General features: G+C 38.1%; 1 protein-coding gene and 1 non-coding gene across 4 annotated transcripts; both read right to left on the bottom strand.

The window, feature by feature from the left end:
* Positions 1-36885: 36885 nt before the first annotated feature.
* Positions 36886-112437, bottom strand: SEL1L (SEL1L adaptor subunit of ERAD E3 ubiquitin ligase). Of its 3 annotated transcripts, none has more exons than XM_043981968.1 (21): positions 112203-112437; positions 98956-98993; positions 96773-97004; positions 84250-84417; positions 82174-82279; positions 80355-80517; positions 79278-79331; positions 79130-79189; positions 75511-75592; positions 73353-73507; positions 71939-71995; positions 67732-67800; positions 66150-66227; positions 63834-63896; positions 52648-52735; positions 52195-52343; positions 50252-50417; positions 48508-48582; positions 44397-44569; positions 41998-42126; positions 36886-41191 (listed from the first exon to the last, which is right to left on the bottom strand). In XM_043981968.1, exons 1-21 carry the CDS (start codon positions 112276-112278, stop codon positions 40982-40984), a joined length of 2391 nt encoding a protein of 796 aa, XP_043837903.1. In that variant the 5' UTR covers positions 112279-112437; the 3' UTR covers positions 36886-40981. The 3 variants fall into 3 exon arrangements, with proteins under 3 accessions (XP_043837903.1, XP_043837904.1, XP_043837905.1); XM_043981969.1 differs by having other exon boundaries at positions 48508-48579; XM_043981970.1 differs by lacking the exons at positions 36886-41191; positions 41998-42126; positions 44397-44569; ... (2 more) ...; positions 52195-52343; positions 52648-52735 and adding an exon at positions 62219-62387.
* On the bottom strand, positions 56316-56420 carry LOC122744813. Its single transcript, XR_006355156.1, has one exon. It is a non-coding gene; the product is annotated as a U6 spliceosomal RNA (small nuclear RNA).
* Positions 112438-144179: the final 31742 nt, after the last annotated feature.

The following is a 144179-nucleotide window of genomic DNA, read 5'->3' as shown; positions in this document are numbered from 1 at the left end:
CATCTTTCATCAGCTCTTTGATGCACATGATTCCCTGGAAGGAGCACATAGCTGAGTAGACTTCTCACTAAGGAACTAAGTCCATGTGTGTAGTATTTGTTTCCGTCTAACCTACCAGCTTGGATGATCCATTTTTCTGGGTCTCAGCACTACCTTTTAAATTCCAAGACCAAGTTCAAGGTATAGCCTGTGTCTATGAATCAGCTGTGAAATATCAACCATGCTTTGTCAACTGAGGCAAACACTCTTTTTTTAGTGAGGCAATTGGGGTTAAGTGACTTGCCCAGGGTCACACAGCTAGTAAGTGTTAAGTGTCTGAGGTCATATTTGAACTCAGGTACTCCTGAATCCAGGGCCGGTGCTTTATCCACTGCGCCACCTAGCTGCCCCGGCAAACACTCTCTTAATGGAATTTAGATCTCTCTTTCTGCATAGGAGAAGACTAGAGAATGCAAAGGCCAGTTCATGAGATTTAAATCCCTTTCAATCTAAAAGGGAAGGTAATCAGAGAAAGATAAAAATCGAAAGAAAGGTTTTATTAAGCAAGGAAGAAAATCCAATATGATGATGGGTGCTATCCAGCCTACATGCAATAGATTGCAGGGGGTTTATATACAGTTTAAGCAAAAGCAGGTTAAGAAGTTTGGAGGAGGGGTAGCTAGGAGGCGCAGTAGATAAAGCACTGGCCCTGGATTCAGGAGGACCTGAGTTCAAATCTGACCTCAGACACTTGACACTTACTAGCTGTGTGACCCTGGGCAAGTCACTTAATCCTCATTGCCAAGAAGAAAAAGAAGGAAAAGGAGAAGAAGGAGAAGATGTGGCTTTTGATACACAAATCAGAAGGCATTCTTGGTGATAGGTAGTTTAGTTGAAGACTTGATTAGGAGATCTCTTCAAAAAGAAAAAGAATTATTCCAAAGTTAGGGAATAGTTAAAGATAAGATCCATATCCATACTCAGAAAAGTCTCTGTTTGGCTTCAAGGTTATTGATTCCCTGCCTGACCAGCTAGGTTTACTCTTTGTCATGCAAAGGATTGTTGGTGTGTTAGCTAATGAAAATAGTTGTAATGGTTACCTAGATAATTGGGGTGGAGCGGGGTTCAAGCAACTCAGGGTATCTTTTTTCATACCTCTATGTTAGTATAAATGGGGCAACCCAGGACAAGGCAAGAAATTTTCACCTTATTAAAAAAATAATCATAGATATTAGAGCAAAGTCCTCATCAGTGGGTCATTGGAGACTTTTATACCTTGTATAGAGAATTTCAGATAGAATAGCATAGTATTTATAATAATAGTAGCTTACATTGATATTAATGGTTTCTTATTAACAAAGCAGTTTATATGCATTATCTTATTTAATCCTCATAATAATCTTATGAAGTAGGTCTTACAAAAATGATTATGTGTGAAGAAACCAAAGATCAGAGAAGTTAAATAATTTGCCCAAGGCCATATGTTTAGTAAGCATTAAGGGGCAGAGCAAAAATTGGAACCCAGTTTCCTGACTCCAAATCCAGTAATTTTTTCCATGATATCACACCATCTTTCATTATATATACCATGCTGGTTCTAATGGTTGGCTATCCCTCCTTCTATGATAGTCTTTGTTCTTTAGATTCTATGCCACAAATCCATCTTAGCTCTCCTTCTACCTCTCTGAGAACTATTTCTCAGTCTCCCTTTTCTCCTCCCAACTCATAAACGTGAGAATTCCTAAAGGTCCCAGGGTTGTTGCCAGGATAAAATAAGATCTTATTTGCAAAGTGCTTTGCAAACCTTAAAGCACTACATAAAACTAGCTATTAATATTATTATCAATTGAACATCAGAGCCACCTTGTGAGTTATGTCCTGTTTTTAACTCAGTTTTACAGATGGGGAAACTGAGCCTCAGAGACCCTCCAATAAGGAACCTCATCTGAGATTTGCCTAGGGTCACATAGCCTATAAGTAATTGAGATAAGATTTGAACTCAGGTTAATATTTTATCTACTATGCCACATTGCCTTCAACAAAGAAATAAAAAATACAAATTCCTTAGCATGGTAATAGAATCTTTCCATAGTATGAATTCAACATACATTTACAGTCTTATTTCATGCTTCCTGTGCCTGGAGCAGACTATGTCACACCTTTATTTTCACTTACTGAGATCCTTCAACTCCTTAAAAGGCTAGCTCAGGTATTACTTCCTCCATTAGGCTTTTCTTTTTTTTGTTGTTTTTTGGTTTTTGGTTTTTTGCAGGGCAAAGAGGGTTAAGTGACTTGCCCAGGGTCACACAGCTAGTACGTAAGTGTCTGAGGCCGTATTTGAACTCAGGTCCTCCTAAATCCAGGGCCAATACTTTATCCACTGCACCATCTAGCTGCCCTCCATTAGACTTTTCTGACCTCTTGAGCCAGCATACTTGAGACAGATAAAGGTTTGATCTTGGGATGTCTGATTTCATCTACATATTTAATCTATCTTGTATTATAGTTATGTGTGTATGCATCTCATTTATCCCTACCACACTGTAACCTCCAAGAAGGCAGAGGTTGTCTAATTATTTTCTCTTTGTATCCACAGTGCCTTGCATATTTTGTTATTTTTTGTTTGTTTGTTTTTTGTTTTTGTTTTTGCAGGACAATGATGGTTAAGTGACTTGCCCAGGGTCACACAGCTAGTAAGTGTCAAGTATCTGAGGTCAAATTTGAACTCAGGTCCTTCTGAATCCAGGGCTGTTGCTTTATCCACTGCACCACCTAGCTGTCCCCACATATTTTGTTAATATCATTGTTCAGTCATTTCAGTTGTGTCCAATTCTTCATGGGTCCCATTTAGGGTTTTCTTGGCAAAGATACTGGAGTGGTTTGCCATTTCCTTCCCCAGTTGATTTTACAAATGAGGATACTGAGGCAAACAGGGTTAAGTGACTTGTCCAGGGTCAGACAGCTAATAAGAGTCTGATGACAAATTTGAACTCAGGAAGGTGTGTCTTTCTGACTTCAGGCCTGGCACTCTATCCACTGTGCCATCCTGCTGCCTTGCATATATCAGGCAGTTTATCAGTGTTTGTGAAATCAAATTATGTGCCCCATGGTTATCTCTGAGGATCCAATAATTGTAGGAACTTTCTGAATGTAGTTTTGCCTCAAGGTACCATTTTTTAAAAAATGAAAATATGAAAAATCCTTGAAAAATGCAATATTAGTCAATGCTATCAGATGCTTATTGTTATAGACACAAGTGCTAGACTTGCAGGCAGGAAAACATTGGTTTGAATCCTACTTCTAACACTTTACTAACTATGTGCCCCTGGGCATGTGATCATTCAACCTCTCTGAGCCTCAGTTTCTTCATCTGTAACAATGGGAGTAATACCTGTTACCTATTTCACAGGGCTGTGAAGGCTGAATGACACAATGCATGTAAACAGCCAGAACTTATTCACACATTTATTATAGTAACAATTTGGACAGAGTTTATCAGTGCCCTGAGGGGTTAATTTCAGCAAAATGCTCGCTTAATTCTCAATTTGACAAATTCCCTTCATAAAGTCCTCCTTCCCACCCCCTCCAAAAATCCTTTTCATTTCCAGCTGGCAGAGAGAACTTGGCATTTGCAGAGTTGTGGTAGTTATGAGAACCTACACCCTTTTATTGTTTTTCTCTTCCCAGATATGTTTCCAACAGGAAAAACAACCCTGCAGTTGGAGGCATAAGCTCGAGTTGTTTGTTGTGTCTCAGTCCAGGTATCAGGAGACCTAAGACAAGAATGACTGGATTAGATACTGAACATATCAATGATAGAAAGTAACAAAGTATTCTCACTCCAAAAACTTGCTTGCTAAAAGTTATTTTCTTTTGGCGGGGCTAGAGGGAAATATTTTTTGGTTCCCTAAAGACAGCCTTCCTTCCTTCCTTCCTTCCTTCCTTCCTTCCTTCCTTCCTTCCTTCCTTCCTTCCTTCCTTCCTTCCTTCCTTCCTTCCTTCCTTCCTTCCTTCCTTCCTTCCTTCCTTCCTTCCTTCCTTCCTTCCTTCCTTCCTTCCTTCCTTCCTTCCTTCCTTCCTTCCTTCTTCCTCCTCCTCCTCCTCCTTTTACATAGTCAGGGGGATCTCAAATTGTTTTTAGAGCCAGCCTTTAAGCAGTCTCCCTCTCCCTGTGAACTAAAATCATAGGAGACCAAAAGCTATCACCTGCTTACTTGAAATAGGTCACAGCTGTGCACCATGACCTCACTGAGATGAGGACACTTGGGCTTCTATTTCAGAGACACCACCCTTCAACCAAGGGTGCACTTTTATCAGGAGATGTTAGAACTGGAAAGGACCTTATATCAGCTTTTCGGATATGCTTATTTCATAGATAATGAAAGATGTGGGATCACCAGAGAAGAGAAATGACCTGCTGTAGATCGCATTTATCTACTGAAAGTAGGGCCAAGATTAGAACCCGAATAGCTTGAGCCCTTAACCAAGTGTTATTGCCACTAGACCATGCCATCCTTTCAAACCCAGCATTGGAGAATCATAGACCTTAGTTCTAGAGGTGGAAATCACCTCAGGGGTCATTTATTGCAATGCCTTGATTTTATAGATGAGAAAACAGAGGTTCAAGAATCACATAGGTGGGGCAGCTAGGTGGTACAGTGGATAGAGCACCAGCCCTGAATTCAGGAGGACCTGAGTTCAAATCCGGCCGCAGACACCTAACAATGACTCGCTATGTGACAGTAGGTAAGTCACTTAACCCCAATTGCCTCACCAGAAAAAAAAAAAAAAGGAAGAATCACATAGGTAAAAAGTTTCAGAGGTAGAATAAAATTTGAACTCAAGTCCTTTAACTATAAGTCCAGCAACCTTTAAATCAGGGTTTCTTAATCTGGAGTCTGTTTTTAATTTGAAAACTATATTTCAAAACAATTAGTTTCCTTTGTAATGCATTTAAGAGCATTTTTCTGAGAAGGGGGCAATAGGCTTCACTCAATTGCCAAATACATAAAGTAGTTGGATATTGTGCATTTGCATTTTAGGGAATAAATGATGGGGAAAAGCCTCTCTTAGCTGCCTTTCAAAATGCTCTTCCAACCAACAGTAGCCTACACACACTGTGGTCAAGAAGCATGGCTATGTATTCATGTATAGCATAATAAAGTTGTGACACTTTGGACAAATGGTTGAATGCTTGGTAAGTCATGAACACCTGCTGGCCCCATTTCAGGACATTTCTCCCTTTGGCCTAAATGACGGTGCATTTACATGTTGCCAGGACACACACAGATAGTCCTGTGTATAGGACTTTTTCTATGAAGGTTCAGGCAGGGACAAAGGTGTGCTGGTAAATGTTTAACAATCTGCTCTTCAGAAAAAAAAAATGTCCACAGGACACTGTTTTAAGCTTGTTATTAACATTTTCTCCCTCACCTTATTAAGTCTAGATAATCAACAAAACCATAAATCAAGCCCTATTTGGTAGCTTTTGTTTTGAGTGCAAATACTCATACTGGATATTTGGCAATTGGTTCTCTCTCTCATTCTCTTTTTTGTTTAATGGGGCAATGAGGGTTAAGTGACTTGCCCAGGGTCACACAGCTAGTAAGTATCAAGAGTCTGAGGTTGGATTTGAACTCAGGTCCTTCTGAACCCAGGGCCAGTGCTTTATCCTCTGCACCTTTAACAATTGGTTCTCAAGAACCTTCTAAAATTGGCTCTAGGACACCCCTGGACAGGGACAACACAGTCTATCTCAGTCCCCCTCTGGCATTTTCATATGGGCAAAACCAGGTCAAAATGAGCAGCAAGCTGCCATTTTGTGAATTAGTTTTCCCTACAAGGTTAACATTGAGAGAATCAGAAAATCAGATCATTGTAATGTAAGAAGGACCCTTTGAACCCATATGATGGGCTCATAGAGCTTAGAACTTGAAGGGACCTTAGAAGTTGTCTAATCTAATCATTTTAAGGGTGGGAAAACTGAGGTCTAGGGAGATGAAGGTATTTAGCCAAAGTCACATAGATACTAAGTTGTAGAACCAAGATTTGAACCCAGAAGTCAGATTTAGTGCTTTTCCTACTCTATCACACTGCCTTTATTTTGTTTTTTTTATTAAATTTTAAAAAAATTAACAAAAATCTATTTTCTTCTCTCACTCCAAATCTATTTTCTTACAACTCCAAAGGAAAAAAGAAAAAAGAAAACTAATTCCTTGTAACAAATACATATAGGTAAGAAACTGATTCCCTCATTGACTGTGTTCAAAAAATATATCTAATTCTGTACTGAATCCATCACTATTTTAGAAGTCTTTCATTTTTGCAAATGAGGAAACTAAGACCCAGTGAAATGAAATGATTTGTTTCTCTGGGCCTCAGTATCCTCCTCCTCCATAAAATGCACAGGCTGGGGCAGCTAGGTGGCGCAGTGGATAGAGCACCGGCCCTGGAGTCAGGAGTACCTGAGTTCAAATCCGGCCTCCGACACTTAACACTTACTAGCTGTGTGACCCTGGGCAAGTCACTTAACCCCAATTGCCTCACTAAAAAAATAAAAAAAAATGCACAGGCTGGACTAGATGATCTCTAGGGTACTTTCCATTGTTAATATTCTATGATTCTAATAACTTCATATTACAGATGGAAGGACAGATATACAGTCAGTCAGTTAATCCAATATATGACTCATGAAAGGTCACGGTTTTGGGGCTAGGACTCCAGTCAAACTCCAAGTCCCATGTTCCATCCAGTAGGATGGAATAATTCTGTACTATATACATTTGCACTTGTCTGTATCATATATTCTAAGTTTCCTAAAAGCTTCTGCATATGTGCTACTTGTTTTCTTTCTTCACAGCTAGATATTAAGTTCCTTGAGGGTAAAGACTTTTCTATTTCTTTTTTAGTGCTCTGCGTACAATTTAGGTACTTAAAGGCTAATAAATAGTTGACTTGGCTGACTTAAAAATGACCGTGAAATGAATAAGGTGATTTTAAAAAATCCAGAAACATTTCTTATTCCAGTGTATTACATTTATATTTATTTCAGTTCCAGTTTGGAAATTTAAATACTGCCCAGGGGATGGAAAATGGCCAAGTACAAAGTGTGTTGAGCTGGCTATATGTCACTGAAGGGCAAGAAGTCAAAAAGCAGCTAACATGATCAAAATTTCATTTAAGAAAACCTAGCTTTGATTTATTAAGGTGGTAATCACTAATATGAGTAAAATAACAGCAATGATGATGATAATAAATATTACTTCCATCATAATCTCTTCTCTCTAATATTTAATCTCTCTATCTTGGCTATCTGCAAACATGTATGTTTTCTCCATTATTTAAAAGGAAAACCAAAAACCCTTCCTAAATTCTATCTTCTCAAAGTATCACCCTACATCTTTACCAGTCAACTACTTAAAAAAATAATAAAATTGTCTATACATTTTGCCCCAGTTTCCTCTCTCCTCTCTTTGCAATCTGGTTTCTAACTTGATCACTTTCCCACCCCCCCCACCCCCTTTTACTAGCTGTGTGACACTTGGCAAATTACTTAACCCTCATTACCCTGCCAAAAAAAAAAAAAGGGGCAGCTAGGTGGTGCAGTGGATGGAGCACTTGGCCCTGGAGTCAGGAGGACCAGAGTTCAAATCCGACCTCAGACACTTGACACTATCTGTGTGACCCTGGGCAAGTCACTTAACCCCAGTTGTCTCACCACTGATCACTGTTTTAAAACTACTTTCTCCAAAGTTACCAATGATCTGTTAATTGCCATATCTGCAGGTCTTTTATCTATCTTCATCTTTCTTGACTTCTATTTATCCTTTGACATCATGGACCACCCCCTCTTCCTAGATACTTTCTCCTCTGTGGGTTTTTATAACACTGTTCTGTCTTGGTTATTTAATCTGTGTCATAGTTCATTCTCTGTCTCTTTTGTGAGCTTTTCATCCATATTCTGTCCCCTAACTATGGATATGCTACAAATTCTGGGTCATTTTCTTTTCTCTCTCTACACTCTTTGTCTTGGGGACCTCAGCAGTGTTCCCATGGGTTTAATGATCATGTCTACATGGGAGATCTAAATACCCAGGTCTAGTCTCTCTCTGCACCAACTGCCTATTAGACATTTCAAACTGGATGTTCTAACGCTCAAAATTTTAAAAACAGAACTCATTATTTCCCTCTTCCCAGCCCATCCCCCTTTAGAACTTCCTCACTTCAGTTAATGGTACCATCCTTGTATAAGAATTTATTGTGATTTGGGACCCCATCTTTGGCTAAAATTAGAAAGCCTCGGGTGCGCCCCACAAGCCTCAGGCGCGCCCTGCCCAGCTCCCTCCACCCAGTAGTGCAGTATGCACAGAAACCCCAAGCCCCAGGCACACCCCACACAGAAACCCCATGTCCCAGCCAGTCTTGGGTGCGGCCCCTAGGGGTGCCAGCAAATTAGCTTGGGGTGTGTGGATGGTCTGTCCGAGTTTCCTGTGAGAGAAGAGTTTTTTATTCTGGAGTGGGGGTAGAGAAGGGGGCGACCAGGAGGAGGAAGCAAGTGAGAGAGAGGAGCAAGGAACAGAGCAAATAACGAAGGAGATGTGGAGAGTGGCGATGAGGAGATGGGAGGAGACAAGACAAGAGAGAGAGAGAGAAAAGGGTTCATGGCGGCAGGTGAGAAAGTTAAACTCGGACAGGTCATATGTCCTACTTGTCTTTGTTCTTATTTCTAAATTTGTTCCCACATCAATAAACCCTGTTTTTGTTGTTTATCTGAAAGGAGGCTTTTTGATCTTGTTTCTTATCAGTCTAGGAGGAACAGTTGGGGAGGGGGCAGTTCTTCCCATATTAAATTTGGCCCTTACAGATTGTTGGCCCCATTACAGGGTTTAATGAACCTGGGGGATCTTTTAAAACCCCCCTTACACTTGCAGTCACTTGCATATCTGCAACCTCAGCCTGGCACATAGTGGGCAATTAATAAATGCTGGGGTTGAGTGACTCTCCAGGACTCATCACTCTCACTCACCCCACATATCCAATCAGTTGTCAAATCTTATTGATTCTCTACAATATTTCTTGCCCTATTCTTCCTAATCACCCAGCTAATATCTTTGTTCTGGCTTTTCAGCTACCTTTTGTGTTTTGGCTTCCTCCATTAGATTGTAAAGTTCTTGAGGACAGGGATCCTTTCTTTTTTTTCATATTTGTATTCCCAGCACTTAGCACAATGTTTGGCACATAGTAGTTGTTTAATAAATGCGACTGGCTGACTGACTGAGATATTTATGATGATCTGCAGGATCTCTGAGTTGAAAGGGCCTTCAAAAGCCATCTAGTCCTACTTATATGGGAATCCCATTTACATAAGCCTGATTTGAGAAGCTGCCATGCTGCCTTTGTTTGAAGACTTATTGTGAGGCAGAACCCCTTATGTCCCAGGGTCCCCCATTTCATTTTTGAATAGTTTTTTTTAGAATTCTTTTTTTTGGGGGGGGGGCAATGAGGGTTAAGTAACTTGCCCAGGGTCACACAGCTAGTAAGTGTCAAGTGTCTGAGGCTGGATTTGAACTCAGGTCTTCCTGAATCCAGGGCCCGTGCTTTATCCACTGAGCCACCCAGCTGCTCCTTTGAATAGCTTTTTGAGGTAAATTTTCTTTTATTTGAACACAGCCAAGAAGTTGGCTTGTTTTGCTTATATAGTACTTGTTCATTTTCAGGGAGTTACTGGAAGGTATCAGTGGACCAAGAAAAAGGGCATCAATAAAATATTAAAAATAATAGAATAGGGGCAGCTAGGTGGCACAGTGGATAAAGCACGGGCCCTGGATTCAGGAGGACCTGAGTTCAAATCCAGCCTCAGACACTTGACACTTACTATCTATGTGACCCTGGGCAAGTCACTTAACCTTCATTTCCAAACCCCCTCCCAAAAAAATAGAGTAAGCTTGTCACAACATAATAAATGAGTGGGTAGTAAATGCACAGCACAATAACAAATGTTATGAGAAGTTCAGAGGAAAGAAAGATGATTCAGGGCTATGGTAAGTTCAATGAAGCCTTCAGGGAAGGCTTCTTGGAGCAGACAGAGCTTGAGCTAGGTCTTGAATGATGGGAATAGGTGGCATTTGGATAGGCAGAGGTAGAGAGGGAAGACATTTCAGGGCAGTAAATATGTAGGAACAGGGGCAGCTAGGTGGTGCAGTGGATAAAGCACCGGCCCTGAATTCAGGAGGACCTGAGTTCAAATCCGGCCTCAGACACGTAACACTTACTAACTGTGTGACCCTGGGCAAGTCACTTAACCCCCATTGCCCCACAAAAAAACCCCAAAAAACAAAAAAACAAAAAAAAATATGCAGGAACAAAGACTATGGTTAGGGAAACAGTGGGAAGATTACTGGCTGTTGAATCAGAAGGCCTATGTAAAAATTCTGTTTCTGACACTCTTTGTGTGACTTTGGGCAAGTCACTTATCTTCCCTGGGCCTCAATTTCCTCATCTGTAAAATGAGGGAATTAGATTAGATGGATTCTGAGGTCCCTTCCAGCTCTAAATCTATATTATGACTTGTGTGGCTGAAATAGAGGAAATAGGGGAAAAGATGGCAGGATAGTTTGGAAAGGTCAATTGGGCCCAGATTGTGGAGGGTTCTGAATACCAGGTTAAAGAGTTTTGGCTTTATAATACAAGTAATGGCTGACACTATAGGCTCCTAATAAGGGAGTGACATGATGAAAATGGTTTGTGAGAATTAATCTGGTAGAAGTATGGTGAGTTGATTAAAGATGATACAAGATAGAAGCAAGGAAACAAGTCACAGGGCTATTCTAACAATGCAGGCTTGAAGTCATAAGGATTTAGACTAAGGTGGTGGCAGAGAGAATAGAAAATAAGTGATAACTAAGAGACATTATGAATCAAGAATCAATAAGACTTTCTCCCTAAACTTCCCCCTCTTCCTAACTTCCCTATTACTGCAGAGGATTCCACCATCTACTTAGTCCTTTCTACCTCTGTAACAACTTTGTAACATGCCCCCCTTCCCTCCTCTGTTGGTGCTGCCACCCTTGTGCAGGCCTTCATCACTGCACACCTGAACTATTACAATTACTATTACTTTTGGACCCTGGGTATTTTCAGTCCTTCATACATGGAATTTTCTCCCTCTTCAATTCCTCTTCCTCATTTCCAGCTTTCTTCAAGTCCCTGCCTCAATCTCCCTTCTTGCTGGTGCCTTCCTTCTGTTGTTTATCTCCAGTGCATCCGGTGTATATCTTATTTGTACAGAGTTGTCTCCGTTAGACTATCAGCTCCTGAAGAGCAGGAACCGTCTTTTGCCTTTCTTTGTATCCCCAGTGCTTAGGACAGTACCTAGCACATAGTAGGTGCTCATTATATGCTTAGTGACTGATTTGCTCAGGGACTAGAAAAGGGAGTGGATTCAAAGATGGACTTTTCCTTTCTGGAGAAAAAAAAAAGAAGAGACCAATAAATTAGAGCTTAATGTTGATTTCATTTGATTTTAAAAATAAAAATATTAAAATGACCTTACATTATCCTTAAAATAAAAACAGAATTGTAGTGGTCAGCAGTGACACCTGGACTTTACACCTTCCTGGACAAGCCCAACTTCCAGTGGCTGAATAGATATTTGGTGCCCTCTAGTGGAGATAGTTTTGATTTACAAAGAAATGTCAAAGGGTTTTTTTTTTAATCACAATTTTATTTTGGAATAATGATTTTATATTAACAGAACTATAGGGTGGGGAGCAAGTGCAGAATTTACAGGGCCTATTTATTGAGGAGGTACTCAGAGCATATGTAAATCAGTAGAATATTTGAAGGGACATGGAAAAGATACTGGACTAGGGCCGTTGGTCAGTCTGGGAAAAGTGAGTATATTCTTTGCTTTCACTTCCTGGATATCAAAAGAAAAATAAGTGGGTCCAGTGTTAGTGAGAGTCGCAAAGTTAGTAAAGAGAGGGCAGATAGGATCCTACTAAAAGGATGGTTCTAAAGCATGAAGGTAAGGAGTTCAGCGTTTGATAGGATAAAAAAAAAAAATGGTCAGTTTCTGATTTATATTGCTTTGATCAGAGTAGAAGTTTGTGGGAGACCTTAATTTCAAAACAATTCCCACTTTTCACTCACGGGAAAATAAATAATTAAATCTCAATTAAATTAAATAAATATCAAGTGCCTTCTCTGTGTAAGATACATCACCCTTTTAAAAGTTTTTATACATTTCCTAAGCCCCTTCAAAAATTCTACTGGGCTGTGGATGCTCTGAGTACTTTTCTCTATTTAAACCTCATTAATCCAGCACTTGTGTATCCCTTAAGATTTTAAAATATAATATCATTATGTTACTATTGCTAGGTCTATATCGCAAAGACATCCAGAAAAAGGAAAAAGGACCTATTTGTATAAAAAAAAAATACGTAGTTGTTTTTGTGGTGGCTAAGAATCAGCAGCTAAAAGGATGCCCATCAATTGGGGAATGACTAAACAAACTGTGGTATATGTTTGTAATGTAATATTATTGTGCCATAAAAAATGACAAGCAGAATGATTTCAGAACAACTTGGAAAGACTTGTACAAATTGATGCATAGTGAAGTGAACAGAAGCAGGAGAATGTTGTACACAGTAACAGCAATATTGTTCAATGAAGAACTGTGAATGACTTAGCTATTCTCAGCATCAATGATCCAAGAAAATTCCAAAGGACTAATGATGAAGCACGCTATCTGCCTGCAGAGAAAGAACTGATATTTTAAAAATATAGACTGAAGCATGCTATTTTCACTTCTTTCATTTTTTCTTTTATTAGTCTTCTTGTACAAAATGACTAATATGAAAATGTTTTACATAGTTGCACATGTGTAACCTATTGTTTACCATCTCACTGAGGAGGAGGGGAGAGGAGGGAGAAAGGGAGGATACAATTTGGAACTCAATACTTTAAATAAAAATGTTAAAAAATTGAAAAAAAACTTTTATCTGAAAAATATAATAATATAATTATTCCAAATATAAAATGTATAACCATTGGCAATTTTTTGAAAAAAAAAACTTCTACAAAAAATCATTACTAGATACAATAGACAAGTGTCTTTTTTTTTTTTTTTAACACAGCATTGGACTGTAAAACCATGTGTCAATGAAAAATGCAAGGCTATTTCCATTTCTTTCATGGTAGCCAACAATATTAGAATTGGAAAAGACATTTGAAATAATTTAGTCCAATGCCATTTTACAAATGATAAAGCTAAGGCTCCAAGATGCTATGTGACTAAAATCATATAACTAGTTAGAAAGGAGCACAGCTGGAGCTAAAACCTAGGTGTTCTAATCCTTTACTGAAAACATACTGCATCTCCTTAAAATTTCCCTCTCTCCTTTCCTGAATTTTTGGGTCTGTATTTTATGGAACACCCATTGAAATTGAGATATAAGAGGTACTAGGGGGCAGCTGGGTGGCACATTGGATAAAGCACTGGGCCTGGATTCAGGAGGACCTGAGTTCAAATCCAGCCTCAGACACTTGACACTAGCTGTGTGACCCTGGGCAAATCACTTAACCCCCATTGCCCCGGAAAAAAAAAAAGATGTAAGAGGTACTGATTAAATATACCTTTGGGGGATGTTGGTTGAGGGAAGTAGTTGGAAAGCAAAGAACTTTAATCAGCAATCATAGAGGTACACATCTGGCCTTCTGCCATCTTGTTAGATGCCTTAAAATCTAGCAGGGCAGAGCTGGAATTCTGTTCAATCTAACAGGAATTTGTTAAACAATTAATGCATGTAAGGCTCCATGCTAGGCCAGAAGAGACCTTAGAAATCCCATATTTTTATACAAACACACACACACACACACACACACACACACACACACACACACACATTTTTTTCTTTGGGGCAATGAGGGTTAAGTTACTTGCCCAGGGTCACACAGCTACTAAGTGTTAAGTGTCTGAGTGCAGATTTGAACTCAGGTCCTCCTAAATCCAGGGCCGGTACTTTATTCACTGTGCCACCTGCTGCCCCCTAGTTTTTTACAGATTAAGAAATGGAGGCCCTGAAACTTAAATGATTTGTCTAAAGACATATAGCTAACAAACAGCAGAGCTGAGGCTTGAATTCAGGTCTTGTGATTCTTAGGAATCTCCAGGGGGGCAGCTAGGTGTCGCAGTGGATAGAGCACTGGCCCTGGAGTCAAGAGTACCTGAGTTCAAATCTGGCCTCAGACACTTAACACTTACTAGCTGTGTGACCCTGGGCAAGACACTTAACCCCAATTGCCTCACTAAAAAAAACAAAAAACAAACAAACAAAAAGGAATCTCCAGGATACCCTGCTGGCCTCTGCCTTTCTTCATAATCTACTTGCAGGGAATTAATTGTCTCTTCTGCATTTATATAATATTGGATCTTTCCCAGGACTTCCTGGCATACTGGCATAGTGGGCAGAGCACTGGATTTGGAAGTTAGAACCTAAATTTGAATTCTTACATTCTTATTATCTGTATAACCTTAGGTAAGTCACTTAAATTCTATGAGCCTTGGATTTCTCAGCTATAAAATAAGAATAATTGTACATTTGCAATATATCTCATAGGGCTGCTATGAGCTGAGACATAACTAAAGTCAAGTCACTGGGACTTTGCCCTTTTAATTAATTAATTAATTCACATTTGTGTCATGTATCTTGTATGTATCATGTTGTTGGTGGTGTTTGGAGACTGAGCCTTCCTATCTCTCTGAGCTGGAACTACAGTGGCCACTCTTAGGAGTGATACCAATGCTGATATGCATGGATCCTGTTCTATTTTTCTGACCTAGATTGATTCTACCCTCCTGGTGGGCCCCTGCTCTCTGGGGCTCACCATATTAGTTCTGGACTTTGTGCAGAAACCCGGTCAGCTTTATCCTGACTGTGGCTTCGAACTCCTGAACTCAAACAGTGCATCACTCTCAGGCTCCCTCAGTAGTGGGTATTCCAGGCATGCTCTACCATACCAAACATTGTGTTCTTTTTAGAGGAATAGTGTGGTACTAAAGCACATTTCCTTCTATTCCCAGGCCCTGAACATGGCAACGCTGCTTCCTTCAATAACAGAGATAATTCTTTTTTTGTTTGTTTGGGTTTTTTTGTCTTGTTTTGCGGGACAATGGGGGTTAAGTGACTTGCCCAGGGTCACACAGCTAGTAAGTGTCAAGTGTCTGAGGCCAGATTTGAACTCAGGTACTCCTGAATCCAGGGCTGGTGCTTTATCCACTGCGCCACCTAGCTGCCCCCAACAGAGATAATTCTTAGTGTCCAAAGGCATACTTCCTGGTGTCCCTTGGATGCCAACCTCCCACCCCAGCCACCACCACCACCCATCAGTCAATTCTTCAGCAGCATAGAAACCTCATGGTATCCCAAGGCAGGTTTCCACTCCCCATACTGCACCTCAATTGAGCCTCCACCCCTTCTCTGCCTCTTGTCTCAGGTGCAGCAATTGCTTTCTTATAGCTTTGGTTGGTTTTGGCTCTGTAGAAACTGTAAACTCTAGAGCATTATAGAAATGTGAGCTATTATTAGTATAGTTCTGGGAAGTGAGAGAGAGTTGGGAGATCCCTAAGTCATACCCAGCCTACCTTTAACTTACTTCCTGCCTAAGGCCCTGAGTCTTTTCTTCTTTAGTTGGTTAACCTGAAAACTTTAAAGAACCTCCCTTCATTCCGTTATGAAGTATATTAATTTCAAAGCTCTCTGAGAGTCTCAGATGATCAACAAAAGATAAGTACCAATTAAATAAGCCTTGGGCTTCTTCAGTGACTGTACCTCTCACCTTTGTGATAATAAGGGCTATCTTCCATAGCTCCGGTGGGGACAATTCAGCTCAAAAAACATATTTCTTTTGAATCCAAATGTGACCATGGGGAAAATGCCAAACTGTTTTCACCTCTCTGGCTAAGTAGTAAAATCCAGTGTGTTATTTGTGACATCCATTCTGCCCTTCTAGGTTGGCTATCAAAATGTCAAGGAGTAATGCTACCAGCCTAAGAGACTTTCCCAAATACCATGTCAATAACAGAGAAAATAGAAGACATACAAACATGAGTAGAAGTAGGAAAAACACTTTTACAGGCACCTTTTCCTGGGTCATGAGAAAGGAAATAAACCCAATTGGATTATTGCCATATACTTTTGTAGAGCTTCCCTCTAGGGACTTCATTAAGAGTTTCATTAATTAGATTTTACTAAGAAATCATGTTTAAAGTAGTACTGGGGAAAGATGGGGGAAATCCAGTCAGGCAAATTTTGGTGTTTTCATATCTTGAAATAAATCTGCTTCAAGGGCTTGGAAGGAAGGTGGATGGGAGATGTACACCTGGTTTTCCTTTCACTGACATTGAAATCTTTAATCCCTCATTAAGTCCAGTCTTGTGTATGCTTTCAAATAAAAAATCTTTTTCTTGGTTGCCTAGTTTTATATCTATGGTGGGACTCATTAGAAGGGAGAAAAATCCATATTTATCCAAAGAAGTTAGGCAGTTGTGGTGTAATGAAAACATGAGTGAGAGGTTATTATTGTTGTTGAGTTGTTTTTCATTTGTGTTCTATTTTTCCTGACCCCATTTGGGGGTTTCTTGGCAAAAACATTGGAGTAATTTGCCATTTCATTCTCCAGCTCATTTTGCAGATGAGGAAACTGAGGCAAACAGAGTTAAGTGACTTGCCCAAGGTCACACAGCTAGTAAGTGTCTGAGGTCAGATTTGAACTTAGGAAAATGAGTCTTCCTGGCTCCAGACTCAGTGTCCTATCCACTGCACCACCTAACTGCACTTGGAGTAAGAGGATCTACCTGGGTTCAAATCCCAACTTTGACCCTTACTACCATGGAGAAGTTACTTTACCTCTTAAGCCCCAGTTTCCTCATTTGTAACTTTAGGGGCTGGATGAAATGAGCTCTAAATTCTCTTGAGGTTGGCTAGAGTATTGGCATTGGAATCAGGAAGCCAAGAGTTCAGATCCTGCATCAGATACTTACCAGATGTGTGTCACTTAATTTCTCTCCTCCTCAGTTTCTTCATCTAGAAAATGGTGATAATAGAAGGATCTACCTCACAGGGTAGTTATGAGTTACAAATGAAATACATTTGTAAAGTGCTTTGCAAACCTTAAAGCTGGCATTAATGCTAGTTATTATTGTTATTATTATTGTTATAGTTCTAAAATCCTGTGACCTGTACTAATTTGTTTAAACATAGATATATTAGGAAGCATGAAGGAAGGAAATACAAATTGGATTAAGAAAGGTCATAACCCTGCCAAGTCACTGTATTCTGAAGTCACAGTTAACTGAATGTTTGGTTTATAATTCAATGAATTGCTTTACATGATTTGGTATCTTTCAAAGTTTAAATTCAACATAATTCAACATAAGCCTGCACGCACAGGATGTAAAAGTAATTAACCTGGGCCAAAAGGAAATTAGGTTGAAGACAAAAAAGGATTTTGTTAAAGCTCTAAATATGCCAATTCTGATCATAAACTTAAAGGTTAGTCACCCATATTCAAGGCTGTGTGAAATGACTGTGGCTTTGAAATCAGTGGGAGATGGGGCCCCTAGGTGGCACAGTGGATAAAGCACCAGCCCTGGATTCAGTCAAATCTGACCTCAGATACTTGACACTTACTAGCTGTGTGAACCTGGGCAAGTCACTTAACTTTCATTGCCCCACCCCACAACACACACAAAAAATCAGTAGGAGAAATGACATAGGTCAATGACGAGAAAAGGATTTGTTTGAGAGTGACTGAATTAAAAAAAAAATACTTAGTTTTTTGTCTTGCTTACTCATACACTAGAATAATCAACTGCTCTAAAGAACACACACATATGTATATATATATATGTTCATATTATTAGTTTTTTTGTATGTACTATTTAGTTTATATTGTTTTTGATTACTTGTACACTAGAATAATAAATTCCTCCAAAGAGCAAATGCACACACATATATATACACACATATTATTTGCTTTTAGTATACATTATTTAGGACATATTAGTTTTTTCTTATTTACTCATACACTTGAATAATGCATTCCTTCAAAAACATATATTTGTACTCACATATAACACGTGTATACTTAGATATGTATATCATTGGTTTTTAACATATGAGTTTTCTCTTGCTTACTCGTGTTAGAATAACAAGCTCCTACAAAAAACAAATATATAAACATACATACACACACACACACACATATATATATGTATATATATATATGCATGTACATACACTCATGTGCATGTATACACACACATATCCCATTTTCTCCTAATAAAGCATGGTTAAGAGGGAATTGAAATCCATGATAGAAAGAAAGCTTGGCATAAGACAAGTATAACTTTGTAGATATCCCAGAGATTTGGTGTGATAGGAGTCCCAATTGAAATATTGCAATTCCAAAAAATTCAAAAGAAACAACAGTTAGAAGGAATGGTAGAGAATCCCAGAACTCTTTTTAATTTCATGAACTCAAGAGTCAAAGGTAATAGAAAACATTCAGTATTTGGAGGCATTGGTTGTGTCATTGCTAGTTCCCTAGACACAAGTATTTCTATACTTTTTCATCATGTATCATTCTTGGTCATGTCTTCATAAATTTTCTTGAGGTGGTTATCAAAGACACTGGAGGCCTTCTTTTAGTAGGGTGAGATATTTCTTAAACACAGGACTTGACTATGCTACTCTCCTGCTTAGTAAACAGGACATTCCATCTCTCATCTCTGTGCCCTTTGCCCAAGTTGTCCCCCAGGCTGGGAATTTACTCCCTTTTCACCTCTGCCTCTTGGAATCCCCGGTTTATTTCAAAGCTCAGCTCAAGCATGATCCCTTACATGAGCCTTATCTTGATCCACACAGCACTGTTACTATCTCCCTCCAAAAATCACCTTGTATTTGTTTATGTATATTTTGTACATTTTTTTCCTTTTTTTTATGGGGCAATGAGGGTTAGGTGACTTTCCCAGGGTCACACAGCTAATAAGTGTCAAGTGTCTGAAGCCAGATTTGAACTCAGGTCCTCCTGAATCCAGGGTTGGTGCTTTACCCACTGCACCATCTAGCTACTCCCTATTTTGTACATATTTATGTGTGTACAGGTTATCTCACCTGATAAAATATTTTGAGGGCAGAGACAATTTCATTTGTCTTTGTATTCCCAGACCATAGTCTAGTTCCTTGTATGTAATAGATGCTTAAGAAATATGTGTTGATTGAGATACCAGGTGAGTTGATATATTATTCCAGCTCTTTATTAATTTTTCACATTCTCTCTCTCTCTCTCTCTCTCTCTCTCTCTCTCTCTCTATATATATATATGTATATATATATATATATATATATATCTGTCTTATCTTCTTTCCCTATCATGCATGATTCATAATATAACTTCTCACATGCTAGTCATTGCCTGCCATGATTATTTTGGTTGCCTTTTGGGTTATTTGTAACTTTGTTTCTTCTAAGAGCAGGGAATATTTCATGATTTGCAGACCCATAGTATCACCTGGAAAACATTGGTGTTTTGATCTTGGCTTTCGCAATATAGAGTAGTTTGGGATTATTGACCACACTGTGCAGTTCCATAAATTTGATCGAGCTTCATACCTTCCTCTTATTCAATTCTGAGCCCAACTCATCTTTCATGAATGTCATTTTGATGGACTGGCATAGTATGATGGAAAAAGTATTCTATTTGGAGTCATAGGACCCCGAATTTATGTGCATCTCTGAGAAGGCTTAGCAGGGAGGTGCTTCAACTAGTCCGGTGTTATTTGTGAAGAGGAGCAACTGGAGCACCCCAACATAAATAGACAATCCTTTTGTTTGTTCTTTGACAGGAAAATTTCTAAGATTTGTATCTTACATGAGCATTTTACACCTTCCTCCCTGGACACCTCAACACATTTTTATCTGTGGTTGCCTGTCAGAGTCTTGAATAATTTTAGTGTCAGTCAGTAGTCAATTAACATTCATTAAGTACCTACTATGTAACAGGCAATGTGCTAGGCACTGGGGATATTAAGAAAGGCAAAAGACAAAGTTTACTCTCAAGCATCTCCCAGTGTAATGGAAGAGACAATAAACAAACATACAAAGAACTCAGAGACAGGATAAATTGGAACTAATCAAACAAAGGGAAGTGGGGGGGGGTGGGGAGGGGATCCGCAAAGGCTTCTCCTAGAAGGTGAGATTTACAAAGTCATACTTATTGTCTTATGCTAAGATTTCAGTTCATCTGTCAAGAGTTTCAATTTCTTCTTTTTTTAAAAAAAGTATTTTATTATTTTCCAGTTACATGTAAAGATAATTTTCAACATTTGTTTTCTCAATTTCCTCTTAACCTTGTTTTGTTAGGAGAGAATGGGGTGTGTGTGTGTGTGTGTGTGTGTGTGTGTGTGTATGCATGCATGTGTGTATTTGCATGCATGTATATATGTATATGTATTTGTTTCAAATAAGACATATGGGTTATTTGAGATGTATACTTGTGAGAAAACTCCTTGCATCAGTCTTTGGATCTGACCATGTTTCTGGTCAGCATAACCTTGCTCCTTAATTAAGTGTTTCTAAGCAACAGGTAGACGTAAGTCCAGTTTCCCAGCCACTCAGGACTAGGTTCAAACAATGCAATAAAGTTTTCTCACAATTCCTATAATTGAATAACATTTTCTCACAAGACAGAAATTGGGCTAGACCCATAACTGAACAGAAAGGGAACTGAGCTAGATTCAGAATTAAGCCACAAGATGGAGTCAGTGTGGTTCACTCAATTCTCACAATGCCCTACAAGCTTCCAATTTTAATTGCATTTGATTTGTTTTAGAAAAAAATTTAATCAAAATTGGCCATCTTATCATCCATGCTACTTCTTATTGCTGGTTTAGAGTGATTTCTTCTTCTTCTTCTTTTTGGGGGTAGGGCAGGTCAATGAAAGTTAAGTGATTTGCCCAGCTAGTAAGTGTCAAGTGTCTGAGGCCTGATTTGAACTCAGGTCCTCCTGAATCCAGGGCCAGTGCTTTATCCACCGTGCCACCTAGCTGCCCCAGAGTGATTTCTTCTTAAGTGACTTCTTCACAAATCATTTAAGCTACTTAGATGGCCCTTTTCTATAGTTGAGGATAAGAATAGGGTGTTGTAAAAATCAAACAATCCACAAGCGTTTATTAATCATCTTAAGTATGTCAGGCACTGTGCTAGGTGCTGGGAAGTCAAAGACAAAACTGAAAGAGTCCCTGCTCTCAAGAAGCTTACATTCTATTAGGGAGAAAACCCGTACACTTATAAACAAACAAACAAATATATATATATATATACACACACACACACACACACATATATATATATATATATATATATATATGTATGTATATATATATTACATAAAAATAATTGCAAGATAGTTTTGGAGGGAACAGGTAGAAAAAAGACTGTATGGAGAAGGTGTTATTTGAGGGAGGATGACAGGGGAACAAATATTTATAAGCAGCTACTGTGTGCCAGATACTGTGGAAAACACTTTATAAATATTAACTCATTTGATCCTCACAATAACCCTGGGAGGAAAGTGCTAGTATTATCATCTCCCTTTTCCAGGGAGGAAAGTGATGCACTGTGAGAAAATGGGTAGTTGTCTCCTCTCAATGAGGATATAACAGTCAATCATACTCCTCCTGACCTGTTTGTAGGACAAAGGTCTCAGATCCCCTCCTCCCCCTCTGGCTAACAAAATCACATGGTTCAAGGAGCCCTGGTCTCAATAAGGTCCCCTCTGGAGTTCTGTCCATATAAGGAAGAATAAGGTCCACTCCTGAGTTATGCCCATATAAGGAAGAGGGGTGGGAATACTGCATTCAAATTAGCTAGTTTTTGCCCATAGATTGTAACCCTTGAGTAATTGGACGAATGACAAAAAAGGGGAGGGTCCATTCGCATTAGGGACTAGGGTATAAAACAGGGCCTGCAAACCCCCTTTCTTTGCATGCACTAGCTGTACACTAGGGTGTCTCCTTCTCATGAGAAGGAAATAAAAGAGCCTTTGTCACATTGCTGCTGAGTTCCCAAGAATTATTGAGAAGAGGATTTACCCAGAATCACATAGCTAGTAAGTGAGGCTAGATGAGAACTCAGTACTTAATCTACTTCTCCACCTAACAGCTGAATTTTGAAGGAAGAGCTTCTAAAAAGCAGAGAAGAGGGAAGCAGTTTGGTAGATATATGGAGTGAGAGAAAGGGTGAGAGAAAGGGTGAGAGAAAGGGAGGTGTTGTGGGCCCAAAGTACCCCAGAAGTTCTCTGGGGCACATCAAGGAATCTTGTCCTTGAGAAACTAAACCAGAGGACAGATACACCTAGAGAGATAAGTGGAACCAGATTGGACTGAGCTAGCTTCAGGACCTACACCCTTCATTCTGATCTCCCTTACCGCTGGGGAGATAACTTTGGGTGTGACTGTGGCCTTCGTGACCTGAAGAGAGAGATGGCTTGAGAGATCCCTAGCCACCCTTCACCCAATTCCTCTAGTCACCACCAGTGGGGGATGGTTCTCCCTCACTAAAGGAACTTTCCACAGGCAGATGGTCACCCCCATCAGTCCCCTATAAAATACCTGCCAGCCTCCTGCTCGAGGAGATTGGTATCTCGGAGCCAAGCGCTTTGTTCCATACTTCTCTCCCCATGAGAAGTCCAAGGATTTATTTCATGGTTTCCCTTCTCCCCCACCTTCCCTTGGCCCTAAATAAACTACCATCTTATTCTAACTGCTTTTGTGTGCAAGAGGGTATAATTCTTTAAAGAGGAATTCCTAAGAACCCTTACCCCTAACCTCAACCCCGTACCCCATTTTCCCCATAACAGAGGAGTCAAGTATAATGCTGAGGTACTAAACCTGAGAGACTAGAAGGATAATGATGAAATAGTGAAGTTTGGAGGAGAGAGGATTTGGGGGAAAAGATAATGAGTCCATTTTTTTGACATGTTGAATTTGAGATCTCTCTGGAACATCTTGCTTTAATTGTTAAGGGTCAATTTTTGATGCAGGACTGAAGCTGGGGAGAGACTGGGGCTGGATACGCCAATCTGGGAATGATCTACATAATGATGACTAAGACCCATGAGAACTGATGAAGAGAGAATGTAGCAGAAGTGGAGAGGGCCTAGGACACACCATTAGAATTTGATATATTTGATGAATCAACAAAATAGAGAGGGAGAGAAAGAACATTCAGAAAAGTAGGAGGTGAACCAGGAGAGAATAGTAAGTATCAGGAGAGGAGAGAGCATCCAAGAGGAGAGGTCTGCCAACGGTGTCAAATGTAACAGGTAGTTAGAAGGATGAAGACTGAAAAAAGACCATCAGTTTTGGCAGTTGAGACTTGCTAACTATGTAGAGAGCAGCTTCAGTAGAAAGCCATATTGCAAAGGATTGAGGAGTAAAAGAGAGGACAGGAGGTAGAGGCTGCTAATGTAGATAACTTTTGGGAGGAGTTTGCATGAGAACCAGAAGAGAGACATAGGAAATTGCTCTAGGGGATGATAAGGTTTAGTGAAGGTTTTTAAAGGATGGGGATGACAAGCATATTTGTAGGCTATAATGAAGGAACCAGGAAATAGGGAGATCTTGAAGATTTGAAATGTAATGGGAGTGGAGACTGGGGAGGATTGGGGTGGGGTGGTGGAGTCTGCTAGATGAGATCAAGCACATGTTGTTGTTGGTGGTGGTGGTCCTTTGAAGTATTATGCAAAGTTATCAGCTTTAATTTCTCCTCTGGAGTCATTGGAGTCCAATGGCAAGACATATGCCAAGATGATTGGTGATGACCCAGGATACAGTGGGGAGACCTTGGCCTTTTTAAGCTAAGGTCTTTCCCAGGTCTCAATTTGTCTGAGGCAACACCCATTCAATAGCTAAAGGCTAGGTAAGAACTGAGGTGAAAGATGGTCTACTTTTGCTTCACAAAAAAATCAATCAGTGAGGGGAAGACCCTCAGAATTTCTTGCCAGAACAGAAAGAATTGATATTTATACTGATAACCACAAATTTACTGAGAATTGACTGATTCCCACCTACGCCCCCTTCCCAGGCCAATGAATTGCCTGGAGCTAACCAATCTCTCAATTCCAGACTCTTGATTGATTTATGGATCTCCCAAAACAACCTATCCTCTCCCAAAGATTCCCCACCTTACTCCCAGGACTTTAGGTTATTATGTAAAAGAATCCATTTACATTAAGTAGTTTCTATTTAGAGTTAAGAAGCTTCTATACTTAACTCAAGGGTAGTCTTATAGTTCCCTTTGCAAAAGGTTAATTTACATTAAGTAGTTTCTATACTTTATATACTAAAGAACAATCCAACAGTTCCATTTGTTCTGTTACCCCATATAAACTCTGTCCTCAATTCCCATCTTTGAGTATTCCTAGCATTTTTGCTTTGTTACTCTGAGCTATAACTCCTCTGCCCAGATTAAAGACCTTATTTTCTCCTATGTTGATTGTTTCATTCATTTTCAGGTTAACACCACTCACTCTGAGTCATCAAAACCCAAACAATGAGTAAGTGCTGAAGCCTTAAGCAAGGTTGGAAAAAGGGAAAGAGGAGGTATGGGAAGCTTGAGGATAGGAGTTTGAGAGGAGAGGTCTAGGATGATGGGAAGGTTGTTCATTATGGAGCAGGAATTCCTGAAGGTACAAAGGAGGAGGTGATGTGGGATGGAATTTGGAGTCAAATTGGTCGTGAATCATCCCAAAAGGATTACAAGACTCAGTGACTCATTTTCCCAAGTTTTATTGCAATACTGTGGGTGACCACAGGGAGAGAACCAGATTATTGGAAAGGTATCTCTTGAATAAGGAAAGACAGTTATATTATAGATAAATTGATTATCAGTCTCATTATAATAATCTCCACCTTGGGGAGGCACAAGGGAGGGCCTATCCTTCTCATTAGAATATTCTCCACCTTGGGGAGGTACAGGGGAGGGCTTATCCTAATTTGGAGTTCCTGGGGGTCCTAGGCCAACCCTTGAGGCCAGTACCTTTTTTAGTGGAGGTGTGTTTTGGGGGTTTACACATCATAAGGTGAACCTGAGGACAAATGTGGCCTTTTCTGCGCATGTCTTTTTCTGATTCTCATGGCTAGTTTCAAAATATAATCATTTTTCATTAGAATTTCTATAGGTTGTCTTTTTCCTTTATTGTTATTTTGACTTGACCCGTTCTGGTCTGTTATGGATGTTGATCACTATGGATATGAGAACCTAACATAAGTTATCCATTAACTGGGATCTGACTCCCTTTTAGAGCTAAGATCTATATTTGAGCTTGGGTCTTAGGTTTTTCTATTAACCCTTTTTTGCCTACTACATCAGAGGTAGGTACTATTGGAGTGAGATACAGGATGATGAGAGAACAGGAGGTGGAGGATGGAGATAGTTTTATTCTCTATAGTTGGTGATGATTTGACACAGGGAAAATGGGGTAGGGGGTTCTGGTTAGAGGTTTGGGGTCCTTAGGAATTTCTCTTTAAAGAATTATACCCTCTTGCACACAAAAGCAATTAGAATAAGATAGTAGTTTATTTAGGGGCTGGGGAAGGGAAACCAAAAGAGAAATCTTTGGACTTCTTCTCATGGGGAGAAAGGCATGGCACAGAGTGTGGCTCTGAGATACCAATCTCCTTGATCAGGAGACAGGCAGATACTTTTATAGAGGACTGATGGGGGCGACCATCTGACTGTGGAGAGTTCCCTTAGTGAGGGAGAACCATCTCCCACTGGTGGGGGCTGGAGGAGTTGGGTGAGGGGTGGCTGTAGATCTCTCAAGCCATCTCTCTCCTCAGGACAAAAAGGCAGCAGCCACACCTAATCTTATCTCCCCAGGGGTGAGGGAGACTAAAATGAATGGTGGGAGTCCGGAGGGAGCTAGCTCCACTTCAATCTGGTTCCACTCATCTCTTTAGGTGTGTCTGTCCTTTGGATTAGTTTCTCAAGGAAAAGGTCCTTTGATGTGCCCCAGAGAACTTCTGGGGTGCTATGGGCCCAGAACAGATTAATAGAAGGATAGGGAAAGGACAAGGGTAAGAATGAGTGGCAGAAGACTAGTGAAGCTGACAGCATCTAAAGGATGTTTCAGAGATTAGGACCAGGTCTGGGTTTGGCACTGCCTTGCTGGTGCAATTGTAAAAGGCAGGACTTGATTCTAGGTCTTCCTGACTTTAAGGCTGGCCCTCTATTCTCTGTGCCATTCAATCTCTCAATGTGCTATATATCATAATTGTAGCTATTTATTGTTTTTCTAATTGGATATTTACTTTGACTATTGCTTTCCACAGGTAGCACTAAGTGGATTCTAAAAAGATTGTTCTATCTGTGACCAGTCATTTTCTGCTATGGTTAATTTTAAAAATTATTTCATTCAATGTTTATTATATTTTGTATCTTCCAATTCTCTTCTTCAAAAAAAATATTCATAAAGAGTTTTGGGGTAAAAGTGAAAAGGGAAGGGGGCAGCTAGGTGGTGCAGTGGATAAAGTGCTAGCCCTGGATTCAGGAGGACCTGAGTTCTAATCTGACCTTGATGTGGGATAGAATTAGGGTCAAATTGACCATGAGTCGTCCCAAAAGAATTACAAGATTCAGTGACTCAGTTTCCTAAGTTTTATTGCAATACTGTGAGTGAACTCAGGGAGAGAACCAGAAAAGTGGAAAGGTATCTCTTAAATAAGGAAAGATAGAAAGTTATATTTGTAGTATGGATAAATTGATTATCAGTCTCATTATAATAATCTTCACTTTAGGGAGGTACAGGGGAAGGTCTATCCTATTCATTATAATAATCTTCACCTTTGGGAGGTACAGGGGAGGGCTTATCCTAATTTGGAGTTTCTGGGGTCCTAAGCCAACCCTCGAGGCTGGTACCTTTTTCAGTGGAGGTGTGTTTTTGGGGTTTACACGTCATAAGGTGAATCTGGGGACAAATTTGGCTTTTTCTATGCATGTCTCTTTCTGTTTCCCATGGCTGGTTTCAAAATATCTTCATTTTTCTATTATTTCTAGTCTAAATTTCTATAGCTTGTCATTTTATCTTTGTTATAATTTAAGGTCTTCACAGCCCAGCTCCTTCTGTTCCTGTTATGGGTACTGATTTATGTGGGCAAGAGAACCTAGCATCCTCACTTGTAAATTGTCCATTAACTGGGGCTGAATCCCTTTTAGAGCTCATATCTGAATTAGAGATTGGACTTTAGGTTTTTCTATTAACCCTTTTTTGCCTCCTACATCATTCCCCCCTTTTCATATGCCCCCGGGGAAAAAGGACAATGATCATCTCTGTATCTACTTCCAGCTGAGTGGGGGTGTAACAGTGGCCCATGGAGGTCTATGAATTGGGTGAGATCTAGGAGCTAGTATTACAAATGCAAGGACCACAACACAAAACAGAAATGATTAACAAACAGATCAAGGGACAACAGGGACCTAATACAGAATAAATCTAAGAGTTCCATGAAAAACTGGATGAAGCAAGCAGTTGTGAACGAGTTTCAGCCATCCAGGTAACCTCTGTACTGGAGCTCAACCTTCAGGAGGTGTTCTGAACCATATAGACTCTGCCTCAGTCCAGGACCACATTTGCCAGAGAGTTAAAGCACTCTTCCAATTCTTGTAACCCCAATGCAGTAGAATTAGAAACTTGTTCTATTACCAAAATTAAATTTGTAAGCATAGCTTCATGTTCAAGATACCCAACAAAAGGAAAAGTGAGGACAGCAGTTTTCCAGACCCATCTAAGAAAATTATCTCAGATTCCTTTTCTAACTCTAGTATGAAAAGAGGGAGTAGCATTCTTACTGTATAATCCAAATAGCCCAAAGTAACACATGGGTATAAGCAGGTGGTAGTTAAACACTAAAGATTTATAATCTCCTCCTTGGTATAAGAAGGGGAGATACCTTTGGGGCGCAATAGGGTTCAAGGGAATCAGGGCTAAGGTTGACTGTGAATGGACCTGGCAACTAATCTAGCAGCAAGATCTGCCCTGTGATTCCCTTGTACTATGGAGTTGGTAGTTTGGTGCCCTTGGCAGTACATAACAGAGATCTGACTGGGCAGATTTATGATAAAACCTGAAATGCATAACTATGTTTCCTAGTTACCATCCTCTGGGGCAGCTAGGCGGCATAGTGGATAAAGCGCCAGCCCTGGATTCAGGAGTACCTGAGTTCAAAACCGTCCTCAGACACTTGACACTAGTTGTGTAACCCCCATTGCCCCGCAAAAACAAAACAAAAAAACAAACAAAAAAAAGTTTGCCTAGTTACCATCCTCCCTCTCATCTGCAATGGGGAGGAATTTCACTTTCTTCTAAACCAGAAAGATACCCAGTTAATTTAACCTTATCATAATACCATGTAGATATTGGCAGGCAGATGACAAACCTGAATATTAGTATACCTTGTTGTTTGGCATATCAAATGGCCACACATTTAAACTGAAAACAATAAGATCTTACATCCTTGCATTGTGCTCATTTCTTCTACTGATTACTTGCTCTGATTATAGAAATCTGCTATAAAAGAAAAATCAGGGACATGATTATAAGGTCAGGATAAAACATCCTTAGCTCTGTTTGATTTCAGGTAAAAGTTACAAGTGACCACCAGCCATGCAGTACTAGCCAAATTCAGGCATAGCCGGGTGGGAAAACATTTCCTATTCAGTCGGAACACAATGAGCCAAAAGAAGCCTACCTCGGATTAAGTCTGAAATTGTCCTCTTGGCTTTTCCCCAGATACCTCCACCTGTAAGCAGCACATTCCCTCTTGTGGCATTGATTTGTGGCATTCTCTCCAGTACTTGGATTACTGGCTTAATCATCCAAACAATTATACCTGAATTCAAAACTCAAAACAACATAAATTACTGTCCCCAAATATTTTATCTTAAATAGCAAACCTCTACTCTCATGAAATTACAATGAGCAAAAAGGAAGATTTACCAGGACACACACACATATGTTGCTCTCCTTCCTTCTTCTCAGGTTTAAACTTTATCCTGGTGTAAAGATCAATCATTAGAAATTACTTCTATACAATAAGTAACCTTATAAATCCTCAGCAAAACCATTCCTTGTAATAAACTCTTTTCTGGCAAGTTTACAAATTAAAAGAAGTCTACAAGGCCTTTTTCTGTGTAATGATTTACCAGCTTCCAATGTTTTCCTCTGTCTTTAGAGGAAACAACTAATGTACCTGTTTTTGTTAAGACCATCAATTGCTTTTCCAATTTTAACAAACGTATACCACTTTAAAAGTAACTTTAAAACTTAGCAGTATTCCAACAGCATTTTAGTTTTCCAATCAAACTCAATTACTCTTTGGTTTCTTCCAGAATCCACAAACTTTGAAATGGCAGGTGAGCACTTAAAGTGGCAGTGCACCTTAAATACACTCCCCCTTTTCTTTTTTTTTTTCTCAAGATTCCAAATTCTTTGCACTGTCAGTATAAAACAGCGCAGCTTTCTGTTTGCTTTTTTACCAATAATTTAAAATACTCTGGACAGTTTCTTAAAATTTTCTAAACCAAATTTCTCTCTCACCCACTCACAGCTCTGTTGCTTTGCAGCCAGCACCTGAGAGACAGGGAGGGAGAGAAAGAAAGCAGCGGCACAACCACAAGTCACACTTGACTAGAGATCATTTTTCTTTAAAACTTTTACACATTACAAATAGTTCCTGATTTTTAACCATTTCCCCCCAAAAAGATTTCAAAATAACAGCATTTTCAAACCAGCTTTTACAATGTTCATCTAAGGTAATGAATGCCTAGCAAAGAATTAACATCTCAATTCCAAACTCAAACTCTTAAGCAGACACACACCTGTAAAAATATCCAGAAGTCAGAGACTTCCCTTCCCCCACATTCAGAGCCTGGCCACTGCTCTGAAAGTCTACAGGGGTACAGCCAAAAATTCCCCACAGATTGTACAACACAATTACAACATTTGACAGACTTATAAATGCATGAGACAACAAGCAAACTAGTGGGCCACATACAGACAAGTAAACAAATAGCCATAAGATATTACTTCTTCTTGACCAGCCCACTCTGGTAGGGGCTAATCAGGAGGTATTAATTCTTCCTGACCAGCCCACTTTAAGGTATGGTAGGGGCAAATCTCTTGATCCCAGACCAATGAGAAAGTACCCCCGTTCCATTTGGGGAGTGGGCCGGTCTCCCAAAGGAGCAAAAACCTAGCACATGAGTTGAAGGGAAATCCCAAACTTACCTTAGCAAGATCTCAAAAAAAAAAAAAAAAAGAGTTTGAGTCTGGGAGTAAAATTTCCTCACACGTTGGGTGCCAAATGATGTGATCCATCCCACATCAGCCTCAGACACTCGACACTAGCTGTGTGACCCTTGGTGAGTCACTTAACCCTCATTGTCCCACCAAAAAAACCCAACAAAATCAAGCAAAGAAACAGCCATTAAGTCCCAATCCCATGGGGAAGGAATCCCCAAAGGCGGTCATTTGACCTATGCTTGAATACCTCTGAGGAGGGGAAAGCCATAACCTCTTGAGAGAGCCCAAGTTGTTGTGGAGGTATCAGAACACATATGATGCTTTCCTGAAACATCACATGCTAGCAAAACAAAACAAAACAAAACAAAACCCCCAAACTAATGATATTGAAAGTTTTATTCTGCTATAAACAGAAGATGCAATATATTCTTAGCTTGCGGACAATTTCATCCCTCTGAAGGCAGAGAATGATGATTTGCTCTGCTATTTTGGAATGAATTATGTAGTGGAAGGGAAATAGGAATTAAAATAGCATCTATACAACCACTCTTTGAGGTAGATGTTACCATTATCCCCATTTTATAGTTGATGAAACTGAGGCAAGTGGGAAATTAAGTGACTTGCCCATGACACATGAGTAAACTTATTCAGACATTAATAAAGTGTCTGAGGCTGGATTTGAACTGAGTGCTTCCTGACTCCAGGCCGAGTGCTCTATCCACTACACCACCCATCCTACCCTAGTTATAGGTAACTAGAATAGGTTGGTGAAGTGAAAGCAATGGGTAGGTGGGAAGAAATGGACTGTGTCATTGTAGAGTTCATAACTGCCAAGAATGGGAAGACAAGGACATGGTTGCCAGGTCCTAAGTTTATGGCTCTAATGGCAGTACTCAGTTTGGGCTTGATGTTGAGATGAGACACCCATGAGCATTTAAATAGTTAACAAGAAGAGGTTTCCTTTGTCCTAGTTCTACCCTTAAGGGCCAGAGAGGAGTCTTATTGTTCTTCCACAAGGGAGTCCTTAAAAAATTTATAGATTTCTAAATATATAGATATAGATATAGATAGATTTCTATCATGTCACCCACTAAACCTCCAAGTACTGTGAATATACTGTATATTTACTTATACAAAGATAAGTAAGAAATGATCCTTTCCCTAAAGAGTTCACAGTCCTATAGCACAAGGCTATGATGGGAAATTTGGACAAATGCTTTGATGGAATCCAGTTTTTTCAACCACTCTTCATATGATATCATTTCTTTTCTTTTTTTTTTTTTGGTGAGGCAATTGGGGTTAAGTGACTTGCCCAGAGTCACACAGCCAGTAAGTGTTAAGTGTCTGAAGCTGGATTTGAAATCAGGTACCCCTGACTCCAGGGTCGGTGTTCTATTCACTGCACACCTAGCTGCCCCATGATATAATTTCAAGTTCCCTTTCTGATCTGGTCACCCTCTTCTGGATAGGCTTCAGTTTTCCAGTTTTTCCCTATACATGTGACCACTTCTCCCCACCCCTAAACTGTGACCAAATATGCCAAGTGAATTAAAAAAAATTTTTTTTTTGGTGAGGCACTTGGGGTTAAGTGACTTGCCCAGGGTCACACAGTTAGTAAGTGTCAAGGGTCTGAGGCTGGATTTGAACTCATTTCCTCCTGAATCCAGGGCTGGTGCTCTATCCAGTGGGCCACCTAGTTGCCCCCCAAGTGAATCTTAGAAAACATTAAGATACTGTCCCAATGTGATCTTTTCAGCACAGTCTAGAATGGAACATTACCTCCCTCATTATGGACATTATTTCTAGCTCTTTGGCTCTTTTGATTGTCTTTTCATGTTGTTGACACGGCAAACTTATAATTGGCTTAAAAAAAATTCTTTTCCTCATAACAGCTCTCCATTGTTTTGTACCTATGCAGGCTTTTAAAAATTCTAAATTCCTTCTAATTTTTTTTTAAGATTTAACCCATCATTCCAGCCTATCCAATCACTCTAGATCTCAATTCTATCATCCAATATACTAAATAGATTCTCTATAAATTTGTTATACAGAGATTTGATAAGTTTTTCATTTATGTCATTATCCAAAGCATTGATTAAAAATGTTGAACAGGATAAAGCTCTGAAGAGAGACTGATAACAGAAACCTCTCTCCAGGTTGTCTTTATTTAATAGTTTGTTCAAGCACTTATATAAACTATCTACTTCTACTATTCTCCAACATACATTATCTTTAATTGGACATTGTGAGAAAATAATGGGGCTTTGGGTCTCCCAGAGTCTCCTGCTTGAGGGCCTAACCCAGAGAGCCTTGCCTGACCTTTCTTAAGGCCAGCCCAGAGTCAGGAGAATTCCAAAGGAAATGTAGTTGGACCTTGGATTGTAAATAGAGACAATTAGAGATTAAAACTACACCTGGGGGCGGCTAGGTGGCGCAGTGGATAAAGCACCGGCCCTGGATTCAGGAGTACCTGAGTTCAAATCCGGCCTCAGACATTTGACACTTAACTAGCTGTGTGACTCTGGGCAAGTCACTTAACCCCCATTGCCCCTCAAAAAAACCAAAAAAACCAACAAACCAACCAACAAACAAACAAAAAACTACACCTACCAGGAGCAGCTAGGTGGCACAGTGGATAGAGCACCAGCCCTGGATTCAGGAGAACCTGAGTTCAAATTTGACCTCAGACACTTGACACTTGACACTTACTAGCTGTGTGACCCTGGGCAAGTCACTTAACCCCAATTGCCTCACAAAACAACAACAACAACAACAACAACAACAACAACAACAAAACTACACCAGAAAGCCTTTCCCTCAGAGTGTCTGTCCTCTGTACCTTAATTTCAGCACATACTGTGCCGAACCACCCTCAAATCCAGTAAACCAATAATTTGAATGATGCTAACGATTAGCTTTGAGCAGTGTGGAAGGGCCGGCTCTCCTCTTGGCCCTGGGACATGGAAGGAGCAGCCCCATGGCCCACTCTCACACTCTTGGCTTTTACCGCTCAAGGAGGCAGGATGTGATTGATTGTCTCTCTCTCCTCTATCCTAGGTAGGACTTAACTTTCTGAGCCATGTGCTCTATCTTTACTAATATTTAATATGCTTTAATAAATGCTTAATGCCCCAAACTGGTGCTTTAGCCTCTAATTTCTAAATAGCAATATACCAGAAACCCCAGCTATGTTTCTCTAAAACTCGGGACAGAAATAGGGCACCCCATACTTTTTTGTGTGTGTCCGGGGCAATGAGGGTTAAGTGACTTGCCTAGGATCACACAGCTACTAAGTGTCAAGTGTCTAAGGCAGGATTTGAACTAAGGTCTCCTGAATCCAGGACTAGTGCTTTACCCACTGTGCCACCTAGCTGCCCTCCCCATATATTTTAAAATGCCATAACATATTGATTGAACTCTTTCAATGTTCTAAGCACTGTGAAGGATACAAAAAATAAATTAAGCATAGCCCCTGACTTCAGGATGCCTTGTCAAATGTCTCATTGACATCCAACAATCATCTTGTAACCTTGTTAAAAACAAAAGAGAGAATCTACACTAGCTACTAGGTTTCCTAACTTCACCAACTCTGTTCTAGAATTTTGCCAGCAATTGACCTTAAGCCTGTCAGATAAAAAATTTGCAGAACCTACCCTTTCCCCTCTTAGAAATTCAAGACATTTTGTCTTTTTTCAATCTTCTAGCACATATATTTGCCATGATTACTCTAAAGTTACCAAAAATAGATTCAGCCAAATCTTCTATAAGCTCTTGCTGTAGCCCTAGGTGAATTTCTTCTATTCTAGGAAATGTAAACTCATTTAATGATGTTGGATATTCTCAGTGTGCCTTCATTTATGTGGGGCTTTTGTTCTCTCTCTCTCTCTCTTTTTTTTTTTAGTGAGGCAATTGGGGTTAAGTGACTTGCCCAGGGTCACACAGCTAGTTAAGTGTTAAGTGTCTGAGGCTGGATTTGAACTCAGGTACTCCTGATTCCAGGGCCGGTGCTCTATCCACTGCGCCATCTAGCTGCCCCTTTTGTTCTCTCTTAACCAAGTTTATTCTATTCTTTCCAGTATGAAAATAATTTGCCTTGATAGAGGTAGAAAAATCATTCACCCCCAAGCACTGGGTTTGTCCCATTCTTATTTTTCTTTTCTCAAACATAGGTATTGCCCCATCCATACTTTTCATAAGGCTCACCTCATTTTAGTCCCTACCCTTCCTATATGGTATTTATACTATATACTATGTGGTACCTTTTACTATTTTGAAGAGTTAGTACTTCACTGAACCATGGGCCTGACAGCCCCAATCCTAGGATACCTTCCAAAAGTTCATCATCTGGTGGAGTAGCAGCAATGGAAAGTTTTCTCAAGTCTAGGAACATAGACAGGTATGTCTGATTCCCATGGTAGTCTTTCAGAGTGTATCCTTAGTCAACTATAATGAAAACAGGAGTCTAGGATAACTCAGATCACAGACATCTCTCATTAGGTACTAGTGGGAGTTGGGGTGCTATGGGGATAGAGAACTGGGTCAATTCAGATTTATTACAATAGAGGCAAACAGGGTAAATAATAACAATAGCATTTGTATTGCATCTTAAGGTTTGCAAAGCACTTTCTAAAATTAGCTCATTTTTTTTTTTTTTTAGTGAGGCAATTGGGGTTAAGTGACTTGCCCAGGGTCACACAGCTAGTGTTAAGTGTCTGAGGCCGGATTTGAACTCAGGTACTCCTGACTCCAGGGCCCGTGCTTTACCACTGCGCCACCTAGCTGCCCCAAAATTAGCTCATTTTATCCTTATAACAACCTACCATTTTACAAATAAGGACTCTACTAAAACAGACCTGCCCACATTTGCACAATTGGTAAGTATCTGAGACTGGTTTTGAACTAAGGACTTCCTGACTCCATGTCCAACACTTTATCCACCGTAATATATCCAGCTACCTGATAGAACCATAGAAGAAATACTGGACTCCACCTGAGTTATAAGAAGGGACAAGGAAGAATCTCAGGAAATAGCTTTGTACTTTTTTGAAGGTTATTGGTAAAGAACCATACTTGGTCTGACACACAGAGGGACTCTCAGGAAACAGAACTTGACACTTCTTTATAGGTTTCCTTGGTACTTTTTTTTTTTTTGGGCAGGGAAGGGTGAGGTTTAGAGGAAGGAGTACTTTCTGGATATGGGCAACATCCAGTGTAAAACCTTGGGACAGGAATCATATTTGAGGAACAATAGTCTGTTCCAACTAGATTGCAGTGCACGTGAAAGAGAGTAATGTGTAACAAAGCTAGAAAGGTAGGTTGGGGCCAGGTTGTAGAAGAGCTAAATGGAAGAATTTGGTTTATTCTAGAGGAAACACTAGAGTATTTAGGGGAGCAACATGGTCAGACTTCCACTTTAGAACAATTCTAAAGTTTGTGGAATGGGAGACTTGGGGCAGGTAAACTAATTATGTGGCTATTGCAATACTTCAGATAAGAGTCTAGGGCTGGTTTTAGAATGAGAGCCTCTAGCTTATTGTGACACTGGATGACTTTGGGCCAGTTTTGTAAGCTCTCTGGCCTTGGACCAGATGACCTTGGATGTTCCTTCCATCTCTAATCTAACTGTGATCCTATGGTACTTTGTTGGGCCATAACCAATGATTGTAACTGAAATGGATCTTTAGTAAAATCACGATTCAAGTAAGGATGGTAGAACAAATGAATTTGTGTTGCATGAAAATTTAGGGTTGCCCATCAAACAATGCCCCCTGGAACTGAGGCTCCTGTGTCATGTCTGCAGGCAGCAAAGGGGACTTGGGGGTTTATCATCAGCACACTTGGATTATGTCAATTGCCTGTGTGAGAAGTAGACTGCCACTGATACTCCCAGCTATACCTTCTCCTGTTGCAACAAGTATACTGGAAGTGAGGATTAAAGATGACAGTTCCTCTCTTCCTCTTCTACCTATGCATTTCTACCTTACTAATGAGTGTTGTACTTGCATTTAGTTCAGGTATAGTAAAGGATTTCTTTTTTATGCCCCAGGTGAGCAGTAAACAGGGATATAGAGACATGAGTACACACATATACACATATGTTTGTGTGTGTGTGTGCATGCATGCATGCTGTCCTCTTGGCTGATCCAGGCTCTTAGGACAACTTATCAGATTTAGGATGTGAAGGTTTGGTTGGGGGTAGTGAGGGTCAGGAGCTAGAAGTGAATAAAAGAGTCAAATTGACTGGAACTTGGAATAATATCCCTCCCCTCCCCTGTTCCCCCCTCTTCATCTTCTGAGATTCTAATGGTTCTCTATAAGATGTAAACAAAAAACCCAAGAAATTTAAATAGGGGAGGCTATAAAGTGGATAAAGCAGTGGATAAAGCACCAGCCCTGGATTCAGGAGGACCTGAGTTCAAATTTGACCTCAGACACTTGACACTTACTAGCTGTGTGACCCTGGACAAGTCACTTAACCCTCATTGCCCCACCCTCCCCCAAAAATTTAAATAAAAGTTATTAGGACTAAGGTACATTAGAGCATATAGGCTAACCAGAGGTGGAATCTTTATTTCACAAGATTCAAGATATAGTACAAAACGAATCTGTACATCTTTCTATTAACAGGATTTTTTTTGTTTACACAATTATATTACACTTCACCAACCTTTATACTGCATTTTAAAAAATACAAAATAAATTTACAAAAAAGCTTACCATGTTGTTTCTTCACAATGCCAATTGATAATAGTTTATGGTCTTTTATAACTTCTGCTTCCCCTATATATAGTGATATATATATAGTGATTATCTTGATCATACCAAACCTTGTAATTATTTTTGTATGAAATAGAACACAGAGTCAGTTCGTTTGTCTAAATAGGAAAATAATGGTACAAATAAGATTCCTTATATACACCTAATCTCTCCTTTGAATATACTAAATCTTGAATTGTATTTGTGGAAACAGACACTTTAGAATATGTTTAAAATTTTTTCTTTACTTTGCTTTTAACTTTTTTGAAGATCAAAGGAGAAATTTATTGAGCTTCTTTTCATTAAATATTACATATTTAAAGACCAGCAGGGGCCTTGGACAATATTGCATTCAGAAAACTTAAACTTCCATTTTAATTGGAAAGTCAAGTGTGATAAAAAATTCACATGAAGATAGAATCTTTTAAGTTCCATTTCTTTTGCTATTATTTGCTCTATCTTTAAAGTCATAATAATGTGCAATATACATTAAACTCATTTTCAGAAATGAACAATACCGGCTGGTGTGTGTGTGTGTGTGTGTGCACACGCGTGTGCATGTGCGTGCAGCACGTGCAAGCGCTCTCACATATATGTGTGTATATGTGTGAATGTGAAGGGAAATACATAGCTCACAATTGCTCTTTGTGGCAGCTAAAGGGACTGTTTTCCTTAAGTACTTGGTTTTGAAATGTAAATCCAAACCTATATACAGGTGAGGGTTTTTTGTTTTTGTGAGAATGTAGTTACACATGCTACACACACAAACTGCTGTGGTATTCATTTGGAGACCATCTGCATGCAAGTTTCTGAAGTATTGGTTGGCAGAACAAAGATAGAAAGCAAGAAGGAAGGGGGGGAGAAAAAAAGTAGGGAGGAGAAAATCTATAATGAATTATTTTTAGCTTCCTAGAGGCATTAACAGTTTTTTAAATTAAATAAAGCATCAGTGTATCACTAGGTCTCTGGTGGAAGTTTCCAAAATTTCCCAGTGGTATGAAATTAAACAGTTTAGCAGTAAAACAAAAAAGTCACATACTAACCTTTATATGCAGAAAGGTTACAGATTCTCAAAACCATTAATGATTCACAATTTGATTTATATGCTAAGTAAATGAATTTTGAATAAAAGTCATTTGATCTCTCTTCTCTCTGCCACTGTACTTAACCAAAAATAAGATCTACCACAAAAATTGGGAGAAAAAAGGAAAACCCAATACCACCACAGTAAAGTAAAATGGATGATATGATGGCTATACCCAAGAATCTGAAACAGTTGGCAAACTAAATGCGCGATAGTAAAATATGCTTAAAGTACTACTGTTGTTCTCTTTGTCAGAGGATACAATACAAAATGGATCAGGAGAGCATGGGATTACCATGGAGAAATGAAGCCATACTATATCAGTTACCTATAAATTCTAATATTAAAACTCCTGAATCCCTGAGTTAGTTTAATGTCACTGACATTAACTAGCTTCTGCTACTGTCATTTTATTCAAATGGATGCCATTTGATTAGGTTAGTGTTGACTATTGTTTTAGGGAAAAAAACTAAAACCAACTTCCTTATCCCAGAGAAAAAAATGGGGCAAAGTCTACTCCCTTCCATAGATTCTTTAAGTACAGCAAAGGAACTGAATTATCATAATAGACTTGCAGGTACTGACACCAGAGGAAATTAGGAAATGAAGAGACACAGAGAAAGGGACATGGGATATTTTTTATTTTAATCAAGGATATTGGGGATTTGATATAAAGGCAATTGGGGAATTGATATAAAATAATTTATTAAATGGTGAATAAGGCTGTGATTTGTCCATCCGGCCTTTATGTAATGAATATTCTGCATAACAGAATTGATTCTTACAGCGCTACTAGAGAGGAAATGAAGTAAAAATTCTAAGGGGAAACAAATTTTAAATTTAAGAGATATTATTTTTTTAAAGGCAAGTTACTAGAATTTATATTAATCTTAAGTTTGGGTTTTTAAATAAGTTCAATACTGTTCCACGCAAATGAAGTGTGGTTACAACCTGGTCTCACCTTGCATTACACTGCAGCTACCCTTAGGGGGCATACAGGAAGAAAGGAGCAGGGAGAACCAAGATGCCCACAATACCACCAACACTCAAACTGATAATTTAAGAGTGTGCATAAATTTGTTAGCATTTAAAATCGGAACTTCACAGAGCAACCGTCTTATCTTTTGGGAAATTCCCTAAATTTCCCATCTTTAATTTAGAAGCAAGTTACTTGGAAGGAAACCTTGCTGATCAAGTTGGTAACAGACCACAAGTATAAAACTTCACCTGAAAGTCTTTATGTTCACTGGAGACTGATAAAAACTATTTCTAAGCAAAGTCTCAGTCCCAGAAACTAAAGACATGCCACAATGGAAGCAATTAACTCTTTACATATTACCACAGATAATGGATTATGGGAAAAGAGTGACAAGGTTAGTTTGAGTAGGCTGAGGTCTGCTGGGGAAGGAAAAAGCCCACTCAGTATGCCAAACTATTGAAGTGCTCACATCTCCTAATAACAAAAATCTGGTGAAGTTTTACTTCATATGCATTTTTTTTCCCTAAGAAAACCAAATTATCGGTTTGTTTTGAGATCCCAGCCAGATTCAAGCTGGGGGATAATATCAAGTCTCCCAGTGCTCTGTGGGAAGATAGTAAAAATGAGATAGCTAAGCAAGCAATTCATCTTTCAACCCAACTGACAAACCAGCAGAAGAGAGGATCTATCTTTAAAAGTTTAAAAAGCTTTGTCTTTCTTCAACTGCTGAGGTTAGTCAAACTGTAATTCTATTGTCCATTTGAATTTAATATTGTAATGGTATTCACCATACACTGTTTTCCTGGCAAAGATCTTTCACATTTAATGATTCAGGATGTTGATCCAACCATCTTTCTGTGCTTGTGCAAAATGAAATGCAAGTGGAAATAAATTCTGGAAGCAAATGCTTCAACTTTTGTACACCACGCAGTGTCTGATTATATTCTGATTTCTCATATTTAACCTATCCTCTGGATTCTCTATCACAGCTCTGTGTACCCAAAATAAACATACTATACTTGGGTGGACAATGGGTAACATCATGTAGCAGAGCAAGGAGATGGTTCACTGTTTACAGATTTCCTTTTCTTATGAAATTCACATAAAACTTTTTTTTAACATTAATTTTTCATTGATCTTTGGAGGAGAGAAATTATGCAGGACCCAAAGTAATTAATGAGATGCTTGTAAAGTGTGACTGACACCAGGAATAAGGAAGCTCTTACCCTTCCTTTTAAAATAATGTGAATATGTAGATATGTACACTTGCAATATGGATCAGTAAAATAATTTATCTCCTTTTATCACAGTTCTAGAACACTTTGACGACGTAATTTCTTTTTACTTAAAAGGCAAGTTCTGTTTTCAGATTTTCAAACATGTTAAAAGTTGAACTTGCAGTTGGGTTTTCCTTTTGTACATTGATCAGTTTCTAGTGTCAGTGCATAAGACCTTCATAAAGATGATAGAAGGACTTTTGCATACTAAGAGAATGACCAACAGAACTTAAGAAAGACAGCTGGATACAGTAGACATTAGAGTATCTCACATATGTTTTCAGGAAAAACTAAACGAAAGCCAATGAAAATTATTATTCCATATGGCACTGAAACAAACATTCAACTCAGTGTAGGTAAGAGTTACTTATCCCTGAAAATAAAGGCATCAGATTCTAAGCAGCTTTAAGAATTAAATGCTTCTTTGTGCCTCTTTTGGGAGGTGGCCACTGATCCAAAGTCCTAATCACGATGCAAGTGTTCTCAACAAACAGATCCCATTCCTTCTTGGTTGACAATGGTCAAGTCTCCACAGGGAAGCTGTTATTGAGGGGGCTGCTGCTGTTCTCGTCGAGGCTCTGGTTGAGGGGGTGGAGCTGGCCGTGGCCCTGGAGGCCTCCGGATTGCTTGGTGTTGTCTCTGCCTATAAGCGATGACTGTTCCCAATAGTAATGCGATGATAATCATGAGATAAATGTCCCACTCTGGTCCCAAAAGCTGGTCCATATCAAAGTAGGAGAAGATTTCCCGTATCTGAATGAAAATACAATATCGTGTTACATTCGTAGAATGTTAGAAGGGAAAGTTAAATTAAAAATGGTGAGATAATGTCAATAAACTGGAAATCAATATCACATTATTTTATTAAAATGTTTGGTTTTAGGAAGTACTTTGTTACCTTTTGGGAGTGATGTACTTATTCCCCTCTGTATGTCAGTTTTCTTTTGGTAATGAAAACTGGACGACTATACTGTTTTTTGGGGGGTAACTAAGTCAGAGATTTCAAGTTTTTAAGTTGCCTTTGATAAAATCTTTCTTTAGGATTTAGCAAAATAAATCTCTTTAAAAATAATATATCTCCTTATACTCAAGAAAACAAAGTGACAGCATTGTATAGTGGATGGAAAGACAGACTTAAAGCTAGGGAGATCGGGGTTCAAGTTCTGCCTCTGACATAAACTGGCTGTGTGACCTGTAGAACAATCGCTCTAAGCAACTCTCTAAGACAATCAGTCGCAGAGAAGATGCCAACTGGAATTGGTAAAAGGAATCTCCTCTTCAGAAGTCCCTTAAATCAATGAAATCATAGCTCTATCCCTATCCCTGCAGGTATCTATTAGACAGGGAACAACCTATGATGTCTCTGATACATATAAGTGTGGAAGTTACAAATGCATCCTCTAGTTATTCTGACGTGATCAGAGAATTGAAAAGGAATGACATCTGGAACTAGGATGGATCATTTTTTGTAAAAGAGTATTTGGAGGTAACACTTGAGAAAAAGAAAAGACTATACAAAAGCTATGGTATTTGGAAGGCTTAGAAAAAAAATCACTCACACTGGCATCGCGTATATACTGCAAAGAGTAAACAACCGCAAGCTTGCAGAGCGCCAGAAACACTGGAACTTGAGCATCTGGGCTTGCTTCAGCAGCCATGTCATAAAAGCGCTTGGCGAGGTGAATATCCTACAATGCAGCACACAATAATATATTTAACATTAATTGAAGGAGATAAAAATAAATCAAGCTGTTCACCAAATTCCCATTTGTTTGACATGTTCACATAAATATCTCCATAATCTTCATTTACATAAAAGTTCTTAATCAAATCATTTATCTCTTTATTTCTAATAACCTTTCTATTAAAAGTTAGGATAAATTTTGATTTTTTTTCTACACACACACACACACACACACACACACACACACACACACACACTCCTTCCATGGAGATATATAAATATATCAAAACTTCCTCTAAAGGGGCAGCTAGGTGGCACAGTGGATAGAGCACTGGCCCTGGATTCAGGAGGACCTGAGTTCAAATCTGGCCTCAGACACTTGACACTTACTAGCTGTGTGGCCCTGGGCAAGTCACTTAACCCTAATTGCCTCACCAAAAAACCCCCCCAAAAACCCCAAAACAACTTACTCTAGATCTCTGATTAGCAACTTACCTATTCACACTGTGGTAAAAATTATTTCTGGTAAAAATTTTTAGGCAAGTCACCCAATGAACGTTCCGTATATCAAATTTTGGCCCTCACAACACATAATCTTAATTAAATCTTTTAGCTACTTTTTGAATAAAAACCACAGGATCATAGGATCACAGGTTTAGAGCTGAAAGGGACCTTATAGATCAACTAGCTCAACAACCCCATTTTATAGATGAAAAGACTGAGGCCCTCTCAGAAGCAAAATGCCTTGTCATAGATGAAAACCATTACTAAGTAGCATGGCTGGGATTTGAATCAGAGTGAAGTAGTGGAGAGAAAAATGGGATTTACAGCCAGGAAGATCTGGGTTCATATCCAGCCTCAGATACCTACTAGCTATGTGATCCTGGGAAAGTTACTTAACTTTTCTGTGACTCAGTTTTCTCATCTGTACTGTAAGACAGATGGACTCAATGGGTTTTAAGGTCTCTTCTAGCTCTTAATTGATAATCCTATGAACCCAGATCCTTTGATTCTAAATCTCACACTCTTACCAATAAATAGTACTCTGCTATAGCATTACACTCACTATATTCCTTTTGATTGCTATTTAAATCAAAACTGCAAAGTGCTGCACTGATTTCCATTGAGTATTTAAATACATATGTACATGTGTGTGTTGTTGTTGTTATTGAGTCATTAAGTCATGCCTAACTCTTCATAACCCAGTGGACCATAGCACATCACTACTGTCCATGGGGTTTTCATGGCAAAGATATTGGAGTGATTTTCTATTTCCTTCTTTAGTGCATCATGGAAAAGAGAGAAAGGTTAAGTGACTTGCCCAGAGTCACACAGCTGGGAAAGTGTTTGAGGCAACATTTGAACTTGGATCTTCTTTTTTTTTTTTTTTGTGGGGCAATGGGGGTTAAGTGACTTGCCCAGGGTTCACACAGCCAGTAAGTGTCAAGTGTCTGAGGCCGGATTTGAACTCAGGAACTCCTGAATCCAGGGCCGGTGCTTTATCCACTGTGCCACCTAGCCGCCCCTGAACTTGGATCTTCTTGACGCCAAGCCCAGCACTCTATCTACTGAGTCACCACATAGTTCTCTGTGTATGTAAATATGTATTTATAAAAATATATTTTTTAATTTTATTCTTTTTAGTGAGGCAATGGGAGTTAAGTGACTTGCCCAGGGTCACACAGCTAGTAAGTGTTAAGTGTCTGAGGCCGAATTTGAACTCAGGTACTCCTGACTCCAGGGCCGGTGCTCTATCTACTGCGCTACCTAGCTGCCCCTATAAAAAAAAAAAAATATATATATATATATATATTTTTTTTTTTTTGCAGGGCAATGGGGGTTAAGTGACTTGCCCAGGGTCACACAGCTAGTAAGTGTAAAGTGTTTGAGGCCGGATTTGAACTCAGGTACTCCTGAATCCAGGGCCGGTGCTTTATCCCCTGCGCCACCTAGCCGCCCCTATAAAAATATTTTTTAAAAAACAAAGAGGGACTCTAGCATATTTGTTAGATCTTCCATAGAGGATCTACCACTATTAATGTTTCAATTTCATCAAGTTGTCATAGAGTTAAGAAAACTCTTACCTGTTATCTTTAAGTATGTAGGTCTTATGAACTAAGGACCTTGGGTATTAAGAGGTTTTTTTGGAGACTGGTAAAAATGTGTTCCAAACCAGGGCTTGGAAGACAATGTTGTACATAAGATAAATTCAAGATATCACCACAAATTACAGATACCTTTAACAGACAAAAATTGGGCTTTAGATTTGCTCACCTGTTTAATGCCAAGTCCTTTTTCATGCATGTACCCCAGGTTAAACATAGCTTGGGCACTGTGCTGTTGCTCAGATGCTAGTCGATAATGAATAAATGCTGTCTCATAATCAACATCAGTGCCAAATCCATAGAAATGGTAGTCTCCAAGCTTAATTCTAGCAACGGTGTAACCTAAGAAAAAAGCATTCATTTAAAAAGATCTATACTAGCTGTTTCTTTCTCTGTTAATATTATACTTATTTCCACAAAACAGCTTATAACTTAAATCCATTCTAATGTAAGCTCCTTAAAGGCAGAGACTGCCTTATTTGCTCTTTTTACACCCAGACCCTAGCAAACAGTTGGGTGCTTAATAAATGTTTACTGAATTAAATTTCTATTTTTGGTATGCAGATTTTATTTATTTATTTTGTGGGGCAATGAGGGTTAAGTGATTTGCCCAGGGTCACACAGCTAGTAAGTGTCACGTGTCTGAGGCCAGATTTGAACCTAGCACCTCCTGAATCCAGGGCCAGAGCTTATCCACTGTACCACCTAGCTGCCCCTGGTATGCAGATTTTAAAAGCAAATTTTCAGCTAAACTGCAAACTTGGTAAAAATGTAAGAAGTGTTTCTCCTCTATTCCCCAAAACTCTGGGGATAGGAGGCTGAAAAAGAGAGAATGACTCTTAGTAGTTAGAGATATGCTCCTTCCTTCACTGATACTTTTCTGCATGTGCTCAACTATTATCTCCATCATTTTTTTCCTAAGTGCTTTAAAAGCACTGTATGGTGGCTTGGGCTGAGGCTCGGTGGAAAGGTGGAAAGGCAATTCACAGGGCTAGGTGTGGATTAGGAAATCACCAAAAATGGTGAATAGGCTGGAGAGAGGCCCAAATTACATGAGATAATAGTCTATAATCCTAGTTTACCTTCCATTCATATTCTCTTAAGATATTAAAAAAAAAAAGTAATTAAGTGCCATAAAGCAAAATCTCAGGCCTGTAGAAGAGTTGTGGAAAATTTAGTCAATTTTTAAATGTCATGAAGAGGTACACCTTAGGGTAATTGCTAGTTTCCAAGTCAAATTTTAATATTAGTGATCATGGGACCCACATTTTCATTTTAATAAAGGATAAAAACCAGCTTACATTTACATAGTGCTTTCAGGTTTACAAAATCCTTGCCCAAAACTAGCCTGAGGTAGGGGGTCCTATAGTGGAGGCTGTACACAGTCAGCTGAGAGAACAAATGATATGCTCATAGTAGTACAGTTACTCAGTAGTGAAACTGAGAACTGAACCTAGGTCTTTCTGATTCCAAGTCCAAGGCTCCTATGATGCTGGGCTAAAGTTCAAGTTGTTACACAGTAACTTCAACATTAATTAAGCATGACTCACGTAGGAGAAACTAATTTTTGAAGGAAAAGTGAGATACCTTATACCATCCTGGAGGTCACCAAGATAGATATAAGCATATAGTAAATTAATGAACGAGGTTTTTTTAATTAAGTACTTCTTGTGTGCCAAACACTATGCTAAGTTCTGAGGATACAAATGCAAAAGTAAAGACAACCCTTGCCCTCAAGAAGCTTACTTTCTTTTTTTTTTAAATCATAAAAGTATTTTATTGTTTTCTAGTTACATGTAAAGATGGTTTTCAACATTTGTTTGTATAAGATTTTTGGTTCCAAATTTTTCTCCCTCTGTCACTTCCCTCCCACCTCCCCAAGACAGAAAACAATCTGATATAGGTTATATATGTGCAATCACATTAAACATATTTCTGCATTACTCATATTGTGAAAGAAGAATCAGAACAAAAAGGAAAAACCTCAAAAAACAAAAACAAAACCAAAAACCAAAAAAGTAGAAACAGTATGTGGTTCAATCTGCATTCAGATGCCACAGTTCTTTTTTCTGGATGTGGAGAACATTTTTCATAATGAGTCCTTTGGAATTGTCTTGGATCATTGTATTGCTGAGGAGAGTTAAATCTATTACAGCTGATCATCGCACAATGTTGTTGTTACTGTGTACAATGTTCTCCTGGTTCTGCTCACTTCACTCAGCATCAGTCCACAAGTCTTTCCATGTTTTTCTGAAATCTGCCTGCTCATCATTTCTTGCAGCACAATAGTATTCCATTACATTCATATACCACAATTTGCTCAGCCATTTTCCATTTGATGGGCATTCCCTCGATTTCCAATTCTTTGATACCACAAAGAGAGCTGCTATAAATATTTTTGTACATGTGGGTTCTTTTCCCTTTTTTATGATCTCTTTGGGATATAGACCTAGTAGTGGTATTACTGGGTCAAAGGGTCAAACAGTCCCATAGTCCTTTGGGCATAGTTCCGAATTGCTTTCCAGAATGGTTGGATCAGCTCACAACTCCACCAACAATGCATCAGTGTTCCAATTTTTCCACAGAAGAAGCTTACTTTCCAATGGGGGGAGATTACAGATGCAGGGGAACAGTGGCCAGGGAAGGGTACTTTGATCCAGAAAGTTACAAGGACTGGGAATGGGTCCATTGGAACTAGACTGACACACTCCTTCCAGAAACAATGGCAGGATTAATTTCATCATGGTTTTAGAACCAAAAGGGGTATGGGAAGAAGGTATGTGTTGAGACCAGGCAGCTGTCAATAAGATGGATGTGGAGTTGGGAGTGAATGAAACAAACCTGACTGGGACTTTTCTTAAGTACCGAGACAAATGGGATGGTCACATTGCAAAACAGCTGGGTCCCAGAATGAAAGTTCTAGAGATGAAAGGTCTGAAACCCCCAGGGCATGGTTTCTGGTCTGAGGGATAAGGTGAAGCTGCAGAGAAAATGGCTGGGGAGGAGGATGTAAACTGAGTGAAGCATGGCTGGTGTCTGACTCAAAACAGTGGGCCCCAAACAAGGTGATGGCATCCTAAGGTGGAAGTTCCAGAGATGAAAGGTTTAAAAAACCTTCAAGGGCATGGCCCCCAGTTTAGGTGGTGAGGCAACTTGCAAAATTAGGTGGGGTGGGAGGGGAGAGGGAATAATTACAGACAGGAAAAAATCATGGAAGGCTTTATGGAAGAGATGGTATTTGAACTGGGCCTCAAAAGATCAATCCATCAATAAGCATTTATCAAGGGCCTATTAAGGGCCAGGTACAGTTTGAGTCAATGGGATGCCCTCCTCTCAAGGAGCTTGGGAATTGAGTACCATATATGAAGGTTCACAGAACAAACATTAAGAGAACAGATATAAATAAATACAAAGTAGTTTGGAGGGAAAGCACTAGTAGTTGTGGGGATCAGAAGCTACATCATGAAGGAAGAGAGAAATTCTGTGAGGCAGAGGGAAGAAGTGACTGCATTCTAGGAATAGGGGACGGCAGGTGGAAAGGTATGGAGACAGGGGAGTGCTATGTAAGAGGAACAATAAGAAGGCCAATTTGGCAGGAGTGTGAAGTTTAGGAGATGGTCAGTCAAAAGACCAATTAGGAGGCCATTGCAATAATCTGGGTGAGAGGTGTTTAGAGCTGTATTAAGGTGGTGGTATGTTATGGAGGTATAGAAGTGCCAAGATTTGGCAATTAAATGGATATGTGAGGTGAGGGAGAATAAGGAATCAAGGAGAGAGCCAAAGTTTTAAATCTAGGAGATAGGAAAATGATGATGCCTTTGCTAAAAAAGAATGTTTGGAAAGAAAGACAATAAGTTCTGGGTTTTTGTTTTTGTTTTTTTGGGGGGCAGGGCAAAGGGGGTTAAGTGACTTGCTCAGGGTCACACAGCCAGTTAAGTGTCAAGTGTCTGAGGCAGGATGTGAACTCAGGTCCTCCTGAATCTAGGGCCAGTGCTTTATCCACCACGCCACCTATCTGCCCCAATAAGTTCTGTTTTAAACATGTTGAATTTGAGATGTCTCAAGGATATTTAGTTCGAAATATCCAACAGAAGACTACTGATGTGGGAGTGAAACTGAGGGGAAATGGATATAAGTTTAACAACAGGCAATATCATTCCTACTTTAGTACCAAGGTAAAGAATTCCATGATTTAAACATAAATCTCCTATGTGAAACATAGGAGAAAGCTAATATGGCAGGGTACTCTGGTGACATTCACTACTGGCATGACAACTCACCTTGGGAGGCTGCCCTGTTCCAATGCAGCAAAGCTCTGGGATAGGTTTCATTCTCACCTACAATGCTGGCTTCTTCTAGAGAAAATAGAGTGAGATATCATTAAGGCAAATACGTATCATATGACATGATTTATGCCTTGCTTAATTGACAATGCTGGATATGAGGCATTAGTGTTCATCTACTTTAAAGTGTTTCTCCCATAGTAGACTAAGACACCGTGTTCCTGTATATTAATATTGTTGAACTGCAGTATCCCCACACCAGCATAGCAGCTTGCACAAAAGAGGAACTTAATGAATATATATTGAATTGAAATGAATGCTGGGTTCAGGAAAAGCTTCTTAAGCAGAATCACTACATAGAAAGCCTATTTTCTGTAATTACTACATTAAGCCTCTGTTTTATTTTGATAATTTTACTTAAAGATATCCAAAAGATTTTCTACCAATATTTACATTACTCTGCTATTTGAGCAATCAAAAGTGCTTAATCATTTTATATCTAGTTTCAAGTCTGTTTAAATTATCAAGCATAAGTACATCTTTTAAAAAGGCTCTGGTAAAAGTGACTTCATAACCAAAACTCCATTTCTGACTATGACAAGTCAATTCAATTCAATGAACATCTACTATGCACTTACAAAAAGGTCTCTGACCTCAAGGAACTTATTCTGCTAGGGGAGAGGACTTAAATACTGGCTACTAAGTCTTAATTAGAAGCTTAGCTTTTACAGCAACACCATCCTTCTGTGGATAGTATCTGTTTGGCTACAGATATTCTATATTTAACAAGGTAATACTTTGGCCACTGAGGAGGAGCTACAGATAACTCCCAATAATGCTTCAGGGAAAAAACCCCTCATTATAATGAAAATTATCAGAAATAAATGTAGTCCCTTTAAAAAGCACTTGTAGAACTAGTATACAAGAGACAGATTAGCATTTAAACTCTTCTCCAGGTCTAGTAATGAAGAGTCTGATTCTTTTCAAAACATTTTAGCTTGTACTTTTGCTAAGTTACAAATACTATGGTAATCTGGAGTAAGTGGTGTCATAACCCATATCAACTTTCTCTCCTATATATAATGTTATAGTGATGCTCAGGATTCAAGTATTTAAAGCATTTAAAAGTTTCCCACCTTCAAAAGAAGAGCTACTTTTTCACTTCCCCAAAGGTCTGAGATCTGCCACACCCAGATGTAGGCCTGTGGCAAAGGTCTTTTGACAATGGGGGTTGGAGAGAGTACTATGGGAGTAAAGAGTGTCAAGAACAACTGACTTGGATACTTAGTAGCATCTTCAATATCCACTAATAGAACTAGATCTTGTGATTGGGGACCCCTGCCGTAGTTGTCAATAAGACAGAAAGAATATGTTACCATTTGAAATGGGACTGGATACACTATCTAGTTAGAGAGTCTAGTTCAATACTGACATATAAAGGCCATAGAAATTGCCTTTAAATAGATACAATACAAAGGCTGAAACAATTAGTCACTAGATTTAACTATGTATTAAGAGTCCCATTTATTTTGATTCTCACTATGTCCCACAACTAAAGACAGATCAGATCGAAGTGAGAACTTAGAACTCTCAACAAGTTCCAGTTACTACCAATTCCTAAGAATGTATAAGACAGAGAAAACAACAATGAAGACTTTCTTAGAGAACCAGCTTCTCTATGACTTCTAACTTAGAACTTAGACTTCTAATATGTGTGAACTGCTATGTTCTAAACCCTTACTCTGATCCAGAATGAAGGCTGCATTGCTTTGGGCCACTTCATAGCCTTGTTCTGCCAACAGGAGATACTGGACCACGGCAGCATTGGAGTCACCATCTTTATAACTGTTGTAGGCAGACATGAGCCTCTCAGACCAACGGCCTCTTTCACACACGTTTTTAAATAACTGAGGAAAGAGAAAAGAAATAAATGGAAGGGGAGGTAAACTTCTCCAGAAAAAAGTCTATTAGTAATTTCTGCCACAATCCGATATATTTAAAATTTTAAAAGAAACTTTTAAAGTTAAGTCTGAGGATATTCTTTGGATATTCTGTCAACTTCATTTAATATACACAAATTTAAATGTAACACCTGACATATATTAGCTATGTGACCATGGACAAGTCACTTCACCTTGAGGTGGGCTAAGAAACACTCTAAAATGGCAAGTTACGGAGAAGTTGCTGACCTTTATTTGTAGAGGGAGTTTCCTTATTCAGGAGTTCTTGATATCGATGAAATCTTTCTCTCAACTCACTTTGTAATTCCAAGAATTATGGAAAACCATTTTAAAATGTTTTGAAACCTGAATCTGACATATTACTAGCTCTGATGACCAGTTTTATATGTTATCTTCCCCTCAAGAAAGATTCTCATGAAATATTTTGTAATGATTTATTCTGTATTTTAGTTATAGGAAGTCTTTTTATAAAGACTCCAATAAAACCTTTAAACAAATTTGTCAATTCATTTAGAATGTATCAGTTCTAGATGCATTATAAAGGAGGTCATTGGGATAAGTTAAAGATGAGACAATGAGAAAGAGAGGCATATGACACAGTGAATAGATATGGGTTAGAAGTCAGGAAGAACTTGAAACAAGTTCTATTCTGATGCACCACTGTATGTGCATTGCTGGGGAAGTCATTTTAACTCTCAATGCCCTAGGCAACTCTCTTAGTTGCAGAGCAGGTGCAGACCTGCATTGGTAGAGGGTATTTAATCACAGTTCTCATCCAAAAGAAAGTTAGGGGGAGTTCTGACATATGGGCAGAACTCAGATGGAGACATATTCTAGCTCTGTAGAAATCTGAAGAATTTTCTAACAATCAAAGCTGTCTAAACAAACAATGAAAGAGGATTCTTATGGGGTAGTAAGCTCCTTGAATTATTTGTCAGAAATGAGTGGAGGTCTAGTTGTGACACAGGAGAAAGGAATATGAGACTTCCATGATCCTTTTTAAGATTAAAAAAGGAGGTACAATGCATAATTCATAGCACTGTGCCTATAGTCCCTTCTTTGTATTATTCTCACCCTCTCCAGGGGCAGCTAAGTGGCACAGTGGATGAAGTACTGGGCTCTTGAGTTCAAATGTCACCTCAGATACTTACTAGCTGTGTGACCCTGGGCAAGTTACTTAACCCCAATTGCCTTAAAAACATCTAGGGCCTTCTCCAGTCTTCTTGATATATATCTTGCCACTGGACCTAGGTGGCTTTGAAGTTTGGTGACCTTGCATAGTCCTTTCTCACTTAAATCTAATTCAGTGCAAGTCATGACATCTTCCTGATGTCATGGTCCTCTTCAAAACAAAGGACAAACAACAATCCACCCACTCCCATTATCATAATTATGTGAGTACATATCTTTTCTCTGGAGGAGTAGTAAATGGGACACTTTGTGTCTATCTTTGTTTTCCCAGTATCCAGCCCAACGTCTGGTACATTGTTGCTGATATAAAATACTGAAATGCTGAGCATTCTTAGCAAATACGTGACTTATATCTTAGCATAGGCACTCTAAAGTACTAACCCCTTAGAGTCCCACATGCTTAACAAAGTATATGTTCACTCATTGTCCATTTCCATTTGAGGGGTGATGTCTACAAAAAAAGGGTGGGTTGTAAATTCCTTGCTCTACAAATCATCTTTACATATACAAAATGGTGAGAAAGAGAACTCACCTCCACTGCAGTATGGCATGATCTCATTACTCCAGTGCCTGTGGCATGCATTTGGGCTAGATTATAAAAAGCCAAGATATGCCCTCCTTGGGATGCTAAATTGAAATATTTCAAGGCTTGTTTATAATCTCGCTTGACTCCAATGCCATCTGCAAAAAAAAAAAATGGCATCCAATGTCATTAATACTGGCCTAAAAGTAGCAGCAGCAGAGAGCCTGTATGAATTATTCAAATAAAGTAAAAATCTTATTGGAAAAAAGCACTTGTTCAGGTAAGAAGTTAACTAGATCAACATTCAAAGATTACAAAGGCAAATACAATGTCCCAAAGATTGCACTGTTAAATAAATCGCTGGAACTGAACTGGTAGTATAGCTCCTATTGCATACTCATAGTGCCACCTAGTGGAAAAATCAACAAATTAAATTTATTACTGTAGTATTATATTACTTACTGTAATACATAGAGCCCAGCTGAAGTTGTCCATCTACCCATCCTTGTTCAGCAGCTTTCTGAAAATACTTCAATGCCAGATCATAATTCTGTGGAAAGATGGGTTAAGTCATTTGACAATTTAAAAGGATGACATACGTGTCAATATTAGGTCAAGTCATTCATGAACGAAGGAAAAAAAAGTTCCTGTCCCACAATCTATAGGAACAAGTAAGAACTATGTATTTGTTACTTTAGTAAGAGACAGAAAAGATAACAGTATATATGCTTTTCCCCCAGAGTTAACTGAATATTAAAAATACCTACCCTCCAAGGACTAAAAAGTTTTAGCCTAAGATTGCATTTTGGCATTAATGGTAATAACTCATACATACATATCATTTTAAGGTTTAAACAATGCTCACATCAACTGTGTGAGGTAAATAATTAAATTTTGTTAAATAATAACCATTTTACAGATGAAAAAACTGAGCTACTGCAAGGTTAAGTGACTTGCCCAGGATCATGTGGCTCAAAAGAGCCATCAAACCTAGAAATCAGACTCTTGATCCTGAGCCCAGTACTCTCTCCACTATGCTATTTTGTCTCTCTCTACATTAGCTCTTTGACTAGAGGTATATAAATAGAACACGGGGTCTTAATTTAAGAAATGGTTTAAACTTTTTTTATTATATACCATATTGTAAGATATGGGTAACTGTTCCTCAATTTCTCTAGCAGTAAAACTGGGACTACTCCTTGCTACTATTTTCCCTCTATGAAGGTAATAAAATGCTATATAGGGTCACTGGAAGAATTTATTATACATATACACAATGCAACTTTCAGATAAATGCAACTGCTAAATATCAATTTTAGTTTTCAGAAATGATCAAGAAGGAATAAGAAATTATTTTAAATTACTTTTTTTTGGCTTTGGTTTATGGAATACTTGTTTTTTTTGTTGTTGTTGTTTTTTTTGCAGGGCAGTGGGGATTAAGTGACTTGCCCAGGGTCACACAGCTAGTAAGTGTCAAGGGTCTGAGGCCAGATTTGAACTCAGGTACTCCTGAATCCAGGGCCAGTGCTTTATCCACTGGTTTATGGAATACTTGAAAGTTAATGAGAAACCTAGGATCCCAAGGCTTATTTTTCAAACAAAAATTAAGAGTTTTTGCTATTGGTTGTGTAATGATTGGAATGACGCCACCTACTGGAGACTTGCTGTGGGAAAGCTCCACCATGAGGAAAATGCCTCAGAGGCATTGTGGCTTTTCCTTGGCGTCAGGAAATGATGTTTGCTCATGGGTGCTGTCTATCAAGGCTACCAGCCAATCAACTTGAGGAGCCTCCTATGTTCTGGGAGGAGACAGGAAGGAGGAAAGGGAGCCTGCACAGAGAGCGCTGGGCCTTTGGGCTTGCTGACTTGACGGTGGTGGCGGCAGAGGACTTCACAGGAAATTTGAGGAAAGATAGGAATGCCAGGCTGTTAGAATTCTGTTCTCAATCTTTTTCTTTCTATTTTCCAATAAACCCTTAAAAACCTAAACTTGTTTTATCAGTGATTTTTAGTCAGTTTCCCCCAAACTGGGGGAACAGATTAGAATCCACATTTAGAATCTTAAATTACACAGTTGCCTGTCTTCCAAAAATACTAGTGGTAAATTAACACAGGAAGAAACTATTTTTTTTTTTTGCAGGGCAATGAGGGTTAAGTGACTTGCCCCGGGTCACACAGCTAGTAAGTGGCAAGTGTCTAAGGCTGGATTTGAACTCAGGTCCTCCTGAATCCAGGGCCAATGCTTTATCTACTGTGTCACCTAGCAGCCCTGGAAGAAATTAATTTTAAATCAAAACTGATAGAACATCTCATTTACTTGTTAGGGACTTGAGTTAAAATGTATAAAACTACTAGAAAATCATATTCATAATCTTTATGGATTTTTGAGATGAAACAGCTAGTGTGTAGTTAGTCTTATGAAAATCAGTGTTTTGAATTCAATTAGAGAAGCCAGGAGACATCTTGTACATACCCTCCCATATTCTGTCTTTCTACACTTGTGTCAAGAAGAAAGCTCTTTATTGAGCTGAACAAAGGAAGGATTTTTTATTCTCTTTTGAGTGAGCTCGGTCCAGAGTAAACAAAATAATTGAGGATATATAAAGCTGAGCGATATATGAAGGTATACAAAGTTAAGAGATTAATGAAGGCATATAAAGTTGAGTCAGTGGGGCTTAGTGACTAAGTAGTGGGATTTGGAATATTCCAAAGAAAAAGGTAAAATGCTAACAGAGAAATGATATAGCATAAGCATTTTGATTGTTCGGCTTTTCCTATGGAAAAGCACTTTCCCATAGTCATTTAGGATAGCAATATCTCATATACCCATAGTTCTTTGCAGTATTATCAAGCTTTCTAGAAGTACAACAAAATCAAGAATGCCTAGGACCAAGATTCCACCATGGATTTTTTGGGGGTGGGGGGGTGGGAGGGGGAGTATTTGAATACCTAAAGAAAAAAAAAACATTGCCTTGAAGGAACTTACATTCTACTAATGAGATACAACATATATACAGATAAGTAAAATACAAAGTAGGCAGTGATGGGGTCAAAGGAGAACAAAAAGAGCTCTAGGAAGATTTAAGGAAGGAAAGAACTAACAACTTGAATAAGATTAGGGAAGCCTTCATGGTAGTGTCTGAGCTAGTACTACTGAAAGGAGATCAAGATTCAAACAGAGATAGAGGGCATTAATGGCTTATGCAAAAAACAAAAACAAAAACTAGTAGGACACTTTAGTGGCAATGTGTGAATGTGAGACAAGTCTTAAAATGTAGGTTGGAGATAGTGTGTGCAGGGCCTTTAAAGCTAAGTTAAATCAGTAGTATTTCATCCCTACACACAATGGGAGCCACTAAAGGTTGAAATGGTCAGATTTGTGTCTAAGAAAGATTGTTTGCACAGCTACAGGAAAGATGAATGAGAGTGGATAGACTGAAAAAACCCTGAGACCAATTATAAAGTTATTACAACATTCTGGTGAATGAGGGCCTGAGCTAAGGTGATAGCTGTCAGAATACAGAGAAAGGGATACAACGCTTGACAACTGAAAGGATATGTGGAGTGAAGGAGATGTCTAGGATGACGCTAAGGTTAGAAACTGTGGTGTTATGCCTGTGTCAATTCCTTAAATATTTTGTAGGTCTAACTACCAGCTATCAAAGATGAAGAGTTCTGTTTTGATTACATCAAGTTTAAGGTTCAGGCAGGACATCCAGGTGAAAATGTCTAGCAGGGAGTTACAGTTGACGAATTGGAATTCAGGAGCAAGATTAAAACTGGATGTGAAAACAAAACAAAACAAACAAACAAAAACCTGGATGTGCATTTGGAACTCATAGCATGGAATCAGATGAAATCACCAAAAGCAAGAAGAGAACAACCAGGAAAGAACAGTGTCATAGAGACCAAGAGAAGAGAGATGATCAAGGAGAATAGGGCTTTTTATATTAAAAACTACAGAAATACCAATGAGGAAAAGAACTTAAAAAAATGAGGAACAGAGGTCTGGAGAGGTTAAATGACTTGCCCAGGGTGTAACAAATAAGAAAGTGGCAGAGCTGGAAGACAATGCAGGTCCCAGAAGACTCTCCAATCCAAATCCAGTATTCTTTCTTTCTTTTTGTTTTTTAAATATGGAACACTTCACGAATTTGCGTGTCATCCTTGCACAGGGGCCATGCTAATCTTCTCTGTATCGTTCCAATTTTAGTTATGTGCTGCCGAAGCAAGCACCAGTATTCTTTCCATTGTACCACATGCCTCTCCCAGGGACACAATTAGAGGGGTTAACCTTAAAGGAGAAGAGGATAACGTAAAGATATTGAGTTGTTCTGAAATGTGAAGGAGGAGAAATGAAGGAGCTCTTGACATATGGCCTCAAATTTTTCAGTAAAGTAGGAGGCAAGACCATTTCTTAGGAGAGAGAAGAATGGGGGCTTAAGGATTTAAAATTTAGTTAGGGAAATAGAGCACATATAAAGTTAAATAGCAATACAAAGAAGCATATGACAGGTGCCAAATGAGTAGTATAGTTATTGCTATGGGAACTTGGGAAGAAAATGATCACCAACAACTGTGGTAGTTAAGAGAACTCCTCTCACCTCCATCTTGTAGGATTCCTAACTTCCTTCAAAGCATTCCTCTTAAGCATCTTTCCTAATCTTTTACCTTATTAGTAATTTCTCCCTCGAGAAATTACTTTGTAGTATTTTCTGAAAACACTGTATTTATTTACTTATGTACATGTGCATCCACCTATTTCCTAGAAGTACATATTTGAATGGAGGAACTTTTTTCTTCATTTTATCACAGAGCCTAGCATAGAGTCTTGCACATAGGAGCTGCTTAATAAATATTTGTTGAATTGATCTGACTTCATGAAAGAAGGACTTAAGCTAGAAGGATGGGCAACACAATAACATTAATTACTGCTTAATTACAACTTCCTGAACAACTCCAGCAAGTGAAATTGCAAATTTTCTTTTATAAATGCTCAGCAAAATCCTTATAGCATAAACTACCCAAAACTCAAAACGGTGAAAACTCAAAAATGGAAAATAAAAGATTACAGCATGAAAAATTTGAAGAGAATGAAATCAGGTACCTTTCACAACTAGGGCTAGGGAGGGGATTTCTAACTAAACAAAGGACAGAGAAGATCATAAAAATATAACAGAAAATTTTACTGTAGTAAATTTAAAGGCTTTTGATGAAAGTATAACACTAAGGACCATTCCCAACAGATAAATGGTAATAGAATATATAAGTAGAAACCCACAGTGTGGATGCTGGAAGCAACAGAGAGTTGAAGGAAGCAGTGTGGCTGTGGTAGTGCTCAGTGCTCAGTCACTGAGGTCCCTTGGATTCTGCCCTGAAGATCCAGTACTCTGGGCATCAAAAATCTAGAAGGGCCTAACTCTAGGAGGTAGAGTTAAGCACAGGATCCAAAGAGACCCTGGTCATCTCAACCAAAAGTGAAGCAAGGAGAGGAGCCTGGCACTCAAATAAGTTGTACTTCAAGAACTAAGGCTGGAAAGAAGGTAGCAGCAACTATTATAAATAATTGTGAATCCAGAAATACCCCAAATCAGGAGATAGTAACCTACTAACAACTTCAAGCAGGGACTCAAAGAAAAAGACAAGCAACAAAAAAAGGACTACATGACTCTCAAAAAATTAAGCAAGAGATAGAAAAATGAAATAAGAGATCTGGAGTAAAGAACTAGAAGGAGAAGAAATAGCTTAGAACAAAAAATTGTAAACTTGACCTAAGTAAGACACTCCCTGAAAATCAGAATGGACCAAATAGATACCAATGACTCAGCTAGATAGCAACATAATCAAAAGAAAGAAAACTAAAAGAAAATGTAAGGCATCTCATAAAAAATAACTGATTTGGAAAACGGTTCAGGGAGAATCTAAAAATCACTGTACTGTCTGAAAAATGATTAAAAGAGCTTTAACATTATATTTCAAGGAATCATAAATGAAAATTGCCCAGATAGATTAGAACCAGAGGGCAAAGTGCAGATAAAAAGAAATTCAATGATGACCTCATCAAAGTTAGACCAAAAGGAAAAGTACAGGGAATGTCAGCTAAAACCTAGAGCTTTAAAACCCAGAGCTTCTATGTCAAAGAAAAAAATACTGAAAATAGCCATAAAAGAATTTGAATACTAAGGAGCCACAATTAGGACCACATAAGACTTGAAAGTATTTACTATAAACTAGAGGAGATCTTGGAATACAATATTTCAAAAAGCAGAAGATATGGACTTAGAACCAAGAATAACTTACCCTGCAAAGCAAAGTGTAGTCCTATGGAGAAAAATGGACCATAGGACCTCCAAGCATTTCTAATAACAAGTCCAGAACGGAGTAGGTACTTCTTTTTTTTTTTTGTATGAGTAGGTACTTTGAAGTACAAAAACAAAAGAATCAAGAGAAACCAGAAAGGTAAAGGTAAATTTATTTGAGCAATTAGTGAGGGACTTATGATGATACAGTGCTAACATTGTAATAGAGCAGGGGGTTTTTAACCTTGGGTTTATTGATAGATTTCAAGGTCTGTAAATTGGGATGTGGGGGAGAAATCTTTATTTTCACTAACCTCTAACTGGATTTTAGCATTTTCTATAATAACAACATTATTCTGAAGAAGGGGTCATTAGACTTCACTAGATTGTCAAAAGAGTTCATGACACAACAGAGGTTAAGAACCCCTAAAGAATCAAGAAAAATCAAGTTTTCAAAGAAAAACAGAGGAATGGGGCAGAAGAAGGAATTAATTGGTTCTTTTCTGAGGGTATTCAAGGAGAAAAGAGAAGAGAGGGTAAAAGAAATACCTCAATGTAGAAAGGAGGAATAAAGCGTGGAACTGCAACTTGCTATTTCTCATAACTGGAGTATGTGAGGAGCATATGAGAGAAAAGAGTACTGAACACACACACACACACACACACACACACACACACACACACACACACACACACACAGAGTTTAGGTTAGAAAGATATCAAACTGAGCAGGGAAACAAATGGAGATAGGGAGAGAAGTGGTTAAGAAGGAGGATGTAAAATAAATTAAAAAAAAAAAGGGGCAGCTAGGTGGCGCAGTGGATAAAGCACCGGCCCTGGATTCAGGAGTTCCTGAGTTCAAATCCGGCCTCAGACACTTGACACTTACTAGCTGTGTGACCCTGGGCAAGTCACAACCCCCATTGCCCCACAAAAAAAATAAATTAAAAAAAAATTAAAAAAAAAAAAAGGAGAAGAATGCCAGGAATGAAGCAGGTACAAGAAAAACAAATGTCTTGATCCTGAAAAAGAAACAAACAAACAAACAAAAGAACTGAAAACTAAAGGGGAGTACCCTTAAATCTGGGGTCTGCTGAAAAAACTGTGGTATGTGAATGCTATAATACTGTATTGATAAAATAAATGATGAGACTATTACAGTGAGTCCTGGGAAGTATGATCTGCAAAAGACTGAAGTAAGCAGAACCAGAAAAATAACAAAAATAGCAATTAAAAAAACCAAATCAAAACCAAACCAATCCTGAAAGACTTGAGAACTCTGATCAAAGCAATGGCTAACCATGTTTTCATGATGAAGAATTGTACCCACTTACTAACAGAAAGGTGATGGATGTACTCAAGGTGAAAAAGAGGCATACACACACACACACACACACACACACATATGTATATGTATTTTTTTGGGGGGACAATGAGGGTTAAGTGACTTGCCCAGGGTCACACAGCTACTAAGTGTCAAGTGTCTGAGGCTGGATTTGAACTCGGGTCCTTCCGAATCCAGGGCCAGTGCTTTATCCACTGTGCCACCTAGCTGCCCCAGAGGCATATATTTTTGAACATGGCCACTGTGTGGATTTTATTTGTTTGACTATGCTTATTTGTTACAAATTTTCTTCTTTTCTTTCTGCTTTTAATTGAATCAATTTAAAAAAAAACAAACTATTTTTTAAAATGTACAGAAGAGAAAAGAAGGAAATTCAGAAAGAAGCAAAGACATGTGGGACAGTTTTTTAAAAATGTAGGACAGGGCAGTTAGGTGGTGCAGTGGATAGAGCACCAGCCCTGGAGTCAGGAGTACCTGAGTTCAAATCCGGCCTCAGACACTTAACACTTACTAGCTGTGTGACCTTGGGCAAGTCACTTAACCCCAATTGCTTCACAAAAACAAAACAACAAAAAAAGTAGGACAGTTTTGAAAATAACATATAGAATTTATTACATAATTTTTAAAAAAGTGGCATTCTAATCCACCGTTGGTGGAGTTATAAAAAGATCCAACCATTCTGGAGAGCAATTTGGAACCATGCCCAAAGGGCTATAAAACTGTGTATACCCTTTGATCCAGCAATAGTGCTGCTAGGTTTATATCCCAAAGACATCCCAAAAAAGAGAAAAAGACCTATTTGTACAAAAATATTTATAGCAGCTCTTTTTGTAGTGGCTAAGAATTGGAAATTAAAGGAATGCCAATCAATTGGGGAATGGCTAAACAAGCTGTGGTATATGATGGTGATGGAATATTATCATGCTATAAGAAATGACAAAGCAGGATGATTTCAGAAAGGCCTGGAAAGACTTGTATGGACTGATGTATAGTGAAGAGAGCAGAACCAAGAGAACATTGTGCACAGAGACAGCAATATTGTTTGATGAAGAACTCTGAAAGACTTAACTATTCTTAACAATATAATGATCCAAGACAATCCCAAAGGACTTTTGATGAAACATACTATCCACCTCCAAAGAAAGAACTGATACTGATTGAACACAGACTGAAGTGTGTTATTTTTCACTTTCTTTCATTTTTTTCTTTTATTCAAGTTTTCTTGTACAAAATGACTAATAAAGTAATATTTTAAATAATTGCACATGCATAACCTGTATGTGATTGCTTACCATCTCAGAGAGGGGGTAGGAGGGAGGGGATGGGGGAAGGTAAGAAAGGATAAAATTTGGAACTCAAAACTTTAAGTAAAAATGTTTATTATTAAAAAAAAGTAAGTGGTATAAAAGATTCAGTTTCATATAAAATCCTCTTTTTTTGTGATCTTCTGCGTGCATGGAAATGCTTTTTTTCTGGTGTTTTAAGTGCAGAAAAAAATTAAAAACAGAAATGCAAATTAAAAGAACCCTAATACCATATTAACTGACAAACACAACATAAGATTGGGCATTGATAGGTGGTGGGAAGTTATCTCATGTAATGTTGGTGGAGCTGTGAAGTGTTCCAACTGTTCAGAATTACAATTTGGAATTATGCAAGGAAAAAAACTAAATTGTCTACAATGACCCAGTGATTCCACTACTATGCAAGTACCTTAAGGAAGTTAAAAAGATTCAAAGCCTCACTATATATCAAAATATTAATAGCACTCTTTATAGTGACAAAAAAACCCGAAAACAAAGTGGGTACCAATAGTTTGGGGAATGGTTGAAACAACTAGGGTATATGAAATATAATATTATTGTACAGTAAGAAAAGATGAATATTAGGCACAAAGAACCATGGGATGACTTGTATGAACTAATATAGAATGAAATAAGCAGAGCTAAAGGAACCATATAAATAACTAGGAAAAGGTAATGAAAGATCACTAAAAGAAGTCAAACTCGAACTCCTTCATAGTAGAAGACAGCTAGGGCAGAATATTATGTTTAAATAAATATGTTCAGATTTGGCTGCTGTTCTGAATGCTTTAAATTATTTTTATTTAAATTAACTTTAATTTATTTTTATTAAATTATTTCATTTTACTCATAAGGCAAGAATTTTAATTTGGAATATGTATATATGAAATGACTATGATGTAAAAACAAAAGCCATCAACAAATGCTTTAAAAAATTTTTAAATGAAGTAAATTCACAAATCAATTTTAATATATATATTTTTTTGAGAATCTTAGCCCAAAAATGACATTTCTTTTCTTTCTTTCTTTCTTTCTTCCTTTTTGGCCTGCTACCGTGAAATAGTATTGCTGTACTGAGCCAGCAATTCACTTTTGAACTTTTAATTAACTTGGTTGGCCTGCTTTAGGCTAACAGACCAGGCCTCCATTAACATGCCCTTTGGTTTGCCTGTACAGTATTTCAGAAAGGGCCTTACTATTTGGGGCCTTGAATACAGCGATTCTGGAGAGCCTCTTACCAGGGATGACTTGACACTAAGGAAAGAAAAAGACAATAAAGAAGAGGGGGAGTATTGAAATTATGAAGGAAGAGCTGAAGACTTTCAATCTGTGTTCACAAAATTTAGTAATGACGCTACTGATGGGGAATGCCATGAAATTATATACCCTTATATTCCCATTTTACTCATTTTTCATTTGTGCTGTCTGTTGCAGTTAATCTTTTCTACGTTTTAACACCCTCATTCAAAAGCGTCTTTCATGACTGATGGTGATATGAAACGAACAGATGTCCCATAGCTAGACACTATTCCCTCTAATACTTCTTGCAGTTATTATTTTAATCTTTCTAAAATACGCCCCCCCCCCTTATTATGTCATTCCCCTGACTAAAAACTTCCAATGGTTCCTCACTGTCTACCAAATTAAATTCAAAATCCTTTGCATGGTATTTTGGTCCTACTGTGGTGTTCTGACTCTGTGGGGCCACTGTGGATAAAAGTGACTGCATGTCCTCTGTAACTTCACTACTGTTTACCTCATTAGAAAGCCCAAGTCTAGTTTCCCCTTCATGCTTCAAACTGACATCAATTCTTCTCTCCTAAACTACAGAAAGTGAGAAGGGCAAATACAGAGTATCTAGTAAAATCCCATAAATTTATTGATATGGAAACTCAAGTCTTTAGAGGTTATGTGCTAGTTAAAGGACCCACTTCTAGTAAGCAGAACCCAAGGTTTGCTGACTTAAAATCCAGTGTTTCTTCTACTACCCCACAGTGTCCAGCACCCATTTAGGGAGAATATAACTCACCATGGGCTAGGAAAGCCTCTTCTATCCCCTTAAATTCCGAGTGAGGAACAACCTTATCTGTATGCTACCACTACCCCTTCATTCCATCTACTTTTAGGCCATGATGACATCCTCACTTGGCCACACAGAAGTTGCTTGTTAATAAAGGAGTTTATTAATGTTTCTCTTTGAATTTCTTGTTCACTTTTTTGAACTTGGGCTCTGTTTTTGGATAACTGCTGGGGCACATGGGGGAAAATGAGACTCTTTACACAGTGCCATTAACTACATCCATTCAAGTCTTCTGCAACTTATACTCATGGAGCAATTTTAAAAATTGAAATGGAAGTGTCTTCTAATTTGTATACTCTAAAACATTTAGCATAGTACTTTCATACACAGTATGTATCAGAAATATTTGGTTGCTCTATTAACTACTTAGGGAACAACAAATAGACAAGTTTGACTGGAACATAATTCCCCGAGGGAGATAATGTTGGAGAGGGAAATAGGATCTAGATTTTGGAAGGCTATCTATCTAAGGAAATGGAAGCCACTGATGACAGGAGTAAGATGTGGTATATTTAGTTACCATTAAAACAAGAGGGGGAGAAACAACTAAACAACAATTCCTGAATGATAATAAAGGGCTCAGCTTTGACTGATTATAATGCTTTACAATGATTGCTTACCACTGGAACTCCCCTTCCATACAAGTAAGCCATTCCAAGTCCACTCTGTCCAACTGGGTTGCCCTGAAAAAGATCAAGGTAAAGGATAGTTTAGAAATACAAATTAAAATTCATTTGAGACAGAATGCAATGCATAAATCAGATATTAAGGGACAGCAAATGAAATGATATATGGATATACATATATTAAATACTTAAAAGTTAGAATACAAATTATTTTTTCTTTGCAAGGACTAAAACTGAATGGAATTCAGGACAATAGAAAACTTTTCCACAACTTTTCTGTAAAGAAATAGAATCGTGACTGTTTTTAGTTACTTTTCTGAAGGATATTCTTTTCCACGTTACCTTCATGACTAAACTGAAATTGCTACTGTCCTCTACAAAACGGGTCTGTTGCATTCCATATAAAAACAGCAGTTCCTAATTTTTTCTATTTGAGAGGATGTAGAAAACCATGTTTTTGTTTTGTTTTGTGTGGGGCATTGGGGGTTAAGTGACTTGGCCAAGGTCACACAGCTAGTAAGTGTCAAGTGTCTGAGGCTGGATTTGAACTCAGGTACTCCTGAATCCAGGGTTGGTGCTTTATCCACTGCGCCACCTAGCTGCCCCTGCTATGTTTGTTTTTTATGTAGCCCCCTGAGTAATGGGGTAAAGTAGTAAAAAAGTTTCTGTGAACTGTATTAGGGCAATGTTGCTAACAGAAGTCAGGAGATAAACTAGAAAAAGGTAAGAAGGAAAGCCTATCATTGTTTCGTGCCCCAAAGGACAAAAAACAAGTATTAATTAATCAAAAAAGCATTTATTAAATGTTTCCTATGTGCCAGGCACCCTGCTAGGTGCTGGGAACATTAAGGCAAAAAATGAAACAGTTCCTACTCTTAAAGAGTTAGTGTACGTGGGTGTGTATACATACATATATGTATATAAATGTGTGTATGTGTAGACACAAACATATTTACACACACACTGTGTGTATACATATACAAAATGAATGGAAAATAAATATAAGGTAGTTGAGTATGGAATGGAATAAGGCACTAACAGTTGGATGGGCTTCATGCAGAAGGTTGTGCTTAAGCTATATTTTATGGGACTTTAGGGATTAGGGATTTTAATCAAGCAACAAATATTTATTAAACACCTACTCTGAGCCAGGTACTCTGCTAGGTGCTAGAATTACAAGTACAAAGAATGAAATAAATCCTTTTCATAAGGAATCTATATTATATCAAGAAAAAAATGTACATATTCATGTGATACTAAATATAAGGGAAAGTACTAGTAATTGGGGGAGGATCAGGAAGGATTATGTTCTTAACCTTTTTTGTGTCATGGAAGTCTTTGGCAATATGGTAAAACCTATGGACTCCCTTCTCAGAATAATGTTTTGATGCATAAAATAAGATATAAAGGGTCACAAAGGAAGCTGACAGTAAATAAAAATAAAGATATATTTTTCTTCCATACAAATTCATGAAGCCCCTTAAATCTACACATGGATCTCACTGTGAAGGATTTTAAAAGTCAAACGGGGGCAGCTAGGTGGCGCAGTGGATAGAGCACTGGCCCTGGAGTCAGGAGGACCTGAGTTCAAATCCGGCCTCAGACACTTAACACTTACTAGCTGTGTGACCCTGGGCAAGTCACTTAACCCCAATTGCCTCACTTAAAAAAAAAAAGTCAAATGGAGTCTATATATGATGTTAAAGGTATTACTATAAGAGGTGGAAGTGATGAGGAACTTGCATTCAAGGCATAGGAATGAGTGTTATGTATGAGCAAAAGTAAGATGGTAAATTTGGCAGGACCAAAGAATGCAAGAAGAGGAATAATGGACTGGAAAGGCAGGTTGGGATCAGATTATAAAGGGATTTAAATCCCCCAAAAATGAGATTACATTTGTTCTTGAGTATAACAGGAAGCCTATGGAATTTAGTGACTTTGGAGTGACATAATAATCATCTTTCTTTAAAATTATTCTAGTAAAAAGAAAGTTTAAGGTAATATTAAAGTCAACATAATTTATGAAATTCAGAGTACCAAATATAGCTGATGGGTTAAATATTTCAGTACATTAAGTCTTAAAATAGAGTATATGATTATAGATGTTTCCTCAATAGGAATAAAAAAAGGAATTGAATATCCAAGGTTCAGGATGGTATCCTGTTCTCTCAAAATATTTCCTTATAAAAATGGTTTTTGGGATACATTTTTTCCTTATCAGTTCAATTCAAATAATTCACATCAAAGAAACTGGAGGTAAATCCTTATGGCTAGTAAATTTTGTCACATACAAAACGCTGGCTATCTTACCATATCAGCAGCTTTCTTGAAGTAGTGTAGAGCTGTCTCATTACTTTGTGGTACAATATCACTGCCCTCTGAATACATCTGGGAAAGATAAACGAGTTTAGGTAAGAGCAATAATATCCCACCAAAACACTACTATATTTTCTTCTCATTTCTAATTCAATGTTCCACACCAAAGCTTATTTCCCTTAAGAAAACATGTAAAGCAGCATTAAATGAGTGAAATATTTTTAAAAGTCATGGTATTCTAATATTCAGATATATTTTACATCACCTTTAAATGAACCAGTATCTAAAAAAAGTATATGTCCCAGAACAAGTCATTTTTTCATCCCTAATACAAAAGGAATCTTTTCTTCAGGTACCTCTAACCAAGAGCAATAAAACATCTAAGTTAATTTAAAAGATCCTAAACAAAAGGTTGTCAAAAAACCTTTCCATTTACCTTGTGTGACAGCCAAGAAATTTTACTATAATGGTTGGAAACATTGTAATTTACGATTAAGACCAAATTTTTTTGGTCACTTTGTACATATTTCATTTTCCTATATGCACAACAGCTTTTGAAATGTCCCATGTAAACTTGTCTTAATTAGTTATGCTGATAATTCATTTTTGCATATTGTTAACACAGTTATCAATCAATAGTTAATAGGTTAAAATAGGATCATAGGATCATGCCAAGATATATAGCATCTACTCAGTAAGTCATTAAAACATGTAAAAATATATTCCTGCTACAGGGGAAAAAACCCAAAACTATGGACTAAGAACTGGGTGATATCTCTCATAAGAGAAAAATTGTGGCAAATACTAATTATTGGTTCTTACCATGGAAAGAGGGCTACAATAAACACAAAAGTTTTAACTCATTAATGAGAAATGTAAAATGCAAAAAATAAAATTTTTCATAATCAGTGGAACAGATTAGTCACATAACACATGGAAGCAAAGGTATCTGATACTCTAGTATTTGATAAATACAAATACTCCAGCTATTGGGGTAGGGACTCAATTTTTGACAACTGCTGGGAAAAGTGGACAGCATTATGGAAGAAATTAGATTTAGACTAATTCCTCAAATCTTATACAAAGATAAACCCAAATGAGTACATGACCTAAATATAAAAGGTCACATCATAAACAAATCAGAGAAATATGTTAAAAAAATACCTATCAGGTCTATGGACAGGGTGAAAGTTCATGACCAAAAGAGGCAGAGAGGATCACAAAAGATAAAACAGAAAATTTTATTATATAAAATTAAAAAGGTTTTGCATCTGGTAACACCAAGGTTAAAAAGGAAACAATTGTGGGGCGGGGGGGGGGGGACGCAGGGCGAAATCTTTACATCTGATTTAAAAGGGGAATGAAACCTCTGAAAGGAATTGTGTACATTTTTAGTTTAAATAATTTAAGAAAATCTCAGCATGATTCTTTCTACTTAGATGATATAATGGTCTTTAAAGGAAGATTTAATTTTTAATTTATTTTTGGCAAGGAGGAAGAAAGTCAGAATAACATATCAGCTAAACACACAACCATATCTTATTACTCATAAAGATGTTGTAGAGATGTACAGTACCTTTCCCAAGAAGGCCATGGCATGTGAATTGCCAGCATTGGCTGCTAAATTGAAGTAGTCAAATGCTCTCTATGAGGAAATAATTTAAGAAATATTTAGTCCTTTTTATTCTTGATAGCTTTTGATCAAAATAGTTTCATAAACACTGAAATATGTTGCAGTGGTTTGAAAGTATAAAACAATTTATCCAACGAGATTATAAAATGGCAATCCATTTAATCCTGAAGCAGTTTGTTTGGTCAGGAAGTCTTAACAGGGTAATAACATGTCAATAAAAGTTACTTCATGGTTGCAAATACAAAGAAATTTGCTACGTGACCTAAGCTTAATAGCTATGAATATTTCTTTAGATAGATTATAGGGAAAAGAAGCACAGATGAAGAAAGAAGACACGTAATACTTGTTCAATCTGCTTTGGCTCTAGCTGAGACTGGGTAAACCTCTGCATGTATGTGTGCTGTGTGTGTACATGCACATGTGCCAATCTCAGATTTACTTAAAAACTGAAAAAAAAAAAAAATCCTTTCTGGAAAGACTCTTAAACCTACATAGAATCAACATGCTTTAGGAGCTCCTTCTCTTCCTACTTTTCCTTAAGGAAACTTTCAAAGACTTTGGCAATTATACAAAATTTGCTATCTTCAGCACAGAGAATCAGAATTGCAATATTAAAAAAAAAGCGTACACTAAACTCTATTATTTGGAATTCTATCTCATAATTCTTTAGTACAATGATAACCAGCATTCCAAATGATTGCCTACGGCATGGCAAGATACTGTGGATACTCTATGAATCCCAGAAAAATGAAATGATATATTCTGATTTTTTATAAATTGACAATCTTTGTATGAATATTCAGCAATTGTGCATGACAAAAATGTTTAACTAAAGCAACTATTCTTCAATGAGATAATCATATTAAAAAGTATGGTTGACTAAGGTACTTTTCTGTTTTTGTTTTTTTTTTTGGGGGGAGGGCCCAGGGTCACACAACTAGTAAGTGTCAAGGGTCTGAGGTTGGATTTGAACTCATGTCCTCCTGAATCCAGGGCTGTTGCTCTATCCACTGTGCCACCTAGCTGCCCCCTAAAGTGCTTTTCTAATTAAAAGCTTCTCCTCTCCACATGACTTGCTCTCTATTACTCTTCCCATATTCCACAAACTACTTTCTAATAAGAATCCCAAGGGATATATATATGTATATATCTCTTGCCACCTACTTTAAAAATGTCCATGTCTATCATATTCTGAACAATACCAGACTGAATACTAAGCATGAAATACTGAATTTATTCTCTTAAATAATGAATCTCTGTCTTAAGGGATATAGTGACTTTGTGTTTTTATTCTTTGGCTTCCTCAATGTCTGAGTGGAAGTTGGTATTTATTTTAATTTACTGTTTTAAGTATTACAAGTCGATATAGGCAATCAATAAGGGATGAATTTGAAAGAAAAGGTGTGTTGGTCATACACAGTTAAAGTAAAGGATAACAGAGGGAGAGACTGAGTGCTGCATTGGTCCTCTGAAGATATTAAAAGAATCACATAAAGACGTCTGAACAAGAACAGCACAGAATGAGAAATAGTGGAAGGGTGATATGTACTAGAAGAAGTATAAAAGCAGATGAGAACCAAGTGGCCAAGGAATAACTGGGAACTATCTGCAAATCAACAGTAAGGAGATGCAAGGTGCAAAGATTTCTTTAGCCAAACATATTTTCTTCTTATGGATCAGCTTCTGGTTACAGCTTTTATTTGCATTAGGACATACCAGTAATGTACTAATTGCTAATGAAATGCAGCTGAGAAGGGAAAAGCCCACCTAAAAAAATCAAATCTCTATCAGAAGCTCCCTTCAGCTAAGCTCTTAGCATCAAAACAGACATAGTAAATAGACAGTTGGCAACAAGGGTTAGCCAAGGGAGCTACCTAAAAGGAAACCAAAAAATGATAGGTAGCTTGCTTCAAAGAAGCATAATGGAATCCTGTAGAGTCTACTCAGTGTTTGTATTTCTGCTGTTACCAAATAACATGGAAATATACACAGAAGATACAAGTTGGTCTTAACCTAGGCCAGAGAGGGATAAAGGGCCAGAGAAGTGTATCCAAGTTGTCAGGGAGACTAAAATGTTCCTTGAAATAACAGAAGAGTTTCAGAGAGGAAAGAAAGAAGAAAAGGCCAGAAAAGGCATAGGGCAATGCTATCTTTATCAGAAGTTTCAAGGTGGAAGAAGGTGAAGTACTAACAGGAAAGGACCACTGCCATTTGAAACTAAGTAATGTCCTGTGCAAAGCTTTTCCTCTAGAGAGGGAGAAGTGGATTATTTCTGAAGGAAGTATTTTTGGATCTCCAAGTAATGCTGACTATACAGAGGCCGCGTTATGCCTCCTTGGAGGTCTCTGAATAGAGGATAGATTGACGCCTTGTCATATATGTTCTCCAATATTTCTTTTGTGTGTGGATTGGACTAGTCAGCTCCTGAGATCCTTTACAAATCTCAAATTCTGAGTCTGTGAATGTGGACCCAACGGTTGCTCTTTGTTGACCTTAACCTTAAACAAAGGAATGTTGCAGACATAGTAAACTTGATTTCAGCAAAGCATATGACAGTCTCTCAGGCTGTATGACTGTGGAGAGATGTGGACTGGGTGTGGAGGATATTGCAGTTGCACTGAAGAATCAGACCTCCCAGGGGTAATAACTTAAGGATCAATGTCAACTTGGAAGGTAGTCTCTAGCAGAGAGCCCTAGAGATTTGATTGGTTTTGTGTTATTTGACATTTTTATGAATACCTTGGAGGAAGGCAGAGAAGATATGCCTGTCAAATTTGCAAATGATATTAAGGTGAAAGTCATAATTAGCACAATAGACAATATCCTGATGGGCTAGAATAATGCACCAATTTTTACTAAGCTTTATGTGATATAAATGATATGAAAAATGTTAGCAAAAAAAAAAAAAGCAAGAAAAAAAAACAACCAACCTAATGTTATCCATGTCTGTATAATGAACAGCACAGTCCAAAACAAGGTGACAAATAGCCTTGTTGTATTCAACCCTATTTAGACCATTTCTGGAGTTCTGTGTTTAGTTGAAGGTGTTAAATTTGAGGAATGACATTGATAACTTTGGGCATGTCCAAAGGCAACTAGAATGGTGAAGGGACTAAATGCCATGCCATACTAGAATTGGTTAAAGGAGCTGGAGATGTTTAACAAAGAAAAGATTTAAGGAGAATATAAGACCAATACATTTTGAGCTACAAGGGACCTTGGGAACCATCTAGTCCAGCTCTTTCATCCTGTGTACAAGGAAACTCAGATGCAGAGAGAAGAAATAACTTGCCCATGGTCACTCAGGTAATAACTGTCAGACCTAGATCCTCTGACTTCAGGTCCAGAATTTTTTCTACTGAGACAAGCATAATGGCAAAAATTAATGGTCTGGTATGTGAAGAGGTCTAAAAATTGGTTTGCGTGGCTTAAGGTGACAGATCTAAGAGCAATGGGTAGAAAATGCAAAGAGGCAGCTTTTGGCTCAATGTAATAAGAATAATAAAGAAAACCTTCCTGATAATTAAAGCTGTCCAAAAGTAGGAGAAACTACTGCAAAAATGATACATTTCTCCTTATTAGAAGTCTTTAAGTTGACACTAGATGATTACTTGACAGCAATACTGCAGAGGGAATTTTAGGTTAGGTGACAGATTGGGTGGCCTTTAGAAGGTGAAGTGGATAGAGCACCAGGTGTGGAGTCAGGAGGACCTGAGTTCAAATCTAGCCTTAGACATTTACTAGCTGTGTAACCCTGGGCAAGTTACTTAAGCCTGTTTGCCTCAGTTCCTCATCTATAATAGGAGCTAGAGAAGGAAATGGTAAACCATTCCTTACCAAGAAAACCCAAAATGGGGTCATAGAGAGTTGAACATGACTGAAAAGACCCAACAATTCTTAGATTTTGTGATACCATAGATGCATCCAAATAATAATTTTTTTTACATTTTATTTTTCAGTTTCACATTCTCTCCCTCATCCACCAACTGAAAAAGTAAGAAATATGATACTTATTATACATGTAAAGTATTTCAAAACATACATCTAAACAATTCTTTGGACTCTATTTATTTGTAGCCTTCTTATTCTATACTTTATTCCTTCCAAGAACTGGCTAAGACATAAAGCACAGACCAAAAAAGCAAGTTACCTGGTGGTTTTGCTCTACTCCTCGCCCTCCGTGCAAATGTAGCTGTCCCAGACCAACCTGAAATTTAAGAAAAGTCAAAAATCTGAAGTCAGGAGAGACCTGGGTTCAAATCTATCTTCTGATACTTACTAGTTTTGTCACCATTTAGGCTCTCTAAAATTCAGTTTCCTCATCTATAAAGCAGGTATAATAATACTCATAGTTTGTACAACCTACAGTTGTTGTGAAGAGTAAATAAGAAAATCTATATAAAATACTTTGTGGACCCTAAATCTTTTTTTTAAACATTTAAAAAGTTTGAGTTCCAAATTATTCTTCTTCCTCTGGCCCCTCCCCCAATTACTGAGAAAGCAAGTAATATCATACCCACTGTACATGTGAAGTCATGAAAAAACATATTTTCATATCAGCAATATTACAAAAAAAGAAAGAAAAGAAAGTGAAAAAATGTTTCAATCTACAGAGTTCATCAGTTCTCTCTCTGGAGATGGATAGTATTTTTTATCATGAATTCTTTAGAATTGTTTTAAATCATGGTTCAGAGTAGCTAAGTCTTTCACAGTTGATTATCATAACAATAATGCTATTACTAAGTACAATTTTCTCTGGGGAAACCTTAAATCTGATGGTATCAAAAAATAATGTATTATTGCTGTGGTGTTATTGGAACACAAAACTACACCAATAAAGAAATCAGTCAAAAAGGGGTTGATTACAGTCAAATAAACAAAAACTAAGACTTCCGTAACTCTTTAAGAGAAGTGTTATTAGCTTGCCTTAGCCTATAATGGGATGAAATAATTCACAGACAAAATGATTAATGCATCAGTGTTTTTGTGTTCTGTGAGCTAGATAATAAATTTACAATTATTGGCATTTTATGGGTAAAATTAACTTTTGTTAGTCTCAAAATTAGATAAATTTCTTCTAATTGATATACATCAGTCATTTGGCATTTATAAACCAGAATAAAAGAAACATTTATTGGAAAAAATTATGATTAGTATGGAAGCTTCTTTTTTTGTTGAATTCTGTTATAAATACATTAAACTAAGGTTCTAAACAGCACTGATTTGTATCCTGTATAATCCAAATTAAAGACAAAGTTTATCAGTTCAGGAGCTTAAAATCTAAGACCAATAATGCTTAAAGAATATCCCCTACTCAAAAAACCTTATGCAATCCCAAATGACATAATCTTCTAGTCAATACTGGATGCTATTCTCTGTCATTGCTAAATTCTGGTTTTTGAAGCATTCTATTATCTATCCTCTTTGTGATCTTCCTTTTCAAAAGATGGCCAGTGACAGATTGCTTTTCCCAGAGTCTAATTTTTATGTTCACAACTCAGATCAAAATAGCTAAGATTTAATATACCCTCACCTCAACCCACCAACATGAGGGATAAATGTACCTGTGCTTGTACATCACCCTTTTCAGCTAGGAACTGATAATACTGAATCAAATCTTCTTCTAGCATTCCACTGGCCATTCCTGGATTCTCTACTTCATCAGGCAGACGAATTCTTTGCACCACAGTGCCTCCCGTCAGTGAGATATCACTAGCAACTGAAAACAAGAGGGGAACAGCATTAACACACCACATGGAAATGTAATATCTCATGTAGAAATACCAGCAATGCAAATTACCAAATATTTCTATGGACTTATTCATAATTAAAGGAATTTTTCAATATCATGGTTAATAGGAAGGCAAGCTATAAGTTATATTAAAAGATCAAGGACTTCTGCTCCTTTCTCCCTCCTACACTAAAGAATCTAGAAAGCACAAGCCAAAAGAGAAAAAATATAAGCAACCTATAATAAACTAGTCTCCCGGGGCAGCTAGGTGGTGCAGTGGATAAAGCACCGGCACTGGATTCAGGAGTACCTGAGTTCAAATCTGGCCTCAGACACTTGACACATACTAGCTGTGTGACCCTGGGCAAGTCACTTAACCCCCACTACCCCACAAAAAACAGAACAAAACAAAACCAAAAAACCCAATAAACTAGTCTCCCATGAAAAGAGACAGTAAGAGTAGAATTAGATATCCTTGATGAATTTCAGTTGCCTGGCATAGACAAACTATTTACTGAAAGAATTGATAAATGAAATTTGCGAACCACTGTCGGTGATCTCTGCAAAAGGATGAAAAATGGGAGAGGTGCTAAAGGATTTGAGACAAAGAGATGTCTCAATTTTTAAAAAATGCAGTGGGGAAGAGAGTGGCATCTGAAAATTATAGGCCAACAAGCTTGACTTTGATTCCTGACAAAATTCCAGAACACATAAAGTCGTGGTAAGCATTACGAAGGGGCAGCAATGGGCCAGGCATAGTGGTACGTGTCTGTAGTCTCAATATCTAGGACAGATGAGGTTGGTGGATCCAATGAATTTGAGAGTTCTGAGCTGTCATAGGGCTAAAGCCCTACTAATTCTGACACCAGTATGGCGAATGCCCCGGAGCTCTGGAAGGCCACAAACTGCCTGACCACTGAACTGCTTTGCCCAAAATGGAGCAAATTAAAGTTGTCATACCAATCATTATTGGGATCCAGGCATTGTACTTTCAAGCCCAAGGGAGTATAAAATGGGGCAAGTTTAACTAGAGTCTGTGTCATATCATACTGTTTTAGTGTATAGTAAATTCAATGAGTAAACACAGTGATATAGCAGTTAAAAAACTACTGAGCTCTTAAGCTACACTGAGAGAGACAGAGTAACTAGGTATAGGGAGATGACAATCCAGCTCTAATATATCCTGGAGTACATCAGAAGTATTGTGTTCGATTCTGATATCATGTTTTAGAAAGGACATGGATAAACTAGAGAGCATCTAGAAGAGGTAATGTTTGGCCTGAAGAGAAAACTTGGGACCATGGGGAAGAGAATAAGATGAATGTTTTTAAGTACAAGAAGGGCTGTCGTATGGAGGAAGGATTGGAATAGAGTTTCTCTGTTTGGTTTCAGGGGGCAGCATCAGGAACATCAGTTGGAAGTTGCAGAGAGGAAGATCCTGGTGTAATGTAAGGAAGAACTTCCTGACAATGATGAGTGTTTTCCTCAAGTGGAAAGGGCTGCTTTGGCAATTAGCCAGTCCTTGCTCACTAGAATTTTTTTTTTTTTTTGCAGGCAATGGGGGTTAAGTGACTTGCCCAGGGTCACACAGCTAGTGTCAAGTGTCTGAGGCCGAATTTGAACTCAGGTACTCCTGAATCCAGAGCCGGTGCTTTAACCACAGCGCCATCTAGCTGCCCCACTCACTAGAATTTTTGAAGAGGCCAGATGATCACTCGTCAAGGATTTTGTAAGAAAGGATTCTTATTCAGGTAGGAGTTGGATTAGATGACCATTGAGGGTAATTTCAATTTTGAGATTTTATGATAGTCTGTAGATTATTCTACTGGAGGCTACAATACAATTGTGTGTAAAGATTTCAAAATATAGAAGTGATTTGAAGACCTTAAAGCTCAATATACATGTTAGCTATTCTTATTAGTAAACAATCCAGATACAAATTTTATTGACAAATTCTGAAATTAATAAAGGAAAGGAGAAAAGCAAGATACCATGATTGGCTACGAGACGATAGTGAGTGAGTGCAGATTCACAACTCTGCAGGACTCCAATCCCAGCCCAGTACCGGTAACCCTGAAAAAGAAAAAGGAAAGTGCTGACAGTCAATTATAATATAAAACAAGGATAGTGTTTTTCAGTAGCCTTATTTAAAGAACCAGTAATTAAATCATAATGAAAACACTTTTTTTTTGCTATTGTTTCACCCAACTATGACAATACCTCACTAATTGTAAAGCAATTTAACAAATAATTTCAGTTATTTAAAAAACAGGTGGGAACCAGGAAGGAAGTTAAAAAAAAAGGCTCTGTGTGCCAAAATTGAACAGGGATATGTTGGTAAATGTTTTAACAATCAGCTTTTCAGAGGAAAAAAAAAGAATACGTGTAGGGCAAAATTTGAAGTTTAATCTGCATTATTAACACTCTCATCTCTTTCTTAAGCCTAGGCAATAAACAAAACAATAAATCAAGCCCCATTTAATAGCATTTGCTGCTGTCTGAGGAGTAAATGTCTGCACTGAAAATTTAACAACTGGCTTCTGATACACCCTTAGAAATGAAAGTCCATGCATTAACGATCATACATTTTTCTCACAGAAGAAAGCCATACTTGAAACTTATTTGTTTTTAGTTTAGACACAATTCTAAAAAAAAAGAAAAAAGATTAACTGATTTCTCAAACCATAGCAGATTTAAAATAATAAATAAGAAGGCTGGAGTAAGATGTATATGAGTTGAGGGTATGATGGCTACCAGAGGCAAATGCATTGACAGAAGCATTAAATAACAACTGACTGCAAAACCTCTGAATAGATACTGTTATATTGTATTATATAGCATGGTGCATTAATTTCTGAATAGCTGTAATGATGACCCTGAAACATCAACCAAAAGTGGAATTGTATTTCATATCTTATTTGAAGGAGTGTGCCTGCAATATGTTCTTTAAAAATTTTATCAAGGGGGCAGCTAGGTGGCACAGTGGATAAAGCACTGGCTCTGGATTCAGGAGGACCTGAGTTCAAATCCAGCCTCAAACACTTGACACTTACTAGCTGTGTGACCCTGGGCAAGTCACTTTAAGCCTCATTGCCCCGCAAAAAAGGAAAAAAGAAAAAAAAGAAAAAATTTTCATCAAAAATGGTTTAAAAATAGTTGTTTAAAAGGGTAAACTAAATATTTGTAAAAGCTTTATAATGCCTAATTTGGTGAAAAATTCCTGATAAATGAGGTATTATTGTAGATTCAATAGATTCAGAAAATTAACTTATTTGTAGAATTATTCACATCTAAGGGAAAGAAATCAGAATTGTTTCAGTTCCGTTCAGTAAGCATTTATTAAGTACTGGTTACGTGCCAGGCACTGTGCTAAACAACAGGGATACAGAGACAAAAACCAAAATAGCCCTTACCCCCCGTGAGTTTATGCTATTATGGGGGAGATAATGTGTATATAGAAAATGGAACATTGAATACCTAACAAAATAATTTCTAGGAGGAGGGCACAAGCAACTGGTGGTAGTGGTGGGATTAATGAGGGTAGGCTCCCCATAAGAATTGGCACTTGAACCAAACTTTAAAGGGAACCGGGAATTCTAAGAGAAAAGACAAAGAAAGAATGCATTCTAGGCATGGGGTCAGCCTATGCAGAGCATGGAGATATAGGATATTGATATAGGGACCAGTAAGCAAGCCAGTTATGCTGGAATGGAAAGGACAAGAAAGAATAATATACAATGAGCTCGAAAAGGTAGGCAGAAGACACTGACAGAAGCTAAACAGAAGTTTCTAAGTTATCTTAGAATCAAGAGGGATCCACTAGTTTCTTGCATCAGAGAATGACATGGTCAGACCAGTGCTTTTGGAATTTGAATTTGGCTACTCTGTGGAAGATGGAGTTGACGGGGGGAACCTGGAAGAGACTAGGGGTAGAGATGAGTTAGGAAACTATTATAAAAATTCCAGGAGAGAGGAAATGTGGTCCTTAAGTAGGGTGGTCATCATGTGAATGAAGAGAAGGGGATGGACATGAGATTTACTGTGGAAGTAGAACTGATTCATGACATGTCCTGGAGAAAGACTTGGATTAGACATGGCAGGAACATACCCACACTTAGGAGGTGGAACTAAGATGATGATCTTGAAAAGGAGACTAAGAAGGAGCAGTATGCTAGGAAGGGAACTAGGAGAAAGCGGTGTCATGAAAACCCAAGGAGACGAATCATGGATCATAGATTTTGAGCTGGAAGGGACTTTAGAGATTGAGCTAATCCAAGCCCCTCATTTTATAAATGTGATATAAACAAAGATATAATCTTATCTTAAAGATAATAAGTAGCAGAACTATGATTCAGCCCAGAAACTCTGACTTCAAATCTAGTGTTCTTTCCACTGTGAAACATGGGAATGGTCAATAGTGTCAAAAGCTGTAGGGAGGTGAAGGATAAGGAGTTAGAAAAGTACATTAGATGAAGCAAATTATTGCTAACAGCTTAGCAGCTAACTAGTTGTGCTACCTTGGGTAAGTTACTTTACTCCATCTGAGTCTCAGTTCCCTCATCTGTAAAGTGAAGGGATTATACCAGATAATGTCCAAGTTGACTTCCAGCTTTGAACGTATGTGATCCATATCTTGCTACTTTTGGTAAGAAGATTGATAGTTCAATCTATTGCGTTCATTTTGCAAAAGGAAACAGAAACCAGAGGTAGCAAGATACCTGAAATGTACCTGTAAATGCATACAAGTTACCCTGACACAAGAAGAGAAGCAACTTTGGTAAAAAGAGTCTGTGCTACATCTTTTAGACAAGCCAAAACAAAGATACAATCTTATCATCCAAAATGGAAAGTCCGTGATGACTTCACTAGAAAATGATCTCATTGTTACTCAATTTTTGCTCAAATATAGATTGTCAGGGGCCATATTATTATTTTTAAAAATTTCTTCTATTTTTATAGGAGCCATGTAGCGTAGTGGAGAGAATGCTGACTCTGGGAACCAGGAAGACAGGAATTTGAATCCTGCCTCAAATACTTACTAGCTGTAGGACACTAGGCAAGTCATTTAACCTCTGCCATTTTCCTCACTTGCAAAAGAAGGATAATAATAGAGCCTATCTGTTAGGGTGGTTCTGAGAATCAAATGAGATAACATGTAAAGCCCTTAAAGCACTACATTGATATTATACCTCTCAAGATGAGTGAACTATGTCAATCATCATCTGTCTAAGGGAACAGAATGCCACAAACACAAAACAGAGTTTGATGGATTTTGGTAAAAAATATTTAATGTAGGGGGGCAGCTTGGTGGCACAGTGGATAGAGCACTGGCCCTGGATTCAGGAGGACCTGAGTTCAAATCTGACCTCAGACATTTGACACTTACTAGCTGTGTGACCCCGGGCAAGTCACTTAATCCCAATTGCCTCACCAAAAAACAAAACAAAAAAATAAATTAATGTAAGTACTAAAATAAATTTACACTGAAAAAACCCCACACAAAACCTCACAGCTCTTACAAATATAACAATCTTCCTCCACTGCTAAGCAGTCTTACTAAGTACCACTTCAATGACATAAACGGTTTTCTCCAAATTAGCTCTTACTTACCAAAATCATGTGAGCAATTAGATTACCCCCAAGAGCTCCAAAAGTATAATAAACCAGAGCCTACAAGAGAGTGGAAAACACTTAAATGAACATGGACACAGCTTCATCAAGTTCAAATGAAAGCAGAATGAAGCTCTATGAGGATTACCTTTGCCTGACTAGAATTGACGCTCAGTCCAGAGGCATAGAGAAAGCCAAGAGCCTGAAAGCAAATACATGATAAAAAATAAGACTTGTTTTTTTGCAAAAGCTGTTTATAATTAGACTTATGTTTTTACAGTATAAGAGTTGTACAAAGGGATACTAGCCCCAGAGATGAACTACCAGGACTGTTGTGGAATTGCAGAGCCCTGGAAATCACTCTAGGAACTGTAAATAATAAAGACAAAAAAAATTATCTTTATTTATCTTAGGATTCTGTAAAAGTCTTTCCTACTTTTCAGACTGGGATATATACTAGTAAGAAAAAGAAAAAGAAAAAGAAAAAAAAGGGTTTTATTCCCTAGTGCTCCAACCTAAGATTGAATATGCTGATATATGAATTGTACCTTATTCTTTATTTATGAGATTACATTATAAAAGGAAAGCCAAGGTCAAAATAAATCACACATATTCAACCACTGAAACTGGGTAAAGTGTACACACACACACAATTATGTAATTTGTATATATACAAAAAATACAGCTTTGAAAGTTGTTCATATTTATAATGACTACATATCAAAACCCAGAATACACAGGATAGGAGACAGTTTGAGTAAGTTCTCAAGAGTACTAATGCTGTTTTTATCCTCTTGACAAGACTTATTTAATGGTGTTTGGTATTTACCTATAAATAAATTCAAAAGCTTAATAACAAAGATTTTAAGGTACAATGATAATTCTAGGTGCTCTGAAATTGAAGATGTGGTGGTGGACTTCATATTAAAGGTACTTTTGTTTCTTTCTTCTCTGCAGACTTAAATAAGTAAGCCTCAGCAAGATCAATGCAGTAAGTTGTGGCATAAAACTGTTTTGACTTACTATAACACTACTGTCAATAAGCAGAAAGATTGAATGACCAAATTGACATGACGCGAACCTTTGCTGAAGTTTAATAAAAGATATTTTACCTTCTGATCTTACTCTTCAACATGCAGAAGTGTGGAGAGAGGGTGAGAAAAGAGACTACTAAATATATGGGGAATCTGTATGTGCCCAGAGGGTCCCCTAAAAGCATTCTTACTGTTTGTCCCTTGGGTGAACCCTCTTCGGTTAGTTTCTCAAACAGTTCCTTTGCTGCAAGGACATCCTGTTTTAGGTAATCTCCAAATAAAAAAGCATAAGACACTTTTTCCATGGCCTTGGTGTGGTTCATATCTGCTGCTTTTTGAAGATACCGATATGCCCTTAAAAGATCAATAATAAAAATTAGCATCTTTTATAAGTAGAAAATAAAAATTAAGATACACAGTATGGACTTCTTTGATGTCACAGAATACCACTGCTCTTAATTTCATTAAAGTTATATTGTTTAGGGGGCAGCTAGGTGGCTTAGTGGATAAAGCACTGGCCTTGGATTCAGGAGGACCTGAGTTTTCTAATCAGGCCTCAGACACTTGACACTTACTAGCTGTGTGATCTTGGGGAAGTCACTTAACCCTCATTGCCCCGCCAAAAAAAAAAAAGTTATATTGTTTAAAAAATTGAGTATGGGTAAAATATTCTGTAGTCCAACTCTCCCCCAAGAATTTTTCTTATTCATTAGATATTCGGGTTGAATTTGGTTATAGTTCAAAAACGTTGTTTCAAAGTTCATAGTTAAATACAAGACTTTTACTACAGAACCTCAGTGCAGTGGCATATGGTAAAAAGATCTTAATGATACTGTAATTCTTTTTTTTAATAAGCATTTTTATTTATAGTTTGGGGTTCCAATTTTTATCCCTCTTTCCCTCCCATCCTTCCCCCTCCCTGAAAGCCATTCATAAGTTGTGCCAGAGTGAGATGGAATTAATAATAGCAAAAGACATGTTATGAAATGAATCTTTGATTGTTTCAAGTAGAAATGATAGATTCTAGTTCTAGTCCTAGGTTCTTACTCCTTACCTGAGAGGAAAACTGACCATTCTCTACTACCTGGGAACAGCAACAGATAGAACTAGGTATATATATAGCAATCAGGATATAGTACAGTTGATTTTAAATAAAGGCACATGGTATAGCTCCTAAAATGAGAGGAGGTACTGGAAACAGCAACAGGGCCTTTAAACCCATTATTATTAGCTATGACCCTTAACCACAGAAAGTGTGAAAAGGATCACACTATTTGTCTTCATCACTCATATTCATATAAATAGAAATATTGTGGGAAAGTCAACTCTGAATATGAAGATCAAAGACAAACATTTCAAAGGAACTATAAATGGATTTAGGGAATGAAAGATTTTAGTGAAAATCTTTGTGTCCGAGAGCCTGGTCTACAAGGCCAACTATTACTCTTTCTAATGATGTCTTAAGTTGACTTCAGATAGAAAATATTCATGGAAATCAGGACTAGATAGAGCCTTTTCACCTTCCTGTGGCTGTCTGCTAGAGATCCTTTACTCCAAGTAACCTTTTTTTTTTAATTTTTACAATTGTAAATATGTATTATTTCTAGTTTATGAGAATAAGTAGAAGTTACTCAAGTGTTATAAAACCAGCTTTCTTAATACTAAAAAGAACTTTTTTGTTTCAATGAGGAAAATTTATCTCTGTAAGAAAATTAACAGGAGATTTGGTTTACATTTCAATGCTCAGAGCCAATATCTAGGCCTTAGAGTTGGCAGTCCTATCGTACCCTCCCCCACTTCGGAAACCAAAGGGTCCCAGTATCACTTAAGTTTATCTAACATATTAGGCTTCTTTTGTGATATAACCAAGAAAAACAATGGTTCTTTGGAACCTGAGGCTTCTTGGGCTAAATAAATATCTGACCTCAGGAATAGCCTTTTTATAATAAAAATTAAATAAATAGAAAAATAGAAATGTTTAGATCAGGAGGTGAGGACAAAGCCACTTACTCCTTCTTTTGGGTCTTTTTACTGCTTTCATTGAGAATTTTCATCCCAGCTTGGTAAACAGCTTCTGCTTCCTGCATCTGTCGTCTTTTATGAGCCTGTTCTTCAGCTAAAAATTAAGAGAATAAGCCATATAGGTTAAAAGTGATTAAAGTTTTAATGTAAAGATTAATCTACAACAATATTTAATATCTTTTGGAGCCAGAGATACCAACACACCTCTTTTACTATGCTAAAAGGATCTTTATTAGTACTTGGCTTAAGTGGTAGAGAGAGGGAACCAAATATGGACATAATTTTAATTTGAATAATCAAAGATCCTTATAAGTTAGAGAATATGAATCTCAAACTTCCTAAAATTATGGCAAATTAGACAGTTGTATATATATATATATTTTTTTTTAGTGAGGCAATTGGGGTTAAGTGACTTGCCCAGGGTCACACAGCCAGTAAGTGTTATGTGTCTGAGGCTGGATTTGAACTCAGGTACTCCTGACTCCAGGGCCGGTGCTCTATCCACTGCGCCACCTAGCCGCCCCGACAGTTGTATATTAATAGCATAATTGGAGGACAGAGGAAGTCAAAAAGGGGGACAGTTGTTCTGTACATTTTAATTTGATTTAATGAACATCTAAGCATCTACTATTTGGGAAGGTATTGTGCTAGGTGTTAGGCATAGCCTAAAAATAGGCAATTAACACATTATGATTGTAAGGCCATTTCTTGGCTGCTGCAAACAGTCAACAATGAATGAAATTTCTCCTTAATAAATGGTCAAAAGATATGAAAAGTATTTTCCCAAAGGAAGAAGCCCAAACTATTAACAATCATGACAAAGTGCTCCATATCACTAATAATAAGAGAAAAGCAAATTAATACCATCCTAGGGTTCTACCTCATACCTATCAAACTGGAAAAAATGATGAAAAAAGGAAAATGACAATTGTTGGAGAGACTGCAGGAAGACAGATATACTGTTGGAATAGTGGTAGAACTACCAACTACTCTGGAAAACTATTTGAAATTATGCCACCAAAAGTCATTAAACTATGCATACTTTTTTTTGGGGGGGGGGGCAGGGCAATGAGGGTTAAGTGACTTGCCCAGGCTCACACAGCTAGTGTCAAGCATCTAAACTCAAATTTGAACTCAGGTCCTCCTGAATTCAGGGCTGATGCTTTATCCACTGCGCCACCTAGCTGCTCCCAAACTGTGCATACTTTTGAACCAGTGATACCACTACTAGGCCTAATTCTCCCAAAAATAAAAAAAAGAAAAAGGACACATATATACAATGTATATTAAAATAATATAACTAAGGATAAATTGGAAAGTGGCTGAATAAATTATGGTATACGAATATTAATAGATTTTGTTGTGTCATGAGAAATGATGAAAGGGAAAATTTCAGAGAAATCTAGGAAGACTTGTCTAAATTTATGAAGAATGAAGTGAACAGAACCAGGAGAATATTTTATATGACTCTGTAAAGACAAATGACTGAAAAGACTTAAGAACCTGGATTAATACAATGGGCAACCATGATTCCAGAGGATCAATAATGAACCATGCTACCTACTTCCTGAAAGAAAAGTGATGGATTCAAGATGCAGAATGAGACATTTAAAGACATGTGTGTGTGTGTGTGTGTGTGTGGAGGGGGGGGGGCCAGCTAGGTGGTGCAGTGGATAGAGCACCGGCCCTGGATTCAGGAGGACCTGAGTTCAAATCTGACCTCAGACCCTTGACACTTAACTAGCTGTGTGACCCTGGACAAGTCACTTAACCCCAATTGCCTCACCAAAAAACAAAAAATAAAGATGTGTTTGATTCTCTTGTATGCATGCATGCATACTTGCACACAATACATACATATTTTATATATATATTTGTTACAGGGGTTTGGGTTTCCTTTTTTTTTCCATTCAGATGTCAGGAGATGGGAGAGAGAGACAATAAATTGAAGCAATATAATTTTTTTTTTTAATGACCAAAACTGGAGAAAGGGGGCAGAAAAGGGTCCAGGAAACTTGGCTCAGACAAGGAATTTTTTAGACATGTCTCTGGATATACACTTACTTTCACAAAAGCCCCATTTTTCATCTGTTTTGTAGTCATAGGTTGTAGCACACCACAGCCTACCATCTTCCCGCCCATCTGATGTACATTCAGCATATTCTTTTTCAAGGAAGAGGAAGGGAAAGTGACAGGGCTCCCCATCTGCTGTACCTTCAATTGCAATCAAAACTGGAAAGAAAAAATTACAAAATGTATATAACAAGTATTATTATTCTCACTGGAAAAAAAATATTCATTAAAAAAATCGCCCCCCCCCCCCGCCTGCCCCCATTACAAATACATCTTCACTATCCAGATAGAACCATTTAATATCAACTATATTAAGAGAAGGGGCAGCTAAGTGGTACAGTGGATAGAGCCCCAGCCCTGGAGTCAGGAAGATGAGTCTTCCTGAGTTTAAATTCGGCCTCAAACATTTAATAGCTGTGTGACTTGAACAAGTCACTTAACCTTGTCAGGCTCGGTTTCCTCATTTGCAAAATGAGTTAGAGAAGGATGAGGTGGAAATAATGGAATCCTTGGGAGAAAGGATTCTTAAGAGTTTGTGAAGCAGGAAAGATAGGCATGACATACATATAATCCTGTGTTTTGGGAAAACTGATTTCAAAGAGTTCTTGAAGAAGGATAATATTCTATGGACTAAAATTTTGTCAGGGAAATTAGTACAGGAGGGATGGGAAACTCTCAAGAATAAAATTCTGAAGATACAGAGGTAAATAATTCAGATGAGAAGAAAAAAATATCATGGTTGTTTGAAAAGATCAATGTGCACAGAGAGCTCACCAACCATAAATTTTAAACGTGTTGCAGATAAGTACAGAAGATGAAAGTAAGGCAAGTAGCACGATGAACACAAAAACATGGCAGTCTTGTAGAAATACTGTCAGAAGTGCTAATGTTCAGCATGAGCCAAGGCTGCTAAGGAAAACTACAAATTGGGGGAAGGGGAAAAGGGAAGAGGAGAGTAAAAAAATAGATAGCACCATTGCTCAAGTGGCTAGAAGGATGATGACTGATAATACTGAGAGAAAGAGTATCTTTCCATCTCCCACTAATCTTCAGCTGCCTCTTCCCCTTTGAGATTTATTCTTTCCAAAATTCTCTCCCAATCTAGATCCTGGCTGCTATCTACTGGCTTTTTTCTCTCTCCTTTCTCAAGAAATTCAGCAACTGACTCAGTCTTTCTATTCTACCTCTTCCCCTTATATGAGATGACTTCAACATACATATTGAAGTTCCCTCAAATACTATAACCTTTCAGTTCCTCAATCTTCCTTACTCCCACCTCAGCTTTGCAAAAACAGAGCTGCTCTTGAGCTTGCCCTCACCCATAAGAATTCTACTTTCAAAATCAAGAACTCAGGGGGCAGCTAGGTGGTGCAGTGGATAAAGCACTGGGCCTGGACTCAGGAGTATCTGAGTTCAAATCCAGCCTCAGACACTTGACACTTACAAGCTGTGTGACCCAGGGCAAGTCACTTAACCCCCATTGCTCCGCAAAAACAAAAAACAAAATCAAGAACTCAGAAAGGCTGTTATCAGATTATAATCTATTTTTTCACCTCTCCCTATGTCTTCCTTACTCCTGTTATAGTGAGGCAGTTAGGTGGTACAGTGGATAGAACAGTAGGCTTGAAATCAGGAAAATCTGTTTTTCTACAAACTGCTTCCACAATCATTCCTTTCTTTGCTGTTTAATTTCTGCTATCTCATTAACTCCTAGCCCTTTCCTTGCTTTCTACTAACTTGCTCAAGTCTTCCCCATCCTTAAAAAACCCTCACTAGACCTTATCATCCCCTCAAGCTATTATCCAATTTCTCTCCTTTGCCAATTGCTAATTTTTTTTCTTTTGCAGGGCAATGAGGGTTAAGTGACTTGCCCAGGGTCATACAGCTAGTTAAGTGTCAAGTGTCTGAGGCTGGATTTGAACTCAGGTCCTCCTGAATCCAGGGCCAGTGCTTTATCTACTACGCCACCTAGCTGCCCCTCGCTAAAATTTTTTAAATTCTGCCTCAGCAGCATCTCTTACATCTGACTCCTTCTCACACAGCCACAACCCCAGCTTAGGCTATCATTACCTCTTGGAATATCTCAATACCCTTGAGACCTCATTGTTCTCTTAGTCAAAAATCTTGCCACTCCAATCTATGTCCCATCCTAAAATACAAGTCTGATGACATCACAACTTTACTCAAAGTTTGACAGTCCTTCACAACTTGCCTCTAATTTACCTTTCCAGATTTATTATACATTACTTCCCTTCATCCACACTACAGTCTGACCAAACTGCTTTTATTAGTTCTCATATACAACACTCAATTCATACCTGAAAATGAACCCCCATTATAATATGACCAATAATTGTAATCCAGCCTCTACTTAAATACCTCCAATAAATTGGAACCCACTACCTCTCTGGGCAGCTCATTCTACTTTTAGATCACTCTAATTTTAAGGAAGTATCCTTCACATCACACACTCAGTTCCCCATTAGAGGAGAAACACTTCTTTGGGATGTTACACAAGGGGATTATTGTTCAGACACATGTTGAGCTAAATAACCTCTAATGTCCATTTCAACTGAATTACCTACCATTCTATAATTTTCTACATCTTAATGATGACATTTATATTACACTTTGCTGCAGGTAAAACATTTTATGTATATTATTTAATTTGATCCTCACAATAACCCCATGCAATACGTGATTCAAGCATTATTGTCCCTATTTTTTAAATGAAGAGATTGGAGAGATTATAAGATCATATATATAGGAAAAAAAAAAAGGGAGATCAGAGGTCATCTAGTATAAGCCTTTTACTAACAGATAAGCAAAGTGGGCAGAAATATATAAATATAGATGCCCTGAATACTGTGCCAGGTGACCTTTTAATTATTATTACTGTAAAAGAAATAGCAATAATATTTAGGTGGCACTGTAAGTTTTGTTTTTATTTTTTTGCAGGGCAATGGGGGTTGTGACTTGCCCAGGGTCACACAGCTAATAAATGTCAAGTGTCTGAGGCTGGATTTGAACTCAGGTACTCCTGAATCCAGGGCTGGTGCTTTATCCACTGCACCACCTAGCCGCCCCGACACTGTAAGGTTTTACAAAGCACCTTACACACATCATTTGAGTCTCAAAACAAAGCTGAACAGATTCAAAAGACTTATTTAGCTTAGAGTTTAGATTAGAGAAGAATAGGAACCTTTTCTTTAAATCGACTGTATGTTCATTTATCCTAGTTTTTTCAACATTTGAGAACAAAAAAAATAGATCTGTACAACACAAGTGACTGTTATATAATCTTATTTCCAGAAACTGAGTTAAATACATAAGGAAAAGGAAGTTAGTTTTCAGTTCATTTCACTTTATGTCATCCTTTGTTTTTAATATATAATTACTTATTAGACAGTCTACTAATACATGTGTGGTAGAGTTTCCTTTTGATATTGCTTAACATTGTCCTGTATTGGATCAACCAGGAAATTAAATTGCTCTACTAAGATGTAATGGAAAAGACCACTGAATTTAAACTTAGAAGGCCTAGGCTGGATTTGCTGCTTTGATGGATATTTCCTTCAAACAAGTCATTTCACCTGAAGTACCCACCTCACAGAATGTTTGTAAAACAGATATTGATGGGGGCAGCTAGGTGGCACAGTGGATGGAGCACCGGCCCTGGAGTCAGGAGTACCTGAGTTTGAATCTGGCCTCAGACACTTAACACTTACTAGCTGTGTGACCCTGGGCAAGTCACTTAACCCCAATTGCCTCACTTAAAAAAAAAAAAAGAAAAAGAGAAAAAAACCAGATATTGATGTATAACCTGTACTGGTGGTCTTTTTGCTTATTCACATCATGAATTATACTTTAAAGCATGATGAAACAAATGTCACCAACTGCTCTATTTGCCTCTCTAAGGAGAGACTATGAGTCATCACTCCACTTAGCTGCAATTTACTTAGGTCTTTTGGTTTCACTTACAGTAAGAATGTCAATATCAACATGACTCAATGCCTCAGTCTATCAGTGAATTTGTCATGGGACAATGATCCTATTATTGGAGTACAAACATTTAAATTAATGTTTATAGATACTATATAATAATTGTGTGATTCTTAGCATGCTCTGCCTTTTATTCCAGTATTCTGCCATTGTCCATGTGGAAGCAGAAAGAAGCCACACAGGGCTCAGGGTCATTTTGCATTTTCCTTTGTTTCATGAGCTGCTGTGGTCTAAGAATTCTTTTTACCTACTGACCAGTTTACTAGTGATAAGCTTTGCTATATTTATTTGGGTTGGTCCTTAACAGAATAAATCTATGACAAAGACTCTACTTGAAGATTCTTCAATTTGGCAGAACCTGCCAGGGCTTGTACTGTATTAGAGCATTCTAAAACCCAGAGTCACCTTCATGCCATGGTGAAGCACTGATATAGGATTTCTCTATTAAAGAATATTATAAGGTCTCTTTAATGAAATTCATGACCATTCAAGAGAGATCAACTCAACAATTCACAAGGGAAAAACTCAATGGATAAGAAATGCTTTTTGTCCAAACTGTAATATACTCCTAGATATACAGTCCATTTAGTTATTAGTCCATCACTATATCTATCTATCTATCTATCTATCTATCTATCTATCTATCTATCTATCTATCTATCTATCTATCTATCTATCTATCTATGACAGGGACTGCAAATGGATAATGAACTAGGCCCAGAATTGAAAAAGAGGAAGAGAACAAACTAACTTGCATTTGAGAAATCATCCCGTAATTTAAACGATTCTAAGCTGCTCCCTGACACAAAACTTTACCTTTACATTAAAATTCTCCAGTGATGTTGTATGGTTTTAAAAATGGACAACCACAATCTCTGGAGAATCTACATTACTAATAAACCAAAGGCAACAGAAGGATGGGTCATGTGTGTATGCAGCATGATAGCATACAATTAGCATAATTTATGTATATGAAGTAGCTTCAATGTTATCATGGAGGAAAAATTCATAATGAGCAAAAGAACAATCATGCAGGGAGATCAAAAGATCCCATGTGCTACACTATATTTAGAAATTGTTGAGAAAGCACCTAGAAGAAAGCCTTAAGCATCGATGACTCAATAACAGGTTCATGGGGACATAGAGAAAAGAATTACACAATATCAGAAGGTATGGATTAGCTTCAATTTCAAATCAAGGAAATCACAGATCACATTAATATGTGGTTAACATCAAGGGATAACTTGTAAGGTCTTCAGCAACACTATTAGAAAGGGAAATTAGAATTAGAAGAAGTTCCTAACAACTAACACCATGAAGAAGTAGAATGGGCTGCCTCAGAAGATAGAGGCTGGAGGGGCAGCTAGGTGGTGCAGTGGATAAAGCACTGGCCCTGGAGTCAGGAGGACCTGAGTTCAAATCTGGCCTCAGACACTTGACACTTAACTAGCTGTGTGACCCCGGGCAAGTCAACCCTCATTGCCCTGCAAAGAAAGAAAGAAAGAAAGAAAGAAAGAAAGAGAGAAAGAAAGAAAAGATAGAGGCTGAATGATAGGTTTTTGGAAATGTTGTAGATGGGACTCTTGATTCAGCTAGAAGTTGGGCTCCATAAGTCCTAAGGTCCCTTCCATCTCTAACATCTTATGATGTAAAAAAAAGTAATCCACACACTGGCACTTATTCCAAATTTGGTTTAGCAGAGTACCTGCAATCCTACTTAACACAATAAACCACATAGAAACTTGGAATGAAAGTAAAGTTGATAAACTAATATTGTTATTTCTTTTCCGTTTACCAAGAATAACAGTTCAATCACAAATAATTCTTTACTACATAGTTCAGTAAGTCATCATCACTATTCTAATGCAATAATTAACATGATTTTTGGAGCTTTGGAGTTTTTAGTTTTGTTGGTTTTAAATGTGACTCACATGGTTTGAAGATAAGTACTACAAGGTATAATCTGAAAATACAGTGAATTAAAAATTAACTCTTATGATACTGTTCTCTTGCAGCAATTAACAACAGATGAAGTATTATTATCCAGGAATGGAAATTGCTATGCTAGAAACTATTACAGAATTTTTCAATCTTAAAAATGTAGTCATTTTCCTTTTGAGGATTTATATGGAATCAGACTGTTAGGTCTGAAGTGATCTAATCCAACCTTAACCTAAAAAATGAAACCTCTACATCTCCAAAGAGTATCATAAAGATTCTACTTGAAGAGCTCCAGGGATATGAAATTCACTATCTCTCAAAGTAGCCAATTCCATTTTTGGATTATTCACTGATTCTAGTTCTATCCTCTGAGGCAATCCTTCACTTAACAACTCAATATATTTGAAGGCAATTATCATCTCTTCTAAGGTTAAACATTCCTTTAGTCATTCATTTTAGGACAGTTTTGTATCTCTTCTTCCTTACTGGCCACTTTCTTCTGGACTTACACCAGTATATCTAGAGAATATAACTGACTGAAAACAAGTGTTTCCATTCTAGTAACCTGCCTTATTATTCAGAAAAGAGTTACCAAAAAAGTTTTTTTGAGGCGTTTCGGTTATAAACAATCTGACCAGGTACAGCCTGAAGTTTTCGTTTCCTTACCCTTAATATTACATCAGGTTTAAAACCTTTTGATACTCTATAATCTTTCTACTGTAAAATTGCATCACTTGAAACCACACATGACTTGAGTATTACATCATATGAAACTAGAATTATTTTACATATTTGAAACAGTTCCTAAAAATAGCAAGTACAGGTACAAACTGCTTTGCATGACTTTAAAAATAAGTAGGATTCCTAATTTCCCCCTTTATTAGATTTTCTTTCTTTCTTTTTTTTTAATGAGGCAATTGGGCTTAAGTGACTTGCCCAGGGTCACACAGCTAGTAATTGTTAAGTGTCTGAGGCTGGATTTGAACTCAGGTCCTCCTGACTCCAGGGCCGGTGCTCTATCCACTGCGCCACCTAGCTGCCCTTCCTTTATTAGATTTTCTAAACTACAAGAGAAAAAAAAAAGTTGACTCAAATACATGTCATACACTTAAGGAAATACACGCTTTCTAGACCTCTGAAGGAATTACCTAAGTCATGGCTGCATTGCTAAAGTGGAACAAATTGTGAAAAAATGCACATACTACTTTGGAGGAGTTGTGAAATAGTCCAACTATTCTGGAAAACAATTTGGAATTATTTTGAAGATATGACTAAACTGTTCATATCCTCTGACCTAGGTATTTTATTGTAAGGTCTCTCTCTCATAGAGATCAATGACAAAAAAAATAAAAAGGCTCCATATGAACTGGAATACAGTACGTTTTGTAGTAGCAAAGAACTGGAAACAAAGGAGATGTTTAACGATTGGGAAATGGCTAAGTAAGATGGAACACATGAACAAAATGGAATATTACTGTGCCTAGGGAATTATGAATATGAAGGATACAGAGAAGCATGTAAAAACTTATGAACCTGATGCAACGTGAAGTCAACAACCAGGAAAATAATATTTGCAGTAACTACAGCAATGTAAATAACAACAAAGTAACTGAAACTAGATGCTATGAAATTAGAATGACCAAGCTTGACCCCAAAGAAGAAATACAGAAGGCACTTATTCCTGGTTTTGTTTTGGCAGAGGTGGGGAATTATTGGTATGGGACATTATTCATGATGTCTGATAATTTCAATATGTTGTACAGTACTGTTAAATTGTTTTATTCCTCTCTTTTTTATTCTTTGTTATAAAGGACAGCTCTCTGGAGAGTAAAGCAGAGGAGGATACCTTAGGAAATCTAAGTGCTATTAAAAATCAAGAAAAATTATTTTTTAAGTGTAACACAATTTATCCAGATCTTTAAGATAGAAGAAAAAAAATTCAATGGATAGTCTGGAGAGGTTCTTGCAATAGTGGGTGGAGTTTTTTAATAATTAAGCCAACAAGGATGTTTTCTCCTTCTGTTACTAGTAAAGGCATTTGAATATTCTTAAATATTATCCCAAAGACCAGATCTTTCTGGACAACTGGCTACTCCTTGGAAATACAGCAGACCCTTGGAAGCTGAATTAATTTTATTAGATCAGTAAATACACTGGAGTAGTTAATTTCAAAATGCCTTGGAGGACCTAATGTATAGTAAAATATTATTCGTTTGAACCACAAATAAACAGAGTCCTCAAATAATAAGAATTTTTTCCTGAGTAAAAGTTGCAGACAGTGAGGACTCTAAAGAAATTTGGTTTTCAGAAGCTCTCTACTATGTGAAGTCTAATGAAAAAAAGAAAGGAGTTTCATAAGTCATAGCAAAAATGATCCATAACATTTCACATTTTGCCAGAACTACAACTTTGATGTTTACAAGAACCCCATGAGCACAGAATTTGTTTATCCTGTTATTAACTTACTAATTTAAAATAAAACTCTTCAGATTTAAAAAAAATGTAAAATGTGGTAAGAATCTGCTATAGGAAGCAGGCTATATAGTTTGGATTTGCAAACTCATAATTTCAGGAAATTCTGTCCTTTCTTCATTTTTAAATAAGGAAAAAAATAAAACCTTATTCTCCACCCCTCTACCTCCCATTAATTAAACTACAACATTCATTACCCAACTAAGCTGGTTAACCAAAGCTTCACTACACTTCCACATGCACATAATTAGAAAATAACTTACTCATGTAGATATATCTGAGGACATTACTTTTTGATTTAAAACAACCAAAAAAGGCATCAATTTATAGTAGTAATTTATCAATTACTCAGGTAAGCTTAACAAAATTCTAAGAATAAGTTACACTTGGAACAAAGACACATGTTAGGTGATTTAAAGAAAACAATCCTAAAATAAATAAAATAGCTAAGAGCAAATAAAGAAAGGCTTTAATATTACAGCTGTGAAAATATGTGACAAATCTCTTGGGAAAAGATACAGGTGTAGTGGAAATTGCTGGAATGTCAAATTGTTGTTGTTTTTGCAGGCAATGAGGGTTAAGTGACTTTCCCAGGATCACACAGCTAGTAAAGTGTCAAGTGTCTAAGACTGAATTTGAACTCAGGTCCTCCTGAATACAGAGCTGGTGCTTTATCCACTGTGCCACTTAGCTGCCCCATTCTACAAAAGGCTACCTGAGAATTGTTCGAGAAGGTTCTAGGTTCTGTCACACAAAAATTTAAGAACTGAACTGAAGCAATGCATTTGTGTTTTTTAGGAAGGATTAGAAAAATCCAACCCAAAGGAGACTAGGATTCCCCTGAAGGGAGCTCAGTTCTAACTTACTGTATTTGAGAAACAACTAATTTTACTTTGTATTTAATCAGGGCATATGATTTTATTTGTACAGGAAACACTTTCATGAGGAAATTAACTCTACCAACGCAGTTCAGCAACTTATTTACACTTAAGATAGTTGTCTGGAGCCATGAAAGGTTAAAGGATTTGCCCAGGGTCATAAATCCTCTATGTGTCAAAGTAAGGACTTAGACTAAAGTCTTCCTGACTCTGAGGCCAGCTCTTTATCCACCAAGGCACACTGCCTCTCACCCATTTTATTACAGTCATAAAAATGAAAACAATGGCTTATGTGCACAGGAGAAAAAAAGAAGCCTGGCAAATTTAGTGAGAATAAAAGAATAGACCTTGGAGAAATATAATACAACAGAACTTGCTGAAGAAGAGCACTTGCTATTCAAAGGAATTTCTTGGTCTTTCATAGGTTAGCATTCAAGTATTTGTTCTTTGTTTTTTAAAAAACCAAGTTTTAAAAAAAAACAAACCCTGGGTTTTTAAGTAAGTGATAGTCTAAAGAGTTTCCTAGACAGTCATACATTCTTCTATTTTCCCTTTAACTTTTTGCACAATGATGATGCTGTTGGCAGATGTTTGTGTTTTTCTAGCCTCCTACTTTCAGGCTAATTTTGTTTCCACAAGAAATCTTAATTCCCCTTTTAACCAGCACTTTAGTCACCCTGTAGTTGAAACCAGCTCATTTACCTGAGAACACAGGAATCATAAACACTATAAGAAGTTTAAACTCTGTGTCACTGAAAGTAAACAAGAAACTCAGTCACTGTAGTCTAACAGCTATTGTATTGAAATCTTCTAAGTAGAACAATGCCAAGGCTGAGTCTTTTTTGTAGCTTGATGCCAAAATAAGTGTCCAAAGGAAATTGAAAGGACTTCTGAATTACAAGCTTCAGTCTGACCACTGAGGTCTCCAGTCTCTAGCACAGCGTCTTACACCTATATGCCAACACTTCCCTGAGTCTGTGATCTCAATGGTGTGGATATTCCCTCCGCATTGCAGATTGTAACCAGTCCATAACTGTCCTTCCTATAACTGCAAATGCCCTCCCTAACTATCTTGAACTTAACTCCTTTGTATTTGTGATTATTCTTTTATTATTTTTTCTGTAATGTCCTCGTTGTGTTTAACAAATGCTTCTTGGATCAGATTCAGAAAGAATTTATAATCCCTCTTGTCAAGCCCCAAATATATCTCTGGATATATAATCTTTTTTTTTTTTTTTTTTTTTGCGTGGGGCAATGGGGATTAAGTGTCTTGCCCAGGGTCACACAGCTAGTAAGTGTCAAGTGTCTGAGGCCGGATTTGAATTCAGGTACTCCTGAATCCAGGGCTGGTGCTTTATCCACTGCACCACCTAGCTGCCCCCTGGATATATAATCTTTACATTATAACATGTATGGCTAAATCTTTACATTGTCTTCCTTAAGAATAAAATTGAGAGGTAATATGGTATAGTGGATAGAATTGGCCTCAGGGTGGGAAAGATCAGGATTCAAGTTCCATCTCTGACACACATTAGCTATGTGAATCTGGGCAAGACTCTTAAATGTAAGTCACAGAGAAGGTGCTGACCTGCATTATATAGGAAGATTCCTCATCTGGGAGTTCCTTGCACTGCAAAAATTGCAGGTCCAGTCCCTATCTTCTAATCATACGGTAACATGATGGCAATAAACCAAGTTATATATTAAGAGTCTATTTGCTATTTAAAAACAATTACCTTTATCACATTATGCAAATCATAGTGGCTGAGAAAAGTATAATGGTCCCTGTTTTGGAGTTACTTTGCTTTCATGTACCTGTGATTTTTATCAATGTAAGTACACTTATCTACCACTCCCCTTCCAGACTCTGACTGTCCTCCATGCTTGAAATGTTCTCCCCCCCTCATCTCCACCTCCTATTTTCCCTGGCTTCCTTTGGGTCCCAGATAAAATCCTATTTTCTGACATTTGGTGACCTCCTTCCCTCTTTCTTAATACTTGATAATTCCTTCTCTATGATAATCATCTCCAATTTAAGATATCTCCAACAGGAGATAATAATATATAAGTATACCTATATATCTGTATCTCTCTTTAACCAGATATATATGTTGTTTGTGTGTCGTTGTGTGCTGTCTCCCAAGAGAAGGGGCTGTATTTTGTTTTGTTTTGTACATCTAGTGCTCAGCACATTGTGTGTGCTGACACCTGTGTGATTCTTGTTCATATTTTGACATGGATCCTCCATGCAAAAAAAAAAAAAAGAAGGCAGGCACTTCAGCACAAAAAGGTACAGACTACAAATTTAGGCACTTGACGTGTATAGGTGTATGGGACAATGAAGGCTAGAAGGGGGCTTTTGTGTGAGCTCTTTGAGAGCAGAGACTGACTTTTGTCAGTTATGTACAACTGTGACCAATCAAGAAGACAATGCATATTTCTTAGAGAAGTCACATGTATTCACAAGGGATAATCTAAAGAAAAAGAAAAAAAGACCAAAGGCTCTAATAATAGCAATGATGAAAATAATAATAAATAATAGCAGGTGATCTTTACAATATGTCATCAGGCCTTCAAAATGCTTTACATATGTTAGCTAAATTTATCAACTCAATTTTTACTTAGTACTTGCTATGTACTAAGGTAAGCCCTGAGATAAAATGTATAATTATATTGGTTATATGTTGCATAAAATGATTAAGAAAGACTAGAGGTGACATGAAGCTTCGAAGGAAGGACAGATTATTAGTTCAGTATCTTCTATCTGATTCCAACATTGCTTTTAATGACCTGCTAACCATATATTTTCATATGTCTACTATGGGACGGATATTTTTTTTACGATAGGGCTAACATTACAAGGAAAGCCTCATGAAAGAGGTGCTATGTAAACTGGGCCATGAAAAATAGGTAGAAGGTGGCAGGGGAGGGCATTCTCGACACGGGGAGTGATGTGAGCAAATGTGTGGAGGTGGGAAAGCATAGATTGTGAAAGAATTAGTTCACTAAGAGCATATGGTTAGGTGAAAGGTTTCTTTCCAAAAGGCTGGAAATTCAAAACTGGGATCCATCCAAACACAGGTTTCTTGGGCTCAAATTTTGTGCTCTTTCTACTTCACATTCAGCAAAAACAGTAAACATTCTTCTGCCTTTCCTTTAAAATGTAAGCAAATCAATTCTGCTTTTCAAATCAGGAAAACCTGAAGGATGCAACACAGTACCTGATTTCAATACTTCCTCACTTTCTTCCAAGTCCTTGTTTTCTAGATTTGGCATTTCTAGAGAGTTAGATTCTTCTATAATACTTTTAACATCTCTGTCTTGGCTCTTGAAGCTGTTCTCTTTGGCAGGGGATTCCAATTCTGGTTCTTCTGATTCAAGGAAGATCTGACCAGCTACTACTCGGCCTGCTGTGGAATGGTCCTTTACAGATTCTTCTGATGGCAAGGAAGTCTGAGAAGTGTCAAAAAAGTTTCACAGTAAATATATTTTTAGTACATTAATTTCATGAAATTAAATTCCAATCCATACTGATAGGTTTTCCCTTCAAAGGTCTCTTTCAGGAGTGTGACCTATATTTGGCATGTGTTATAGATAGACTAAGCTGACAAGTTATGTTAACTTAGATTTAGAAGTGACTGTTGGGGCAGCTAGGTGGTTCAGTGGATAAAGCACTGGCCTTGGATTCAGGAGGACCTGAGTTCAAATCCAGCCTCAGACACTTGATACTTAACTAGCTTTGTGACCCTGGGCAAGTCACTTAACCCTCATTGCTCTGCAAAAACAAAACAAAGAAGTGACTGTTATCCTTCGAGGCATCTTTTTGGCTACCTGCCTTTTGTATTCCTTATTTAGACTTACCAGAACCTTTTAACTGACTTTAATATAATTATGTCATTTTCTACTATTTTAAAATAACTTTCCTCAAAAACTAGTTATTTCCTCAAACAGTAGTAAAATAAACTCTTCTCTGTCACTTCAAAATTGCTTTTAATGACCTGTCAACCATAGTACTTTCACACGTCTTCTTTGGGATGGATTTGTTTTAAGGATAGGGCTAATACTTAGTTTCCTATATGTTAAAAAAAAAAGTGATCTATGAAAAACATTCTTAAAAAAAGCTAATAGTGCTTTTTGTGGTAGTCAAAAATTGGAAACTGGGGAGGGGTGTCCTTAGCCATTAGGAAATGGCATATGAGTATAATAGAATATTGTTGTGTTGTAAGAAAATGACGAAATAGACAATTTCTGAGGAAAGTGGGAAGACCTTTATGAACTGATTCAGAGTTGTAAGCAAAATAGAACAATTTATGCAATGATAGCATTATAGAGAAAAGCAACTTTGAAAGATAACTCTGATCAACATAATGATAAGCCACAAGTCTGAAAGAATTAAGATGAAACAGCACTTGCCTCATAATAGAAAAGTGATTAAATTAAAATGCGAAATTTGCTTTGCTAGACTATGTAGCTATGTACCGAGGGTTAAGTTTTTCCTTTTTTGTTCTTTTAAAGTTGAGCAATGAAGGTATGGGGAGGGACAGATTAATTTTTAAAATACTTGTTACCTGAAATATAAAACAACAGATTATTTTTTAAAAGCATTAATACATATAAAGGACAAAAACAATATAAACAGAACTGAAACTGGCTGCCGCTAAAATGGTACAGTTACTTGACTTCAGATGCTCCAAAACCCATGGAGAAAATAAGAAGCTTTAAAAAAATTCGTTCAAACATGAGTCAGATGTAGGAACTGGACCCAGGTGGTCCTGACTCCAAGGCTGGCTCTCTATCCACCGATTCAAGTTACATCTCATGCCTTCTACATAGTGGGTACTTAAAAAAACTCAAGTAGAATTAATGTGACCAATACTTTTGAAAAGAGGAAAGTTTTCAGAAGAGAGATAACACCTATTACATTCTAATGGGGAGCTAGAAACGTGTGAAGGGTGGGATGGGGATGGGAAGATAATGGAGGTATATAGAAAAACAAGAGCTAGATCCTGCCCTCAAGGAATTTATAGTCTGGTAAGGGAGATAACTTGTCTGTTCTGTTGGCTCCATTTAAGACGTGTCACACACTGGTGTCACATATAAACCTATTGCATAGGACAAAGTAAATTTTTTTGGTAAAAGGGCAGTGCTACCATTACCACTTAAATAAGAAAATTAAAATTCTGTTTATCACATAAATGTAGATTCTTTAGTTATAAGGTGCAAATCCTTAAAATAGATGATCTCCAATTTATCCTGAATATGTTTTGTTTGTACATAGTTTTTTGAAAGTTGTCTCCTTCATCAGACTGCGTGTGAGCTTACTGAGAGTAGTCACTTATGAAATGCTTTTGTTGACAAACTTAGCCAAATAGCAGCAAATATAATGAAGATTTTTAGTTCATACCTGTGAATCTAAGGATTCATCTTGACCTCCTTTGTCATCTGTAAAGAAAGTTTAAATAAGTCAACTATTACTTTTCTTGTTGGAAAATTAAGGATATTATAAACATTTAGCAAAGTACATCAAAATAATACCCACAAACTGGCTAATAAGTCACTGAAATAATCAGAATTTTGGGTCATTATCTGGAATGAACTAAAAACTGGTTTATTTTTTTTAATTCCCTTAACTCTGCTGCTACATTTAGCTGCTATTCCATGCCTTTTATTGTCAAATTTCATGAAGGAGTCATCTATACTAATCACTTCCATTGTTTCATTACCTATTCACTCTGAAGCTCCTTTTAAGCTGGTTACCATCCCCAACATTCTAATGAAACTGCCCTCTTGATTGTCAAAGCCAATGGCCTTTCTCAGGAATTCTCCCTTCTTGACCTTTCTGCAGCAAACATCATTATGCACTATCTCCTGTTCCTCTACTCTCTCCCAATCCTCTCTTGGCTTCCTTAATACTGTATCTTCCTCTTCTTGGTTTTATCTCTTTAAATGCTCCTTCTCAGACTTGTTCTTTGGTATTTTTCCTTCCACCATTCCCTTAATATAAGCATTTTCCAAGCTTTTGGTCCCTTTTCTTCTCTCTATACCCTTTCCCTTGATGATCTCAATCACCTCCTTCAACTCTCACCTCTATGCAGATGATTTAAAAATTTCTTTCTTTAGACTTTCAAGTTCCATAATCACATTTCCCAATACTTACAGGAGCTGCCTGCTTGACTTTCCTGTCTACAACTGTAGCTAAATCTCTCTAAAAACAGAACTCAGGGGGGAGGCTAGGTGGCGCAGTGGATAAAGCACCGGCCCTAGATTCAGGAGGACCTGAGTTCAAATCTGGCCTCAGACACTTGACACCAGCTGTGTGACCCTGGGCAAGTCACTTAACCCCCATTGCCCCGCAAAAAACAAAAAAACAACAACAAAAACCAAACAAATAAAAACAGAACTCATCTTCTTTCTTTCTAATGTGCTCCTTTTCCTGACTGTTCTAATTCTGTCAATGGTACCACAATTCTGCCACTCCCCCTGCTTCCAATAGATACATACCTATGTATTGTCAATCTATCTCAACAATACCTCCAATACCGATATCTTCATTTCCATTCCCACCATAGTTGAGGTTCTCATCATTTCCCACCTGCCTACTGCAAAAGCCTTTTAACCAGTCTCTCTCTACCTCCAGTTTCTTATCTATGCTAATCTACCCTACATGCCACTTCCATATACATGTCTGATTGCATTACTGAACTGATTCAAAACTTTCAATAGTTTCCTATGGGGCCAAATAAAATCTAAACTCCTTATCCTGGCATTAAAAACATTCCAAAATCTGCTTCCACCCTGCCTTTCTCCCTTATTTTTTTTTCTTAATCGTATTTTATTTTTTCCAATTACATGTCAAGATAGTTTTCACCATTCATTTTGGTAAGATTTTAAGTTCCAAATTTTTCTCCTTCCCTCTTCCCTCCCCAAGACAGCAAGCCATCTAATATAGTTTATACAGTACAATCGTGTTAAATATATATCTATATTAGTCATGCTGTTTTCACCCTTATTTCATGCTATACATGCTATATACTAGCTAAACTTAACCATGCCTCAACCTTTGAATGGTGCTTTCCCATCTCTGTGCCTCTGCTCACACTCGTTCCCTATGCTTGGGATATCCTCATCAATTTTTCTTTGTTGAAGTCTTACTCATTCTTCAAGCTTAAAATGTCACTTCCTCCATGAAGCTCTCACTGAGAATCCTGCCAGCCAGAATCTACTCTCATTGAAGCTTAAAGTGGGAAAGCAACACTGGGGTCAGCTCATTTAACTGGTACCTGGGCAAGAAATCTCCCCTATATCACCCATAAGAAGTGACAGTTTTCACCTGAAAACCTCCAGGGAAGCAAAAGCAAGACAACCAAATCCTGAGGACAACTCTTTGTTACCCCCCCCCCCCCGCCCCCAACCCCAGTGATCCTAAGTTTGCCACTTTGCAAATTCCACCTATTGCTCCTACTAGAGTTCTGACCTCTGGCTTCTAATTTCTCTTCCATGTGGCATATGGCCCTGCAAATATTTGAAGTTAGCTATTATATCCTCACCACCTTTCTTATCTCCTCCTCCCCAGTGCTAGAGTCTTCTCTTCAGAAAGTTAATAGAGTACTGGTATCAGAGCTAGGAATACACAGGTTGAAATTCTGCCTTTGACAATTACTTAGTTATGTGACCATCTTAGTCATTTAATCTATTTGGGCCTCAGTGTCCTCATCTTTAAAATGGGAATATCTGTGATACCTCCATGTGAGGTTCAAGTATATGTAAAGCAATTTGCAAACCTTAAAGAAATATACATACTTGGCTATTATACATAATATAGTTTCTTCAACCAGTTTTCACCTAACATGGTTTCCATAAACTGAAGCCCAGCAAATTCTTTAAAATGAGGTACCCAGAACTGAACACAATACTACAAATATGCTGTGACTGGGCATAGTACATACAAATAATCACACTATTCACTCCAGACACTAAAAATCTAAGGCATTTTGTTCAATTCTTTTTACTGTCATGCTGTATTGAGCTTACTATCTACTAAAACCCTTTTTCTTGTCAAGCTGTGCCTGTCCAGTCCTATGCTGGGGTACTTGATTCCTTGAACATAAATATGGTTTATATATACTCTACCTTTTTAGGGGGTGGGGAAGGGGATGAGAGGCAGGAAGAAGGCAAAAGTTCGTTGGTTTAAGAAACTCCCTTTACTGATGCAGATAAGCAACTCTTGTACTTTAGCGTTTTAAGAGTTCTGGCCATGGCATTGTCAGTTTGAGTAATTTGCCCAGGATTATGCAGTTAATATGCAGGCAATCCAGCCTAGCTGAAGTAGAGAGGAACACTGAGGGAGAGATGGGAAACAGCATATGCCAGGTAAATCACACCACTGCTGCCATCACCACCATCTCTCCTCCGACCCTGATGAACACAAGCCAGGACCTTAAACTCAAGAGCCTTGGGAATGGCAATGCTTCGTGGCCAGTGCCTGCAGCCATCACTTAGGGAAGTAACCCCTGTGGAGATGTGGTCTGGCAACTGCTCCTTCAGATGCTAAAGTCACAGCTATTAAAGTCCCAGGGGGAAAAAAAAAGTTCTTGTCGCCACAGTCCTTGACACTGTCAAGTGGTTCAACATCAGAAACTGATATGACTTTATTGGTAGAAATGACATTAAAGGACAGGGATCACCATCTGCTTTGTCAGTGCACCCTAAGGATAATAGGATCTTTTCGTTTGACTTACAAATGAAACCTTCCATATGTGTGGTCTCCATTAGAATGTGAGCACCTTCAGATCAGGTACTGTCTTTCTTTTCTAGATGGCTAGGTAACTTAGTAGTTAGAGATCAAGACCTGACCTGAGTTCAAATCCTGCTTCAGGCACTTAGTGTGACCCTGGGCAAGTCATTAACAAATATCTTCTTCAGTCTCCTCATCTGTAAAACTGGGAATAACAGCACCTACTTCTGAGAGTTTTTGTGAGGATAAAATGAGATAATGTTTGCAAACTTTAAAGTAATATATAAATGCTAGCTATAATTATAATTTGTAGACCCAGTGCTTAGCACAGTACTTTGCACATAACAGGAACCTAATAAATGCTTTAGAAATTCATTTATTTACTAGCTGTGTGACCCTGGGCAAGTCACTTAACCCCAATTGCCTCACTAAAAAAAAAAAAAAGAAATTCATTTATTCATTCATTTATGTGTTAGAGGTAGTTCTTACTCGAAGGATGGCTCTCTAATGTCAGGTTGAACCTCATGCCTTCTACATAGTAGGTTCGTTTTTTTTTTTTTTTTTTTTTTTGTGGGGCAATGAGGGTTAAGTGACTTGCCCAGGCTCACACAGCTAGTGTCAAATGTCTAAGACCAGATTTGAACTTAGGTCCTCCTGAATCCAGGGCCAGTGCTTTATCCATAGTAGGTTAATAGTAGGTTGGACTTTAATCCCATTAGATTTTATCTTATTATCTTATATTATATTGACATCTTCATTCTAGCCCGTTGAAATTTTTTTTTTTTTGTATTCTGCTATTCAGCAGGTGTCAGGGTCACTGCATCTCATCTATATCTCTTGTATTCTATTTTGCTTTATGATTCTGAGAGGGAGGCAGACAAGTTAATTCCCTTACTAGACTATAAATTCCTTGAGGTCAGGATCCAGGTCTTCTTTTTCTTTATACTCCCAATATCCCCTCTACCCACCCCCCTTCTGTCTCCCTATTGTTATTTTTCCCCATTAGAATGTAAGACCCTTGAGGGCAGCAGCTATCTAGCATGCATTTTCATCCCTAGTACTTGACACAGTGCCAGGCACATATTAAGTGCTTAATAAATGCTTTATTGTTAATTCATTCAATACCTAGTATAGCACCAGATGTTGTTAAAAATTAATTCAGCAAATGTTTATTGTCCCAGAAGAGGTGTCTCTTCCCACATAGGTGGTAAGACAAAAGTCCTAGGAATTCTTCTGGTTCAATTTCACTATTTCCTACATACCTTGCCTGACAAACTGTCAATTATTCATTCATTCTAACACATATCAGGTGCCAATTAAATGCAGTGCAAGTGCTGGATCTTAGGGGCAGAAGGAACATGTCTTACAAATAAAATACAGTCCCAGTCTTCAAAACACTTACAATCTACCTTTAAGGGTGATTATGTACAAGATTAAAATACAATGTAAATTGAAATACAAATACATAAGACTACAAAAATTAAGGTATTTCCTCTTTTTCTTGATCTACTCTGATTGGGTAAAATTAGTTTTCCTTATTACTTACTAGTATTTTACAACTTATTAAATTTATCAGCAACTGTTTTTCAAGAAAAAAAGGATCATGTACCCTTTTTCTGTCCCCTACAAGGTAACAAAGTACATTTCATATAGTAGACACTTCAACAATTGAACAAATAGTTGTTAAATACTTCCTATAAGCACAGTGCTAGAGATACAAAGATGAAATGTTAAGGAAAATAACATGTACACAGATAAACAGATACAAATTAATTTCTAGAGGGAGAATTAACAAACTGCGGTGCATTAGGGTGGGGTGGATAAGGCAGAGAAGGCTTTGAGTGGGATATAGTATCTGAGCTGGATCTTGAAGTAAGGTAACATGGTTATTTCAGACATGAGGGACAATAATAAGAGCTTCACTGGGACAGGAAATGAAATGCTGAGTTTGGGGAACAACTATTAAGGGTGGTTTGGCAAGAAGCAGAATGAAGGGAACGATATGAAATAAATCGAATAGAGGAGATGGAATCCAGACAAGGGAAAATTTTTAACTGTTAGGCTAATGGGTTTGTATTTTATACTAGAGGTAATAGGGAGCCACTGAAGTTTTGGAAACACAGGAATGACATAGTTGAATTTGACCACAGATTGAAGAGGAAAGAGACCAGAAGGAGGGAGACCAATTGAAAGGCTACATTGTAATAAAGGAAAGAAGAGTTTAAGAGGCCTACTCAGGGTAGTAGCAGGGATTGGTGCCAGAGATTTGTAGAGGTGGAATTGACAAGATCTGGCAACTTACTGCATATAGGGCTCAAGGAAGAGGGAGGAAGAATTCAAGAATGATTCAGATATGGCATACCTGGGTGACTCAAAGAATGGTGGTTTCTTAATATAATTGAGGAAATTTTGAGAAGATAATGAGCTAAAATGGACAAAATGAATTGATGCTTTATGGGACACACAGATAGAGAAATCCAACAGGTAGCTGGCAACACAGGACTAGAGTTCAAAGAAGAGATTAAGACTAGAGGATTATCTGTATATATTTGGGAGTCACAAGCATAACAAATATTTGGTGACTAAATAGAAGGAAATATATGTATTCATGTGGGAGAATAAACGAGTTGATGCAAAAATGTTTTAAAATACGGATAATTCCATTTGTATGCATAATTTCACTTTTCTATTTACACAGATAGGGGACTCACTAAACCTAGAAAAGTGGATTTTTACTAATTGTGTTCTAGACTCTACTGCAGGAACGCAACCAAAAGCTGGTAATAAACAATAACATACTCATCACCCTACAGAGACTTTCTGTTGGTCTTTTTATTAAGAAATCAAGTCTGTTTTAAATAAATACTTTCAGTCAAGGAAAAATAGCACTTGATCTTTGATTCATCGTATTTCCTCTTTTTCTTTTATTCTTCCCAAGTTTTCTTGCTACTTCTTGTTTCCTTCAGTTATTATGTTTTTCCCCTTGCTCTTATGTAACCAACAAGCAAAGGCTCACTGTCTAAACCAAAATGCCTGTTTTCCTTGCCCAGTAAAAGTGTCAAAACAAACAGGAGTTTTCTGTATGTGGTTCCTCCCCAAACAGTCTTAAACTAGTCTTGACCAGTTGAGACAACATATTTTGATTATTTTTAAAAATCCTGGTATTAGATGAACAAATGGGATTTCCAAGAGCCACCCCCACTAAAATTTTAAAATTTGTTATCGAAGCTGTCATTTGGTCCGTACTTCAATGCAATTACCAAATTTCAGCATGCCTCAAATTATGTTCCATCCAACCCTGGCATTCTGTGCCATGTGCTGAGAACCCATAAAATAGTTCATTCTATCAATATTTTTCCAATCAAAATATTAACTATTAAATTATTTATTGAAAATACTTTTGTACAGAAAAATTTCAATATGAAACACTAACTCATAGTCTTCTTTATTTTTTGATCATACTAAATAAACTCCTAATACCTCCCAAGGAACCAACAATTATGGCTTCCATCAATATATTTTGAGCTCCCAAATGTTCTACAGCCAAATTAGTCCAGGAAACAATGCTCTAAAATACTACAAAGCAATGGACTTTGAGTTTGAGTTACCCAAAGCAGAGAATTTATAAGAGGCAATTGTCATAAATTTAATCTATTTGAAGATACCTATCCATTATATACTATTGATAAGTACCACATGGTACTAATATTACCCTCAAATAAATAAGCTGGAAATGTCTTAATAATTAAAGTTTATGGTATAAAAAAACAGAACTAGTATTAAGTGATGGTTACCATTCTCATTTTATGACAACCATTAATATGTTTCTGTCCTATTGACTATGTAATTATAACAAATGGATAATATTGTCCTTTATTTGTCAAAATCAAATGCTTTCTTCCTCCCTATTGCTATATGACCTCTTTTCAAATTATCCCAAAGGTTAAATTTAACAATAAGGTTCAAACAAAAAAAGTGTAAGTGTGGGGGACCCAAAGAGAAGCTGAGATACGAAGAAAATATTTGGGTCCCCCCACACTTACACTTCTTCGTATCTCAGCTTCTCTTTGGATATTTAAAGATTCTTTATTCAAAATACATTTCATTTTGGTTAAAGCTTTTTGGCAATTTCATGAATATTTATTCACCTTTTCACCCATCAAGGGAAAACAAATGAAAAATTTCATGTATATACTCTTAAATGTTTAAATTTAAAATTTTTTTGGTGTGGCAATTGGGGTTAAGTGACTTGCCCAGGGTCACACAGCTAGTAAGTGTTAAGTGTCTGAGGCCGGATTTGAACTCAGGTCCTCCTGACTCCAGGGCCGGTGCTCTATCCACTGCACCACCTAGCTGCCCCTAAATTTTATTTTCAAGTGTAGCATTTGATTAATAATTACAGTGCTAATTTTATTAAGTTATACACTATCACAGCAAGTTACACAGTCATTATGTTTCTTTATGTTTAAAGATAAAAAGTTAAGTGCTATAATTTGTTGCATTTAACTCCTAATAACATGCATTCCAAATAATCTGTAGTTTACTAATATTTTTATTATGTTTCTTGCTTGATTATGCAGTGAGTCCTGTTTGTTTCTATGCAAACATAAAAAGTGGTACTATGCATAGAAATAGAATTATCTAAATTTTTGAACTTTTAAATCAACTTTTTGTATTATTCCTTATGAATATGCATATCTCCTACTTATTCACCAAAAATTATGATGTATATTTTACAATGGTAAATATGCTTCAAAATAAGTAAATATATTTACCTATAGAAAAGAGGGGAAAAGTTATGGAGAGCTAAATACAAGGAATGACAATGAGAAAATTTGTTTATGAATACAAGAATCGGTGGTAGTTTCAGTTACCAGATTTCATCCCTATTGCATCATGTGCACAGCGCTGCTTTTTAGAAACAAATAAGTACTCATAGGTTTTAGGTAAAGAAAATACTGACAGATCTTAACCCCTTTCCAAAAAGCTGGAAAGAAATATAATCCAGATGGTAATGTTAAGACTGTTCACAAAGCATAAACTATTTTCTCTTTGAAACAAGTAGACATTCTGTTATGGTGATGAATGAATGAGTCACTTACTTGATAACTTTTGATATTATATGTTCAAAGGGGGAATGAAGCTATTGGAGTTCCACTTCAAGGAGGGACCATTTTAAAAAGACAATGCTTTTGATGAATATTTAAAGAGACTTCAGATTATTAGTTTTTCAGGATCACAGTCAAGCAAAACTTAGATCATACAAAAAGAAAAAAAAAGAGGTTAGGGCATAGAAGAGTTTAGTAGGTGTTCAATGAATACTTACTAATTTTGCACTCAACCCTATTACATTCATGATATGTATTATATACATCATAGGTAATAGTTTAGATTCTTTTTTAAATATAAATTTTCCTTTGGTAATATGGGAAATTAACATTTTTTACATTATTTAGGAAAGTAGCATAAAGTTGTTGATATGGTTTTGGAGAAAAGCGATCACAATTTAATCTATTTGTCACATAAATTAAATCATTTGATACAAACTTTAAAGAGAAAGAAGAGATAAACTAAACCAATCTAGTAGAAAAGATCTCTCCATCCTTTGCTGACTTCAGTTAAGTAACAAGGCTTTCAGTACTTTGGTTCCCCACAATGTAAAAAAAGGATACCAACCTTACCTTCCTCATAGGGATGCTGTAAGGGTTAATGATAGCACTTTGGGGGAGAGGGAAGTCAGTATATAAATCTAAGATAAAAAATATTAAATTGAATTGAAATCAGTTCAAATCCCAGTTTTGCCACTTGTTAGCTGTGTGATAGCAGCAAGTCACTTTCCTTTTCTGGGTCTCAGTTTTTTCTTCTGTAAAATGAGGGAGATGTGGAACAAATGTCCTAAATTATCTTATCAATCTGATTCCTCCAAGCCTTTGCTGCATTCTCCATAGCTAACAAGCAGCAACATTTTCCAGGACCTTGTTGTAAACTTTCATATAGCTTATGCAGGTCTTAGTTTCTGCTGTCCATTTGGGACAGGGACAATTAGATTTGGGGCTCAGTCATTTCAGTGGAATATTAAAAAATAATGACTGAGAAGTTAGTTCAAATTGTTTTATGAATTATTTTAAATAGAGCTAGATAAAATAATAAAGCAAAGGTCTAAGAAAGACAGTAGAGGCAGCTGGTGGCTCAGTGGATACAGCTCTGGCCCTGGAGTCAGGAAGACCTGAGTTCAAATCCAGCCCTAGACACTTGAACAAGTCACTTAACCTTTGATTGCCTGACAAAATGATCCACTGGATCCACAGGAGAAGAAAATGTCAAGCCACTCTAGTATCTTTGCCAAGAAAACCCTATGGACAGCTATGGTCCATGGGGTTACAAAGATTGGACATGAAAACAACAATAAGAAGAAAGACAGTAGGTAAGCAGTTGCCAGCTATTTAGGTTGGTATCTTAGGCTGGGCATTTCTTTCTTTCTTTTATTTTTTTGTGGGGCAATAAGGGTTAAATGACTTGCCCAGGGTCACACAGCTAGTAAGTGTCAAGTGTCTGAGGCTGAATTTGAACTCAGGCCCTCCTGAATCCAGGGCCCATGCTTTATCCACTGGGCCACCTAGCTGCCCCATAAGCTGGGCATTTTTTTTTTTTTTGCAGGGCAATGAGGGTTAAGTGACTCGCCCAGGGTCACACAGCTAGTAAGTGTCAAGTGTCTGAGGCCGGATTTGAACTCAGGTACTCCTGAATTCAGGGCTGGTGCTTTACCAACTGCGCCATCTAGCTGCCCAACTGGGCATTTCTAAAAAACCTGAAGTCCATGTTTTATTATAATGTTCCAAAGGAAACCAACTATGTTGAAATAAAGTTTAAAATTTTAAAAAAAGAACTATACATATACAAGAGATATCTTATTTTATTTGGTCATAGCTCTAGAGCTAAAAGGGCCCTCAGAGGACATTGAGTTCAATTCCTTCATTTTATACATGAGGAAACAGACTCTCTCCCCATATCCCCCAGAACTTAGCACAGTTCCTGGAATATAGTAAGAGCTTAATAAATGCTTATTGACTTTCAGAGAAAGGTTAAGTGATTTATCCAAAGTCATACTGACTGGTAGGTTGAAAGTCAAGGTTTGGATCCAACTCCTCTTATTCCAGAGCCAATCTTCTTTTCACTGTACTACACTGCCTCCTAAATTTCTAAAACTGGAGAAATTGGCTTAACATTACTTTAACCTACCTGCTAACTGGTCTCCAGTGGAAAGGGCTAGTCCTTAAATACAACTAAAAACCTCTCAAAACATTTAACAATAATAACAAACAAAAAATAACTCACAAGTAATTTTCATTTTTTAAGATGAAGAATCTATATCTCCATAAATTATCAGTCTGTGGCAGTGAAAGAAAAAAAAAAAACAGCAAACCTTCTCCTCTACAATTATTTCATATTATTAAAAAAAAGAATTGGGATAAAAACACTTCTGTCTCAGAATAAAGACATTATGGCTAGTATTTATAAATGATCCTTTGACTACAGACCATGTTCTAAGTTACCAAAAATATGTCATACCAGATAACAGTATCATTTTAATTCTCCAATACAGAATTAGAAATATAAAACTGGTCAGTACAGAACACCTGCAATTAGAGTATAGAGAGGTGGGCAAATTTTTTCAACATCTGATAATTCAAACTTTTAAAATGGGTGAAATGCCATTTAACAAGCAATTTAAACAAAACAAAGGCACAAGTCCCTTATATTTCTGCTATGAAGTTAGTTTGTAATACCTAATCTTATTCTGAGTCTTTACCTACCTTGCACATGATTGAATTCTTTATGAGTTATTATCTTCCAACATACAACATCTATATTGTTTTAATGCCTGTTATATACTCTTTCACTTTAAGAAAATAATAACTCATGCAAAAGCAGTGTGGTGTGGTAGGTAGAACAAGGGATTTAGACCCAAAGAACCTTGATTTGAATCCTAGCTCTGAAATGTACTACATGTATGACCTTGGACAAGTCATTTAACATCTCGGGGCCTCAATTTTCTTATTTGTAAAATGAGTGGGTTGGACTAGTCTCTAGGGTTCTTTTTCTTTCTATGATCCAAATGCCCTGATTTTAAGTGCCGACTGACAATTTACTGAAAATCATCCAGTTCACATGATACAATGTTAAGGACTGTAGCATTCCACAGTTAGTATCAGTTGAACCACAGTTCAACAATAGTCAGATCCCTACTCATTATATGGTATGTACATAGTTGTCTGCACGTTCTCCTTCATTACAATGTAAGCTCACTGTGGCTAGAGCCCATTTTTGCCCCTGGCTTTCCTTAGAGCTTAGTATAGAGCCTAGCACATAGCAAGTGCTAGATAAATGCATACTGGCTAACTACAACACTCCATTTGGTCAAAGATTTAAAAGGCTAGACCTGGCCATTAATGCAAACCTAACACATCACTTGAAAAACAACTCAAAGCCTGTGTCCTAATAATGGCAATAGGTCAGCATAATCTTATTTATATAAGAAGGTCTAATGTGTTGTCAGCTTTTAAAGCAAGAGATATCAAACTACATAAGACACCAATAATAGAACTTAAAAATAGGAACTTTCATTTTAGAAGCAGAATAATTAAGGGAATGCAACAATTTAGAATTAGGCCAGATATTTGGGGATCTAAATAATCACTTGTGAATTCTCTTGCAGAAGACAAAAGAGAAAATTATTTTTGTAGTTTAAAAGGAGATGAAATAGATGATGCACTATATAGATTTTAGTTATTATTATCCATTTACGGAAACTGATGGAAATTCTAGCATTACACAGTACTGGTTTGGGCAAGACACACTTTCAGATGCTAAGAAGGTCCTTATAGGGATGGCAACTGAGGAAGATTATTGGAAAGCATACCAAATCCCAATTAAGTCCCTAAGGTAGATACACATAAAAAACAAACAAAAAGAAAAGAACAACTCAAGTGCAGAGACCAAAACAGATCACTAGACATTCCAATCAGAATACCTTTTTTAGTGCCACACATCAAAAGATCAAAAGTAATTCGGCACCCATTCTGAATTTCTTCCTTAAATCTTACCGCAAACAAACCTGAGACCATCCAGATATGCAATTTCTAATTCAATTTTTCAGACTCATTTTCAGTCAACAACAAAACCAACAAGGGTAACAACCTCCAAACACAAACAGGGTACAAAAGAGCCAGCGCAAATGGTAACTCCAATACAATTAACTACTAGAACTAGGTGTCCCTTTCTCCAAAGTAGACAGCTTATAGATCACAAGCTACAGAAAATCTGGAAACCTAAATTGTAGGGTGTCCTGACGTCTAGAGTATCCTCAATGCTTAAGGCAGGGCCCGTGGAAGGGGCAAGCACCTAAGCTTTTCCCCTACTCCTCCTCGGTCCCGGAGCAACACAGCCAGTGGGGTGGGGGGCTGCAGGGGTCCTGTCACCGATACATGTGTGCCCTTGCCAGCTGTTGAGGCAGGATGGGTGAGGTGTTTATGCAGGTTGCGTGTGTATGTGGGTGCGTCGGGAAGGCCTCCATTTCCAGCCTCTTCCAGGACCCCCTTCCTCCCACCCCCGACAGTGCCCATAATCACCAACCCCTCTACGCCCCTAAAAGTCCCAAGCGCTCACAACCCGGGTCAACCGAAGCCAGCAAAGGAGTGACAGAATTGGGAGAGCGCGTGGGGACGGAACCCTCCAGACGGGGGTTGGGGTGGGCCGGGACCGATAGAAAGAGGGTCCTTATCCCGCCGCCGGCCCGGCCTTCTTTGTGGGTCCCCCTCCCACCCCAGGCCGGGCCTCAAAGAAAGGAGGAGACGGCAGTGGCGGCGGCGGCCCCAGAGTCCCTCAGCCCCGACCAGAACAGGGGGGCGGGTACTGACCCGAAGCCGCCCACACCGAGCCGCAGCACATCAGCACCCCATAGAGCAGCAGGGCCAGCTTGACCCAGACGCGCATCCTGCCGCCGCCGCCGCCGCCTCCGCCGCCGGGGCCGAGGTGCCGATGCCACCCTCCCGTCAACAGTGCTGTCTTCGTTGTCTCCGCTGCTGCCTCCCCAGCCACAGGATCAGCCACTGTCGCCCGGCTTCCTGCTCCGGCCACTCGGAGCACCCTCCCTCCCGTACCGCCCCTCAACCCTAACGCGTAGCCAATCCGCTTCCCGTCCCGTCAGGTGCCGGGGCCAATCGCGGCAGGCGCCCCGCCCTCCCTGTCGTCCCGCCCCACAGGGTCAGCCAGCCACCAATCGCGGCGCGCCGATCTGCACACCGGCCTCCTTAGTTGGGCCACGGACGCGCCGACATGGCCCCAGCTAATTGGCGGCCACGGGTCTCAACAAAGCTAGGGCGAGGCACCGGGAGAAAAAGAGAAAGGCAGAAGAGTAGATACGAGCTCGAACTACATTACCCATAATATCTTTTCGTGAACCTCCTCGCGCAGGCCTTTTGGGAAATGTAGTACAGGTTGAACCACGGTTTAAAGGTGTTGGGTAAGGTACTGATTTAAATGTTGGGAAGGACAGGACGGACCGGACCATTCCTGATAAGTAGGCCGGGCGCATTACAGTGGAGACTAACTACCTAACCCCCAAATATCTTGGGGTTGGGTAAGGTTGGGGAGGTAAAAGAAATAAAATAAAATAAACAGTAGAGCACGCCTGTTCTTATTTGGGACAGCAGGCTGACAAATATCTACAATGTATTAAGCCACAGAACATACACATGCTTTTTACTTTACCTATCTGAGCTGACACTGCGGCAGCAGGATGACACCTATCACTCATACTATGGCACATGTATCGACATGAAAACTCTACACCAGCAGAGGATCCTTTTTAGGGGCAGTTTAAAAGCTTTTGTCTTTTCATTTATGTTTTTTTTTTAAAAGTTTGAATAGACTGGTATGAACTTAATGGAGGAAAATGGCAACTGCCCGGGAAGAGTTTTTTTTAGCTACTTAATGGATCATACAGTTAGAGCTAGAAGGGATCGTGGAAAGTACCCCAATCCAACCCCCTCATTTTACAAATGAGGAAACTGAGGCCCAGAAGGAGTGGACGGATTTCCCCAATGTCATACTGGTAGTAAGAGGCCTGGATTTAAAAATAGTTCCTCTGACTCCAAATGGAGAGTTCTTTCCATCATAGTGCTGTACCTCACTCCAAGATACAAAAGAACAACAAGAAGCCTCAGTTTCCTCGTCTGTAAAATGAGGGAGTTTGGACTAGCATAAACTCCAAGCTTCAACAGAAAACAACTAAGCAGAGTCATTTCATCTCATTCTGGTACTTAGTTGTACCAGGATGCCTCCTATCATCTAAATTGTAGGTCATCTCCCTGGCTCCAAAACTTAACCATTTTATATAAACAGCTCCTTTCTCCCCCCCAAAATTGCTTACTGCTTTTATAGACTCTTTCTGGGACCTTCATTTTATTCTCCTCTGAAGTGATTATAATTGTTATTGGAATATAATAGCTTGGTTCCCGTGTAGAGGTTTTTTGTTTTTTGTTTTTAATTTTTTGTGGGGCAATGGGGTTTAAGTGACTTGCCCAGGATCACACAGCTACTAAGTGTCTGTGGCTGGATTTGAACTCAGGTCCTCCTGAATCTAGGGCTGGTGCTTTATCCACTACGCCACCTAGCTGCCCATTTTTTTTTTAAAGAATCTTAGGATTTTAGCACTGCAAAGAGCCTAAAGCTAGAGTAAACAGTCTGACCCCTTTATGTTACAGTTGAAGAAACTGAAGCATACAGAGGTGAATTGATTCACTCAAGGCAATGCTGCTAATTAATGGTAAGAGCTGATTCTGGAATTTAGATCTTTGGATTCCTGATGTGAATTCTTCCAACTCTATTATGTTGTCTCTTCTACCCTGTCAGATCTAAACTGCTCAGCCTGGCTTGCTAATTCATCTATTGTCAGGACTTGCAATTTATTTCTCCCCTTTCATGAGCATGCACCCTGGGCTCTAGTGAAGATGATCCATTAAGAAACATTTATAAGCAACAGCCCTGGATTCAGGAGTACCTGAATTCAAATAGGGCCTCAGACACTTGACACCTGTCAAGTGTGACCCTGTGTGACCCTGGGCAAGTCCCTTAACCCTCATTGCCCTGCCCCCCCAAAATAAGATTACTTGAGAAGAATTATACTCTCTCACACACAAATCCAATTAGAATAAAATAATATTTTATTTAGGCACTAGAGAAAGGAAACCAAGAGAAAAGTTCTTGAACTTTTCTCATGGGGAGATGGCATGGCACAGAAACGTGGTTCTCTGAGATACCAATCTCCTCGAGCAGGAGAAGGGCAACAACTTTTATAGAGGACAGATGGTGGAGGGGTGATCATCTGACTGTGGAAAGTTCCTTTATTGGGGGTGATGACCAGATGTTCCCCATTGGTGGTGGGCTTGGGGGAAATTGGGTGAGAGGAAGCCTGCTGTTACCACTCAGGCAGTGACTATACCTAATAGGCTTATCTCTCTTGCTTCCTGGTTTGTCTGTCTTCTCAAGGAGAAGACCCATGTCAGCTGGCCAGTTTAAACTTTAATAGCCCTAACCCCATAAACTTTAATAGTCCTAACCCCCCATAACCCATTGTTCCTTCCTTCCTTCCTTCCTTCCTTCCTTCCTTCCTTCCTTCCTTCCTTCCTTCCTTCCTTCCTTCCTTCCTTCCTTCCTTCCTTCCTTCCTTCCTTCCTTCCTTCCTTCCTTCCTTCCTTCCTTCCCTCCCTCCTTCCTTCCTTCCTTCCCTCCTTCCTTCCTTCCCTCCTTCCTTCCTTCCCTCCTTCCTTCCTTCCCTCCTTCCCTCCTTCCCTCCTTCCCTCCTTCCCTCCTTCCCTCCTTCCCTCCTTCCCTCCCTCCCTCCTCTAAATGCTTGTAGATGGACTGACAGGCACTATTCAAGGTGCTGGGAATACAAAAATAAAAAAGAAAGAGCCCTTGCTCTCAGGGACCTTGTATTTTATACTGGTAGACAACAAGTAGAACTTCTGCACACACACACACACACACACACACACACACACACACACACACACACACACACACACACCTCATGCAAGGTAATTTTGCACAGGAAGCACTACCACGTGGGGAGATCAGGAAAATCTCATGTTTGAGTTGGCATTTGAGTTGAGCTTTAAAGAAAACTAGGGCTTCTAAGAGGCAAAGGTGGAGAGGGAGTTCATTCCAGGTATGGGGATGTTGGAGGCACTTGCCATTTGAATGGGGATGGAGCTAGCTCACCCAAAGTATTGGAGACTCATTCACAAATCTTGTAAAATTCTAAGTCTGATTTCCCTCCACTTTTTTAAAGATATACCAGAGTGGGGAGGGTCAATTTTATAAGAATACAAGTCATTTCTAAAATGATAAATGGTCAAAAGATATGAACAGGCAGTTTTCAGATGAAGAAATCAAAGCAATCTATAGTCATATTTTAAAAAAAATGCTTTAAATCACAATTGATTAGAAAAATGCAAATTAAAACAGCTCTGAAGTACCACCTCATACCTACCAGATTGGCTAATATAACAGAAAAGGAAAATGACAGATTTTGGAGGGGATATGGGAAAATTGGGACATGAAAACAATGTTTGTTGGTGGAGTTGTGAATGGATCCAATCATTATGGTGAGCAATTTGGAACTATGCTCAAAGGGCTATAAAACTGTGAGTACCCTTTAACTCATCAATACCACTAAGTCTATATCCTAAAGAGATCAAGAAAAAAAGAAAAGAACTTAAATGTACAAAAATATTTATAGCAGCTCTTTTTGTGGTGGCAAAGAATTGGAAATCAAAAGGATGCCCATTAATTGGGGAATGGCTGAACAAGATGTAATATGTGATTGTGATAGAATACTATTGTGCTATAAGAAATGATGAGCAGGATGCTTTCAGAAAAACCTGGACAGACTTAGATGACCTGATGCTGAGTGAAGTGAGCAGAACCAGGAGAACATTGTACACAGTAACAGCAATATTGTCAATGACCAACTGTGAATGACTTAGCCAGTCTCAGCAATACAATGATCCAAGATAATTCCAAAGTACTCATGACACTCTACCTAATAAATAATTGCTTTAACCCTGTACTATGATCAATTGTGAATGACTTAGTTATTCTCAGCAATACAGTGATCTAAGACAATTCCAAAGGATGAAAAAATGCTATCTTTCTCCAGAGAAAAAACTGATGGAGTCTGAGTGTAGATTGAAGCATACTATTTTCCACTTTTTGTATTTTTTCCACTTTTTTTTTTTTTCGTGGGACAATGAGGGTGAAGTGACTTGTACTGGGTCACACACCTAGTGTCAAGTGTCTGAGGTCAGAGTTGAACTCAGGTCCTCCTAAATCCAGGGCTGGCGCTTTATCCACTGTACCACCTAGCTGCCCCATCTATATATATATATTTTTAATGTTTTTTTTTCCCTTTTGTGTCTGGGTCTTTCACAATATGACTAATGTGGCAATATGTTTTTTTTTTCTAATTTTATTTTATTATTTTTTTAGTGAGGCAATTGGGGTTAAGTGACTTGCCCAGGGTCACGCAGCCGGTAAGTGTTAAGTGTCTGAGGCTGGATTTGAACCCAGGTCCTCCTGAATCCAGGGTCGGTGCTCCATCCACTGCGCCACCCAGCTGCCCCCGGTAATATGTTTTTTATGATTGAACATGTATAACCTATTGCTAACCATCTCAAGGAAGGGGGAGGTAAGGAAGAGAAAATTTAGAACTCAAAATTAAAAAAAAATGAATGTTAAAAATTGTCTTTACATGTAACTGGGACAAAAATAAAATATTAGTCAATAAAAAAGAAAGAAAAAAAAAGATTGCTGATTGGCTAACTGACCTACATGTCTTTCTGTGGAATCAGAGGTTTCCAGAGGTGGATCTTAAGACTGTCAATTGACACTTGGTATTCACTGATAATAACCTACCTCAGCTTAGTCATGTCTCAAAGTGTGTTCTAAGGCCTCATTCTATTAGGCTAGCAACAGAGGGAATAACTGGAGAAAACATAGTATTCTTGCTTCTACCATATATTTTAGCATTTAATTGTAGCCAATCTGTTTATTTGGGTTATTCTATTCCTGTAATTGGAAGGTGGGCTTCTTGAAGGCATGTCTCATGTATTTTTAAAATTTACCTCAGTCTAGTTTATAGTTGTTGTTGTGTCCAATTCTATGTGACCACGTATGTGGTTTTCTTGGGCAAAGATGCTAGAGTGGTTTGCCATTTCCTTCTCTGATAGATTAAAGCAAACAGAGGTTAAATTACTTGTCTAGGATCATATAGCTACTGAGTATCTGAGGCTGGATTTAGACTCAGGTCTTTCTAACCTCAGGCTCAGTATTCTATCCACTGAGCCACCTATTTGCCCTAGTTTATAGTATTTGCCATTTAAAAAGTGCTCTATATGTTTTTCTTGATTGATCAATATACTTTCTCCAAAAGGTATTAGAAAAATAATAATGATACATTAAATTCATTTACTGATTTTAAGTTTTGAAAGTACTTTTGAATTTATTACCTTATTTTAATCTTTATTGGGGGGGGGCAATGAGGGTTAAATGACTTGCCCAGGGTCACACAACTAGTAAGTGTCAAGTGTCTCTGAAATGAAGTAAAATAGCATTTGTATATCTATTTTACATATGAAAAAGCTGAAGCTCTCTTATACCTATCTATGTTACATACACATGAATATCCCTCCTCATAGGAAGATTTGGACATAATTTTCAGGGTGCCTTTCACAAGTTCACTCTGGATCATGCCTCCACTCAGGGAACCCTGGAAACCAGTATCTGGCTCATTTTGCTTCCAAAAAGGGCCCTCAGCTCTCTTGAAAGCACTCAGCTTAATTAGACGTTAAATATAAAAAAAGGTTTCAGTTTCACAACAAAAATATAGTGAAGCCTTGTTTTTGAGCCCAAAAATAAGTTAAGAAAATACTCCAACTTCTCACAAGAAAGACAGAAAGGACTTGTACATGATCTTATAAACAATCAATAAAGTTTCCCCACTTTCTATAGGGGTTAATACAATCTTTTTGACTTAAATATGGATCCAGTGGTAAAATGTGCTGTGTTTGAAGTTATGGGGTTTAGATTGGATTCTCAGCTCTGTCCTTTAACCTGGGGCAAGTCACTTACTTCTCTTGGCCTCAGTTTTCATTCTCATATGTAAAATGATGGGGTAGAATGCAGCAGGCTCTAGGATCCCTTCCATCTCTAAATCCATGATTCTATGAACTCTATGATCCTATGAAGTACCCAGTGATACTTGGTGGTGGTGATGGTGTTGGGGTTTTTAGAGACTGACCTGTGTGACTCATGATACAAGCAAAAGGTAATATATAGTTTAACTTCTCCCTGTCATAGCTCTGTGCTTTTTGCTCTTTGATCCTAGCTTCTCTCATGCTCCTTGGTTCTGTGGATTTCTCTTTCCTCTTTGGGGTTCCATGGCTCTCCTGCCACTTTAGTATTCCCAGTCTGTGTAGATGCAGTGGCCTTTGGCCCAGGTTTCTCTCCAGGTCTGTATGCAGCTCTGTGGCTCCACCTGGTGCCAGTTATCTTCCTTCAGGGGCTGCACCGGGAAAGCACAGGCCTCACCCTCTCTCTCCAGGTTCATATGTGGCTGCATCTCCATCTCCATCTGCCAGGGATCATGCAGATAGTAGTACAGATCTCTTTCTGTATCCACTTGTAGGGCAGCACTATTTGCTATCGCCTTTGGAGTTCTTATATCACAGCGGCTTTCCTTTTGTGTACATGGCATATAAATCTTTCATGCAAGAGAGTAGAATGGCTTACCTGAGTCTTCTTGGTGCATATCCCCTACCCAACAGTACCAAGGACAGAGTTAGGCATGTGATACATATATATTGATTAAAGTGAATGAGAGAAAATGCTGACATGGCTTTGTTACTCTTAGTAAGAAGGGCTTAAAGCCAATCTGGCTTTTGCCTAAGAGCCAGGCCCTTTGTGATTGACATTTCTTGAGACTATTTGTTAGATATGCCCTTCCCGAGATGATTCTATACCTTTCAATCAGGTCAAGATAGGCCACAATCTTCATATCAGCCTGCTTCATTGTACTGTGATGATTCATTGGGAGAGAGGTAGTGAATTTCCATTGGCCTCATCTCTTCTGTATATGCATTCCCTAAGATTCCACCCCCTTTGCCTGAAACTAGGCATACATGCACTCCATTTGAGGATAATGTAAATATGTTATTTATTTAATTCAAGCACTTGTTCAATATTTGTTCAGCTGCTGCATGCCCATTATACCTATCCGCTCGGTGTTCTGGGTCATTATCTTAGATTAAAAAACTCCAGAGAGCAGGGTTCATGTTTATTCACTCTCTTTATTACAACATCAGGCATAAACAATCCCAGGTGGAATCTCAAGAAGTGCTTTTTTATGCTGCTGACATTCTAATGTGATATTACTCTTTGGCAAGGCCAGGGACTAGTGCAATGAATAAAAGAATCAAACTATATTAACTACTGTGTTAAGTATTTATTAAGTGCTTGCTATGTGCCTGGTACTATGTTAGTGCTTCTGATTCAAAGACAAAAATGAAACTCTCCTCCTCCTCAGGGAGCTTATATTCTCTTTTCTTCCCTCCTTCCTTCCATTCTCTCTCTCTATTTTTCTTTCTTTCTCTCTCTCTATTTTTCTTTCTTCCTTCCTTTCTTTCTTTCTTTCTTTTTCTTTCTTTCTTTCTTTCTTTCTTTCTTTCTTTCTTTCTTTCTTTCTTTCTTTCTTTCTTTCTTTCTTTCTTTCTTTCTTTCTTTCTTTCTTTTTCTTTCCTTCCTTCCCTCCCTTTTTAATTCTTTCTTTCTTCCTTTCACTTTCTCTCTTTTTCCTTTCTCATATATAGTTTTAGTTATATAGTCTCTATATATGTATGTATATGGCATATGGCATATGCACAAAAGGGGAGCTGCTGTTATATAAGAATGACTCCAAAGCTGTAGCAGACAGAGCAGCCCTACAGGTGTATATGTGGAGAGAGGTCTTTACTACTGTTGCATGATCCCTGGAGGCAAACATACATACATACATACATACAAGCACATATGTGTGTATATATATAAAATTATAGTTATGGTTATAATATATGTATAGTCTCTGTTTCTCTTTGTCTCTCTGTTTATAGGTGAGAGACTGCACACACATACAGTACACACATACACATTTATACACACATTCATATAAATATCTAATCAACATGTGTTTGTAATACCTGCCTCATAGAGTTCTTAGGGAAAAAGTATTTGGTATCAATCAACAAGCAGGTTTTGTTTTGTTTTTATTTATTTATTTTTTTGGTGAGGCAGTTGGGGTTAAGTGACTTGCCCAGGGTCACACAGCTAGTAAGTGTCAAGTGTCTGAGGCCAGATTTGAACTCAGGTCCTCCTGACTCCAGGGCCGGTGCTCTATCCACTGTGCCACCGAGCTGCTCTTAAAACAAGCAGTTTATTAAGTGTATTAAAAAAACAAAACTGAAATTATTTCTGTTCAAACAGAGATTACATTTTAATGGGGGGGGAGCAATGTGTACAAATAGAAGTATGTGAATATACTTATAATAATTATAAAAATGAATACAGGGTACTTTGGGGAGAGAATATACTATCACTCAGGGACCTATTAAACTATGTCCTGAAGAAAACCAGGGACATTAAGAGGTGGTAATTAGTTGGGAGTACATTCCAGTAATGGGGGCTAACCTGTTCAAAGGTATGGATATTGGAGATAGAATAACAAATAGACTACTAAGGCTGAAAGAAGAGTGGGACGAAGGGAATAAAGTGTAAGAAGACCATAGGAAGGGGCCATGTTGTAAAGGGATTTTAGTGTTAAACAGAGTTTGCCTAGAGACAACACAGAGCCAGAGTTTATCGAGTAGTGACATCAGACCTGCCCTTTAGGAAAATCATTTTCATGGCTATGTGAAAAGATATTTGGAGTAGGGAGAGGCTTCAAGCAGGTAGCTCAAACAAGAATCTATCACAATAATCCAGGTAAGAAGTGGTTAGAGACTAAACTAGAGAAGTGGCTATGTCAAGAGGAGGGGGTGAAAGAACAGGCATTTGTTAAGGGCCTATTATATTCCTGGAACTGTGCTAAACACTTTAGAAATATCATCTCATTAATTGGGAAAATGGTAGAACAAATAGTGATATGTGAATGTATTTTTTTGTTTGTTTTGGTTTTTTTGTGGGGCAATGAGGGTTAAGTTACTTGCCCAGGGTCATGCACAGCCAGTCAAGTGTCTGAGGTTGGATTTGAACTCAGGTCCTCCTGAACCCAGGGCCAGTGCTTTATCCACTGCACCACCTAGCTGCCCCATGATATGTGAATATAATAGAATATTATTCCACCATAGGAAGTGATGAGAGGTGATTTCACAGAATCCTAGGTAGTATGAATTGATGCAAAGTGAAATAAGCAGAGTCAGAAAATGTAAACCAGTACAAGGATGACATAAAGAGAAAGCAGCTTTGAAACTATTGAATATGATCAAAGAATCAAGTCTCCAGGAGACCTAGAAATACTCTAAAGATGTTACTCTACTTCAGAAAGAAGGGATGGAAACCAGATGGAAAAAGGAGCATACATTTTTAGACGTGGTCATAGTGTGGATTAATTTTGATTGTTACAAATTTCCACACCCCCCGCCCCCTATTTGTTTTTTTAACTTGGGAGGAAGAAAGGAAGGTTAAGGGGAGGTGGAGTTAGTAATAATGTAATAATAATAATAATAATGTCTTAAAGGGCCATTGTAATATTTCAAATTGACTTAAGGGAAGATCAAATAGCATGACAAGCAAGCAGAACTGTTTTAAAATGAAAGTATAGAATTATATACTTAGAGTAACTGTTAGGACATAGAATTCATAATTTCACACACAGTCCTATGTTTTGCATGTTTTGATTTATTTATGGAAATTCTTTTTATGGTTTTTAAATGCAGCATTAAATTAAAAAAAAATCACCAAACAAGTTATAATTTAGCTTTTTTGGAAGACCTTCAGTGATTGGGATCCTATTGTTGTAGGAGGCAAAAAAGGGGTTAACAGAAAAACCTAAGATCCAAGCTCTAATTCAGATATGAGCTCTAAAAGGGATTCAGACCCCAGTTAACGCAGTTAAGTTCTCTTACCCACAGCAATCAGTACCCATAAGGCTAACAGAAGGAGCTAGGCCGTGAAGACCCTAATTAAAATGACAGGCTATAGAAATTCAGACTAGAAATGATAAATGAAGATGTTTTGAAACTAAGCATGGGAACCAGAAAGAGACATGCACAGAAAAGGCCAAATTTGTCTTCAGATTCACCTTATGACATGTAAACCCCCAAAACACACCTCCACTGAAAAAGGTACCTGCCTTGGGGGTTGGCTTAGGACCCCAGGAACTCCAAATTAGGATAAGCCCTCCCCTGTACCTCCAAAAGGTGGAGATTGTTATAGTGAGACTGATAATCAATTTATCCATACTATAAATATAGCTGTCTTTCTTTTCCTTATTTGAGAGATACTTTTCCATTATTCTGGTTCTCTCCCTGTGGTCGCCCACAGTATTACAATAAAACTTGGAAACTGAGTCACTGAGTCTTGTAATTCTTTTGGGATGACTCATGATCAATTTGACCCAAATTCCACCCACATCACTACTGTCTTCTAAAGCATCCCATTTTGTCATGGTACTATAATGTATGTTATTTTCTTTACAGCAATGATCTGTTATCCAAAATTTGCACCCATTGTTTCTAGTTCTGCACTGCTTCTTTCCACCTAATTCTTTTTATTTTACTTTAAATAAAAATATTTATTTAAAAAATATTATCTAATTTGTTCCTCACAACAACCCTGTGAAGTAAGTGCTATTATTATTCCCATTTTATAATTGAGGAAACTGAGGCAGATAGAAGTTAAATTACTTGCCCAAGGTCACACAGCTAGTATGTATCTGAGGCCAGATTTGAACTCAGGTCTTTAGATTCTATCCACTGTACAACCTAGCTAATGTAAGTGGAAAAGAGGAGCATATGTAAGAAATATTGTGGAGACAGAAATGTGAAAATTTGATAATTGAATATATGAGAAGATTAAGAGTAAGGAGTAGAGTAAAACACAAAATTAATGAACATGGGTGACTGGAAGAATAGTATCCCTATCAGCAATAGGGAAATTTGGGAAAAGGGGAGGATAAAGAGTTCTGTTTTGGATGTAGTGTTTGGGACTCCTTATGGTTCAACCAATTAGAAATGTCAAATTGGAATATTTCAATTTGTATGCCTTGTACCACTCTATAAATAGTATTATGGAATACTAACCCTCTCCAAAACAGTATAAGGAAAGGCAGGAAAGGGATATAAATAGGGCTTTTGTTTATTTAATGAGTCATCACTTCATCAATCAGGGCAGCTCAGTAGTCCTAAAGAGAATCAGATCATTTTTGGGGGAGGACTGTTCACTCATTCAGGCATAGTTAATTGACAAGTAGGCAGACACTGATCAGCAAGTTTGCAAGGGAGATGGAAATTTCTTTCTTTCTTTCTTTCTTTCTTTTTTTTTTGTGTGGGGCAATGAGGGTTAAGTGACTTGCCCAAGGTCACACAGCTAGTAAGTGTCAAGTGTCTGAGGTCGGATTTGAACTCAAGTCCTCCTGAATCCAGGGCTGGTGCTTTATCCACTGTACCACCTAGCTGCCTCCAGTCCTGTAGGTTTTAAAGAAGGAAAAGGATGCTAGGAAGGAGAAAGAGGCATGGTTAGAATGAGATAGCCTGTTGGAGAATGATTAGGCATAAAAAATTAAAAAAAAATTTTCCTGAACTACAACAATCTGACATATATTACTGTATTTTGAGGTTTTAAAGATGCTTTCCTACATCGTATCCTTTGGTCCTCACAACAGTTCTCTGAGGCAAATTATTGGTCCTATTATCCCCATTTTGCAGTTGAGAATACTGAGGTTTAGAGAATTGGGGGACTTGCCCAGGGATGTACAGCTTTAAAGCATTACAGGTGGGATTTGAACCCAGATCTCTCTTGACTACAAATTCATTCTTTCCACACTGTCTTTCACAATGTACGTCTTCATGCTGTGATGTCATTTTCAGTCATGTCCGACTTTTCATGGCCCCATTTGGGGTTTTCTTTGCAAAGATACTGGAGTGGTTTGCCATTTCCTTCTCCAGTTCATTTTACAGATAAGGAACTGAGGCAAACTGGGTTAAGTGACTTGCCCAGGGTCACACAGCTAGTAAGTTTCTGAGGCCAAATTTGAACTCAGGAAGATGAATCTTCTTGACTCCAGGTTTGGCACTCTTTCTACTGTGCTACCTAGTTGCTTGTATTCCTTTGGCCATTATTTTCTAACTCTATAACAGGAAACCCTTTTGCCCAGGGTCACACAGCTAGTAAGTGTCTGAGGCCAAATTTGAATGCAGGAAGATGAGTTTTCCTGACTCTAGGCCTGGCACTCTATCCCCTCCACCACCTAGCCACTCCTACTCTTTCATTAGTCAATAGTTAACTGTAAATATCAAGATGCCAAAAATAAATGATTTCCAGATCATCTGATGTTTAGGATTATTCATGTAGCCTGCTCAGTACAGACAGAAGGAAAGAGAACATATTGAGTGTTTCTGTAATAAACTTCTCATCATCTCTTTACTATGCATCCTAGAGTAACAGATTGTTAGAATAGAATACTGGATTTGCAATCAGCGGATCTAGATTCAAACCCCAGTTCTGCTACTTATTACCTCTATGACCTCAGACAAATTACTTCAATTCTCTTTGACTCACTTTCTCCATCTATAAAATAAAGGGATTAGACTAGAGAGCCTCTAAATTCCAGCTGTAAATCTATGGCACTGTGAATGAAAGTTAGATGACCTAGGTATAGGTTCTAGCTATATCACTGACTTACTGTGTAATCTTAGGCAAATTACTTTCATTTTCTGCGCCATACTTTTCTCATTGATAAAAGAGGATTTTGTGTGTGTGTGTGTGTGTGTGTGTGTGTGATGCTAGACATTCTCCGAGGTCTTTTTCAAGTCTTTGAGGCAATGCCCAAAGTCATTCACTATGTTCTACCTCTGCTGAGTATTTAAATCATAGAGAAATGCTGGAATGTATTACAGTTGACCATGTAGCTAGATTGCTAAAATGTGTATCTTTTTTTTTTTAGGGTGGAATCTAGAAAGACACATGGTGAAAGGTTTTCTTTCTTCAGAATGTGGAGATCATACTTTCCTTGGGTGTAAGAATCAGACCTAATGTCATTAAGTTAGGTTTTCTTGGGGAATTTGGATTTGTGGAGGAGACTTGGAACTTTTGCCCAGCCAGATGCTTCTATTCTCTAGGGTTGATGATAAGGAAAGCATGTCACATATGTTTTTAGCTAGGAGGGAGATAAATTATAGTAGTAAGTGTGAGATTAAGCCTGGAAAATTCTGGAGAATAAGCTAATGCACAATGATGGTAATCAAAAGACTTCTTGAACCACTTGCCATTTACAGCACTATTCCCTGCCTCCTCCCCCTCCCCAACCCATCTTGTGGAGCTCTTGACTAGTTGAAGAATGTGCCAGTCTTTTTATAGGTGATTTTTTTGGAACTTAGAGATTTCCACAGAAGAAGAGGCAGATAAAGCTAATGATATTAAAATCTATAGGCCTTTATTTGATAATATGGGACTAGCCAATGAGGGTTACGTCCCTAGAGCACGTACTATTTTATGGGGCTGCTTTTGGGAATACCTGATAAATGGAATGGAGAGGCCCTGATGTCCACTTCAGAGCTTTGGAAAGTATATCTGTTTCTATGTCTGTTTCTAGTCCACTAACCACAAGATAAAGAAATGGTTTTTTGATTGGCTGATGAGCCAGAACTGGGTGTGCATGCAAAAGTTAGCAAGTGTCAAAATGAGCCAGTTGTTTCTTTTTGCCTGGCTGCATTCAAATAGGGAGGCAAGGACTGATGAATGAAAGCCTCTGGGTGGAGAGAACGTTAGTGCCAGAAGCTCTCTCTCTCCATCTGGGTCAACGTGAAGGTATGAGCACTTGGCCCTTCTGTTTCTGTCCTTGTGTCTTTTCTTTCTTGTCTTAAATGAAGGAATATTGAAGATGGAATGAAACGGAGTGGACTGCTAACCTGTGAGCTTCAGCAGGTTAAAAAGTACAAGCTTCCAGAGATCCAGTAATAGGAATCCATGCCAGGGTTTGTAGATGGCCAGCCTGGTGAATATTAAAGTCTGTGGTGATTTGTTTAAGCCAACCCAGCAGTGAATAGAAGGCAGTCAGGGGAAAGTAACTGGTCCATTGGCTATGCAGCATTCATTTGGAAATGAACTTGGTTGGGGTGAATGCTTTTGTCATAATTGCTTTAAGTTTGAACCCACTCCCCCCAGATGGCAAGGTAGTAAGAAGTGTTCCCTGGGTATTGGAGGGAAATGATTGTGCTTCTGTTCTTATTGTATCTTTTCCATAATATCCCTTTGTAAAACTAGTTGATACTAATTGGTTAAGTGATAGAGGGACACTAATCACTAGCGATTAATACTGGGGAAAACACACTGGAATGGGGGTTAAGCCCATGGCAAATAGATAACTACCCCCAAACTTTTTGGGAGTCCTCCTAGAGCCCTTAGGGAGAGATACAGCCAACTTCATTGTAGGGGTTCCTCACTGTGAAGTTCATCAGTGTGAGTATGAGTTGGTATATGAACTCTCAGAACATTTAGGGACTATGATACTTTTTTTAAACTTTCCTGAGGGAAGGCAGTTACCTTGAGAGACCCTGGAGGGGGTGACAGGGGACGAGAGGGTTTAAGGATATATTGAGGGGCAGATAGGTGGCACAGTGGATAGAGTACCAACCCTGGATTTGGGAAGACCTGAATTAAAATCCAGCCTCAGACACTTCATATTTAAGTGACCCTGGGCAAGTCACTTAACCCTGATTGCCCCCCCCCCAATAAAAGATATATTGAGTCACATTTACCAAAGAGACAATGATATAAGTAGGCCTCTAGTAGGATAGGTTATATTTGTTACTTAGCTAGTGGGAGAGTCTGGATTTTGGGTGAGATGCTATTTAGGTAGAAGGAAAGATATAATGACTCACTGAGAGAGGTGCTCCCTCTACACATTAAGTCAGGTCCACTTGGATTGTTCCATACCCAAAGGCAGCTCAAGGTTGTGGAAGAGAGTTAGGTGTGTTTTATAGGAAGGTTGGGACCTCACATCAGTTTTTTACCTCTGCTGGCACAGGTGCCACTTAGCCAGGAAGCTAGAATTTTCTTATAAGGAAGATTCTGGATAAGAGAGAAAGAAGCTAGAAATTTTCTAGAAAAGAAAATTCTTGATACACTTTCCAGATAATAGGATAAGCAGGAGTAGGGATAAGGAATAGGGGGCTTGTCTAATGCAAGGACAGCTTTGTCTCAAAAAAGAATAGATGACTTTTAGTTAGAATTTTTGTGTAGTTAGATGTTGATTTAAACTTGTAAAAAAACCCCACATATTTTTGAGGGACTTAAATTTTGGACTAGCTCATGAACCCCAGTCTCTTTGCCTCACCTCCAATTTTGGTGCAATATATGTTATAGCAGGAAGAACAAAAAGTTTTAACAATATTGGACCACCCATAGATGTGTCCTGGCTCTAATTTCTGATGTTCAAATATAAAGTAATGGTGATGAAAATGCCCAATATTTGCATAGTGTTTTATGGTCTTCAAGATGCATCACACTGACTGGGGCACTAACCCAATAAAATGATATCTCCAAAGCCTAATTCACCTGCATTTCAGACTTCTTGCCAGGCCTTCATAGCTGGGATGGGAGAATAAGGAGAAGGCAGTAGAAAAGTAAGGAAATCAAGCCAAGGTGATATATAGCCAGGACTTCATGTGCATGACATAGGCAGTATATTGGGCTTTGAGGGATTTATTATTTTTATTATCACCTTTATTGCTATTGTTATATTTTGTATAATTTTCTTTTTTTTTTCTTTTTGGTGGGGCAATGGGGGTTAAGTGACTTGCCCAGGGTCACACAGCTAGTAAGTGTCAAGTGTCTGAGGCCAGATTTGAACTCAGGTACTCCTGAATCCAGGGCCGGTGCTTTATCCACTGCGCCACCTAGCCACCCCCCATTTTGTATAATTTTCAAATGTTGCATGCTTTGTTAGAACCTTTCAGGCTCCAGCTCTTCTGAAGAGAAATATGGATCTATCTTCCATTTTGAATGTGGATCATCTTGCTGAGAAAAGAACATGTATAATTTTCCAAACTGTACAGTAATTTCCTTGAGAGCAGGCCAATGTCTTATTTGACTTGATATTTCCCATTGTGCTTTACATAGTAAAGTAGACATTCAATTAATATTTGCTGAATAAATTTTGTATCTGGCAATACTCAGGATTATAATTTGCACTTATGTCAGAATACATTTCAAGGGCATACTGAAGCCGGTTCGTACTGACACTTGAGAGTCCACTGTTAAATTTTCAGTGTGAGCTTTTATATTTTGGAAATTGGCAAATGTCACAAATCAGGGCTTGACTTATTGTTTTGTTGATTACCTAGACTTAAGAAACAAGTGGAAAGGGAAAAAGACCCATTTGTACAAAAACATTTATAGCTGCACTTTTTGTGGTGCCAAGGAATTGGAAATTGAGGGGATGCCCATTAATTGGGGAATGGCTGAACAAGTTGTGGTATATGAATGTAATGGAATACTATTGTGCTGTACGAAAGGATGAATAGAGGGCAGCTAGGTGGCGCAGTGGATAGAGCACCGGCCCTGGAGTCAGGAGTACCTACCTGAGTTCAAATCCGACCTCAGACACTTAACACTTACTAGCTGTGTGACCCTGAGAAGTCACTTAACCCCAATTGCCTCACTAAAAAAAAAAGAAAGAAAGAAAGAAAGAAATGATGACTAGGTGGATTTCAGAGAAACCTGGAAGGATTTATATGAAATGATGCTGAGTGAGATAAGCAGAACCAGAACATTGTACAGAGTATCAACAACATTGTGTGTTGATCAACTGTGACAGAATTGACTCTTTTCAGCAATACAATGGTCCAAGATAGTTTCAAAGGACTCATGATGGAAAAAGCTCTCCAAATCCAAAAGAAAAAAAAAGAACTATGGAATCTAGATGCAGATTGAACCATACTATCTCTATTTTTTTGTTTTTCTTTTTTGAGGTTTTTCCTTTTTGCTCTGATTCTTCTGGCACAGCATGACTAATGCAGAAATATGTTTAATGTGATTATACATATATAACTTATAATCGGATCGCTTGCTGTCTTGGGGAGTGGGGAGGGAGATGAGGGAGAAAAAATTGAAACTAGAAATCTTATAAAAACAAATGTTGCAAACTATCTCTACATGTAACTGGAAAATAATAAAATACTTTTATGGAAAAAAAGAAAAAGAAACAGATGGAGAAAATGTTAATAATGTAGGCTGAACTTATGTGTATTTTTTTTTTTTTGCGAGCTGGTTGCAACCAGCATACTTCTGGTTGTAACACATGTTCCCTGTAATGAAACTTTGAAGCAGATGTGGTGATTTTGTTTTAGTTGATATTTGTCTAATAAGCTTAAATTTGGAATGAAATTTGCTTTGGAATTATGCATCCCTTTAAAACGGAGCTGAACAACATACAAGGATAATACTTCCTTTATCCTCAAGAGCACTCATCATGGGGGTAATTGTTTTCATTCCTCTAATTGATTTGTTAGTTACACATATTAGAGAGAAATAAGATTTCTAAGACTATCCAAGCTTGATCTCAAATTAGGGACCAGTATGTGTAGCAGAACTAAAGTGAAAAATAAAAAAGTCTAAATGACCCCCTGGAAAATTCAGTTCCCCAATACTATCCCAAATCCAGTTCTGATAGGTGACTTCTAACTCAACTAGCAAAACATCAGTAGTTGATTGGTAGTATCATGTTAGTAGATAGACTTTTGCTAGCAGATGTTCACAAAATCATAAAACAAGATGATTTGGAATATATCTCAGAAGTCATCTAGTCATCACCAAACATATTTAAGAATACTCAACAAATGATATTCTAGCCTTTGCTTGAAAAAATTCAGTAAAAGGAAATCCACCATTCTCCAAGGCAGCCCATTCATTCCATTTTTGGATAGTCCTAATTATAAGGAAGTGTTTTATTTCTTATACCAAATTTAGAATTCCCTTTTTGCAATATCCACAAAAATTCTTGATATTGCCCTTTAGGGTCAAGCAGAATGTGTTTAATTCTTCCACAGGACAGTTCTTAAATGCTTGAAGATGACTATCTTGTACCTCCCTAAAATTTCTTTTATCTAGGTATCTCTCATTCTTTTAAATAGTCTTTATATAGTACTATCTTTTTTTTTAGCGTGGCAATGAGGGTTAAGTGACTTGCCCAGGGTCACACAGCTAGTAAGTGTCAAGTGTCTGAGGTTGAATTTGAACTCAGGTCCCCCTGATTCCAGGGCTGGTGCTTGGTCCACTGCACCATCTATCTGCCCCTTATATAGTACTATCTTCAGGCCCTTCAATATGCTGGTTGCCCTCTGGATGCTCTACAGTTTATTATTATCTTTCCTTTTTTTCTTTTTCTTTTTTTGGTGGGGCAATGAGGGTTAAGTGACTTGCCCAGGGTCACACAGCTACTCAGTGTTAAGTGTCTGAGGCTGGATTTGAACTCAGATTCTCCTGAATCCAGGGCCAGTGCCTTATCTACTGTGCCACCTAGCTCCCCCTAAGAAATTAAAATCTTTTAAAAAATTTTTATTTATTTTAATTTTAATTTTTTTGTGTGTATGGGGCAATGACTTGCCCAGGGTCACACAGCTAGTCAAGTGTCTGAGGCCAGATTTGAACTCAGGTCCTCCTGAATCCAGGGCTGGTGTTTTATTCACTGTGCCATCTAGCTGCTCTCTATTATTATCTTTCCTAAAATATGATGAATATAATTGAATACAACATTCAAGGTATGGTCTGAAAAGGGCAAAGTACAGGGGGACTACCACTTCCTTAATAATGGAAATTGCTTCTGTTAATATAGCTTAAAATCATATTCTCTTATTATACTGTTGACTAATATTGAACTTGTAGTTCATTAATATCCCCAGAATATTAAATAAACTTGTTTAGCCATCTACCCATTCTCCTACTCTTACTTGCAAAGTAGAGTTTTTGAATAAATATTGAACTTTACTTTTATTCTTAATATGTTTTATCTTGGAGGTAGGGTGTATAGGATATTCAGGGAGGACTAGCACCCTTGATATGAGGGTTTTTCAAACCATTTTCTGGGCTACTCATCTACCTTTGGTGTCCACTTTCACCCAACTCTCTCACCTGTGGCTCTAAGAAGCTTTAGGATGCACAGCAGCCACAGTCCAGTAAAGCATCTCAGCAGATGGCCTAGCCAGATTGAGGGTAACTGACAGGTGTCAAATCCATTGGTGAGTTAGGGGGATGTCTACCCCAAGCATGTGAAGCCTTTCTCAGTGGAATGTCAGATGAGAACAATTTGTTCCAATGGCCATGAAGGAGGCTGAAGCAGGCAATGTGGAATGCTTAGAGCTTGGTCAGACATCAAAGACATCAAGGCTATCTGCTGCAACCCCAGCCATCACCAGTCATCCTAATTTTTGTCCTTCCACTGGACTTTGATGACTCTGGAAGAGAGAGTGAGGCTGATAACTTTATGCAACTCCCCCTCATTTAAATCCAATTTATGAGCAAGTCAAGACATCACCCCATGATGTCATTGGTCCTTTTTAAAAATGAAGGATGAATAACAGCAACAATTTCATCTTGAGTTTAGTTCAATATTGTAGGCTGTCCAATACTTTTGGGATCCTGACTTTGTCATCCAGCATCTTAGCTCTCCATTCCAGCCATCTACATATTTGGTAAATGTCATCTATGCCTTTATCAAATGTCAATGGATACTTCCAGTGAAGTGAATTGCAACCCATCCATGCCTGTACATCCTATTAGTCAAGAAGTCAACAAACATTTATGAAGCACTTATTGTGTACTAGGCATACTGCTAAGCACTGGAAATGTAAAGAAAGGGAAAAAACACACCCCCAAACCAAAAACCCATGCTAGATCTTAAGGAGTATAATCTGAAAGAAGAAGGCATGAACAACTGAGAAGATTGGGAAGAGCCTTTTGCAGAAGGTGGCATTTGAGCCACATCTTGAAGAAAGTCAGAAGCAGGGTGAGGAGGCAGAACATTTCAGGTTGGAGAAAGCCAGTGTAAGGGCAATAGTGTCCTGTTGGAGGAATTACTAGTATAGTGGGATCTCAGAGTGCATGGAGGGAAACAAGGTAGAAAAGGGAAGGTAAGAAGAGTCCAGGTTATGAAGAGTTTTGGATTAACAAACAGAGGACTTTATATTTGATTGTGGAGGAACCCACTAGGGCTCACTGGGTGGGTGGGGAGTGAAGGATAGAGGGTAAAATGGGAAAACCTATGCTTTAGAAAAATTGACTTGGCAATTATAGTTAATGATGTGGTCCTGCAAAAGCTCACTCAGTGCACCTAGGCCAAGACAAACCTTTTGTTTATATTTGTAGTAGGTCTTCTCACCTATGTTTTCCTTAGTACAATCTAGGATAGCAATGTTAGAACTGCCACGACTGTTCAGTCATTTTCAGTTGTGACTGATTCTTTGTGACCATATTTGGGGTTTTCTTGGCAAAGATAATGGAATGGTTTGCCATGTCCTCCAGTTTACAGATGAAGAAACTGAGGCAAACAGGGTTGAGTGACTTGCCCAGGGTCACACAGCTAGTAAGCATGTGAGGCCAGATTTGAACTCAAGAAGATGAGTCTTCCTAACTGTAGGCCCAACACTCTATCCACTGTGCCACTTAGCTATCCATTTGTAATATACTGCAGCCTACTAAAACTCATTATGTATATTATTCATGCAGGATAAGAAAAACAAATGAATAAAAATGCTTATTGTAAGGATTATGATAGATAGTTGGATAAATAATCAAGAGAGCTGGTCAATCGGTACATATATCTTGGGCAGACAATGAAATGGGTACAAAACTTGTCTTAGATTTAAAGAGGAGGAAGAAAATGGTTGGTTTGCATTTGGGAAATTGTCCAGGGTTTTTAGTGACCCCAAGCTTATCCCTGAAGTAAAGTACTATATCTTTAACAATAATATTTTCCTAACAATGCTGTAAGGCTTCATGGAATCCTAAAACCTCTGAAGAATTAAAGTCAAAAGTCACCCAAAGGGCCTTTATTTAAGTCAGTGATAAAAATGTGGTTTTGTTGTTGTTGTTGTTGTTTTTTTTTTTGGTGAGGCATTTGGGGTTAAGTGACTTGCTCAGGGTCACACAGCTTGTAAGTGTCAAGTGTCTGAGGCCGGATTTGAACTCAGGTCCTCCTGAATCCAGGGCTGGTGCTCTATCCATTGCACCACCTAGCTGCCCCTAAAAAAAATTTTTTTTTGAATAGTATTTTATTTTTTTCCAATTACATGTAAAGACAAATTTTAGCATTCATTTAAACAGAAATTTGAGTTCTAACTTTTCTCTCTCCCTCCCTTACACCCTCCTCCTTTCCTAAGGGAAAAAGCAATTTGATATAGGTTAAATATGTGTAATCATATAAAACATATTTCCATATTAGTCATGTTGTGAAAGACCCACAGGGAAAAACCTTGAAAATAGTATGCTTTGATCTGCATTTAGACCCCAACAGTTCTTTCTCTGGATATGGACAGCATTTTATGAGTTATTTGGAATTATCTTGGATCATTGTATTGCTAAGAATAGCTAAGTCAGTCATATTTGATAATTGTAACAATGTTGCTGTTGCTGTGTAGTGTTCTGGTTCTGCTTACTTCACTTTGCATCAATGATAAAAATGTTAAGCAGTGAGGGAATTGAGGAAATTAGGAGAGTAAGTGGTAGTGGGAATTGAGTGAACCACAATGATTCCATCATGTGTCTCAATTTTGGAGCTATACATACATACACACACATATATGTGTGATATATATAACACACACACACACACACATATTACAACAACTGGAATTGGCCCTGGATGTTTAATGCAATTGGGGTTAAGTGACTTGCCCAGGGTCACACAGCTAGTAAGTGTCTGAGGCCAGATTTGAACTCAGGTACTCCTGACTCCAGGGCCAGTGCTCTATCTACTGCACCACCTAGCTGCCCCTGATAAATACCTATTTCTAAAAACTAATCAAGCCTACCTAAGTGATATCAACTGATAACCACTCTGCGTGTGTGTGTGTGTGTGTGTGTGTGTGTGTGTGTGTATGTTTGAATACACTAGTGGGGGCTCCTGAGATATAGCATTACAAGACCACCCCTCCTCCCCCAATCTCTCAGAGGGGAAGTTGTCAGTTGTCTTCTGGGCACCCAATATGCTAGTATGAGTTGGGGTTAGTAGAATAGCTCCTGAACCTGTTCTACACATGTGTGAGGATTAACAGCTAGGCCAGTGGGGCTGAGTACAGTGTGTACAAATTAGTTTGAGTAAAGGAAAGGGGTTGCTATATCTGGATAATTGAAATCTCCCATCATTATATGCCTTCTTCCAGGTTTACAATCTATTTTCCTCTTATCTATTTCTTATTTTTGTAGTCTGTAGTTTATGTGAGTGAGAAACATTCTTCTGTTTCTGCTTTTCTTTTTCTTTTTTTTTTGTGGGACAGTGAGGGTTAAGTGACTTGCTCAGGGTCACACAGCTAGTAAGTGTCAAGTGTCTGAGGCCAGATTTGAACTCAGGTCCTCCTGAATCCAGGGCCAGTGCTTTATCCACTGTACTACCTAGCTGCTCCATGCTTTTATTTTTCTTCACCCAAACTTTGGTTCCTTGGTCTACTTATATGAGTTTATCTTCTTAATATAAAGTGTTACTCCTTCAACTTCCCCACTCATTTACTTTAATTTGGGTGCAAAAGATACCAACAGAGAAAACAGGAACCAGTGCTTATGATTATGAAGTCCAAGAAACAAAACTGAAAACCTTAGAGGTACAGGTGGTATTTCCATTGCTACCATTAATTGAAGGCAGGAGATGAAAAGAAGAAAGACAGATTGGGGAAATGTACAGCTGGCTAATGATATGGTGCCTCAGAATGGGGTTTTTCTGGCTCATAACTTAAAATATGGCTATTGGTCAGGAACAGAGTGTACCTAATTAAGGCTTGTAAATATATATTTCTTTTGAGTAGTTTTGAACATCTGATTAAAAGGGCTTTAAGCTAATAATGGAGAGGGAGAGAGAAAGCTGCCCACATTTATCTACCAGATACCATAGAAGATTATAGGTACAACATGGGAAGATAATAAGTGAAGAGGATGGATAAATTTCCAAGAGACACTATCCAAGAACAGATCGAGCAATAATGGTGTCTAGACACATCATTGCCATTGAGCACTTAATTATAATTTCATGCTTCAAAAGGTGGAAGAGGTAATAAGGATCAATTGTTGCAAAAGTAGGGATAAAGGGAAACTTTAGGAGAAGTGACAATTTGAGAGGATAAAAAAATAAACTTATCAAGTATTATATGGTGGCACATTCAGTTTTGGCATAGCAAATTTCAAAAGGGTCAGGGAAAGGATAAGAAGGGTACCTTAGGGGCATCTAGGTGGCACAGTGGATAGAGCACTGGCCCTGCAGTCAGGAGGACCTGAGTTCAAATCCGGCCTCAGACACTTAACACTTACTAGCTGTGTGACCCTGGGCAAGTCACTTAACCCCAATTGCCTCACTAAAAAAAAAAAAAAAAAGAAGGGTACCTTAGATTAAAAATATATAAGAGAAATTAACACAAGAAGGATGGGAAGCTTAGAAATTATGAAGACATAATTAGAAATGATTCCAGTGAGGAAGAAAGGGTGGAGCTGTATGAAGAAAACTGTGTAGATGTAAAGGAAAATCCTGCACTCAGATTTCAAAAAGATGAAAGCAAGGGCAGGTATTAGAGTCTATGGTGTTTGGAGATTTGTTTGATTGATGGGGTTTAAAAAAAAATTTAATTAATTATTTTTTTTTTTTGCGGGGCAGTGAGGGTTAAGTGACTTGCCCAGGGTCACACAGCTAATAAGTGTCAAGTGTCTGAGGCCGGATTTGAACTCAGGAACTCCTGAGTCCAGGGCCGGTGCTTTATCCACTGTGCCACCTAGCTGCCCCCCTTGATTGATGTTTAATATGAAAAGATGGGGAGTTTCACTCACTCCTCTAGTCCCGACCCTTAGAATATGAGTATGAATATGTGTATAGAATATGAATATAGTATTACTAGCCTGGTCCTGATGGCAGTAGATTAGCTTTTGCCCAAGGACAAAAGATCCAAAACCAACTTCACTTTTAGACAATTATTAAAATATATAAATAATATTCTGTCTCATATACCATCTAACTTCTCAGTCAGAACAAAAATTTACTTTTGTTTATATGCCAAGGAACAATCATCGTGCCTTTCTTTTGCAATTTATCGTTCACAAAAAGTGAAATACACCCACATAAAAAAGCAACTATGAAAAAAAACACAACTGTGATTGCTCATACTTTAGCCAGAGTAAGCTAAAAGTTAAAGAGTTAAATTCATAAGTAAATTAGGAATTATGAACAAACATAGAGCCAGCATAACTTCATCAAATTAGATCATGCCAGACTAATCTCATTTTCTTTTTTGACAGGGTTACTATTGGTATTTGAGGTGAATGTTATAGGACTATACTTAGATTTCATCAGTGTGGGTGACAAAATTTCTTAGGCTATCTTTGTGAATAAGTGAGGTCTAGATAATAATGCAGGTGGGTGGGAACTTAGCACTTGACCCAAAGAGTACATATTAGTGTGCTATGATTAAGGTGAAAAGATACTCTTTAATGGAGCTAGGTAGGAAATCTGTCCTCGGACTGGGAATTGTTAAGTGTATTTTATCAATGACTTGGATGAAGGCATTATAGATGATATACAGTGAGGAGGGATGGATACTAAGTTGGATTTTAGAGTCATGATACAAAAAGATCTCAAAAGGTCAGAAAACTGAGCTAAATCAAATTAGGTGAGATTTATGAGGAATAAGTTTAAGATTCTACACTTGAGTTTAAAAAACCCAACTCCACAATTACAAAATAGAGGGGGACATGGCCAAAACACCAGTTTGTATGAAAAAAAATCTGTTCATATTAGTAGACTGCATGCTCCATATGAATTGGCAATATGGCATGATAGTCAACAAAAGCTAAATAGAGCCTAGATTGCACTGAGTCATATTTGTAAAGAAGGAGGTGGTACTTTTGATGTATTTTGCCAAGTCAAACAACATCTGGAATATTATGTTCAGTATAAGGTGACACACTTTAGGAAATATATTAACAAACTCGAACCCGCCTCAAGGAGTCTATGCCATGTCAGGACCTATTGAAAAATGAGAGATGGTAGGAAATAAAAAATAATAGGACAAAGAGGACCCCAGATTCCCTGTAAACACTATATCAGGGCTTAGAGACACACCACCCTAATGGCCATAGAAAGAATCACCTCTAGACTCTCTCATCCCACCCAGGAATCCACAGAGGTCTTTGGGGGCTTTCTAGTGCAACAAATGAAATCTGAAATAACAGGAAAGAAAGGTTTGAGCTTCAGAGAATATTGATTTATTAAGCCAATGCATGCCAACTGCATAACAAATTGAGACCAGGTCTCCTCAGCTTGGCACTGGACCTCGAATGGAGGGGGAGACAGGTTTTTATGCATTAAGAGAAAACAATTAATAGGATATAAATCAGGATACAAGAGTAGGTAATCTGATTTCTAATTAGAGGAAAGATTAGGGACTTTCCAGTTTCGTATGGGGAGAACAAATAGGTTCAATTCCCTGAAATTATAAAAAGAGGTGTTGTACTTCTCCCCAAGGGTCTGGATTCAGTCAAGGGAACACAGAAGGGAACTGATTGGCCAGTTTTCAGATAAGATATGTGGGTGCTTGAGATGAATAATTGTGAGAAAACTCCTTGCATCAATCTTTGCATCTGACTGGGTTTCTGGTCAACATAACCAAGCCCTTAGTTAAGGACCTCTAGGCAACAGGTGGAGGTGATGCAGCTTCCCAGACATGCAGGGCTAGGATCAAACAATGCCATAAAGTTTTCTTCCAATTCCCATAATTGAATAAAGTTTTCTCACAAGGCAGAAATTGCAACAGACACATAATTGAATAGAAAGGGAAGTGAGCTAGCTCCAGAATTGACTTATAAGATGGAGTCAAAGTGGTTCACTCAATCCCCACAATTCCCACACTAGTCAGTCCCAATACTCTCTGCCTGAGCTTTACAACACCCAAGCCCAGATAAGCTGGAGCCTTCCCCATGGCCCATGGCAGCAGGAGGGAACTTTGGGTGGCCCTGGGTAGCACACTTCCTGTCCAAGCCTGAGAGCCCCCTACCATGGAGGGAGCAGTCTCCTGGTATTCTTGGGTTCCTGGTAAGTATAGCACAGTACTCTCAGGAACAGAGCCTGAGGATGGTCCAGTAGCTATAGTCCAGCTCTCACCTGGCAGAGAGAGCAGCTTCAGGGCCAGGAGTGTGCTGATAAATGTTTAACAACTGGCTTTCCAGAAAAAAAAGTATATACATACATTTTAAAGTTTAAAATCTTCATTGTTGATACTTTCTTAAGTCTATACAATCATAAAAACAAGAAAATTAAGCCCTAACTTGTAGCATTTGCCAATTTCTGAGGGTAAATGCTCTCACTGAAAATTTGACAATTGGCTCTGGAGGTGGTTGGTTCTGAGTGCCTCAATTGCACCCCTGCATCAAGGTTTTGGGGGTGGGGATTCAGGGCAGTACAAGTGGTCCCAGTCAAACTTCAAGAGAAAGGTCTATCCAAGGGAAAATTGAGCTTGAGCAGTTCCTAAAGCTGGTGGCAACCCAACACCCATGGAGAAGGAATAATTCCTGAGCCCAACACCAGTAGAGACTGACGTCAGATAGAATTTGCATCAGGGAGATATCTTAGATCCCTGGAATAATGCAGTGACTCAGGCAGGTCCCCAGAGTCTCTGCTTCAAGAGCTAAGAACAAACAACACCAACCAGGAGGAGCCTAATGTGTACCTCTATACTCAGGACCTAGAAGATCTTGCCTATACCATTTAGTTGTGAAGTTCGGGTCAAACAAAGACCATGAAGAAATACTTGGGTTTGAGAGATGCCCAGGGTATTGGTGACCCCCAAACAAGTCCAGATACAATTTCAGAGAAAAAAAATTCCCTGGCCATACAAACTGCAGGAGTACCTGAAGAAGATGGAATAAGAGATAAAGAATGGAAAAGGGAGGGAGGAACGAATGAGAAGGAAAATTGATACTTTAGAACAGAAAAAGGAAAACTGAGCCAGATAAAACAATGACACAATATTACAACAAGAAATAGAAAGGATGACAAAATAATATCGATAGTTTGGATTATATAAATTTTTAAATTTTTGCATAAAAATATAGTATAGTAAAAAATATCAGGTAACTGGTGGGGGGGAAACCTTTGCAACAAGTTTCTTTGATAAAGGTCTAATTTCTAAGATATACAAGGAACTAATTCAAAATTATAGGGATAAGAGGCATTACCCAATAGATAAATGATCAATGGATATGAACAGGCAGTTTTTAAAGGAAGAAATCCAAGCTATCAATAATCCTATCAAAAAATAGCTAAATCACTAATAATTTAGTGAGCAATGGAATTAAAGCAGCTTTGAGCTAGTGTCTCATACATAACAGATTGGCAAAGTTGGCAAAAGAGAAAAAATGACAAATGTTGGAGGGTTGTGGGAAAATAGATACACTAATGTACTATTGGTAGGGCTATGAATTAGCCCAGCAATTTGGAACTATTTCCCAAAAGTTGCCAAACTCTGCATACCCTTTGATCCAGCTATATCAATACTAGGCCTATGAAGAAATCAAAGAGAGAAGAAAAGTATCTAGATGTTCAAAAATACTTATGGCAATTTTTTTCATGGTAGCCCAAAATTGGAAATTAAGGGAGTATTCTTGCTTCCAGGCTGCACTGTCCCAAGCTTCAGGGGGTCCAAGGTGGTATGATTTAAGGAGTGGCAGGTTCTTTACTTACCTGACTTGTGCTCTGGTCTGTAAATAACCACAGGCCTACTTGCTCTTGAACCAGAAAACAAAATTTTTGTTTGACTGGGTTGTTAGCTCCAGCGAATCTGCACCCCTCCTCCCACCTGGGATGCCACTACTCAAGACTACTTCCTAGTTCCCAGCAGGGACAAAACAATTGAGTTCCACCTCAGCACCAGCAGAGACCCCTGTAATCTCCCCCTGGACAACCGCTCAGCCCTCTCACCAGACAATGAGCTTAGTTCCAGAAGATGCTGGCACTATATTTGATTCAGAGGCTCTGGAGATCTCTTTCTCTGGTGCAGTCTTCCTGGGGTTGGATCTGTGTTGGCGTGACTGTGGGGTTGGGTTCCATTCCCATCCCAGCACAGCAGATACCTTCTGCTGATCTTTGGCTGGAAAATAATCTTACTCTGTCCTTTTGTGGGTTCTGCTGCTCCAGGAATTGTTTTATGGCATTATTTGAAGGGATTTGGAGGGATTAGGGAGTATCTTTGGACTGGGAAATGGTTAACAGATTATGATATATGATTATGATGGAAAATTATTATTCCATGAGAATGATGAACTGGGCCATCTCAGAGGAAACTGGGAAGATCATTATGAACTGATGCAGAATTTAGTGAACAGAACTAGGAGAAAAATTTATGTAATGATAATAACATTATAGAGAAAAATGGTTTGGAAAGATTTTAGAACTAGATCAATGCAATGATATACCAGGAGTTCAAAAGAATAAAACTAAAACACTAAAACATACCATTTCATGTAAAAACAATTTTTGACTTTTTTTTTTAAAGTTTTGAGCTCCAGGGGGGCAGCTAGGTGGCACAGTGGATAAAACACTGGTCCTGGATTCAGGAGGACCTCAGTTCAAATCTGGCCTCAGATACTAGGCACTTATTAGCTGTGTGACCCTGGGCAAGTCACTTAACCCTCCATTGTCCTGCAAAGAATAAAAATTAAAAAAAAGTTTTGAGTTCCAAATTCTAACCCTCTTTTCTTCCTCCCTGAGATAGTAAGTAATCTGATATAGGTTATACTAGTGCAATCTTATAAAACATTTCCATACTTGTCATTTTGTGGAAGAAGACTTGAGCAAGAAAGAAGGAAAGAAAAGAAAGGAGACAAAAGAAAGAAGAAAGGAAAGACAGAAAAATAGTATGCTTCAGTTTGTATTTAGACAACATCAGTTATTCCTCTGGAGGCAGAATAGCATTTTTCATCATGAATTCTTTGGGATTGTCTTGTATCATTGTAGTGCTGAGAACAGTTAAGTCATTCACAGTTCTTTATCATACAGTATTGCTGTTAGTGTGTACAATGTTCTGGTTCTGCTCACTTCGCTTTGTAAGCTGATGAACTTAAAATGCAAAAAAAGGTCAAATTTTCAGACAGAGTTAATGTTGGAATTTGTTTTTACCAGACTATAGGTATTTACTGAAGAATTTGCTTTGAATTTTGTTTTACTTTTAATTTAGTCACTGAAGGAGGGGTACTGGAAGGCACAGATGATTTTTTTTTTTTAAAGAAAGAACTAGATGTTTATTTATCCTGGAGGGGGAGAAAGGGCTTAAAGGTTGGCAGGATATGATATTGTGTTCAAGTATCTCAAATTCTGTCGATTAATCTTGTTCTGCTTAGCTCCAGATTGCAGTGCTACAAGCAAGTTGAGAAACTTGGGAGAGATGCATTTTTGATTTGAACTTAGTGTAGCAAGTCTTTCAGACTTCATTCTCCCAACCCACATACATGGTAGCAGGTCTCAATCTGTTTTCAGAGTGAACAGAGCTATATTTTATCCTCAGTTTCTAGTGTAGCATTGAAGGGCAGGGATCTTTCATGTTATAGGTTCCAGCCCCTCTTTTGATCTGTTCTTCCTGTGATTTGGAGTTGATAAGCATTTAATCAGACAGATTTAAGTAGTTTTTGTAAAGGGGTATTCACTAAGTTGGTATAGTAAGAACAAGTGATATAAAACATCTCCCCGGAAGGCTGCCACACACTCCCACTAATCCATAAGGAGTTCAAGGGAAAATGGTCTCAATCTTAAGAGAGCATCTGTGACAAAGAGGGGAAACTCATAGCTCCTGAATGCCATCAAATTCTTTCCTTTGTGTAGTGCTTAAGAAATTTTCCCTAGGCATTATGAAAATTTTTTTTTTTCTGGATTCCTTATGGACCTATAAATCTATGGGGCAGCTAGGTGGCACAGTGGATAAAGCACTGTCCCTGGAGTCAGGAGGATGTGAGTTCACATCTCATCTCAGACACATAGTAGCTGTGTTACCCTGGGTAAGTCACTTAACCCCAATTGCCTTAAAACATCCAGGGCCATCTCCAGTCATCCTGATATCTTGGTCCCCTTTGAGAACAAAGGACAAACAATAATAAAAACCAACAATAAATCTATGTTTAGTTTGCTATTTGGTTTGTTCTTAGGTCCCAATGCAGAAACCGCTGCCCTCTGATCTGAGGTTGCTATTTGGACGATAATGGGAAGATGGTAAGTCCAAAATCTTCTAGACCCTTCAAAGCCTAAAAAGGATCTTCAAGGAGCAAGGGAAAAGGAGACTTATGCTGAGGCTAAAGTCAAGGCCTTTCCTTCTGTCAATAGGCAATCACAATGTCACGAGGCTTAAGTGAAAAGCAGGTTTCTTACAAGATAAATGAATGTGCTTGTGGAACCCAAAGAGGTCACAATTCATACAGAAGTTTGCATATTTGTGACAGCAGGACAAAGGAAGGAGGAGATACCAGGAAGGAATGTGGCACGGGATGGGGAAAGGTGCAGTAAAGGTGGGAAAAGGACAAAACCCCTCCTAAGGGAGTTTGCTGAAGTGCTGAATGCATGCCAGTTTCTGAGATTCTGGATCTCAATGTGCTTTGTAATTTATAGCTGACTGACTCTTATGGCATGACTAAGTTTACTTTTAGCCTCTTAAAACATTCTTCCTGTGCAAAACCACTCCAGTTCCAAACAATTTTCATATTCAGTCTAAGGGTAAGGGTATCAGGGCAACTTATCATTTATTTTAGGGGGGGGCTAACTTTATTGAATAAATCAATCAACTCCACTCTAAAATAAGAAAAAAATTTTCTAAAAATTCAAACTTTCACAAAGTGGAATAATAGGGGATAGATTTCCTCTCACCAGTGGTTTTTTGAATAGAGGATGGATAAATATTTGGTGGGATATTGTAGAAGGGACCCTTGTTGAGGTTCAGAGTTGGACTAGATGGCTGTAAATTTACTTAACTTTTTTTTTTGGGGGGGGGTAATGGGGGTTAAGTGACTTGCCCAAGGTCAAACAGCTAGTAAGTGTCAAGTGTCTGAGGCTGGATTTGAACTCAGGTCCTCCTGAATCCAAGGCCAGTGCTCTATCTACTGTGCCACCTAGCTGCCCTGTAAATTTACTTAACAATAACATAGAAGGGATATTTAGCAAAGGTACAGCATTGGTTCAGTTGAGTGCAGCTCTCCTCACCTCTGAATTTGTCACAGTGGTCCACTCACAACCACTCAGAAAGATGTTTTATGGTAGTGGGATGTCCACTGAGCTTGAGAGGTTTCAACTTATATTTATGCCTTAGGAAGGAGACCAGGAAGCTAGCAACTATTTGAACCTTAGTCCACTGGATCAA

The sequence above is a fragment of the Dromiciops gliroides genome, chromosome 2, assembly GCF_019393635.1.
Source record: "Dromiciops gliroides isolate mDroGli1 chromosome 2, mDroGli1.pri, whole genome shotgun sequence".
Taxonomy (NCBI): Eukaryota; Metazoa; Chordata; class Mammalia; order Microbiotheria; family Microbiotheriidae; genus Dromiciops; species Dromiciops gliroides.
Note: the sequence above shows the minus strand (reverse complement) of the source record. Positions and strands in the feature narration are given on the sequence as shown.

Bases quoted from the DNA above. Each gene is read 5' to 3' on its own strand.
- SEL1L (XM_043981968.1), bottom strand. From the start codon at position 112,278: ATGCGCGTCTGGGTCAAGCTGGCCCTGCTGCTCTATGGGGTGCTGATG. The intron at 79,332-80,354 runs GTAAGAATGCTT...ATTTGCTTTCAG, and splicing joins GTTCACCCAAGGGACAAACA to GCTCTTGGCTTTCTCTATGC. The intron at 73,508-75,510 runs GTATCTTGCTTT...TCTTGTTTTCAG, and splicing joins TCGTCTCGTAGCCAATCATG to TTGCTAGTGATATCTCACTG.